At 34.1% G+C, this 144,179-nt stretch overlaps 1 protein-coding gene across 1 annotated transcript; it reads left to right on the top strand.

Annotated features, from left to right (window-relative positions):
• The first annotated feature begins 32,156 nt into the window (after nt 1-32,156).
• LOC101896930 (serine-rich adhesin for platelets) lies at nt 32,157-106,534 on the top strand. The gene is made up of 7 exons (XM_020036718.2): nt 32,157-32,426; nt 74,210-74,490; nt 83,318-84,488; nt 88,679-88,799; nt 97,297-97,558; nt 104,103-104,226; nt 105,935-106,534. The coding sequence occupies exons 1-7, from the start codon at nt 32,157-32,159 to the stop codon at nt 106,115-106,117; spliced, it is 2,412 nt and encodes an 803-aa protein (XP_019892277.2). The 3' UTR covers nt 106,118-106,534.
• Nucleotides 106,535-144,179: the final 37,645 nt, after the last annotated feature.

Raw genomic sequence — 144,179 nt, 5'->3', positions numbered from 1 at the left:
CGACACAAACATATGAAGGGATATCTGAAAATTTGTTACTTTACAACATTTCCTCAAATAAAACTAAAGTTCCCAAAATATTTTTTGTGGAAATCATATAGAGATTATGCAAATTAACCGAATATTAACGTTTTCCATTTATCGATCACCGAATAGTGCCATCATCACTCATTCCGAATGCAGAGATTTACATGTGAATTTATGAATGCATTAAAAGTATTATTGTATTACATCGTTTCTGATGAGTGGCTGCGAATAAATGCATCCATCACCTGCATATTTTCCTACCCAAAAAGTCATTCAATTGGCAGCAAACGAAAAAAGTTTCAATTCGGAATGCTAAGTGCAAAAATTGTTCACGCCTTGTGTTACAAATCACAGAACTGCTGAAATCTTAATCACTTTCAGCTGTGAGTTTTTTTCCTCTTTGTCTGTTTTTCTTTCAGTTGTTTGTTTGCTTTTCGGGTCCAGATTTAACTACATAGTAGTTTTAGCATTTCGCAAAAGACATTTTACAAAGTTCATTTAGGCGTGGAAATTGTCTGCTTGCTTTTGTTTCCACTATAAGGGGTTTGGTGAACTTCATTGAATGAAAAAGAAGACATTTTTACAAAGATTTACTTGATGCTTAAGAAGAAGGGTAGATACACTATTTTTATACCCTAAAACTCTATGTGTTTGGGGTTTTGTAAGTTGAATTGGGCCAAAGTGTATGTAACACCTCCAAATTTTGGTTCTGCACAAAGGAAGTTTTATATCGATCTTCCTATCTCGCCGAGCTGAGTCTATCAAGCTATGTATGTCTGTCGGTGTGTCCATGTTATTTTTGTAATGACGCTACAGGCTGCAATTCTCGCTCGATCCTCACGAAATTTTACATGGAAGTGGGGTTATGGTCAGAATAGGATTCAATTGTTGTAGGAGATAATCGCAAACTATTTAGAGGTGGAAATGGACAAAAACCAGGCCTCAATTGTAGACTGATCCACGTGAAATAAGGCTTAGGGCATTAACCACCAATTTGAATGGTCATCGAATAATAAATATTAAGGGGGAGAAATAGACCATAACGTTTATGTAACAGAATAGGAATATTTCCTTTAAATCGCGAATATTTGTAATTCCAGCGAAATCACAAATGCATGAAAAGGTCACTTCTGACGATTAAATTGATACTTTTGTCCAAAATATCGCATACATAAGTATATACATAATAATCTCACATATGGGATGTTAGTTAGACTGCTTATAACTCATAGATGGCTGGGCGGGTTTTGATAATTTTCACCAATTCAGGATGGCCTTTTGGGGTAGGGTAAGGGTCTGAAATGAAGCCAGTTTTTTTAATATGTATATTTAGCGTTCAAATGGACCAACAAATTAAAATCTTCCACATTGTGTATTCGATCTACAGTTCATAATTTTTAACTGAAGTGACCGTAAAAAGAAATTGTATACACTCTACATAAAAACAAAAATTTCAAATTTTTACAGAATTTTACATGTGGCTAAGCCACAAATTTTTGGGATATTAAGGCATCTGATTTCACCATAATTTAATTTTTTATTTGGGGGAAGTCTTCAAAAATTCAGTCCCATCGACTTTATAGAGTTTTAACTTGTTGCACACAATAACACCATGTGTTAGTGATATTTTAAGTTTGATTGGGCCAAATAGTTTGAAACACTTCGAAATATTGGTCCAAGGCCTACCATAGCATATCGATGGATAAAACGGGCAATAACAGATTTTTTATTTCGATATTGCAGTAATATTTCATTCATATGGCCATCGGATGATATGATTGGATTTAGGCGGTGAAATACTTTTGTGTATTTTTATACCCTCCATGAAGGGTAAATTAACTTTGTTATTCTGTTTTGTAACTCCTCGAAATACTTATGTCAGATCCAACAATGTATACAGGGTGAGATAGAAAAAACTGCAACAAAGTCAAACGCCATAATTTTTACATTTTTTTTTTTTTAATTTTTTGAATGATACTGAAAAATGTCGCAAATAGCATCAAATTTTAGAATAAGTTCAGATTAATTGGAATTGGTCACCTTTGGCACGAATTGCGGCCTTCAAACGGCCATTGAAACCGTCACAACCTGTCCAAATGTTGTTCTGCGGGATTTTAGCCCATTACTGGCGAAGGGCTTGCTTGAGGTGATCGACACTTTGGTATTTTTTAGTGCCAAACTTGCTTTCCAAAATACCCCAGAGACAATAGTCCAACGGATTGGTATCCGGAGATTTTGGTGGCCGTTGTACGCTGTAAATGAAGCAGCAACCTTATTTTGTGGGTGGCGCGTGCTGAGTGCGATGGTGCTGAGTCCTGTTGGAATGTTCATGATCTGCGGCCATTATGTTCGCGTGCCCAAGACTTCAATAAACCCTTCAGAATATTTTCGCGATAATATTCGGAATTTTTTTCTGATGCCACGGTCGATCAATACTAGCGGAGAGGGACCATCGGTTGTTATACTGTCCCACACCATCACCATGCCCGGCGCTTGAGTTCTGGTGGCCAACTGAAAGTGGACATTTTCAGCTGACCTCTTTGGCAAGTACGCACGATCATTTTGTTTGTTTACAAACTGCTGGAAAACGAATATTTTCCCATCGGAGAAAACCAAATTCGGCAGTTCACCACTTTCGGCCAAGCGAAGCAACTCTTTAGCTCTTTTGAGTCTATTTTCTTTCTGTTGCGGTGTAAGTTCTTGCACTTTTTGGAATTGCAATATCATTACCTCGAGCTCATTTTTCAATATTTGCGAATGGAATATTGCGATATGTTCAGCTCATGAACCATTTTTCGGCCACTGCGACGCTGGTTTCGATCAAGTCGCTTTTTTACTTTTCGAATCATTTCTGCTCATGTTGCTTTTTGCTTCTGTCCACTTCCTTGACGTCGGGCTACGCTACCAGTATCACGGTAAGCGATGATTCGAGACATAAAAGATTTATTCACATTTAAATGCTGGAGTGCTATAACGAATGCAACTTGTGATTTTCCAGCCAAATATAAAGAAATCACATTATCACGCTTGAATTCCATCACGAATAACTTTTCTTTCCGGAAAATTCGCACCAAAATGCTCTTGTCCGCTTTTAAACAATATAATGAGCTGTCACTGGAATAATTTTAACAGCTGTCGGGCGAGTGGCTTATTAATGACAGCAGTCTGAAGTTGTCTGCAGTTTCTTCATCTCATCCTGTCTACCTCTGTATATCCGCCTGTTCTTCTGTCTGTCTATTGAAATTAAAATAAAGCTCAAATTATTCTATATAACGGTTTGAAAGTCCGAACTATAGTAGATACTGCATATAATGCTGTATCTAACGATTTGATGTATTTTGAAGTTTCTGTCACAGTTTGCAACTGAACCTTTTCACTGGATTTGCTTTAGCCTCCATATAACGATATCGTCTGACTTTTTGTATATGGAAGGGTTCTGGTACAATTTCCAACATCCTTATTGTTTCTTCCTCAATAGGGGCACCGGCCGTTTATAGCTATTGTTAAGATTCTGGCCACTTTGTCCCGTCGACGTTGCTATAACTCGACAATTTAAAATTTTAACGGATAGACAAAATCCTCGCATAAATTTCTTAAAGTAGGATGTCTTTGAAGGTCCCTACCAAAGTTTTGAATTGAATGGTCTACAATTCGCAAATATTTACAGAAGACACAATCTTTAGGAATATTTGTCTTATCTAATTTCACAATAATTTAAGTTGTTAACTTAGGGGAGGGCATCAAAAATCCAGTCTAACCAAATGTATAGAGTTTTTACTTGTTGCACTCCACAACGATATTATGTTATGCCCAATCTAACATGGGCCAAAAAGTTGGTATACTTTAAAATATTTGTCCTAGGCCTACCATAGCATATCAACCCGAGATGAGTCGATCTAGGTATATGTGTCAGTCGTTCAATTTTAATGTGTAACAGGTTTCAATTATGGTCAAATCTTTATGAAATTTTGTATAGAGTTAGGTTCAGAATATATGGCTATTATTGTTAAAGATGTTCGAAAAACCTTTGAGGGATAAAATGGAAAATAACAGATTTTCGACTTTCTAATTTCTTTAAAGGCCATAGACTAATTAACGCCAAATTAGGTAGGAGGTGTATAGCGTCATAATTTTTGTTTCAAAATTTTTTGTTTCAATTTTTTTTTCAGAACAATCCCTGGCATTTCGAATGATTTTTATGTGGTTTAATTATGTATTTCAACAGTTAGAAGAATTCGTTCATTATATTACAAGAATATTACATCTTCAGAAACTTTACCATAAAATACAATATTGTAGTGTTTACTAGTTATACCCCACAACACAATGTATACTTTTGATTGGGCCAAAAATTATGTAACACCTCGAAATATTAGTTTCCAACATAGCAAAGTATATAGATCTTCCTATCTCGCCGAGCAGAGTCGATCTAGCTATGTATGTCCGTCTGGTCCTCTGTCCATGTTAATTCGTAATCACTCTACAGATAGTAATTATTTCCCGATCTTCACGAAATTTAGAATGTAGGTGGGGCTAGGGCCAGAATAGAAGCCTATTGGAGAAATAGAAGCATTTTGGAGATGATCGTATAATATTTAGGGGCCCAAAACTGACAAATTTCCTGATTTTGCACTTGCTCTATAGGTCGCAATTATAGACCAATCAACGACGAAGTTAGCATGAGGCTGGAGCTTAGGGCTGGGTACAAGTCTTCCAATTTTGATGGTCATCGGGTAATATTTAGTGTGTGAAATAGACCATAACATTTGTGTTAAATAAAAGTCAAACTTTCCATTATACCGCGAATATTTTTAATCCCTGCGAAATCACAAATAGACCAACAGGTCAATTCTGACCGTTAGGTAGATGCCGATAGTAAATATATCGGATATGTATAGCGAAATATATACAATGTACATATATATATATATATATATATATATATATATATATATATAATACAATATATAATGTGTATAACATCCTCTAGCTAGAATGCTTATATCTCAAGAATGGCTGGACCGATTTTGACAAATTTTATCAATTAAGAATGCCCTCTTGACACAAAGGAATAAAACCTAAAAAATCGCATAAAATATGAAAATAATGATGTTAATATAGATTTTGACATTTTATTATTTTTTCATATTTTTTATCGAATGCGATTTATTCAATTTGACTTAATATTGAAGTATATATTTTGTAATATTTTTTCACCTTACAATACAAGTTTGGGTTATTATATACAATCTGTAATTATTGTCCGATCCTGACGAATATTTTCACAAGGGTACTTACCATATACTTTTGTTGTCGAAACTCCTTATAGCGTTTCATGAATGAAAAAACTTTTCAACCGGTCAACAAAAATATCATACATTGGTCCCAGAATATAAAAATTGGATTCTTCGATCTCACTTAATATCGATTTTTATGCTTTCCATTTGATAACTTGCCTCCTTACTTCAATTTTTGTTCTACGCATACTAAACCAGGGCTGTAAGAAAAAAAAATCACTTGCATTTAGGCAGTTTTTTTCTTCTCTTTTTATCAATTTTTTCTTCTATCTTCCCATTTTTGTTAAATTGGCTCGTTGGCCTTTTAAGAAGTTATATGACGTTCTCTTTTTTTCGGCTACTACATCATTCTTTTTAATCCCACTCGTACCATTCATTTGGAAATAACAGTTCGCTTTGTAGCTTAACTGAAGTTAATCTGGCAATGGCAAATGGTGTTACGGCCTCAAAAGGGGAAAACTTTGCGACGTTGTTCTTTTGTGTACTTAAGGAAACCACTTATGAAGTGCTTAAATAATCAATGAGTTTTCTTCAAATGGAAACTATGTTAAGAAGAAGTTTCTTTTACCAAAGGATGGAATTAGTTAAAGAAAAAAAAAAAACGAGAAGATTTTTTATTCTTGGAACAGTCTTAGTGGTTCTTTGTCATGCATATTTATGTGGAGGAGGAAGAAATAGGAAATAGTTTGGTTTTGAATGGGTTTTGCGTGGGATTTGCTATTTTTAGATATTATTGTCAAAGAGAAAAAAAAAACGCTATTAATATAAATGGTAATAGGCAGGATCAAAGGCTTTTTGGTCAATAAGAATTTCAAAAGTCTTTGATTACTATTAATTGGAATGTTGATTATTTTTGAGGTGAACAATTTAGATCCCTATTTGCCATTGTTAAGTATGAAATCGACATAAATTCTGCAAAATTCCTCATAGTTTAGAGACTCGCATTCAAATATTAATTGCTCATTATTTATTACCAACGTTGTCACCTCAAAAAAAAAAAAACGAGTTGAAAAAAAGTAGGTTCGGCCAGGTCGAACTTTGAATACCCTCCACCATTTGGAAAATTTCAAAAAAATAAATCCTAAAAAATTCTGTTAAAATATAAACCAATAAAGAAAGTCTTAAAGTCGGGCGGGCCGACTTTATGATACCCTACACCACTTTGCTAATTTAGTAGAGCTCCGCATAACAATTAAAAGTTTTTATGGGAGAATTCAATCATGATTATAATTATAATTTAAAGTTCAAATAACTAAATATGCCGAAGCATTTGTACCTTTTAAATTCCGACTTGCATTGCCCATTTGGTGCACAATTAATTTGAAATCGGATAAAGATATATATGGGAGCTATATTCAAATCTGAACCGATCTCGATAAAAATTTGCAAAGATATTTCTGAGCTGTATTTGATATATTTCCCTGAATATCGTTGTTACGGAGTGCATATAACGGCTGTGGGTAACACATGTGACAAATCGGATGAACAGTATATATGGGAGCTATAGCTATATCTAAACCGATCTTTACCAAATTTAATATACTAGCTTCTAGACTCAATTCGGTCGTAAGTGCCAAATTTCATCCAATTTGGGCAAATAGTAGACTAGTTAGAATTAGTTTGGTGCACAATCAAAGGTAAATCGGACGAAGTTATATATGGGAGCTATATTCAAATCTGAACTGATCTCGATAAAATTTACCAAATGTATTTCTGAGCTGTATTTGATATATTTCCCCAAATATTGTTGTTACAGAGTGCATATTACGGCTGCGGAAGACAAAAATAACACATCGGATGAACAATATATATGGGACCTATAGCTATATCTGAACCGATTACGATTAAATTTGGCATACTTATTTTCAGGTCCAATCTGATCGTACGTGCAAAATTCCATACTATTCGGACTGATATTACACGTTTGGTACACAATAAACTGCAAATCGGACGAAGATATATATGGGAGCTATATCTAAATTTTGACCTATTATCTCCATTTTCAATAGGGTTCATCCTTGGGCCAAACAAATGATTTGTGCAAAATTTCATCTGGATAGGGCAATAAATGGGAACTGTACTTTGTTTACAAAAATACACGGACAGACGGACGGACGGGCACGGATAAATCGACTCAGAATGTGATTCTATTCAGATCATCAAAAGGAACTATGGGTCTATCTCGTTTCCTTTTGCCTGTTACAAACAAATGCACAAAGACATAATACCCAGACCACCTTGTGATGTCGGGTATAAAAATGGCTTATGACAAGCAATGCGGATATATAACGGATATATATCCGCATTGCTTGGCATAAGCCATTACCATATTCAAATTCAAAACTTGAAATAAACGGTGAATAATATAGCTAAAATCATCAAAATACCGAATATTGGGAGGTTCTGATATATGGGACATTATGAACCGCAAACGCCAAATTTGAAACAATTCCGGTGAATAATGACGCTAAAATCTTCAAAATACCGAATATCGGGAGATACCGTTATATGGGGGCTATACGAAGACGTGAACCTGCACAGCCAATTTTCTGTCTTAGGCTGTAGTATCCATTTCGAACTTCAAGTACCAAATTTGAAACAATTCCGTTTTATAATGTCGCTAAAATCATCAAAATACCGAATATAGAGAGGTACTGTTGTATGGGGGTTATACAATGACGTGGACCTGCACAGAAAATTTTCTGTCTTAGGCTGTAGTATCCATTTCGAGCTTCAAATGCCAAATTTAAATAATGACGCTAAAATCATCAAAATAACGAACTGTACCTCCCGTTATATGAAAACGTGGACCTACATGGCCCATTTACGAACTTAACCTGACTACTGGAAAAATAAACATGTGTGCAAAATTTTAGCCTTCTATCTCAATTCGTTCGAAAGAAAGACAGGCAGACAGACGGACATCGCTAAATCGACTTAGAATTTTACGCTGATCAAAAATATATATTCTTTGTTGGATCTGACATGAGTATTTCGAGGAGTTACAAAAGGAATGACAAAAATAATGTACCCTCCATAGTATGGTGGAGGTTATAAAAAAGAATGCATGTTGCTGTATTCTCCTGAAGAAAAATTCAAATTTTAAGTAACATTCAATTGCTGAATTGATACACCTAATCAGATCATCTCTAATTCCTTTTCCCATCCATTTTTTTCAAATTCTAAAACAATCACCATAAATTGCTTTGCTTTTTTCCCTCTCTCTCTCCTTGTTGTCTTTCAATTATTTCTCTGTTTGTTGTTTTCCATTCCCCAATGAAATATTTATTATGACACATAAATATTGTCAGCGCCATGTGTATGGCACATGCAAGGACTCTGTGTAAAGGATAAAATAAAAACTCAACATGTCGTGCCATGCACTTTCTCCATGGACCCGTGTAAAATGCAAAAAAGGCAAGAAACAAACAAAGAAACAATAACCAAGTCAATTCCACGAAGAATTGTGTTAAACAATGACATGATGATGCTAAACAAAACGTTTTTCTATCGCTTCATTTGCCATCATCGCATTCATTGTGTCACAGGGATTTTATCCGTGGCGTACGATGACAAGCGCCTCACGACTCACTTCACTTGAAAGTCAGCCACTTGAATGTGAGAAGTGTTTTCGAAGAGGGCAATTTTTCAGATTTTTTTACACTAAAATACATTTGTTGAGACTTTTTCATTATATTTGAAATATACAGGGTGAGATAAAAAAACTGCACAAAGTTAAACGCCATAAATTTACATTTATTTTTAACTTTTATTGAATGAAAGCAAAAAATGTGGGAAATAGCATCAAATTTTAGAATAAGTTTATATTTGTTCGAATTGGTCCACTTTTGCCACGAATTATGGCCCACAAACGGCCAATTCCCGGAGAAGCGCTTGTTTGAGGTGATCGACACTTTGGTATATTTTAGCGACAACCTTGCTTTTCATAATACTCCAGACACAATAGTCCAACGGATTGGTATCCGGAGATTTTGGTGGCCATTGTGCGTTGGAAATGAAGCGAGGAACCTCATTTTGTAACCATTATTTGGTGGCGCGTGCTGAGTGCGATGGTGCTGAGTCCTGTTAGAAAGTCCAAGGTCTGCGGCTAAAATGTTTCCGTGCCCAAGGCTTTAATACACCCTCCAGAATATTTTCGCCATAATATTCGGCATTTATTCTGATGCCACGGTCGATTAATACGATCGGAGAGCGACCATCGGCTGTTATGGCAGCCCACACCATCATCAAGGCGGGCGCTTGAGTTCTGGTGGCCAACCGAAAGTGGACATTTTCAGCTGCCTTCTTTGGCAAGTAAACACGATCATTTTGAGGGTATTATATGTACGTCACAATTATTAGCAGATCCTCACGAAATTTTGCATGGGGGTAGCGTTAGGGTCAGAATTAAAGCCTGGTGTTCTTCTTTTGTTCTTCTATAGGGAGTTAAAAATTTAAATTATTCTAATTTGTAGTCGCCACAAATCGAAAACTAATCGACACGGAATTTCGCATCAAAAGAGAGTTAAGGATAGGGAAGAAGTCTAGCATTTTGGATGACCATTTCGGGTGAAATTGTTTTGATACAACACGACGGAGTACGTGAATATTGGCCAAATTCTCAGAGTCTTGGCATGCTCTTTGACATTATTTCAAAATGAAACCTTTAAAAATGGATTTGGTTATAAAGCGACTTCGAACATATTGTAGTGTTGTAGAGTATGACATGGTCGGCCCCGCACGACTATAGCCTTGGGTTACTTGTTTTTTTTTTTTAGGCAACTTTTTATTGGAAAAAATGGAAAATCAAAATACTGAACCTTTAAAAAAGGTAAGGGTGGTTAGGAACCGGTAACAACCATGTCAAATTCCGTTGAAAAATGTGCGGAAAATCATAGAAATGCAAAAAATGGGTGGGTATCGTTAAGAAAAAGTTGGTGGATATAGCCCATCTTCAAATTTGGTGTAAGTTCAGGCCCAAAACTTATCTGTACCAAATTTCAGCACTCTATGTCAATTTTTTCCGAACATAGCTTGAATACAACAAACGGACGGGCCGACGAACAGGCGGACGCACATGTCTAAATCGGAGAAGCATGTTCTGCAAATCATTAATATATATATATATACTTTGTTGAGTCTAAAATGATTACTTCGAATTACAAACAAAATGACAAACTTAACGTACCCTCCATGTATGATGGAGGGTATAACAAGAAGAAGAGGCTATTGAACGTCTTCTAGGACAATGTCCACTGTTACCTAGAAAAACACATCGATTTTTAGATAGACGGAAATTAGAGACACTGGTTTTTCTGTCCGATCTCGATCCCTTTGTTTTTAATAACTTTCTAATGAAATGTTCGTGGCTTTGCAAGGTTCAATTCATTTTCTAGCCATATTTTTTTTTAATTTTCCTATACGTGATATAAGCTATTGCTCCCGTAAATAACTCTGTCCAGATTAACTGGTGTACTGTAGGAAGTGAAAACCTCGACAACCAAGAACAAATCAAAATGACTCAGTCCATCAGATCCTTTAATTAAGCAACTTCAAAAGTTACATAGGAAAAATCTTCCCAGGCCCAGATGGGTATGCATTTTCCCAACATAGGAGTTCATGGAAATATTTTTGGAAATTTGAAGCTTTATTTCATGGAGTTTGAACTATTTTTTTGATAGAAGACGGATCTAACGAGTATAAGACTTACCTTTTTTTTCAACCATAAACTGGCAAATGGTATTGTCGTTGGAGCCCTAAATTGAAAATTATAATCATTCCAGCATCTGGATCCAATTTTTTTACTTCTGTTACGATTACTGATATCAGCGGTTGATATTTTATATATTATATTCTGAATTGTACTATCTTGACTTAAGATATTGTGGAATTGAGTTGTAGGATCTGGGAATAAGTATCATCTTCGGGCTTCGCTGTTATTCTTACATTTTTGCGGCTCACCAATGAAGAAAACGAGAGCAGATATTCGCTTTAAAATTTTATTTGGATTTAATCTTCTAATCATATTTGTTAAAATTCACAATATTTAAAATTCAGAATGACAGAAAACTATTTTGAAAATAGTTGCTACGTTGTAGAAATATATACAATATTTTTTTTTGCAAATTGGAATATAGACAAGTAATATTACAACAAACTCTGCAAATTTCTGCAAAAAAAGCTCTTAGATTACATGGATACCAAATAAAATATGCACGAGTAAGAAGTCACTCTGCAGGCAGCCGTGAGGATTTTTTTGGTCAATTGAATATACAGCAAATATTTTATTGCCTTCTCTGTGCCGTTATGTTATATTTAAATCCTACACTACGTGTTGGGAGAAACTAAATGGATCTTCCTATCCCGCCGAGCTGAGTCGATCTAGCTACATATGTCCGTCCATCTGTCCATGTTAATTTGTAATCACTCTACAGGTCGCAATTATGGATCCGATCCGATCCTCACAAAATTAGTGGGGTTAGGTCAGAATAAAAGCCTATTGTTTTTGTAGCAAATTATTTATTATAGGGTTCAAATATACCAAAAAGAGACAAATTTCTTTATTTTGCAGTTGCTCTAAATTATTGACCAATCGACGCGGAATTTAGCATGGGGCTAGAGTTTATGGTTGGATAGAAGCCTAACATTTTGTTTGGTCATAGGACTATAATTAGCGGGTTAAATAAACCATAACTTTTATGTAAGAAAATACGGGCATTTCCATAAAACCGCGAATATTTTTAATTCCGGCGAAATCACAAATACACTATAATGCCACTGTTGACCGTTACAGTGATGCTGATAGCCAAGATATCGGGTATGTAGCCAAATAGCTACAATCTATATGCACAAGAAATTGATGTTTCTTATTCCGCTTATAAGTCAATAACCGCTATATTGATTTTGACAATTCTCACCAATTCGGATTGTCCTCTTGTCAGAAAAGGATAAAATCTAAAAAATTGCGCAAAATATGTTAATAAAATAGTGAATATTTTTTTCAAATGTTTATCGCATACGATTTTTCAATATTTGACTTACAATTTTGATTTGTAATGTTATAAATATTTTTTACACCCTGCAGCATGTGTTGAGGGTATTATATTCAGATCCCCATTATCGTCCGAAATTTTGCATGGAGGTAGAGTTTGGGGTCAGAATATAAGCCTATAGTTTTGAAGATGTATTTCTAGGGGTTAAAATGGAACAACAAATAACAATTTTCCTGATTTTGCAGTCGCTCTACGAATTACAATTGAAAAACAATCGACACAGAATTTTGTATGTGTAGAGAATTAAGGACAGGTAATAATAATAACAAGCAAAAAAGCTGTAAGTTCGGCCGGGCCGAACTTTGAATGCCCCCACCATTTGGAACGAATTTGCCAATTCTCAAAAACAATAAAATCCGCTAAAAATTCTGTTAAAATCTTAAAAATAACGATTGTAGCTTTTATATTAAGGTCTATACGACGACATGGACCTGCATAGGTAAATTTTGTCATAAGACATTACAATATTCAAATGCGAAATTTAAAAAAAAATCGGTGAATAATGTAGCTAAAATCATCAAAATACCGAATATCGGGAGGTACCGTTATATAGGGGCCTATACAAAGACATGGACCTGCACAGACAATTTTCTGTCTTAGGCTGTAGTATCCATTGCGAACTTCCAATATCAAATTTGAAACAATTCCGGTGAATAATGTCGCTAAAATCATCAAAATACCGAATATCGGGAGGTACCGTTATATGGGGGCTATGCCAAACCGTGGACTTACATGGTCCATTTTCAATACCAAAAGTCCTGCAGACATAATATACATTTGAGTAAAATTTTATCAATGCACTTCATTTAGTTCGACAGCGGACAAGCGGACGGAGAATCAATAAATCGACCTAGAATTTTATGCTGATCAAGAATATATATACTTTGTTGGGTCTATGCTATGGTGGAGGGTATAAAAAGGACTGTATAGCATATTATTTAAAAAAAACTCGACTAAAACCAAATTGGACCTAAGTAGGTTTTTATACCCTCCACCTTGGAAAGGAGGGTAAATTAAGTTTGTCATTCCGTTTGTAACATCCTTAAATATTCGTCGTAGACCCCATAAAGTATATATATTCATAATCAGCATAAAATTCTAAGTCGATTTAACGATGTCCGTCTGTCTGTTGAAATCGCGATACAGCCCACATTATTTGACGTAGAGCGCCAAAATTTAGCAGAGCTATTGGCATTGTGTCTAGGATGGTTGATATTGAAAATGAGATATATCGGTCCACGTTCTGGTATAGCCCGATATTCGGTATTTTGATGATTTATGTCACATTTTTTCACGGATTAGTCTGGAAATTGGTATTTGTAGGTCATAACGGGTCCCTGAGCGTGTGGCGAAGCATTGCATGTATGGGCCCATGATTTGGTATAGCCCCCATATAACAGTACCTCCCGATATTCGGTATTTTGATGGTTTTTGCCATATTTTTTGACTGATTTGTCTAAAAATTGGTATTTGTGTGTCATAATGGGTCCTAGTTCGTGTAGCGAGACTTAGTAATTATAGGTCCACGTTTTGGTATAGCCCCCATATAAAGGTACCTCCCGATATTCGGCTTTTAATGGTTTTTGCCACATTTCTTCTAATGTTTCTTTTACCCTAAGGTGGAGGGTATTAAAAGTTTGGCCCGGCCGAACTTAATGTTCAATATAACTTGTTCAATATATTATAGTGTTGTATGGTATCATATGGTCGGGCCCGCATGGCTATAGCCTTTCCTTACCAGTTTCATATTACTTTATCGTGGAACTATTCCAGGACTCTTCCTGTAAATTAAAAATCATATCCTGTAGCACAGTGCAATATGACAAAAACCAAATGAATTTAATACCAAACAATTGTCAACGTAAAACGTAATTAACCGAACAACTTCAGCAAAAGTTTACAGACTGGAAATATTTTTCTATACTTTACGTGATTTTATAAAAAACAACTGTGGTCCAGTTTGTTATGATTGCAAATTCTTGTTCTTGTTGTTGTTGTAAGGACCCCATTTGTGCTGTTTGCAATCCTGACACTAAAATGACCAACTAACTGGAGTGGTCACTGCAAATGGCTGAACGTATGACAACGGAACGGAATGGATGGATGGATGGATGAATGAATCAGTAAATGCATAAATGTTTATGTCACGTCGTATCCTTTATTATTCTTTCATTTCATATTGCAATTTTTTGCGATTTTTTTTTTCATTTTTCATTTTTCTCTGTTCCTGCATGACATCAACTGATTGTGGTTTTAGCTAAAAAGACAGTTAATAAAATTGTCATACATTTTTTTTCTTTTGCTTTTTTCACATTGTGATTTTATCCACTGGTTTAGATGCAAAATACCCTCGCACACTCACACACATACTCACATTCACTTTCACATATCCATTTGTGGTACATGTTTGTAATTGCCTTAAACAAAGGGATTAAAAGCTATTGATTGACATACAATTCCCCTGAGAGCCATTCAAAAAATTGTTACAAATTCAAAAATGTTAAACAAAAAATCATAAATATTTTTGTGTTAAATACTTAATCCTATTTCGGATCACAAAGCACGCGTCCATCGCCAGCAAAACAAAAAAGTAATGTTTATTTAAACAATAATACACTACTGACTGTCTGGTCAAAGGTCGATAAAGCGCAAATTTATCCGTGGTGGTTTTACATATGCAGTGACCGTTGTGGCAGATTTGTGTACACAAATGATGGATTTCAAATGGGAATGACGACGATTGACTGTTTGATTTATTTATTATAGCGTATTTGAAAAAACAGATGGATTTAATAGGAATTTAAATACGTTTTGTAATGGTTATTATAATTTAACCATAATTATAATTTAACCAATAATAAAATTTGTTCCTCAACATAATTCTTTACGAATGCATGAATGGACTCCACGAAAAACTATGTTAAAATCTAAAATTGTTCCGAACTAAGACTATTTTAAAATCTAATATTGATATTATTGAAAAGTAAGAAATATACTTTATAAGCCTATGAATGGCTCGTCTGGAAAATTCTTAACAATCACTCAGAAGTATTGAAAAACTCCTTTGAAGAGATTCTCCAAAATATCACAAATTGTCTCTTAGAATTGTTTCTAAACATACACTAATAATTCTTTAGAAATACTCTTAAAAACCCACGAAAGATCATTTTCAAAATATTTTTTATCCACAAGGGTATCACAGAAATATTTTTCAAATTTCAATATTTTTTAAAAATTCACTATGTGTATCCGGAAATATCCTTAAATAATCTACGAATGTTTCTCAGAAATACCCTTTAAAAATATTTCTAAAATATTTTTTTTAAAAATCCACGAATGGTCTCTAGGAAATATTTTTTAAAAATCCATAAAGGGTCCCTCAATAATATTCTTAAAAGCCTCTCAGAAATATTATGTTAAAACTCGGCCAGAAGAAAGGTCCTTAAAAAATTATTAAAATTCCCTCAGAAATAATATTTAACAATCCATGCAGGGTCCCTCAGAAATATTCTTCAAATATCCACAACTAGTCCCTTGTATATGTTCATCAAAAACTTATGAAAAGTCCCTTAGAAATATCTATTAAAAATCCGAGAATTGTTCTTGAGAAACATTCTTCGGAAATTTACATAGGGTTCTTCAGAAATATGTTTTAAAAATCCACGAAAGGTCCCTCGGATATTTTTTAAAAGTCCCTCAAAAATATTTTTAAAAGTTCCTTAGAATTTTTTTAAAAGTCCCTCAGAAATTATCTTTAAAATTCAATGAAGGATGCTTCAGAAATATTCTTTTAAAATTCACGAATGGTCCCTCACAAATATTCTTCAAAAATCTACGACTAGTCACTCATATATGTTCATCAAAAGCCTATGAAAAGTCCTTATATTTTAAAAATCCGAGAATGGTCCTTGGGAAACATTCTTCAAAAATCTACAAAGGGTTCTTCAGAAATAGGTTTTAGAAATCCGCGAAAGGTACCTCGGAAATATTTTTTAAAAGTCTCTCAAAAATATTCTTAAAAGTCCCTTAGAGTTTTTTTAAAAGTCCCTCAGAAAAAATCTTTAAAAATCCATGAAGGATGCTTCAGAAATATTCTTTAAAAATTCACAAATGGTCCCTCAGAAATGTTCATTAAAAACCTATGAAAAGTCCCTTGGAAATATCTATTAAAAATCCGAGAATGGTCCTTGAGAAACGTTCTTCAGAAATCTACGAAGAGTTCTTCAGAAATATGTTTTAGAAATCCACGAATTGTCCCTCGGAAATATTTTTTAAAAGTCTCTCAAAAATATTCTTAAAAGTCCCTTAGAATTTTTTTAAAAGTCCCTCAGAAATAATCTTTAAAAATCCATGAAGGATGCTTCAGAAATATTCTTTAAAAATTTACGAATGGTCCCTCAGAAATATTCTTCAAAAATCCATGACTAGTCCCTCATATATGTTCATCAAAAACCTATGAAAAGTCCCTTAGAAATATCTTTTAAAAATCCGAGAATGGTCCTTGAGAAACATTCTTCAAAAATCGAAAGGTCCCTCGGAAATATTTTTTTAAAAGTCCCTTTTAAAAGTCTCTCAGAAATAATCTTTAAAAATCCATGAAGGATGCTTCTGAAATATTCTTTAAAAATTCACGAATGGTCCCACAAATATGTTCTTACAAGTCCCTCAGAAATATTCTTCAAAAATTCACGAAAGGTCTCTCAAATGTGTTTTAAAAAATCCCTCAGAAACATTAATTAAAAATCCAAGTCTCTCAGAAATGTTCCTCAAAATGTCAGGAATGGTGCCTCAAAAATGTTTTTAAAAGTCCCTCAGAAATATTCTTTAAAAATCCACGAATAACCCCTTAGAAATATTCTTCATAAAACCATTGAAAGCCGCAAATTATCGTTCAGAAACCCTCTGTAAAAGTCCATAAATTGTCTCTCAGAAGTATTCTTTAAAAATCCACGAATGGTCCTTTAGAAATCATATAAATATATTTTGAAAAATCGCTAAGAAATATATATATTTTTTTTTTTAATTCAACAAAAAATCCCGCAGAAATATTCTTAAAAATCCCTCTCCCTGTAAAAATCCGAATTGTCGCCCATCTCTCCCAATCTACGCCCAATATCAGTCATATCTCTATACATCTGCATGAAATACTTTAATGTTCTTCTGGTTGTAAGCTACAAATTAAAAATGCATAAAAGCTGTCATAAACTTGTAAACTTTCGAACTATGTGGAGTTGATCCCCACCCCCTCTACAAAAAAACTCTAATACGAATAAATCCGCTACAGCATTTTTCTGGCAAAGAATTCACATTTGGTTTTGGTGTGCATATGGAACAATTGTAATGTTTTATGAATGAGGTTAAAAGTTACGACGGCAACACCTCAGCCATGTTAGATGAGCGATGCTGCAGATGAGGTCTTAGTTGCAACCCTTTAAAATTCATTGTCCCTATTCTATAGTCGACGTCATATGCACTCACTCGCATACATATGCCAACCGCAGCAGAAGGACTGCCAACTAGCGCTTGGTTGTTGTTGCTGTTGATGGCCTTTTTGTCTTGACTTTTAGTTCATTTTCATTATGTTTAGTGGAGAAGACGACTACCAACACTAACACGTTGGCCCTGTGTGCGCTGTGTTGGAGTGTGTGTGAAAGTTGAATGTTATTGTTTTTGCAAGGTTTCCTTTCAATTTTTAACCAACATTATATTCACATTTTGCCTTTTTGCCAAAGAAAACAACAGCTAAACAAAGCCCTTGGTTCTTTAATGTTGGTGGTCGTAATAATGCTGCTTTTGGTCTTATATATGATTATTATTTTTTTTTCTTATATATCAGACAAGGACAATTAAGAAAACTTTGACATAACCCAGTCATGCAGGAAGAAATGATTTTACTTCTGTGAATATTTTCGGCAGGGATTTTCAGAGGATTTTTGATCTATCGGAATATCAAATGGACAACTCTATCATACTATTGTTATATTTTAACTTTTGAAATCTCCAGTTCGAACTGAGGTCATCTCCTCGATGTTACAGCAAGTATGATTCCACTTGATGAGTATCTTTTCAATTCCTTTCTACATCTTCAGCGCATCGCAAATGTACATTCCTATAGGCATATGTCATTTACTTCCAAAAGACTACGGACCGATTAGTTGCTCCTACTTTCTAATAAACAAAAAGATTTTGTGACTTGGCGATCAGCTATATCTTACCATTATTTGGACTGAATAGAAAACGGAAGATAACTTATATACAAGAAATAATAAAAAATTAAGTGAAAAAGCTGCAAGTTCAGCCAGGCCGAACTTTGAGTAACCTCCACCATTTGGAACAAATTTGGCAATTCTCAAAAACAATGAAATCAGTTAAAAGTTCTGTTAAAATCTTAAAAAGGCCGTATCCAGCTGTTATATTATGGTCTACACGACGATATGAACCTGCTTAAATGCGAAACTTAAAAAAATCGTTAAATAATGTAGATAAAATAATCAAAATACCGAATATTGGGAGGTACCGTTATATAGGGGCTATACGAAAACGTGGACTTACACAGACAATTTTCTGTCATAGGCTGTAGTATCATCAAAATAACGGAATATCGTTATGTAGGGGCTATACGAAAACGTGGACCTACACAGACAATTTTCTGTCATAGGCTGTAGTATCCGCTACGAACAACAAATACTACATTTGAAACAATTCCAGTGAATAATGTCGCCAAAATTTTCAAAATACCGAATATCGGGAGGTACCGTTATTGGGGGCTATACGAAGACGTGACCCAGTACGGACAATCTTCTGTTATATACTTACATCAAATACCAAATTTGAAAACATTCCGGTGAATAATGTCGCTAAAAACATCAAAATAACGGAATATCGTTATATGGGGCTATACGAAGACGTAGACCTGCACAGACAGTTTTCTGTCTAAGGCTGCAGTATCCACTACGAACATCAAATGCCAAATTTGAAACAATTCCGGTTAATAATGTCGCTAAAATCATGAAAGTACCGAATATCGGGAGGTACCGTTATATGGAGGCTATACGAAGACGTGGACCTGCACAGACAATTTTGTGTCATAGGCTGTAGTATTCATTGCGAACTTCAAATACTAAATTTGAAATAATTCCGGTAAATAATGTCGCTAAAAACCATCAAAATACCGAATATCGGGAGGTATCTTTATATGGGGGCTATACCGAAACGTGGACCTACATGGCCCATTTTCTGTTTTAAACCGTAGCATCTATTACGAACTTTATATATTGATTTTGAAACAATTCCGGTAAAAAATGTCGCTAGAATCATCAAAATACCACATATCGGGAGGTACCGTGATATGGGGGCTATACGAAGACGTTGATCTACATGGCCCATTTTCAATACCAAAAGGCCTGCAGATATAGTACACATTTGAGTAAAATTTTATAAACCTACTTCATTTCGTTTGGAAGCTAGAGTGACTTCCACAGACGGACGGACATCGCTAAATCGGGGTCTACAATGTATATTTCGAGGTGTTACAAACGGATTAACTTACTTAATATACCCTTCATACCATGGCGGAGGGTATAAAAATTGACAAGTGGATACTAAAATAAAAAATGATCTTTATTTAGCCTTTTACAAAAAACTGAGTATTCAGGTCCACGTCTTCGTAAGTCCCCATATAACGCATTATTACTATTTTGATGATATTAGTGAATAATGTATTCAACGGAATCGGTATACCCTACACCACATAGTGGTAAGGGTATTATGTCTTTGTGCATTTGTTTGTAACATGGAGAAGGAAACGAGATAGACCCATAGTTACTTTTGAGAACCTTCATAGAATCACTTTCTGAGTCGATTTATGCATGTCCGTCCGTCTGTCCGTCCGTCCGTCCGTCTGTCCATGTATTCTTGTGAACAAAATGCAGGTCGCATTTATTATCCGATTGAGATGAAATTTTCCAAACAATATTTTTTTGGCCCAAGGACGAACCCTATTGAAATTAGTGAGAATCGGATCAAATTTAGATATAGCTCCTATATATATCTTCATCCGATTTCGGGTTAAATGTGCACCAAATATCCACTATCAGTCCAAATTACCTGAATTTGGCACACCCAACCGAGTTCGGCCTAGAAGCAAGTATATCAAATTTGGAGAAAATCGGTTCAGATATAGCTATAGCTCCCATATATATCTTTCATCCGATTTGGTGTTTAAGCCTCTCACATTCGTAATATGCACTCCACAAGAATGATATTTGGTACCAGATATAAGATGCAGCCCAGAAATAGATGTTTGTAATTTTATCGAAATCGGTTCAGATTTGGATATAGCTCCCATATATATCTTCATCCGATTTCGGGTTAATTGTGCACCAAATGGCCGATATAAGTCCAAATGGACTGAATTTCAGTACATCGGACCAAATTCAGCCTAGAAGCAAGTATATTAAATTTAGTGAAAATCGGTTCAGATATAAATATAGCAACCATATATATGTTTCATCCGATTTAGAATTTTAGTCCCATACATTTATCGAAATCGGTTCAGATTTGGATATAGCTCTCATATATATCTTCATCCGATTTCGGGTTAAATGTGCACAAAATGGTCAATATCAGCCCAAATCACCAGTCTAGAAGAAGAATACGTAAAATTTGGAGAAACCCGGTTCAGAGATAGCTATAGTTCGTAAAATGCACGATAGAATTAGATAGATTTTGATTTTGTACCAAATATCTCATAGAGCTCTGAAATGCCCTGTATAAACCTTTTTACGAGAGCTCTACTAAATATGCATAGTGGTGTGGGGTATCATATAGTCGGCCCCGCCCGACTTTTGAGCTTTCCTTACTGGTTTTAAATTTGGTATTTGGAGGCCCAAATGACAAAATATTGCATTGTACATTCGTGACCCATAAGACTAGGACACAATTGGAACTCAATATCTGAAGGATTAGAAACTACTTTGGAGTATATTAAGATATTTTATACATATGGTGTGACGATATCACGACGAAATAGCGTAATATCTCTGTACATAAAAATATGTGTGAATTACATTCATAACTTAATGTCGTTATACAGAATATGTTAGCAAAATTTTGTCTTAGCGGGCGGATCAGAAAAGTGGAGATATATATTTCTTGCGTTTACGGGTCATCTCTAAATTGTAAAAGTAAAAAATCGCTCAGAAATTCTTTTTAAAGAGTCCACGAATGATTCCTTAGATATATTAAATAAAAATTCACGAATTCTCCTTAGAAATTATAATTCAGAAAATTATAATTCAAAAATTATAATTCAGAAAGAAATATTCATTAAAATCATAAATTACTCTTAAAAAATATTTTTAAAAATCCCTTAGAAATGTTCTTTAAAAAATCACAAATGATCCCTTAGAAATGTACTTCAAAATTCATATTCTTTAATAATTGCATTAGACATATTTATAAAATTCCCCTATAAATCTTCTTTCGAAAGAAATCAGAAATATTCTTTAAAAATCCGTGGGGTTCCCCAGAAATATTATTTAAAAATTCAAGAATAATTCCTCATGAATATTTTTAAAAATTCCTCATAGATTTTTCTTAAAAATCAGTCAGGAGTATCATTAATAAATCCAATAATCGTACCTTAGAAATAGAGATGTCTTTTTCAATATGGGTATTCTTACAGTTTAAAAAACCCTTAAGTGGATATTATATTTAAATTCCTTTGCTAAGAGAAACTGAATGAATCATTTTGCTGGGTTGCTCATATACGCTATGTTAACTCTTCCAAAGTATTTTACGACTTATTGTTGGTAACTTACGAACCATGGAAAAAAGTTCTGAATGAACTCTTGTTAAAGACATTTAAATACTTTTAATTTATAAATACCAGCTCATATGCACTTTGCTTTGTTATAAGGAGAGGGGAAAATGAGGGAGCTATGCTCAAATTTGGCACAGTGTAAAGGAAAGCTAATTTCAATATTATAAGTCAAATTGAAAGTATCGCACCCCATAATATATATGAAAAATTAAAAAAATCTCGCAATATATTAAAAAAATCTATATTAACATCATTATTGACATAATTTTATGTTATTTTTTTAGACTTAGATTGACAAAATTTGTCGAATTCGGTCCAGCCATTCTTGAGATATAAGCATTCTAGCTAACATCCCCTTCCTTTGTATATACACATTGTAAATATTTCGCTATATATATCCGATATATTTACTATCGGCATCCACCTAACGATCAGAATTGACCTGTTCGTCTATTCTTGATTTCGCCGGAATTGAAAATGTTCGCGGTTTAATGGAAAATTTGACTTTTGTTTAACACAAATGTTATGGTCTATTTCACCCGCTAAATATTACCCGATGACCATCAAAATTGGAAGGCTTCTGCCCAGCCCAAAGCTCTAGCTCCATGCTATTTTTTGCTTCCGTTGGTCTATAATTGTGACCTGTAGAGCAACTGCATGATCAGGAAATTTTTCAGTTTTTCGTCCCCTAAATTATATGCGATCAATAAATAGGCTTCCATTCTGGACCTAGCCAGACCTCCATTCTAAAATTCTTGAAGATCGGCCCATAATTGCGACCTGTAGATGATTACAACTTAACATAGACAGACGGGCGGACGGACATACATAGCTAGATCGACTCAGCTTGGCGAGATAGGAAGATCCATATATAATTTCCTATGTGGGAAATAAATATTTCAAGGTTTTACATAATTTTTGGCCCAAGCAAACTTATAATATCGCCAACACATAGTGTTGTAAGGTACCGTTGTTCAAAATGAAAGTAATGCCCTTTAATGTTTAAAATCCAAGAAACTCGGATTTTTTCTATATTTTCCGTTATAAAATTAATTTTCGAACTGACCGATATTTGTCATTTGTGGCCACAAACCAAAATTGGAACATTAGAAGAAGTGATTTTTATACCCTACACCACATAGTGGTAAGGGTATTATGTCTTTGTGCATTTGTTTGTAACATGGAGAAGGAAGCGAGATAGACCCATAGTTACTTTTGACGATCTCCATAGAATCACTTTCTGAGTGGATTTATGCATGTTAGTCCGTCCGTCCGTCCGTCTGTCCATGTATTCTTGTGAACAAAATGCAGGTCGCATTTATTATCCGCTTGAGATGAAAATTTGCATATATCATTAGTTTGGCCCAAGGACGAACCCTATTGAAATTGGAGATAATCGGTCAAAATTTAGATATAGCTCCCATATATAACTTCGTCCGATTTACCTTTTATTGTGCACCAAACGTGTAATATCATCCCGAATAGTATGGAATTTTGCACATACAACCAAATTAGGCCTAAAAATAAGTATGCCAAATTTGATCGATATCGGTTCAGATATAACTATAGCTCCCATATATATTGTTCATAAGATTTGTTACTTTTGTCCTCCGCAGCCGTAATATGCACTCTGTAACAACAAAATTTGGGCAAATATATCAAATGCAGCTCAGAAATAACTTTCCTAAATTTTATCGAGATCGGTTCAGATTTGGATATATCTCCCATATATAACTTCATCCGATTTACCTTTTATTGTGCACCAAACATCTAATATTTGTCCAAATGGGATGAAATTTGGTACTTACGACCTAATTGAGTCTAGAAGGTAGTATGCCAAATTTGGTGAAGATCGGTTCAGATATAACTATAGCTCCCATATATATTGTTCATACGATTTGTTACTTTTGTCCTCCGCAGCCGTAATATGCACTCTGTAACAACAATATTTGGGGAAATATATCAAATGCAGCTCAGAAATGTCTTTGCCAAATTTTATCAAGATAGGTTCAGATTTGGATATAGCTCCCATATATATTTTTATCTGATTTCAAATTAATTTTGCACCAAGTCCGAATTTAAGAGATACAAATACTTCGGCATATTTAGTCCTTTGAACGTTAAATTATAATTATAATCATTGGGTGTATGATTGAATTCTCCTATAAAAATTTTTCAATGTTATGTGGAGCTCTACTAAATTAGCAAAGTCGTGTAGGGTATCAGAAAGTCGGCCCCGCCCGACTTTAAGACTTTCTCTACTGGTTTTTTTTTTAAATGTTTCAGGCAATAATAAGAGGCTAAAGTTATTATTTAAAACAAAATTTTAAATACGTATCTAAATAAAGGGAACTATTCGCAGATCAATGGATTTTTATAATAATTAGATATGCATACGCGTGGCTATATCAGCCTTTATAAAAGTTTTCATTATAAAATTATTAGTTTCCTCGACTTTTAAGGCTGAGAGGTTTTCCAAATATTTCTCTGGCGTCTTTCATACTACACATAACTTGGTGAGTATATAGCCACTGTGCCATTTAATATGTGAAGGTAGTGCCTTACACCTTCACATGTAATCTCGGCAGCTCTTTCAACGAACAAAAAGGACAATGAATGAATAATTTATGTAACATGGAAACTGGCATTAACAATGCTCTTTATTGTGCCCAAAATGTGGTACTGGTTTTCTTAGAAATGCCAAATTTCACAAGTCTTATGCAATTTGTAAGTTTATAATGGAAATCTTTTCATAAACCACCTTCATAGCTAAAAAGCATGCACACATATTTAAATTGAAGCTTTTATAGACTTACCTCACAAAAATTATTTTTGTAAAACAATAGATTTGTGATAAATTAATGGTTTTGACTTACAAACAGGGGTATAAGATCATAAGTCAAAACTTTGCATTATGATAATAATGGTTTTAATTAAAATTTTTTTGAAAGTGATATTTCATAAATTGTCATAATCATACACTTATGAAACATGCTCGGCAGCAGGTGGAAAAACGGGACAACAGAAGATTGCATTATTTTGTATATCTAGTCTCAGTATGTATATCGCCATTGCTGATAGTTAGAAAATCTATTTCCTGCCTAACAAAATCCAGCAAAATTTCGTATTTTTGCCAGAAAATCAGTACCAACAAGGAGACTGGATTTGTAACATGATCCTTTGCAACAAACATCATTCATAGGTGCGAATAAGATGGCAAAGGGATGTTGGTGATGGAGTTGTTACTAACGACCCGGGCCTTAATTCTTGTTCTATGATTATGTCAAATAAAGAAATTTATAAATGAAAAAAATTTAATTTCATATTTTCATAGAACAAGAATCCAGCCCCTGGATATACATAATTTCCGGTCTAATCCTTCTTACAATGGGATTCAAATTTTCTTAAATCTGAGATAATCATTACCTTGCATTACAAGTAGGTTAGTAAAATTTTACTCAGATGTGTGTTAGGTCTGCAGAATTATTTGGTATAGAAAATATGCTAAATAAGTCCACGTTTTGGTATAGCCCCCATTATGTAAGAAACATTCTTGCGTAGAACAGTCAATATAAGGCAATGGATACTACAGGTTATGATATAAAATTGCATATCCAAGTCCAGGTCCATGTATAGCTATAGCTATATAACTGTATCCCTATTATCGCCATTTTTTATTTGGTATTTTAATTGTTTTAGCAACATTATTCACCGGAATTGCTTCTAGTTTCGTATTTGAATATCGTAATGACCTATGACAAATTCAATATACAGGTCCATGTCTTCGTATAGGACCCAATATAAGGGTAACTCCCTACCCATATTTTAGCCGTATTCTTAAAGGGATTTTTTTTTTAATTTACAAATTCCTTTTAAAATGTGGAGGCCTATTAAAGTTCGGTCCGGCCGAATTGACTGTTTTTTCATTCGTATCGAATCATAATAGACGATATAATGTTTTCTGCAGACAGATGGACGACATTTTCGATTGGGTATATACCTTATGTAGATTCTGATAAATATTTTCAGACTTTCAAGGTCTTATATATTACTCAAGTTTTTATACCCTACACTTTGGAAAGGAGGGTATATTAACTCTGTTACTCCGTTTGTAACATCCTTAAATATTCGTCGAAGACCCCATAAAGTATATATGTTCATATTCAGTCGATTTAAGGATGTCCGTCTTTCTGTCTGGCCGTCTGTCTGTCCGTCTTTCTGTAGAAATCACGACACATCCCACATTATTTGACGTAGAGCGTCCAAATTAAGCAGTATAATTTATATTGTGTCTAGGATAGTTGGTATTGAAAATAAGATATATCCGTCTACGTTTCGGTATAACTGTACCTCCCGATATTCGGTATTTTGATGATTTTTGCCACATTTTTTCACGGATTTGTGTCCTAATTGGTTCGTTATGGAATTTAAGGGTGATCGTGTGATTTATTTATATTTGGCTGGAAATCCAAAAGTGGTCATCGTTAGAACACTCCAGCAGTTAAATATGAACAAATCTGTTGTGTCTCGGACCATCGTTCGTTACCGTGATACTGGCCCGACGTCAAGGAAGTGGACGGAAGAAGTTTGTAAACAAACCATATGATTGTGTTCACTTACCAAAGAGGTCAGCTGAAAATGTGCACCTTCGGTTGGCCACCAGAACTCAAGAACTGTGGGCCATAACAGCCAATGGTCGCTCTCCGGTCGTATTAATCGACCGTGGCATCAGAATAAATGCCGAATATTATAGCGAAAATATTCTGGAGGGTGTATTAAAGCCTTGGGGACGCAAACATTTTGGCCGCAGACCTTAGATATTTCAACGGGACTCAACAACATTGCACTCAGCACGCGCCACCCAAGAATGGTTGCAAAATGAGGTTCCTCACTTCATTTCCAGCGCACAATGTCCACCACCACCAAAATCTTCGGATACTAATCATTTGGACTATTGTGTCCGGAGTATTTTGGAAAGCAAGGTTGGCACTAAAAAATACCAAGAGTGTCGATAACCTCAAGGATTTTTTGCTTTCATTCAATAAAATTAAAAAAAAAAAATGTAAAAATTATGGCGGTTTTCTTTGTTACAGTTTTTTATCTCACCCTGTAGTACAGCATTTTCAATTTCTAAAACTTCCTACATGCCACAATCTTACAATGCTATAGTAATCTTATTTCCAAATTTCAGTATTCGAAATCTATCGGTTTCCCAAAATTAAAATTGTATCAAATTTAGTACCATTTAGTACTTTTCGTGCTCATAAGTACAGATTTCGAAAACTTTCGCCATATCCAAACTCTACACTCCGCCAGTAATGTTAATTTCAAAAATTCAGGATTCCAGCTCTATCCATTCCTTCAAATTGTATCAAATTTAGTACCTTTTAGTACTTTTCCGTATACATGAGTACTTATTTCTAAGACTATATATAGTGCGAATTTCCAAAAACCCTCCGATATATCTATCATACACTTCATCAGTGACCCTTATTTGAAATTCAAGAATTCTAGCCTTACTGGTTCGTCCATTTTGTAATTTTTGTACCATTCTAATACGAAACAGGTAAAAAGCTGTAAGTTCGGCCGGGCCGAACTTTTAATACCCTCCACCATTTGAAACGAACTTGGCAATTCTCAAAAACAATAAAATCCGTTAAAAACTCTGTTAAAATCTTAAAAATACCAAATGTAGCCGTCATATTAGGGTCTATAAGACGACATGGACCTGCATAGGTAACTTTTGTCATAAGACATTACAATATTCAAATGCGAAACTTAACAACAAAAAAATATCGGTAAATAATGTCATTAAAATCATCAAAATACCGAATATCGGGAGGTACCGTTATATGGGTGCTATACGAAGACTTTAACCTGCACAGACAATTTTCTGTCTTAGGCTGTAGTATCCATTACGAACTTCAAATAACAAATTTTAAACAATTCCGGTGAAAATATCGCTAAAATCATAAAAATACCGAATATCGGTAGGTACCGTTATATGGCGGCTATACGAAGACGTAGACCTACACAGACAATTTTCCGGTGAAAAATATCGCTAAAATCATCAAAATACCGAATATCGGGAGGTTCCGTTATATGGGGGCTGTACCAAAACGTGAATACACATGGCCCATTTTCAATACAAAAAGTCCTGCATACATAATATACATTTGAGTAAAATTTTATCAATCTACTTCTATTCGTTCGGAAGCTAGAGTGATTTCCACAGACGGACAGACTGATGGACATCGCACAATCAACATAGAAATTTATGCTGATACAGAATATATATACTTTGTGTGCTCTAAAATGTATATTTCGCGGTGTTACAAATGGAACGACAAACTTAATATACCCTCCATACTATGATGGTGGGTATAAAAAAAAACTCTGCTTATCTGACACCTTTGGGCCAAGAGCGATCCTAATCGAAAATTTCAAGATTCCAGCTTCAGCCGTTTCGTCTGGGCGTTGATGAATCGTTAAGGCAGTCAGTCAAAATAGCACAAGTTTCTACACACTAAGTGAAAAGTCATCTGGTCACCCCAATTGCCCAGAAGCACGTGCACAATAAAGCACCCTTAGAAATAAAAAAATCACCAAAACAAACTGTTGATTGAGGAAAAGTGGGAACCACGTGTTGCACACCAACCAATGGGGAGAGAGAGAGTGAGCAAAATAAACAATTACACCGCAAAAATGTAAACAAATAGAGAACATTGCGGAGAAAATGAGAAAAACACTCACAGATTGCTTTCTCACCCCCGCCGTAGCAGAAAACACAAGTCAATAGCCGAAGTCAAGAAAGCTTTGCAGATAACTCGCGCGTGTACACACACACATGTACACAATACAACAGAGAAAATATTGTGGAAAATCTGCACACAGAGGCACACGAAACACGAATGTGGCGGGGGGGCTTTTGAGTGAAAAATTGCTACTCGTTGATTCGTCTGTCGTCGTTCGTGCGGAAGGAAAACTCGATGGAATTTTTGGCAATAGTCGAGCAGTGACGATGCCTATGACATTAGTTTGAAACAAAACGTGTGCGTGTACGGTAGGAGTTTTTGCGAATTCGTGCTGTCTCGAGATATTCAATTGAAAGTGAACGGACAAAACGTTTATGGCCAAGTGGTCCAAGTTAAACACACTAAATGATCGGTCAGAGATACTAAGATATTTAATGTTCAATTTCTGTGAAAAGTGTTGTTGAAAATAAAAAAATTCAATTTTTCTTTGGAAGAAAAGTGTTTGAAAAATGTTTTAATTTGAAGTGAGAAATTTTGAAAATATTTGAAGTTTTTTTTAGATTTTGTGTGGAACTGCAGTACGAAGAATAATTTTGTTTTGCATATCAATGGCCATTATATGGCCAAAAATTAACACTTGACATGTTCCACACAGTGTGTGAGTGTGTTTTCGTGTGGTGGGGGGTATGGAGATTCACGCACAATTTGTTTGCCTGGCGGTCGTTTGATCGGTCTTTAGTGGCGGCATTGCTGATGGTGCCACTTAATTGTGTCAGTGTTAAATGCGTGATTTGGCTGCATTGCTGCCACCACCACCAAATGCATGAATGGCCACTGGACGTTGATGCATACATGTGTAAATGTGTGTGTGTGTGTTCCAACCACATGGTCATAATATTTAAATTTGTGGAAATCTGCGGAATATCTGAATTCAAGGATAGTTTGCATATTGCCATAATAGATTTGCATTTACCAGCTGGTCTAGGGCAAAAATAGAAAAGCCAGAAATCCCCCCATTTCGTTTGGCAATTGATTGTATATTGCCGGACATTCATATCACTGCTGTAGATTTGCCAGTAAAGCTTCAATTGATTGGAAAATCGTTTAATTTGATGTCATATAGAAATGTGGAAATGAGGCAAAAGGCAATCGATATAAATGTATTATTTAATTGTTCATCAGAAATGAATTCAATATTTTATTTCAGTCTTATTATACCCTCAGCCATATGGCTACAGAGGGTATATATCATTTGATACGGCCAAAACGTGCCTAGTCGAAATGATGGTCTTAGACCCTACGTCTCTTTGGACCAATTCCGTTTCAGAATTTTTGGAGTCGATCTAGCGATGTCCGTCCGTCCGTCTGTCTGGCTGGCTGGAGTATCCGATTTGGCCCAAACTTGGTACATCGCAATATTTTTTTCAAACTTAGATCGAGTTCGGAAATGGACTATATCGGCCCACTCCTTGTGGTACCTCCCCCACAAATTGTCGAAATTTTAAAAATATTTTTTTTTTTTTGCACAGAAAGTGAAATGATAATCCAATTTTGCCCCAACTTTGCACATCCTAATATATGGGTCAGTGCTAAGTCAGGTGCGAAAACGGACAATATCGGTCCACTCCTTCTGGTACCTCCCCCACAAAGGTTCAAAACTTTAAATAATTACTGCTCTCATAAAATGTGATGTAAGAATCCGATTGTCTTGAAATTTCGCACATCCCAATATTTTCATCAAGCCAAGGTCTGGTGTTAAGATGAAATATATTGGTTCACTCCTTTTGGTACCTCCCCTACAAGTGGTCGAAATTTTCAAAAAAATATTTTTTGCACAGATAGAGAAACGACAATCCGATTTTGCTCCAACTTTGCCAATCCTAATATTTGCGTCAGTACTACGTCATGTGTTAAAATAGACAATATCGGTCCACTCCTTCTGGTACCTCCCCCACATAGGTTCAAAACTTCAAATAATTACAACTCTCATAAAATGTGATGTAAGAATTCGACTGTCTTGAAATTTCGCACATCCCAATATTTTTATCAACTCAAGGTCTGGTGTTAAGATGGAATATATTGGTCCACTCCTTCTGGTACCTCCCCCACAAAAGGTCGAATTTTTCAAAACGTATATTTTTTGCACAGAAAGAGAAAGGATAATCCGATTTTGCTCCAACTTTGCAAATCCTAATATTTGCCTCAGTGCTAGATGAGGTGTGAAAATGGACAATATCGGTTCATTCCATCAAGTACCTCCCCTACAAAGGGTCAAAATTTTGAATAATTACAACTCTCATAAAATGTGATGTAAGAATCCGATTGTCTTAAAATTTCACAAATCCCAATATTTTCATTAACTCAAGATCTGGTGTTAAGATGGAATATATCGGTTCACTCCTTCTGGTACCTCCCCAACAAAAGTTCGAAATTAATGGATATTCATTAAGCTAATAAAACGCGAAATTAACATCGGATTCCATTTAGACTTGGAACATCTGAATATTTCTATCAACACAGGATCTGTTAATCGGACCATTCCTCCTGGTACCTCCCCCACAAAAGGTCAAAGTTTTGAATAACCAAAACTTTTATAAAATCCGAAATAAGCATTAGCTTCTCTTTATATTCCACATCCTTCACATCCCATTATTTCCACTAACAAAAGATCCGTTGTGAAAATGGTATGTATCGGTCCACTCCTTCTGGTACCTCCCCCCATAAAAAGCGAAATTGTCATCCGATTCTATTCAAGACTTGGTACATTCCAAAATTTCCATTAACACAACACAGTCCAAACCTGGCAGGTCGCAGTATTTATATCATATTTATTTAAGTCCGATACGAAATGGCCAATATTGGCCCATTTCTTCGGAACCTGCTGCATAAGGTGTTAAACATTTGAATAATCATAACAGAAGTCAAAATATTTTTCAATAATCGAACATTGGCTGAGGGTATACATTTGTCGGCAAAATCGACCGATAATTTTTTACTTGTTTTTTTAAATATTTCAACACGAAGGCAAAACAGAAATATTCTTTAATACACTACCAAATTCTGAAAAATAACAAGAAATATTGAAAGTGTTACAATATTTGCATTCATATTTTTTTAAATATTTTAATAGAAAAACTTAAGAAAAATATTAAAAAAGTGATAAAATATACGTAATTCAAATGACTCATAACAATTCCATGCCATGTTGAATGATATCTCCAGTGATTCTTCAAGTAATTTCAATTTTCATTTAACTTCGTCTTTGTCCCAAACAAAATTGAAATCTTTACTCAGTTCTAATAAATCCAATTCGAATGAATCTCAACCGTTGACTTCGGTGCAAGAAAGTGATGACAAGTGTTTAGATTCGAAAAATTTATTGCTGTCTGTCTCAACGAATGGTGCTGATAATTTAAGTTGGAAATTCTTCGAACAAGTCGATACCCTAGATCATCAGCTGAGAAATGATGAGGTGAGTTTTTTTGTCGTAAATTTCTTGGATTGTTCTTATGTTTATAAAGCTTAAAGGTGGGAAAAACAGAATTAGAACTTAACAAAAAAGCAAAGGCTATAGTCGTGCGGGGTCGACCATGTGATACCCTACAACACTACAATATGTTAGAAGCCCCCTTTTGTCCAAATCCATATTGGAAGATTTCTCTTTTGGAATTATGTCATGTAGCACTGCAGAGATATTACCTTAGCATTTTAACCAGCGACATTTACCCAATATTTACGCACTCCGTCGTGCTGTTAGTTGTTGTGATCCATTTTACAGCTAAATATAATCCAATGGTAATCCAAAATGCTAGAATTTTTCCCTGTCCTTAACTCTCTTCTCAGGCGTGTCGATTGGCTTCAATTGTATGATTAGAATTTTTTTATGTTCTCCGTTCGTTTGTACCCCTAAATCTCCAAATTTAGACTTATTTACATAATTTGCTTGTCTACGATATTTGGCTACATTCATCTACGAAGTCAGCAAAAAAAGCCAGAATATCGCCTTTTGTGTATTTCGGATATCGCCTGTAAGTAATGTTGGTATTTTTTCACACAAACGAAGTGGTCCATTCTACCCGCTGTCCTAAAATCTAACTTCATGCGAGATTCCGTGTCCTTTAGTTTCTATTTGTGACCTTTATCTTTGAAAACAATAGGCCTAGCTCTTCTGAGCCTAACCCACCCTTGTGAAAATATCGTGAGGATCATTGCAACCTTAAACTGTGTTGTAAGGTGAAAAAATATTACAAACTATTCACTCAAATATTATAAGTCTAAATGAAAAAGTCGCATGCGATAAAAAATATGAAATAATAAAAAAATGTCGCCCACTTCACGTTCACCCACTAAATATTACCCGATGACCTTAGAAGCCTTCTGCCAGCCCTAAGCTCTAGCCCCGTGCTATCTTCCGCTTCGATTGGTATATAATTGCGAGCTGTAGAGCAACTGCAAAATTAGGAAATTTTTCAGTTTTCAATCCCTAAATATTAAGAGATCATCTCCCACAGGAATAGGCTTCTATTCTGGCTCTTGCCCCACCTCCATTCGGCATTTCATGAAGACAAATTAACATGGACAAACGGACAGAGGACGGACGGACATACATAGCTAGATCGACTCAGTTCGGCGAGATAGGGAGATCCATATATACTTTCCTATGTGGGAAACCAATATTTCGAAGCATTACATAATTTTTGGCCCAATCAAACTTATAATACCCCCAACACATAGTGTTGTAGGGTAAGAAACCTCACAAATTTAAAATAGTTATTTTGGGGAATTTGTTCTAAAATCGTAGGAATTGATTCTTCTTGTCTATGTAGGTTGACGTTTTGGTATGTCTCACATATAACGATATAACAATCTCCATGTGATTTCGTTTGAATATTGAATCCTAATAATTTGCGTTTTTATCGTTTTGAACTATTTTTACCTTTTACTTGTTCGAATATAACCTCCCAGAATAAGAAAATAAAGAAAATCGGTCTAGACCAAAAGAAATATAAGTTTACATTGAGGATATATCTTAATAGATATATCTTAATTGATTTTGCGCAAAATTGAAAGACTTTTTTTAAGAATTTGATCGAATAATCAATCCAATCTTAAACCTAACTTGTCAACTTTTTAATTGCATTTATCAAAATATGTTCCATATTTCGCATTGGTTGCAAAACAGAAGTGAAATTGTGCAAAAATATATTTGGGAGCTAAATTTCGTGTTTGAAGTTAGGAATCGTTACTACTGCATTTGACAAAAAATTACCTATGCAGAAATTTACGTTTTCGTATAACCCCATATAAGCGTTCTCATTTGAGAGGTATTTTTCGATGGATTTTTTTTTTAAACTTTTTAAGTTCTTTCCGAATGGTGGAGGGTATAAAAAACCGAACTAAGATGTTTTTATTAGTTAAACCTTATATATATACAGGTCGCAATAATCTTCTGACAGTCACGGTAATTTACATAGAGGTAAGTTTAAGGTGAAATATCTGTTAGGGTCAGAATAGAAGCCTATTAGTTTTGAGATGAATTGGCAAAATTTGTCAAAATAGGTCCAGCCATTCTTGAGATATAAGCATTTTAGCAACATCCCCCTCCTTTGTATATACACATTGTATATATTTCGCTATATATCCGATATATTAACTATCGGCATCTACGTAACGGTCAGAATTGACCTGTTCGTCTATTTGTGAATTCGACGGAATTAAAAATATTCGCGATTTAATGAAAAGGTCGCTTTTCGAAATTATGTTGCCACTAAATATTACCCGATGACCATCAAAATTGGAAAGCTTCTGCCCAGCCTTAAGTTCTAGCCCCATGCTAACTTCCGCTTCGATTGGTCTATAATTGCGACCGGTAGAGCAACTGCAAAACCAGGAAATTTTGCAATTTTTGGTCCATTTCAACCTCTAAATATAATGCGATCATCTGGAAAGCAATAGGGTTCTATTCTGGCTCTAGCCCCACCTCCATTCTAAATTTCGTGAAGATTGGGCCATAATTGCGGCCTGTAGAGTGATTACAAATTAACATGGACAGACGGGCGGACATACATAGCCAGATCGACTTAGCTCGGCGAGATAGGAAGATCCATATATACTTTCCTATGTGGGAAACCAATATTTCGAGGTGTTATATAATTTTTGGCCCAATCAAACTTATAATAAACGCAATATACATTTTGTGTAATAAAACAATAAAATCCTTAACCCAAATGAAAACAAAAATCCCTTAAAATTGTAAACATCCGCATACTATCATAACAAACGACGTTTTTTGCAATATAAATTAATCCAGACACAGTCACTCAGTCAAGATGTCACAATCAATTGCCGCTTTTAGGTCCCAAACTGTATCATGGTTGAGTTTGTTTGTTGACAATTTTTGTTTTCAATTTCCGAAAATTAAATTAAGCAATAACTAAAAGAATTAAATAGTATTTTCGTATGCAAAAGGGTCAATATTGGGTTGTCACGAAAATAAAATTGCTCTTGGAATGCGCAAAAGGCAAAGAAATTAATGCAAAACAAGTAAAAAAGCTGTCAGTTCGGCCGGGACGAACTTTGAATATCCTCCACCATTTGAAACGAATTTGGCAATTCTCAACAACAATAAAATCCGTTAAAAATTCTGCAAAAATTTTAAAAATACGGAATTTAGCCTTAATATTAGGGTCCATATGACGACGTGGGCCTGCATAGGCAACTTTTGTCATAAGCCATTAAAATATTCAAATGCGAAACTTAGAAAAAAAATCGGTGAATAATGTAGCTAAAATCATAAATACACCGAATATCGGGAGATACCGTTATATGTGGGCTATACGAAGATGTGGACCTGCACAGACAAATTTCTGTCTTAGGCTGTATTATTCATTGCGCTCTTCAAATACCAAATTTGAAACAATTCCTGTAAATAATGTCGCTAAAATCATCAAAATACCGAATATCGGGAGGTACCGTTATATGGGGGCTATTCCATAACGTGGACCTACATGACCCATTTTCAATACCAAAAGTCCTGCAGACATAATATACATTTGAGTAAAATTTTATCAATCTACCTCAATTCGTTCGGAAGCTAGAGGTATTTCCACAGACGGACGGACATCTCTAAATCGACATTGAATTTTATGCTGATCAAAAAGATATATACTTTGTGGGGTTTAAAATGTATATTTCGAGGTGTTACAAACGCAATGGCAAACTTAATATACCCTATGGTGGAGGGTGTATTAGATACAGATTAATTTTCATTTCAGGCTAATATTTTGTTCAAATAACAATGGAAGTTTTCATTTGGCGGAATATGCAGATCAGAGAATAAATTCATTTGAATATATATCTGCATACATACACATATGAAATCAAGTACATAGAAATTCACTTTATAACTTTTACGCCATTGCCAACATTTTCCCACCCCCACTGCAGCCACGTTACATTGCATCTCTACGTACACAACTTTACAACATCTCATCACTGATCCGATCCGCCAAAAACAAATGGCAAATGGAAAATAAAATATTTTCAAAAGCCGAATTCAGACATAAAAGTCAACTTTGTTGGTGATGGTGGTGTTGTTGTTGGTGTATGGCATAAATGTGTGTGCTTGTGAATGTTTCCCTTTACATTTGTCAGCGTAACATTAATGCACCAGAACACATACTTGTACACACATACACACTTAATTCAACGAAAATGGATTTGCTTTTCTCGATGTGTTTATTTGCATGCATATAATGCATACAAACATTTGTATGTATGTGCATGATATCTGTACAAATAAACACTTATATGTATATGTTACCACCATATGTTTCATTACTAGCATTATTGATGTTGTTGTTGTTGACGTTGTTGCAGTTTTTGTTCGTATTGCGTTTTTAACTGGAAACATTTACACAGTATTTAAGGATTAAGCGAATTATATTAAAACAGGAAACCACCACAACCGGCAACAATACCAACAACAATAACAACATGAGTAAACTTACGTACAAGTAAAAGTTGGTAGTGGCAGTGACAACAGTTATAAGGATATGTATGAAGAAAACCGCATAAACATTTTTCAGTTCCGTCGAGCAAAAAAAAAAAAAGAAAAGAGAAGTCAAGGTGTAAAAAGCATTTATTATTTCCGAGGTAAAGGTTAATTTCGCAAATGGTATACCGGCTGGGGTCGGAAGTAAGCGTGGCGGCGAAAGTAATGAAGATACAATTTTTCGAATAATTTAAAATTTCAATATTGAAGGCTGTCCAAAAAAAGAACGCAAGTAGTGAAAATACAATCGAATAATTTAAATGTTTAGTATTGAAGCTGACTAAGACAGAATATTTTAACTCTTCATAGATGGTTGTTCATTATTTCGAGATATTCCTTTCAAGCCGTAATTGATACAATTCAAGGATTCATATGTGTGTATCTAGGGGGTTTACACGTAAGAGTGAACTGGAGAAGTATTCTTTAAATGATTTTTCTTAAGGCTTTAATAAACAGAGTCAGAAACCGGCAACTTATCTTAAATATTTCAAAAAACACAGATTTCCAAACTTTAAATAATTAAAGAATGTAATGTAAAAAAAAAATAGTAAAGAAAGTCTTAAAGTCGGACGGGGCCGACCCTACACCACTTTGCTAATTTAGTAGAACTCCGCATAACAATTAAAAGTTTTTATGGGAGAATTCAATCATACACCCTATGATTATAATTATAATTTAAAGTTCAAAAGACTAAATATGCCGAAGCATTTGTATCTTTTAAATTCGGACCTGTATTGCCCATTTGATATATACGGGAGCTATATCCATATATGAACCGATCTTGATAAAATTTGGCATACTTATTTTCAGGCCTAATTTGGTTGTATGTGCAAAATTCCATACTATTCGGACTGATATTATACGTTTGGTGCACAATAAAAGGCAAATTGGACGAAGTTATATATGCGAGCTATATCTAAATTTTCACCGATTATCTCCAATTTCAATAGGGTTCGTCCTTGGGCCAAACAAATGATTTGTGCAAAATTTCATCTGGATAGGACAATAAATGCGAACTGTATTTTTTTTTTTTACAAAAATACTTGGACAGAAGGACAGACAGACGTACGGACGGACGGACATGCATAAATCGACTCAGAATGTGATTCTATGCAGATCATCAAAAGGAAATATGGGTCTATCTCGTTTCCTTTTGCCTGTTACAAACAAATGCAAGAGACATAATACCCTTGTGGTGTAGGGTATAAAAATGAGTGAATTAAAAATATATGTGTATTTATTAGGGTCTTATGGGAGCAAACTCAGGTCGTTGTAGTCTCTTGCTGTCAATGTGTTTCTATAGATTCCACACATAAGAAATGAGTTTAGAAAGCTAAAGTTAACAACAGCTGGCCTCCACAATTGACTATATTACGTATACGTATTGGAATGTATTATCGAAATACTCATACGCACAGACGGCTTTGGAATACACTGGCTTCAGTGGTTAAAAAACACATATTTAAAGCCAAATCTGTTGGAAAATCTAGCCAGAAACTTGCAATGAAATTTGCAACAACGAAATTTGACATATAACATTCCTTAATTTTATATTTTTCCCAAAAATTATGTTATGAGGGAGATTTTAACTTAGAACCGAAAGGAAATACAATAGTTACAAAAAATTTAACTTGTAATATATATTACTATTTTAAATCGTTTCGACTGTCATTTCCTTTCTTTTTTTCTTGCGGTGTAAGTTCTTGCACTTTGGCTTTACCTCAAGCTCATTTTTCAATATTTGTTGAATGGAATATTGCGATACGTTCAGATCACGAGCCGTTTTTCGGCCACTGTTCAAGTCCCTTCTTTACTTTTCGAACCATTTCTGCTGATGTTGCTGTTTTCTTCCTTCCACTTCCTTGACGTCGGGCTACGCTACCAGTATCGCGGTAACGTGCGATGGTACAAGACACAAGAGATTTATTAACATTTAAATGCTGGAGTGCTCTAACGATAGCCACTTGTGGTTTTCGAGACAAATGTAAAGAAAACACCCTACCACGTTTTTTTGGATAATTCTCACTGGAATCACTGTCACTGGAATAATTTTAACAGCTTTCGGACGAGTGGCTTAGAAATGACAGCAGTCTGAAGTTGGCTGCAGTTTTTTCATCTCACCCGGTATAAATTTTGAATATGTTCCGCTGCAAAATTCTGACATACATATCATTTTACGGGTCAAATATTATCTCTCCGAAATATAAACTTAGGACACAATGTATCTTTGAATGAAACTACTCCTAGAACATGTGGAGCCGTCCATCTACTTCAGCTGCCGACGTATGCCAAATATTACAAATAAGCCTTATTTTTAAATATCATAACTCTCATATATATTGGGAAATAATTCACAGCCTTTTTTGGATTTTATCGGACCATAATATATTTACCAAAGTAATTAGAACAAGTGAGGCTTCTAATTTTCTATTCTATTCTAAATTTTCTTTCTTCCGATTTCTTAGGAAACTTTTCATGATGCTAAATAACGTTTGTAATTTTTCCTTTCCTCCTATGAATGATGTTCACTTGCAACATACAAACCCGAATAGTTTTCTTCGGCACAGGTTAATTAAAATCTTCGAAAAAAATTAAATTTACTAGAAACCTATTACTCCTATAAACCATTTCTGTTCCACTTAACCATTTCAACCAAATTCATCCACACTGTAAAATATTATCCCTTCAGGCAATCCTCTCCGTTGTCACCAAATAGTGTGTGCATGAAAAATATTTAAATATTTCCACACATTGAGTTCTAGGACGAACCAAAAAACATACGTTACCGGATTATACTCTTTGACTTTTTGTTGTTGGTTAAAGGAAATACCATTTCTCCGCACTTGAATGAACAAAAAGTGAGGAAGGCAACAATCTCCCCACCAAACAAAAAAAGCCAAAAAACTCGTGTGAGAGTGGTGCAATGCAGACATATGCAATATCCTTGAATATCCTTGAACATTGGCTTCAATTTAAATGCTTTCAGTTTTACCTCAAACAAGAGCAGCGACTGACTATCTGCCACAATGACACTTCTTATTTTATTTGTAATGGCGTCTGTAGGTATGCACGAGTGTTGCAGTGCCAAAAATAATGTTGTAACAAGTTGCAAAAAAAAAAGAACGCTTAAATACTTTGTAACACATTGTTAAGACAGATTCACATGCATATATGTATGTGCAGATAATGCCTCCTGTATTTTTTTGCGAATTTACCATGGGTAATTCCGTATGAATGCTCGAAAGTAAATTGAAGAAGTTCATCTCCGACAAAAATGAATTTTGATGTTTGGTTATAGTACAAATATAATGCTTAGGAAATTCATATTTGATAACAGCAACACAATTTATAGGAAACGGTTACATTTAAATATATTTGTAAAGATAGTGTGAAGAGTCTAGAAGTCATTAAAAATATTTTATAAATTTAAAAACTATATCTCCATTAGCCCTTGAAAAATATAATCCAGCAAATGAATCGTAGATTTTTGACGAATATTTTTTAAAGGAGTATCAGGGAAGTAATCGTCAAGTTTTTAAAATTATTTTTCGAAGGATTAACAGAGCTATAATTGTTTATATCTTAAAAATTTCAATCCCGAAACTGTCGGGGATAACCCTGGATTTTAAAAAATCATATTTAGTAGAGGATCTTTGTGGAAATATTTTTGGAAGGCTATCAGAATTTCAATCGTGAATTTTTAAGAATATTTTTAAGCGGTAGTCAAAGCTATAATCGTGATTTTTCAAGAATATTTACTTGGCGACAATAAGGTATATAACCGTATTTTTTTAATGAATACTTTCAAATCATTTTGAAAACTTAAACTAATAAGGACTAATAAGGCATAAATCTAACACTTTAAAAAAATTAAATCACGACGATGACAATCACGACTAAAATCGTTGATTATATGGATATATGTTGTTTGTGCCCCAAATATTAGATATTTTCAAGATCATTTTTGAGAAGACAAAAGATTTACAGTCAAAGATTTTTTTAAATATATTTTAAAAGAATATCTGGGCTACAATCGTGGATTTTTAAAGAATATTTTTAGAAAGAATAAAAATAAAGAATATTTTTGGGAATACTATAAAAAATATAATAGTGGATTTTCAAAAAAAAAAAAAAAAAAAAAAAAAAAAATTGCGAAGAGCTATATTCTTTAAATTGTCAATACTTAAATTTTTTTTTATTGAATTTGGGAAGACTATAAGAGCTATAATCCTATGTTTTTAAAGATGAATTTTGAGTAACTATTTGAGTTATAATCGTGGATTATTTTAAGAATAAATTTAAGAGGACTTTAACAGATATAACCGTAGATTATTTTAAGAATAAATTTAAGAGGACTTTAACAGATATAACCGTAGATTATTTTAAGAATATTTTTATGAAGTCTATAAAAATTGTATTGGTGGATTTTTTTAAAGAACTTTTGGGATGACTATTTTAAGGCTATAGTCATGGACATTTTGAAGACAATTTTTAGGTCGACTATTTTAAAGCTATAGTCGTGGATTTTTTGAAGAATATTTTGTTGAAGAGTATATAAGAGCTATAATATTATAATATTCATATATTAATATTTTTGAGGAGACTACGCGAGCTGTAATATATCGTGGATTTTTAAAGAATATTTTTGAAGAGACTATACGAGTAATAATCGTGGATTTTTTAAAGAATATCTTTTGAGGAGACTATGCGAGCTATAGTCGTGTATTTTTTAAAGAATATCTTTTGAGGAGACTATACGAGCTATAATCGTAAATTTTTTAAAGAATATTTTTGAAGAGACTATACAAGCCAAAATCGTGGATTTTTAAAAAAATATATTTTGCGAGCTATAATCGTGGATTATTAAAGATACTTTTTATGATGAATATCAAAGAATACCAATCATATTATTTTTGTTTTTTTTTTATTTTTTTAAAGAATATGTTTGAGAAGATCATATAAAAATTTTTGCGTAGATTTTTTTAAAAATATGGTTGTTCAGCTATAATCGTGAATTTTAAAAGAAACTTTTTAAGAAAAATATAATCGTGGATTTTTCAAAAATAATTTTTAAGAAGAATATCAGGACTTTAATCACAGATTTTTCGAAGAATATTTTTGAAAATCTAACAGAGGTGCATTCGTGTTTTTAAAGTCATATTTTCAAAAAGACTATAAGAGCTAGAGTCGTGGATTTTTGTGGAATATTTTTTGAGAAGAATTTAAGAGCTTCAACCTTGGATTAAAAAAATAGTTTGAGAAGATCATAGGGCTGTAATCGCGATTTTTTAGAAAACTTTTAGGACAACTAGTAGAGCCATAATCGCGGGTTTTTAAGAGATCGTTTTTAAGAAGACCAAGAATTCTTTTTCAAAAAAAAAAAAAACAGAATTCGTGTCTAAAAACCCCCAATTTTGAATCTGATAGCTCTTAAAAAATCCGTTTCTATTTCTGATGAAAATTGCAAAAAGAATTATCCATGATTTTGGGAAGATTAGTGAGCTATAAGCGTGGATTTTTTGTGGAATATTTTTTAGAAGAATTTAAAGGTACAACCTAGATTTAAAAAAAAATAAGAAGAGCACTATAACAATAATCGCGATTTTTTATAAAAATGTGGGACTTTATAGTCGTCCTTATAAACTCGGATATTTAAAATACATTTTTTAAAAAGATAAAAAAAATCCTTTCCAAAAAATTCCAGAATTCGTGTCTAAAAATCCACGATTTTGCATCTAAATGCCCCTAAAGAATCCGTGATAATGGCGTTAAAAATCGTCATGAAAATTTGGAAAAAAAAACTTAAGATTTAAGCAGCCATAGACCTTTAACGATATGCCTCCAAAAACCACGGCTAAAGTTTCAATAGTCTATGGAAAATTAATTTTGCAGCTCTTGAAAAATTATTCATTAATCCGCTACAAGCATTGACTGTATAATTCTTTGGAAGTCCAAAATAAGAGCTATTAAAGTCCTATGAGAAATATAAATATATAATAATTTGCTAGGACTTTCATAACCCTTTAACCAGTAAAGAAAGTCTTAAAGTCGGGCGGGGCCGACTTTATGATACCCTACACCACTTTGCTAATTTAATAGAGCTCCACATAACAATTAAAAGTTTTTATGGGAGAATTCAATTATACACGCTATGATTGTAATTACAATTTAAAGTTCAAAAGACTAAATATGCCGAAGCTTTTGTGTCTTTTAAATTCGGACTTGTATTGCCCATTTGATATATATGGGAGCGGAATCCAAATCCGAACCGATCTTAATAAAATTTGGTAAAAATATTTCTGAGCTATATTTCATATATTTCCCTGCATATCGTTGTTACGGAGTGCATATTACGGCTGTGGGTAACAAATATAACAAATCGGATGAACAATATATATGGGAGATATAGCTATATTTTAACCGATTTCGATCAAATTTGGCATACTTACTTCACATACTTCTACATACTACTTGACATACTTACTTTCAGGCCTAATTTGGCGGTATGTGCAAAATTCCATACTATTCATATAGCTATATTTTAACCGATTTCGATCAAATTTGGCATACTTACTTCACATACTTCTACATACTACTTGACATACTTACTTTCAGGCCTAATTTGGCGGTATGTGCAAAATTCCATACTATTCGGGCTGATATTACACGTTTGGTGCACAATAATAGGCGAAGATTTTGATTTGACATACTAGCTTCTAGACTCAATTCGGTCGTAAGTAACAAATTTCATCCCATTTGGGCAAATATTAGACGTTTGGTGGACAATAAAACTAAATCGGACGAAGCTATATATGGGAGATATATCCAAATCCGAAGCGATCTCAATAAAATTTAGCAAATGTATTTCTGAGCTGTATTTGATATATTTCCCCAAATATTGTTGTAACAGAGTACATATTACGGCTGCGGAGGACAAAAATAACAAATCGGATGAACAATAGATATTGGAGCTATAGCTATATCTGAACCGATTTCAATCAAATTTGGCATACTTATTTTCAGGCCTAATTTGGCGGTATGTGCAAAATTCCACACTATTCGGGCTGATATTACACGTTTGGTGCACAATAAAAGGCGAAGATATATATGGGAGCTATATCTAATCTTTTACCGATTATCTCCAATTTCAATAGGGTTCGTTCCTGGGTCAAACAAATGATTTGTGCACACTTTCATCTGGATCGGGTAATAAATTCGAACTGTACTTTGTTCACAAAAATACATAGACAGACGGACGTACGGACGAACATGCATAAATCGACTCAGAATGTAATTCTATGCAGATCATCAAAAGGAACTATGGGTCTATCTTGTTTCCTTTTGCCTGCTACAAACAAATGCACAAAGACATAATACCCTGACCACCTTGTGGTATAGGTTATACAAATGTTCCAATAGCTTTACTAGTGTGACACTATTTTTTTTTAATATAACTTCCTAAAAAATCTCTTTGAAGCTTCCTGAAAAAGTCCTCGATTGTGGCTATTAAAGACGATGATAGAAAAATATTCAGCAAATTATGTTTTTGAGTCTATTAAACTAAGAAATTTATATTAAAAAAATCTTCTAAAGTTATTAAAAACAATTTTCATTGATAACTGAGCTTCTCTTTATGAAGGCGAAGATCATATCATAACATACGTTTATGATTTTATTTTTAAAATTTCTTCTAACAATTGTATGTGTAATTTATTTTCCGTTATTTTAATTAGAATCTCCAATAATCTTCAGGAAATTACAAAAAAGTTTCGTAGATATGCCTCCAACAGTCATTTCTGCAACTCAAACTCATATTGAATAGATTCGATGACAACCTAGAAAACATTTAGCATAAACAACTTCTCTACAATCTTCAACTTGTTTGAAATTTTACTATAGACTTTATTAAAAAATTCAAATGTATGCATTTAAACTAGCGTAGTAGTAGTTGTACTACATGACCTTGGTAGGTAAAACGACAATACGGTTATGTTAATACAAAACTTGTAATGGCATGCTTCAACTGCTACTCTGATTCTACATTTTGCAATAAAAACCAGTATGTGTTCTCTGGCCTTTTAGTAGAGAATTGAGGCAATTGTAACCAAATGTTTACAGTCCTTTCTTTTTCCTGCAGTCCTTTCGGGGTACAAAATTATGAAAACATTGCACACAGAGTTCCTTTTATTAAGTTATCACAACCAAATGTTAGCAGACACACAAGCACACCAAACTCGAGAGAATGAAAACTAGGTCCAATGTGTTTTTAGACCAACAACATGTATGTATTTGCATAAGGACACACACACACACTCAGAGACAGTAGTATTTTAAGGGCCCACGTTATACATTCCAACTGGAAGTTAATTTTTTTTCTCACAGTCGGCAAAATCCATGGAAAAAAGGAAAGGATACTTTAGAATAAATGTTTTGTCTAAGTTGTTGTTGTCCTTTTTGCCGGTTCTTTCAGTAGTGAGAGCAGCAGTCTTGTTGCAAAAACAACATATGTTACAGTCCATACATGTTTTGTGTGCGGTACTCTATGGCATGAATTGATATAGACAATTGCACAAACATACACACGCACTAATGTGTATTATGAAGTTCATCTCAATGTATGCAAATATGGACATTTGAAATAGTGTTGCCGAGCTGTATAATGAGAATTACTTTTCATGATCGAACGACTAAAAAAGCGGAAAAGTCAGATTTGAAAAATAATCGCAGATCCTTTGAAAACTATATCTATAATTGTGGAATTTTCAAGGATATTTTCGAAATACCTCACTAATGGCTACAAATGTGGTCCAACACACATAATATAAGCTTTTAAATGCAAAGTGTTCAGAAAATAATTAAAGATTCATCATTCGGATGGGATTTATCAAAACCGTGGCTGAGGATCTTAAAAGGTTCAATCGTGAATAAATAACATTTTTTGAAGGACTTTTAAATTTTGAGATTGAGCATTGCCGTGAATCTTTAATAATATAAATATTATTGCCTACCAGAGACTTAATTGTTGATTCGTGAAGAATATTTTAACACTAACAGGATAAAAATCGACAATTTTTAAGCATAGAACTAAAACTGTCAGAAGTAATTATAGTCAGAGCTATAATCTAGATTTCTCAAAAATAATTTTTAGAGGCAAGAAAAGCTATAATGGTACTTTTTAAAAAATATTTAGATTTTTAAAGAATATTTCAGATCTATAACAGTAATATTTGAAATATTTTTGACTGTAAAAATTTGTGGATTTTTAGTATGTATAGGGAATTGTCAAAGCAATATCTGTGGACTGTCAATGAAAAAGCTATCAAAACATAATCTCAGATTTTATGTATTTCTTTCTAAGGACTATCAAAGCTATACGTGTTGACTTTGAATAAATTATATCTTTATTCGTATTGAGTATTATTACTGTATTTTTCATAGCTATTTTTTGATGGATGGATATTAGCGTTTTAATCGCAGATTTTCTAGGAATTTTCTTGAAGGGCTATATGAGCTTTAATAGTAAGTTTTTAATAAATATTTTTACGACTTTCATAACTTAATCGTTAAGTTTTTAAGAAATACCGTTAAAATATTATAATATACATATATATTATATATATTATAATATATATATATATATATATATATATATATATATATATATATATATATATATATATATATATATATATATAATAAAAAAAACAAGTAAAAAAACTGTAAGTTCCGCCGGGAATTACCAAATTTGGTAATTTTCAAAAAAAAAAAAAATCTCTTAAAATCTTAAAAATGTTGAATGTATATATATATATATATATATATATATATATATATATATATATATATATATATATATATATATATAATAAAAAAACAAGTAAAAAAAACTGTAAGTTCCGCCGGGAATTACCAAATTTGGTAATTTTCAAAAAAAAAAAAAAAAAAAAAAAAAAAAAATCTCTTAAAATCTTAAAAATGTTGAATGTAGCCGTATATTAGGGTCTATACGAGGACGTGGACCTGCATAGGCAACTTTTGTCACTAGCTATTACAATATTCGAAAACGAAACTTGAAAAAAAAACAGTTTTTAAGGTAGCTAAAATCATCAAATCAATAAAATCATCAAAATACCGAATATAGGGAGGTATTATGGGAGTTATAAAACGTGTACCTGCACAGACAATTTTCTGTCATAGGCTGCAGTATCCAATACGAACTTCAAATACTAAATTTGAAAAAAAAAATGTGGTAAATAATGTCGCTAAGATCATCAAAATACCGAATATCGGGAGGTACCGTTATATGGGGGCTATACGAAGACGTGGACCTGCACAGACAGTTTTCTGTCATAGGATGTAGCAATCATTACGAACTTCAAATGCGAAATTTGAAATAATTTCGGTAAAAATTGCCGCTAAAATCATTAAAATACCGAATATCGGAGGTACCGTTATATGGGGGCTATACGAAGACGTAGACCTACATGGATCATTTTCTGTCTTAGGCTGTAGTTTCCATAACGAATTTCAAATACCAAATTTTAAGTTCCTGTATATAATGTCGCTAAAATCATCAAAATACCGAATATCGGGATGTACCGCTGCGGGCTATACGAAGACGTGGACCTGCACAGACAGTTTTCTGTCATAGGATGTAGCATTTATTACGAACTTCAAATGCGAAATTTGAAATAATTTCGGTAAAAATTGCCGCTAAAATCATTATATATGGGGGCTATACGAAGACGTGGACCTACTTGGTCCATTTTCTGTCTCAGGCTGAAGTATCCATTGCGAACTTCAAATACCACATTTGAAACAATTCCGGTGAATAATGTCGCTAAAATCATCAAAATATCGAATATTGGGGGGTACCGTTATATGGGGGCTATACCACGTCCCCAATGGTCCAGCAGACATAACAAAATAAAAATTATCAATCTACTTCAATTCGTTCGGAAGCTAGAGTGATTTCCACAGACGGACAAACGGATAGACGGACAGACGGACTAGTACATCTTTAAAGGATATATGACCTCTTATGTGCTTAGGAGCTATTTTGTTCATGAATGCAAACTGTCCTTCTTTAGATATTTCAATTACTTGGACCTTCTACAGACTCAATACAAAAACTTATTCCGGAATCCTTATTCCCTATTCCTATTGTGGAAATTCTATGGATATTATACCTTATGAAGGTCTTATATAGCTCCTGTGTGGAACGAATAGCCTTGATATGTTTTCTACGGATCGAAATACATCTGTGGGTTTAAAATATGCTTCTATGGATATAAAACACCCATTTATTGATAGAAATCCTTCCAAAATTTTTGCATGGGTCACCGATATGCGGTGTTTTGATGATTTTAGCCACATTATTTACCGGAACTATTTCACATTTTGTATTTGAAGTTCGTAATGAATACTACAGCTTATGCCAGAAAATTGTCTGTGCAGGCTTATGACAAAAGTTACGTATGCAGGTCCACGTCGTATAGACCCTAATATACGGCTACATTCGGTATTTTTAAGATTTTAACAGAATTTTAAATGGATTTTAATTTTTGAAAATTAAAAAAATTTTAATAAATGGTGGAGGGTGTTCAAAGATCGGCCAGGCCGAACTTACAGCTTTTGTACTTGTTAAAAATACACTTCATGTTTTTGAAAGCCTATTATCGATTTTGGAATGGCAATTTCAAAGGCACGAATAAAAAAAGTATTTTTCAATTATTTTCAGAATTTTCAGAAGATGATGTCAAAGCTTAAATCTAAGAATAATAAAAATCTCACCTTACAATAACTTTTTTTTTTTGAATAAAATACTAGTATATATGCCTGCACACCTCCTTCTAACTTCCTATTCTAAAATATTTATCTATGCAAATAGTGGTAACACTGCTTCCAAACCAGACATCCTAAGAATGAGTAACACCAAAGCAGGGCGAAGGGACAAGCTAATGCTAAAGCATTGTGGCATACAAAGAATGTTAAATGGTAATTTAATGTTGCTATTCTCTCGTAATTTTGCCTCTTATTTGAATGTTTAACTACACTTATGGCATTGTGAGCGTGTGCGTGTGTGTGTGTGTCTCCATGTATGTATGACTCCAACATATGGCACTTGCCATGATGACAGCAATAACAACAACTGTAACAGCAGTAATATAAACTCCAAATTCTGACAATGCAAGAGACGGCAGCGTAACAAACAAAATATGGGCAGGAGTCGAGGAGTTAAAGAAATTACAGCATGTCCTTTGGAGTGCGGATATGAGAATTCATGCCTATGGATGTCTTTACCACTTGTTGTTGTTGTTGCTAATATTTGAAATTGTCTATTCAAATCATGCGTAGTACATGTAGGTATGTTTGTCTGCATTACTCTGCCCATCTATTGCCACTGGGTGTAGTACTAAATTGATGACAACTTATGCTCCCACTGTGTCTCGAGTTTGGAGTTGTAGCACCCCTGGGGTGGGAGTAGGGATGGCTAAACATCATTACTCGGGTGTTGAACATCATCAGCTTTATAATGAACAACATCATTTATTTATGGAATGGAATGTCGGATGCCCAATGTTATTGCTAGCTTGTCTTACCGGTTTTTATTATTCCAAGACAGTCTCTCTATACACCGAGACCTTCTTCTTCAGCCTTGACATGACCACCACTGCTACTGCTGCTAGTGTTTCTCCGTGTTTCCTTATAAATATTAACCTAGGTGTTTGTCTGTATATATATGTATGAGTAAATGTGTGTGTGTGTTCCTTGTAAATATTTAAATTTGTTGCTCTAAAAATTATACTAATTCGTTAAGATATTAATTTTTGTTTACACTTCAAGCTATCCATGTTTGCTGTATGTGTGTATTTGGGTTGTATGAGAGAGTGTATGTGTGCGGCAATATGTTGGTACTTGTATGCATAATTTATGGTTTAAATAATTAATTTACATAAAGGCTTTAAATTCATATTTAAATGGAGCAATAAAATTTTGAACACAATTTTTTGGACAATTAAATGATATTTGATATTAGAGCTATTGAATTTTACAAATTTAACGCAATGGGGTTTTAAAACGGTTCATGTCCTCCTAAAGGTCGCTTGAGCTCTGGAGCTGTTTAACAGATTGTCCAAAGGAAGACAAGTAAAAAAGTTGTAAGTTCGGCCGGTCCGAACTTTGAATACCCTCCACCATTTGAAACAAATTTAACAATTTTCAAAAAAAATTCGTTAAAAATTCTGTTAGTGATTGCCACAGACGGACAGACGGACATTTTATGCTGATCATGACCATGATCTCTGACCTTCTGTGGACAAAATACCTATATAGATCATATTGTATTACTAAAGACTTTATACATATCTACTACGCATAGAAGATCTCTAGCGGTCCTTCCATGTATAAAAGACCTTATACAGGTCGTATATAGAAAATTTATACACAATATATCTTTTATGGCTCGAACACATTTTATAGGTCTGCTATGAACGGTAGGGATTTTTTATAACTCTTCTAGGAATCACTATCTTCCCACATATCTTTTATGTGTCGAAGATCGTCTATTAGTCTTTCATACAACTGAGACTTCCTGAGTCCAACTTCTGCATGTCCTCGCCGAATTGAGGAACTCCTTTAGGACTCTTATGGGTGAGCTTTCTACATCAATGAATTGAAGACATCATTCAAATTTTCTACAAAAAGTAGAACTTATTAGGATGGAAAAGCTTTTGTGGGTCTCCTTAGAATGGAAGGACTACAGAGAACTTCAATGAGTTGAAGACTATCTGCTTACATATCATATGCATAAAAGAATTTCTTCTGGCCTTCTGTGCATAAAACAAATTCTATCCGTCTTCTATGGACATGTCTTTATGGAGGACCTTATATCCGTCGTCTGTGTATAACGAATTTCTACAGTTCTTCTATGGGTTCGACAGCTTTTACAGGAATTCTTCGTTTAGTATATATAGGGTTCCTATAGATGCGAAATATTTTCGAATTTTTTTACAGGATGGAAGACTCTATTGAATAAAATACCTTTAACAAGTCTTCTTTTGACCTTATATTCGCCTTCTACGGAAGAGTGACATTTTTAAGATTTTTACAGGTCATCTGTGGTTGGTATACAGGTCCTCTACAGATTGAAGATCCCCTATCGGTCTTCTTTTGAATGTAGGCTGTTTTCTACGGATAAAAAACCTTCCACAGGTCTCCAAGGGAGAGAAGATTTTGTAAAAGTGTACTGCTGGGGGAAAAATTTCCACGGTCTTCTACGGATAGAATATGGTCTAAAGGTCTTCTATGGACAGAAGATCTCTAAAGTTCTTTTACCGATAGGAGACTTCCAGCAGGGCTTCTTCGGATAGAGGATATGTTGCAGGTCATTTTCGGTTAGAAGACCCTCTTTAAAGCGTTTATCTTTCTATGGGTAACAAAAAACTTCAACAATCTTGAATTGAACCCGCTTTTATGTGATTAAAGGCAGTGTATGGAAGATCTTTTACAAGTTCGAAGAGAAGTCCTTTGAAAATTGAATACCTCCTTCAGGTATTCATTATTATTCCTTGGTTCTTAGAAAAATATTCTTCAGAAAATCTGAAATCATGTGTCTATTGGTCCTTTGAAAAAATACTCAAATAATCCAAGATTTCTATGTTGGTCATTCAAAACATATACCTTAAAAAATCAACGATTATTGATCTGTAGGTCCATGAAAAAATACTTTTAGAAATATTCACGATTACTGGTCCGTCCTTGAAAAATGTCCCTTTAAAAATCCACGAATATTGATCTATGAACCATCTGTCTGTTGATCTCTGAAAAATGTTTTCCAGAGCTGTAGTCCGTGGGTCCTTTGAAAAGTATTGCTTTGAAATTCACAATGTTTGTTGGTCCACGAAAAAATATTCTTCAAAATATAAAAAAAAAAAAAATACATATATATATATATATATATATATATATATATATATATATATATATATATATATATATATATATATATATATATATATATATATATATATATATATATATATATATATACCAGGATTATAAGTATGTTAGCCCTTAAAAAATGATGCTCAAAAATCCTCTGTGGATTCGTCGTCTGTGGGTCATTGAAAAATATTTTTGATATATCTATGATTATTGGTCAGTTGGTTCTTGACAAATATTCTCTATAAAATTAGGTATATTGGGCTGTTAACCCTTAAAAAATATTTTTTAAAAATTTAGGGATATTGGTCTGTTGGGCCTTAAAAAAATATTTATTAAAACATCATGCTTATGGGTTTCTTTGTCCTCGAAAATTTTTCCTAAAAAAATCTATTATTATTGGTCTTTGGGTACTTGAAAAATATTCCCTAAAAAATCCGCGATTATTCGTCGTCAGTCCATCAGGAAATATTCCTTAAGAAATCTACGATTATTTATATTTTGGTCCTTGAGAAAATATTCGTCAAAAAAACCGGGATTCAGTCCTTGAAAAATGTCCCTTAAAAACCACATTTATGGGTTTCATAATCCTTGCAAAATATCCCAAAAAATCCTCGATTATTGGTCGGTTGGTACATGAAAATTATTCCCAAAACAAAACCGAGATTATTTATTGTAGGCCCTTTGGGAAATATTTTTTAAGAAATCAACTATTATTAGTGTTTTGGTCCTTGAGAAAAAAATTTAAAAAAAAAAAAAAAAACAGGATTATTTTTTGATGGTCTTTAAGAAAATATTCTTAAAAAACACGTTTATGTGTATTTTAGTCCTTGAAAAATATTCCTAAAAAATTCAAGATTACTTTTATTAAGAAATCCAAGATTACTGCATTGTTGGTCCTTAAGAATCCAACATTACTGTTCTCTGGGTCCTTCAAAAATATTCCCTAATAATCCAAGATTATTATTCTCTAAGTCGTTGAAAAAAAAACCTTAAGAAATACACGATTTTTGGTCTTAAGAAAATATCCCTAAAAAACACGTTCATGAGACTCTTAGTCCTTGAAAAATATTCCTAAAAAATTCTCGATTATTGGTTTAAAAAAATATTCCTTTAAAATATCTACTATATTTGTTCCGTCGGTCCCTGAAAATAATCCTAACAAAATCCACGATATTTGATCTGTTTTTCCTTCCGAAATGTTCCTAAAAAAATCCAGCATAATTGATATGTTGGTCTCTGAAAAAAAAAAAACTTAAAAAATCCACAATTATTCCAGGGAATCATTTTTCTTAAAAATACAAGTTTTTGATCCGTTTGTTCTTGAAATATGTTTTTAAAATATCCTCGGTTATTATGTTGGTTCTTTAAGAAATATTTGTCAAAAAATACACGATTATTGGTCTCTTGAAAAACATTCCTTAAAAATCTTAATCTACTTCAAAATCAGTTAGTCTTTGGAGAAATATTCCTTTGAAAATCTGAGATTAGTGGTCTTGGTCCATTTAAAAGTATTTAAAAAAAATCCACGACCATTGGTCTGTTACATATAAAAAATATTCTGAGCCAAGCTCAAGATGTTTGTTCTTAAAAAAGATTCTATTAAAAAATGCTACGATTGTTAGTCTATTGGTCATTTAACAAAATTCCCGATTATTGGACTGTTGGTTTCTTTCCACGTTTGCGGTGTTGGTCCCTAAAAAAAAATCAAGGGAAGTCATGAGGATTGGTGGCTCTTTCCGAAACCTAGGAATTCCCCGCCTTACCCCCTGGTAAACATTACCGTCGTTCTCCACTAATAAATAAACGTTGTTTTTACTAAAACAACAATAAAGACTGACCATTTTGGAACAATAAAATACTACTGTATACCGAACAAACAAGCAAACACTGTTCTAAAAATTCTTTAAAAAACGCAGTATTACTGGATTTTGACCCTTAAAAAGTGGCGTTTAAAATCCACGATTATAGGCTATTATTTCTTGAAAATGCCGCTCCAAATATATTTAATAATTGGAATTTAAGAAAATATCGCTTTGTCCCGAAACGAAATTAATTTTTGCAATGATTCTAGTTTTTTAACTCTTGAATTCATTTTCATAAACATATCAACCTAAGTGGCAGTCTAATATAAACAAAATATGCAAAGGTCAAATTCTTTGAAAATACTCAACTCATTCGCTATAAACAAAGCCAGCAGCCATTCGTCCATCGGAAATGTTTATTTAATTTTCATTAAACTGAACATTTTATGGCTTGAGGCTATCTTTTAAAGTTTTTATTGGTTTTTTTCCTTAAAATAAAACGAAGGTGCTAAAATTACGGAAGAAAACTAAACTAACTAAATGGAACTACAACAAATTTAAATTAAACGTTAACACAAATAAATGGACCGGCTACATGCCACCTACAGTAATTTATGTTCACGCACATTGCCAATAAACGGAATTTTAAAGTGCTAAAGTTTTGAATTATTCCGCCAAGGTGTTTATATGTTTGTTGGTGGCGGTGGTGTTTACTCCGGCAATAAATATTTTCAGCGGTCAAAAGTGTAATAAACTTCTATGCCGGGGAATTTTTAAGATGGCCTATTGTGGGGGGGTGGGGTCGGTTTCTTCTGGTGTTTGCGATTATGGTTAAGTGAATGGTGAATAATGCTGTTCTGCACGATTAAGAAGACTAATATTATATGTGGAATGTTCACTATGGCAAATAATGATCCTTATATGCTACTGGTCACTTTTGGTGTTTTATTTGTAAAATTGTGTACAAGTCAATTCATATGTGGACATAACTACCATTACTCAAACTTGATTCTATGGAATCTCAAGACAAATCTCAATAATTAATGTTCTTGAAATTTTAAATGAAAACTGTAATTTTCTTGAAAATCAATATTAGAACTGCTTTATGTCTTTCAACTACCACCGGAATTTATGTTCTATATTGGAAATCAAAATTTATTTGATTCCTAATCGAAAGAAATAAAACTCCATTAAAATACATATCGTTTTCTTTCTGTGTACTTATGAAAATAATTAAACTGAGCAAATAAAACAAAACATTCAAATAACATAAATATTTCCTCAACAAAACAATCAACTTAAAGTAATACATTAAAATTTTCCAAAATTTGTTTACGTTTTTAGAATGTTTTTAAAGAGATGGAATTCTTTTGTTGATGGATAGTATTTGAAAAGATGCTGGTAGTGTTAAAAATAAAAATCATGGATTTTCTGCTTTAAAAAATAAATGGGGTTATATGTTGATTTCTAGATGTCGAAAATGAATTTGAATTTATTGCAAACAAAAATTTTGTTAATAGATGTTAGGGGAGAACTAAGTAAGTGTTACGATAAATTAAGTACATTAAGTGCATTACATTGGGTGCTTATTGAATGGTCTAGCCTTTCTTAAAAAGAAAATAAATTTTCATTTCTAGCTGAACTAAAGCAATTTTTAACAAGAAAGCAAAGGCTATAGCAGAGCTGTTCCGTCCATATGGTACTCTACTATTCTATAATGTGTTGGAAACTCCCTCAGGTCCAAATACATTTTGTCACATTTTGTTTTGAAACAATCCAATTAAGCCCCACAACATGTTACGTTTGTTTATTGACCGGATGAACTTGTCCTATATAAACGCTCTCTGTCGTTCTAATAGACCTTTAAAACAATTTCACACGAAAGTCCAATGGTCATCCCAACTGTTAGACCTCTGCCTAGTCTTTAACTCTCTCCTCATGTAAAATTCCGCGTAGTTAGGGAAACTTATTTTTTTGGTCCATTTGAACCTTAAATTATTATCCTAGGCTTATTATTATTATCCTAGGCTTCAGTTTTGACCCTAAACCTACCTCTCTGAAAAATGTCGTGACACATAGTGTTGTAGATTCGAAAAAAAAAACAATAAAATGTGCAATTAAACATTGTAAGTCAAATTAAAACGAGTAAGAAAAGGTCAAAAGTCGGGAGGTCCGATTTAGTAGAGCTTCCGTAACAAACAAGTTTATACAGGGTGTGGTAAAAATCTGCAACAAAGTCAAATGCCATAATTTTTACATATTTTTAAATTTTATTGAATGAAAGCAAAATATGTCGGAAATAGCATCAAATTTTAGAATAAGTTTAGATTCGTTCGAATTGGTCACCTTTGGCACGAATTATGTCTTCCAAACGGCCCAAGAAACCACGCTGCCCGAATGTTGCTCTGTTTTGGCCCGTTCCCAGCGAAGCGCTTACTTGAGGTGATCGACACTTTAGTATTTTTCAGTGCCAGCCTTGCTTTCCAAACTACTCTAGACGCAATAGTCCAACGGTTTGTCATCCGGAGATTTTGGTGGCCATTGTGCACTGGAAATGAAGCGAGGAACCTAATTTTGTAACCATTCTAGTCCAAGGTCTGCGGCCAAAATGTTTGCGTGTTGCAAATGTTACAAACTTTTGGACAACGAAGGTTTTCTCATCGGAGGAAACCTAAATACGGCAGTTCACCACTTTCAGCCAAGCGAAGCAACTCCTTAGCTCTTTTAAATCTATTTTCTTTCTGTTGCGGTGTAAGTTCTTGCACTTCGATCAAGTCGTCTCTTTACATTTCGAACCATTTCTGCTGATTTTGCTGATTTCTTCCGTCCAATTCCTTGACGTCGGGTAGTAGGAGACACAAAAGATTTATTTACATTTAAATGCTGAAGTGCTCTAACGATAGCCACTTGTGGTTTTCCAGCCAAATATAAAGAAATCACACTATCACGAAAAATTCTCTCCAAAATGCTTTTGTACGCTTGTAAACAATATAATGAGCTATCACTGGAATAATTTTAACAGCTGTCTGATGAATGACTTAGAAATGACAGCAGTCTGAACTTGGTTGCAGTTTTTTCATCTTACCCTGTACATCCAACTTTAAAAAAGTTTTCAAAAAATTGACGGAGGCTTTTGTACCTCTAGTACCTAATAACATTGCTACATAGTGTATAATATGTCTTCGACAAGGATTATATTCAAAACCAGTGAAAAAAGTCAAAAGTCGGGCGGAGCCGACTATATGATACCCAACACCACTATGTATATTTAGTAGGCCTCCGGCAACAAAATAATTTATTTGAAGTAGATCATACCACGTATCAACATTTGGCTTTGGAGTAGTTAGAGTTTGGTTTCGGAGGGAACTAAGTTTATATCAAATGTCATTGTTGTTGAATGCATATTACGAAGTCGGATGAAACATATATATGGGAGCAATAGCTATACCTGAACCGATTTTCCCCAAATGATGATGATGTACTTGCTTCTAGACCAAAATTCAGAAACATATATATGGGATATCCAAATTTCAACCAATCTTGATAAAATTTGGCAGAGGCATTTTCGAGCTCTATAAAATATATGGTACCAAATATACGAATGTGAGGTACTTAAACACTAAATCTAATGAAACATATATATGGGGGCTATAGCTATATCTGAGGAGGACAAAAATAACAAATCGGATGAACAAAATATATGGGAGCTATAGATTTCGAACAATTTGGCATACTTATGTTCAGGCCAAATATGGGATGATAGGTCACAATAAAAGTCAAATCGGACAAAGTTATATTAGTGAACTATTTTAAAATTTTAACCTATTATCTCCAATTTCAAATGGGTTCGTCCTTGGGTCAAACAAATAATTTGTGCAAAATTTCGCAAATCAAATTTCACAGTGGATCGGGCAATAAATGCGATCTGTACTTAGTTTACAAAAAGACGGAAGGATGGACATGCATAAATCGACTAAGAATGTGACTCTATGCAGATCATTCGAAAGGAACTATGGGTCTATTTCGTATCATTTTGCTTGTTACAAACAAATGCACAAAGACATAATACCCTGACCACCTTGTGGTGTAGGGTATAAAAATCACACGCCATAAAAACTATGACAAAAAATTTAAAACGTAAAAAAAATATTCACTTTTTTATTGTTATATTTTTTACGATTTTTTTTTAGATTTTATCTTTTTCTGGCAAGAGGCCTTTTCGAATAAGTGACAATTGTCAAAATCAGTCCAGAAGTTCTTGACGGAATAACTAAGATCAATTTTTTTTTAATCTTAATGTTTCGATATCTTGGCTAATAGCATCAATAAAATGGTCAGAAGTGAACTCTTCGTGTATTTTTGATTTCGCTAGGATTAAAAATTAAAGTTGAGGTATATTTCACCCGGCATATATTGTTGGATGACCATACAAATTGGTAGGCTTCTGGCCAACCCTAACCTGTAACTCTATGCTAAATGTCGCGTCGATTGGTATATAATTGTGGCAACTGTAAAATAAAAAAAAAAAATAATTTTTTGTCATATGGTCCATTTCAACACCTAAATGCGATCATCTCGAAAAATAATAGGTTTCTATTCCGACCTTAACCCCACCTCCATTTTCAATTTTGTTAGGATCGGACTATAAATGTGACCTGTAGCGTGATTACAAATTATGATCGACAGACGGACGAACATACATAGCTTGATCGACTCAGCTCGGCAAAATAGGAAGATCAATATATATTTATAATATATATTTGTCGGTCCAATATTTCTAGGTGTTACATAATTTTTATCTCAATCATACTGATAATACTCCCAAGACATGGTTTTGAAGGGTATAAAAAATTTACCAACCTTAATCATTTCAATTTCAAAACCTGTATGCATTTCGTTCCATCCCAATACATTCTCGATTTTCTTTGCCACATATCAATTCACAGCTACAACTAAAGGCATACAAACAGACAGACAAAGATAATTATCATAAATCTTGGAAAATAAAATTCCCACACATTTTTTTCTCTTCCACCATTCGTCTGTCTATCTTTGATCCGTCCAACTTAAAAACAAATTATTTTTTCATGGCTGTTTTATGCCAGAAAACAAATGAAAAAAAATCTACTAAATGATGCTCTGAGATTGAGTATTTAAATATATACTTTTACGTATGAGTGTATGTATGTATGTACACTCATTGCAATTTATTTCTATAACATCATTGGAAAATAAATTCAATGTTGAGACTCGTGCACACAATACACGAAAGAATATCAATCCATATGAAATATGGTGGTTTGGAAAAAAGTAATGAAAATTGATGGGTAACAAGAATTTTTTTTTTTTTTTTTTTTTTTTTTTTGATTTATATAGATATTTGTCCTTCGAACCTAAAATTATTTACAGATGAACGAAATTACGACAGCACTTGATTTTTAAAAGAGTGTCATACTTCAATTAAAGTTAGTTTTGAAGTGAATGTATTCTATTATTTTAGGTAAAAGAAAAATGAATGCTGGACTCAAAATTGCGAAGAAACTCATAATTTCCTATAAAAATACTGTAACTTTGGGCCAGAAAAGTATGCAGAAATGCATTTGAAAGCCTTTTCAATGGAGGTCCCAACTTACGAAAATTCCCTGGATTCCCTGTTTCCATACTCTCATTAGACATCTAAAATGATTATTAAATTTTTCGATCCACATTTTCTGGTAACTCTCCACAACAAGGGGGAAAATGTTGAATAATTTATATGCCTTATAACATACGAAACATGGCATTTGGACCTTAAAAACATTCCATAAAAATCCTCGATTAATGCCATCTTGGATTTTGGAAACATATTCCTTAAAAATCGACGATTATTGCTTTCTGGGATTTTGTAAAATATTCCTTAAAATCCACATTCTAATGTGCCTAGAAAAAATAATTCTTTAAAAAATCCACGATTATTGTTCTCTTGGACCTTGAAAAATAATTCATTAAAAACCCACGATTATTGTTCTCTTGTACCTTGAAAAATAATTCTTCAAAAAATCCACGATTATGCATCTCTTGTACCATGAAAAATAATTCTTTAAAAAATCCACGATTATTGTTCTCTTGGACCTTGAAAAATAATTCATTAAAAACCCACGATTATTGTTCTCTTGTACCTTGAAAAATAATTCTTCAAAAAATCCACGATTATGCATCTCTTGTACCATGAAAAATAATTCTTTAAAAAATCCACGATTATTGCTCTCATGGACCTTGAAAAATAATTCTTTAAAAAATTCATGATTATTGCTCTTATGGACCTTGAAAAATAATTCTTTAAAAAATCCACGATTATTGCTCAATGGGCCTTGAAAAATAATTCTTTAAAAAATCCACGATTATTGCTCTAATGGGCCTTGAAAAATAATTCTTTAAAAAATCCACGATTATTTCTCTCATGGACCTTAAAAGTAATTAGTTAAAAATCCACGATTATTGTTCTCTTGGACCTTGAGAAGTAATTCATTAAAAATCCACGATTATTGCTCATATAAACCTTGAAAAATAATGCTTTAAAAATCCACGATTTTGCTCTCATGGAGCTTGAAAAATAATTATTTAAAAAATTCATGATTATTGCTCTTATGGACCTTGAAAAATAATTCTTTAAAAAATCCACGATTATTGCTGTAATGGGCCTTGAAAAATAATTCTTTAAAAAATCCACGATTATTGCTCGAATGGGCCTTGAAAAATACTTCTTTAAAAAATCCACGATTATTGCTCTCATGGACCTTGAAACATATATTTTTTTTTTAAAAAAATCAACGATTATTGTTCCCATGGACCTTCAAAAATAATTCTTTAAAAAATCCACGATTATTGCTCGAATGGGCCTTGAAAAATAATTCTTTAAAAAATCCACGATTATTGCTCGAATGGGCCTTGAAAAATAATTCTTTAAAAAATCCACGATTATTGCTCGAATGGGTCTTGAAAAATAATTCTTTGAAAATTCCACGATTATTGCTCACTTGGACCTTAAAAAATATTCTTTAAAAAATCCACGATTATTGCTCTCATGGACCTTGAAAAATAATTCTTTAAAAAATCCACGATTATTGCTCGAATGGACCTTGAAAAATAATTCTTTAAAAAATCTACGATTATTGCTCTCATGGACCTTGAAAAATAATTCTTTAAAAAATCCACGATTATTGCTCTCATGGACCTTGAAAAATAATTCTTTAAAAAATCCTCTAATGGACCTTGAAAAATAATTCTTTAAAAAATCCACGATTATTACTCGAATGGACCTTGAAAAATAATTCCTTAAAAAATTTACGATTATTGCTCTCATGGAACTTGAACAATATTTCTTTAAAAAATCCAAGATTATTGCTCTCTTGGACCTTGAAAAATAATTCTTTAAAAAATCCACGATTATTGCTCTCTTGGACCTTGAAAAATAATTCTTTAAAACATCCATGATTATGGCTCTGTTGGACCTTGAAAAATAATTCTTTAAAAAATCCACTATTATTGCTCTCATGGACCTTGAAAAATAATTCCTTAAAAAATTTACGATTATTGCTCTCATGGAACTTGAAAAATAATTCTTTAAAAAAACCCACGATTATTGCTGTAATGGGCCTTGAAAAATAATTCTTTAAAAAATCCACGATTATTGCTCTAATGGGCCTTGAAAAATACTTCTTTAAAAAATCCACGATTATTGCTCTAATAGGCCTTGAAAAATAATTCTTTAAAAAATCCACGATTATTGCTCTCATGGACCTTGAAACTTATATTTTTTTTTTTAAAAAATCAACGATTATTGTTCCCATGGACCTTCAAAAATAATTCTTTAAAAAATCCACGATTATTGCTCGAATGGGCCTTGAAAAATAATTCTTTAAAAAATCCACGATTATTGCTCGAATGGGCCTTGAAAAATAATTCTTTAAAAAATCCACGATTATTGCTCGAATGGGTCTTGAAAAATAATTCTTTGAAAATTCCACGATTATTGCTCACTTGGACCTTAAAAAATATTCTTTAAAAAATCCACGATTATTGCTCTCATGGACCTTGAAAAATAATTCTTTAAAAAATCCACGATTATTGCTCGAATGGACCTTGAAAAATAATTCTTTAAAAAATCTACGATTATTGCTCTCATGGACCTTGAAAAATAATTCTTTAAAAAATCCACGATTATTGCTCTCATGGACCTTGAAAAATAATTCTTTAAAAAATCCTCTAATGGACCTTGAAAAATAATTCTTTAAAAAATCCACGATTATTACTCGAATGGACCTTGAAAAATAATTCCTTAAAAAATTTACGATTATTGCTCTCATGGAACTTGAACAATATTTCTTTAAAAAATCCAAGATTATTGCTCTCTTGGACCTTGAAAAATAATTCTTTAAAAAATCCACGATTATTGCTCTCTTGGACCTTGAAAAATAATTCTTTAAAACATCCATGATTATGGCTCTGTTGGACCTTGAAAAATAATTCTTTAAAAAATCCACTATTATTGCTCTCATGGACCTTGAAAAATAATTCCTTAAAAAATTTACGATTATTGCTCTCATGGAACTTGAAAAATAATTCTTTAAAAAAACCCACGATTATTGCTCTCACGGAACTTGAAAAATATCGTTTAAAAAATTCGCGATTATTGCTTTCATGGACTTTGAAAATAGATTCTTTAAAAAATCCACGATTTTTGCTTTCTTGGACCTTGAAAAATATCGTTTAAAAAATTCGCGATTACTGCTCTCTTGGACCTTGAAAAATAATTCTTTAAAAAATCCACGACTATTGCTCTCTTGGACCTTGAAAAATAATTCTTTAAAAAATCCACGATAATTGCTCTCATGGATCCACGATTACTGTCCTGTGAGTCCTTAGCAAATTCAAGATTATTGGTCTGTTTCATAGGAGAACCTCTATCATTATTTTGTTGATTCTTGAGAAAATATTCATTAAAAACAAACGATTATTGGTCTGTAAATCTTAAAAAATACACGTTTATTAAGCTGGTGGTCTTTGAAAAAACACTTCCTTAGGAGTCCACGATGCTTCAGAAAATGCTACAAAAATCGAAATTATTTGTAGTTAGTCCCAGAAAAATTGGACGGAAGAAAACCGCAACATCAGCAGAAATGGTTAGAAAAGTAAAGAAGCGACTTGATTGAAACCCGCATCGCAGTGGCCGAAGATGGCTCGTGAGCTGAAGATATCGCAATATTTCATTCGGCAAATATTGAAAAATGAGCTCGGGGTAAAGCCATTGAAATTTCAAAAAGTGCAAGAACATACACCGCAACATAAAGAAAATAGACTCAAAAAGCTAAAGAGTTGCTTCGCTTGGCCGAAAGTGGTGAACTGCCGAATTTGGTTTCTCCGTTGCAAAAATATTCGTTGTCCAGTAGTTTCTAAATAAAAAAAAAATGATCGTGTTTACTTACCAAAGAGGTCAGCTGAAAATGTGCACCTTCGGTAGGCCACCGAACTCAAGCGCCGGCCATGGTGATGGTGTGGGCCGCCATAACACCCGATGGTCGATGGTCACTCTCCGTTCGTATTAACCAACATCAGAATAAATTCCGAATATTATAGCGAATATATTCTGGAGGGTGTATTGAAGCCTTGGGCACGCAAACCTTTTTTTGCACAGTCCTTGGACATTCCAATGGCCACCAAAACCTTCGGATACCAATCCATTGGACTATTGTGTCTGGAGTATTTTAGAAAGCAAGGTTGGCACTAAAAATATTAAAGCGTCGATCATCTCAAGCAGGCGCTTCCCCGTGAATGGACAAAAATGCCACAGAGCAACATTCGGGCAGCGTGTGACGGTTTCATTGGCCGTTTGAAGGCCATAATTCGTGCCAAAGGTAACCGAATGGTTACAAAATGAGGTTCCTCCCTTTATTTCCAGGTGACGTAATTGTTACAAAATGCGGTTCCTCGCTTCATTTTCAGCACACAATGGCCACCAAAATCTCCGGATACCAATCCGTTGGTCTATTGTGTCTGGAGTATTTTGGAAAGCAAGGTTGGCACTAAAAAAATACCAAAGTGTCGATTACCTAAAGCAAGCCGGGAATAGGCCAAAATACCGCAGATCAACATTCGGGCAGCGTGTGACGGTTTCATTGGCCGTTTGAAGGCCATAATTCGTGCCAAAGGTGACCAATTCGAACAAATCTAAACTTATTTTAAAATGTTATGCTTTTTCCGACATTTTTTGCATTCATTCAATACATTAAAAAAAAATAAAAATAATGGCGTTTGACTTTATTGCAGTTTTTTTTATCTCACCCTTTTACCCTTTATTGTGTCGCGTAATAATCACTTCAATCGATTCCAAATGAAAACAGAAAACTCAATATTCTCTCCTCATATGTCATTGTGAAGGGTTTAAAATCAACTAAGACAATATATTTCACAACACCCTGAATATATACTCTGAGTAATATAGCCCTGACTACTTAGCCATAAATATAACAAACTCAAATAAATTACCACCAACGCCACCTATAACAATAATCATAAATTTCTAATATTAACAAAAATAAATATTAAATAATAAAGAATGTAGCCATTGAAAAACGAACATCTGTTGATGGTTATAATAAAACTTGAATCTGTCATAAATTGTAAATTCAAAATGGAAATGAATTCCCACTACAGCAACAATAGATGATCTGTGGAAAATACGACGTCATCAATTTCATATTCACATTTAGGCATTCAACTCAAAACAGAAATTTACCTTGAGAATTAAAACAAAATGAAAAGTGCGATGATGATCCAAAAATAAATATACAATCATACATACGTACATACGTACATACATGTATGAGGAACAAAACAAAAGCATAGACAAAACTGAAAACAAACAACAAAACATATCGACAGAGATTTACTTACGACCCCAAATCTGATTCAGATCCCCGCACACAAGAGTTGTTGGATATTTGTTGTTTCCCTTCTTTTTTTGTTGTTGTTGAGGGGGGATCTATCGTTGTTGTTGGTGGCACAATTGTATATTTGGCCCGTGTCCATGGATCATTTGGTCTGTGTTGTCCAACTGTCTGTGAATGACTCGCCGCATGGAGTAGAGTGTCTGGCAATTGAACATGATGCCCAGTGTGTTTGTCTGGGCTCGTCATGCCCATCCATCGAATGGTCAAGTTAAATTTCCATAGACGACACAAAAATATTTATTTATATATCAATGTGTGTGTGTGTGTGTGTATACATATTTATACTAGCCATGAAAATGAATATGTTTGTATGTTTATGGTAAAATCCACCAACAGTTCAAACAAACATTCGCACTTGGAAAAAGTGTTGCAAAATTTCAAAACAAAATAAAAAACGACCGAACTGAATTGTCGAAATAATTATTTTTATAATTGAGTGTGAAAAAATAATCAAAAGTGTCAGCCCGAGGAAAACATAGCAATGTAAATCTTCGGGAAAATGACATACACATCTGTGTACAAATTGGATATGAAATTTAAAAAAAAGAACGTATACATAAAAGTTTATATATAAATGTATATGGTCTGCGAAAATTAAAATAAATAAATTAACTCTATAACTTTAATAATACAAATAAGCCTAATGGATTCAGAGGGGGATTAACAACGAATTATTTTTATGACTAATAGTATGAGTTCTTGTTTTGAAAAAAAAATTCATATTTATGTAACAAGACTCAAATATCACAAAAAACAAGTAAAAAGGTATTGGTCGGTTTTGCCGACAGATTTATGCCCTCAGCCAATGTTCGATTATTTAAAAATATTTTGACTTCTGTAATGATTATTCAGATGTTTAACCCCTTATGCAGTTGATTCCGAAGGAATCGGCCAATAGTGGTCATTTCATATCGGACCTACATAGATATGATATAAATATTGCGACGTGCTAGGTTTAGACTGTGTTGTGTTAATGGAAATTTTGGAATGCACCAAGTCTTGATTAGAATCGGATGTCAATTTCGCTTGTTATGAGCTTCATGGATATTCAATATTTTCAGCCATTGTGGGGCACTATCAGAAGGGCTGGACCGATATATCCCATCTTCACAACAGATCTTTTGCTCGTGGAAATAATTGGATGTGTGAAATATAAAGAGAACCTGATGCTTATTTCGGATCTTATAAACATTTTGGTTATTCAAAACTTTGATACTTTGTGGGAGAGGTAGCAGGAGAAAGGTCCGATCTCTACCGTTTTTTTTTTAACAGATCCTGTGTTGATATAAATATTCAAAATGTCCCAAGTCAAAATGGATTCAGATGTTAATTTCGCGTTTCATGAGCTTAATGAATATTAAAAATTTTGACTTCGACCTTTTGTGGGGGAGATACCAGAAGAAGAGGACCCATATATTCCATCTTAACACCAAACTTTGGTTTATGAAAAATATTGAGATGTGTGAAATTTTAAGACAATCGGATTCTTACATCACATTTTATAAAACTTATAATTATTCAAAATGTTTACCATTTATGGGGGAGGTACTTGATAAAGTGGACCGATATTATCTATTTTTGCACCTGACATAGAACTGACGCAAATATTAGGAATTGCAAAGTTGGAGCAAACCCGGATTATCGTTTCTTTTCAAAAAATATTTTTTTGTTTTTTTTTTTAAATTTGTCTTTTTGTGGGGGAGGTACCAGAAGGAGTGAACCGACATATTCCATCTTAACACCAGATCTTGGGTTTATACAAATATTGGGATGTGTGAAATTTTACGAGAGTTGTAATTATTTAAAATTTTTACCCTTTGTGGGGGTTGTACCAAAAGGAATGGACCGATATTGTCCATTTTCGCACCACACCTAGCACTGACGCAAATATTAGGATTTGCAAAGTTGAAACAAAATCGGATAATCGTTTATTTTTCTGTGCAGAAAACATGTTTTTTTTTTTAATTTTGACCTTTTGTGGGGGTGGTACCAGAAGCAGTGAACCGACATATTCCATCTTAACACCAGATCTTGGGTTAATATAAATATTGGGATGTGTAAAATTTGAAGACCATCAGGCTCTTACATAACATTTTACAAGAATTTTAATTATTCCAAATTTTGACCCTTTCTGGGGGAGGTACCAGATGGAGTGGACCGATACTGCCCATTTTCGCACCTGGCCTAATACTGGTTAAAATATAAGAATGTGCAAAGTTGGAGTAAAATCGGATTATCCTTTCCCATTCTGCGAAAAAATTAGTTTCTTTAAAAATTTTGACATTTTGTGTGGGAGGTACCAGAAGGAATGGACCGATATTGCCCATCTCCGAATTCGATCTAAGTTTGACAATAATATTACGTTGTACCAACTTTGGATCAAATCGGATACTCTCTTCGTGCGCACCAGCCAGACAGACGGACGTACGGGCGGACATCGCTAGATCGACTCCAAATGCCCTGAAACGGATTCGGTCCAAAGACACCTAGGGTTTAAAACCGTTATTTCGATGAGGCACGTTTTGGCTGTATCAAATGATATATACCCTCTGTACCCATATGACTGAGGGTATTAAAATATACGTTTTTAAGGACATCCCTCGTATGAGTCATGGATTTTAAACGAATCTCTAATATCCTGTACAAAACTCATTGAACTTAAAAAGGACACACTGGTTAACATTCGTCAGCTTCAAAAAGGTTTTGAATTATTTGGAATCGTGGATTTAAGAAAAAAACAACAAGGACTTCCTAGAAAAGTGTCGTCGATTTTTCAAAGGTCGTACAAAGGACATACCTGACCAATATTAGTTGAATATAAACTAAATATTATGCAAGAACATTATGAAGAGCATTTTTTACTAGCTCTTGTGGGACAAAAAATCTTGTGGCCTTTTACTAGGATTTTTAGGAATATTGTTTCAATGTCTTCCTGGCGTAAACGCAAATTTTTCTAAATGCTTTTCCGAGACCTCCTGTCAAAAATATCATTGGGGTTTTCAGAATTTTTCAAAAATTATTTAATGGATACCATATACAAAAATCAAAATCATTAAGGACTTTACGTCCAAAAATCTGCTAGAAAATCGTGGATTTTGAATTATTTCTTTCAAAGCTTTTGCATCAACAAAACTTAGATTATCTAAGAATTATTTTTTAAGGACTTCAAACCTAAACATATTGTCAGGGACTTCATATACAACAATTGTGGATTTTGAAAGATTCTTGTTTAGAAAAAGTAGGCCAAGTTCATGCCATTAAATCATGAACTTAAGAAAAAATCTAGATCTCCCCGTACAAATACTACGGCACTTTATTAAGATTTTTTTTCGAGGATTTAAGTAAGGGAAATCCCTGTTTTTTCAGCTTTTAACTATATTTTAACTATATGTTTTCATAAACTTAATTAATGTTTTTTTAGGAGTTTCTGTCTAAAAATATGGGGTCCTCTAATATATATTTTTTTTTCAAGGACAGCCGGAAAACCTTTGTCTTTATTATTAAAATACTAGCTGGCCCGGTCCGCGTTGCCGGCCCGTAGTTTTTGTCTATTATGCATATATTCCCAAGCATAATTATTCACAGATATGACTGATATAAGTGTTCACGTACATGTCGATTTAAAGTGTTTTAAAATACCTGTACCCATTTTTAACCAGTGGGCTTCAATATTTAAACCGTGGGCTTCAACTGTGTGGATGTGCTATACAAATCTATTAAAAAGTATATATCAATCTTATCGCCATATAAGGGATCAAATTAATTTTTAATATGGTAAAAATCGTAGCAAAATCTTCCAGTCAAATGAGCAGTAATTTGGAATTTGCTGTATTTTGTATACTACATAATTGAGGGCTGAATGATTTAAGAATAGCCAAAGTTAATTACTTTTTTAAACCCATTAGCAACTTAGATTGTGCATTAGAGTCCTCATAAGTCCCCCTAACCATGTCAGTCTGTTTGTCCGCCAAAAGGTGGACTTGAGAGGGTATTATAACATGGATAAAAATTCTAAAATTTGTAGATATGTTGAAATTTTAGTGTAAGATTTTCACCCCCCTAATACGCATTATTAGCCAAATTCTTTGAAATGTGGTTAAATTAGGAGGTACCTTCTTTATATGGGTACTACTCCGAAACATCGACCTACATTGAAAACTTTCTTCTACCCCTTATAATCCAAGATGACAAATAGAGGCCAAATCAAAAATATAGCAGAACAATATAGCATGTCATAGCATTTCGCGTGATTTAAATAAGTAAAAATAGTTTTATCCACCTCATAATTGCGGGCAGAATGATAAGATGGGAATTAATTTTATTTGCCATTTAAATTGTAAGTTGGAGACCCCTTAAAAGTACGTTTATATATATGAGGGTTAACCCACTGGATTTGGATTTAAATTGTCATATCCATTACTTTTACTTCAAATAAATCCTCTCAAAGTAGGTTAACCCTACAAAAAGTTCTAACGTAAACATGGCATAAAGTCCATATTTTCATCATAGGATAATTCAATGATGATTAAACAAATATTCGGTCCCGTGCTACTTTCTTATATTTGTAATTTGTTCATGTTTCCACAATTTATTTCATATGGATGCACATCCCAAATCTACGTTCCCAACCAATATTCTCTTAGGGGTTAAAAATTCAATAGAATACAAAATTTTCTTTTCTGACCACACATTAGATGTGAAAGTGGACTTGGGGATACTCCAATGTGGGGACTTTACTTAAATAAATTCCTATGTGGCAATTATCTGTATGATGGTTCCCTACCCCAAGGTGGCATAAATAAATTTTTTTAGCCAAATCAATTGATGAATGTGGTCAATACCAATGTGGGCCCTACTCTGAATTTCAAATTTTATGCGAAGAGATTATCTACCCCCTTAGAAACAAAAATGTCAAATAAGGGCCAAAAAATGAAAAAAGTTGCCGGCCAAGACCCCAAAAATAACTTAAATCATAGATGGTTATATAAATATGAAATCGGGTTGTTCCCTTATCCATGAGTTATGATCGATATAAAGACCTGCAAAAGTGATTTTAGGTATTTTGAATGTTTGGGAAGAATTTCTGGAAGGATATAAAACCTTTTCTTACTAAAAGTCCCATTCGCTCTACTATTTTGCACCTTTTATTTCAATATTGGTATATTACTTATTATTCTCCCAAAGAATTTTGCATTTTGAGCTCTCATTGGACGGATCATTGTCACGCTTTGAAATGAGCCCCATTAAGCTTTTTCGGTCATTTTTTGTTTGTTTAAACGTGTTCGCATCTTCCAGCTAACCCACGATGTAGGCCCTGGAGTAGAAAGGTAGATGTCAGTTAACATCCTATTTCGCACTTATTTAATTTTTTTAGTGAAAAATAATTCTTTATTTTGTTCACAAAAAAAAAATTGACAAAAAAAAGAATAACAAATTGAAAAAGTCTACAACTTTTTCGCTGATTTTTTACAGCAAATGTTTTAAGATCCTTCCTTACAAAGTTTGTCAATAGAATGTACTATTACTTTAAAATTCGATTCCATTGAAAATGGTTTTTTGATTTTTGCAATGAGATCTCTTTTTCATGATTTTTCAGCGATTTAGAAAAAGTAATTATCTTTTAACTTTGGTGTGACCGCGTTAAATTATTTCGGTATCATCTATTCCGTTTCGCCACCACATAATTCGCTACTACACTTCCATGTAACCCGCCATCAATTTCAGTTCTAAAGAAATCAAGTCAATTAAATAAATTGGTATAAATATTCGAATTCAAAAATAAAATATAAAAAAACACTACAAATGTACATTAGAAAAAAGTAAGTCAAAATGGAAAAAAAATCATGCAAAATAAAACATTACTATTGTACATTTGAAAAGTCAAAATGAAAATGTTAATATATCACATTTTTACGCGATTTTTTTGGATATTATCCTTTTCGGAGAGTAGACAACTCCGAATTTGTGTGAATCGTTAAAATTAATCCAGCGGTTCTTAAGTTATAAGCGTAGTAACTAACACAACTTACATTTATATATATAGATATATTATTATTATTATTAATTCGAAAAATGGTTTTAAGGACTTCTTGTTCAACAACCGTGGATTTTTTTAATATCATATTGTACAAAAGTCATAGACTTAGATATTGTAGGATTTTCGAAGTATTATTCAAAACATTTTGTGCAGACTTCCTGGAAGAAGGCTGATATTTCATGATTTTTTATTCAAAGCCTTCATGTTAAAAAGTAGTTTTTTTCTTCAAGAATTGATTTTGTTCGAATTAAAGATAATTCCTCACAAAAATCTTGGTAATTCTTGCTAGTATGGTTAAACAAGTAATGCTAGGAACACAATTGGAGCGAACGACGAATTTCGCCCTACGCGGCGACAAAATGAGCCGCGAAAATTCGTCGTATGGAACACAATACCGACGAAATTATAAAACAGCTGATGAAGTTGTTTACTTTTTGCTCATTTGTTGACTACAATGAATTATACAAGAACACATAATTCTTTACGTTCTCTATTATAATTTCACTTATGTCCATCTTCTCTATTATAAATTCACTGATATCCATCTTCACTCAGGCGCAAGTACACAAATAAATAAACAAATTAATTATGTTTTTTTATACGAGTAACAGATAGTAGAGTGACCATAACAAATTTTAAAGTAAAAAGTAACTTTATTTACTAAAACACATAAAATTCGTACAAGTATGGCCACCTTGTACTATTTTGTTCGCCGGTCGCCGGCGTATGAAATAGAAATAAAGCTAATTGAGTTCGCGGCGACCGACGAAATTTTCGCCGGTGCCGTGATTGTGTGCACTTCCATATACACATATGTGTTTTATTTTTGACGACGAACATACGCCGCGAAAAAATTCGTCGTTCGCTCCAATTGTGTTCCTAGCATAAGCAAAGGCTATAGTCGTACGGGGCCGACCATGTGATACCCTACAACACTACAACATGTTAGAAGCCCTCTTATGTCCTAATCCATTTTGGAAGATTTCGCTTTTTAAACCATGTCACGGAGCACTGCGCAGATATTACCCTTAGCATTTTGAACAGGGACATTTGCCCAATATTTTCGAACTATGTCGTGTTGTTAGTTGTTGTGCAAAAATGCTAGAATTCTTCCCTGTCCTTATCGCCCTGCCCAGGCATGTCGAATGGCTTCAATTGTGTATCAGGATTTTTTTTCTGTTTTTGGTTCATTTGAACCATCTCCAAAAGCAAGAGGACCCTCTGAATCTCAAAATTTAGACTCATCTATATGATTTTCTTGTCTACGATATTTGGCTACCGTCGGATATCGCATGTAAGCAATGCTGGTATTTTTTACACAAAGTAGTGGTCCATTCTACCCAGAGTCCTAAACTCTAACTTCATGCGAGATTTTGTATCCTAACCCTATTTGTGTTATAACGGCTGCAAAATCAGAACAATTTTTGTTGGTCAATTTCAACCCCTAAATATATTGCGGACAGCTTAGAAAACAATAGGCCTAGCCATTCTGAGCCTAACCCTACCCTTTTCGTAAGGATCGGACGATAATTGCAGTATATATAGAATATCCCCAACCTTTGTTGTAAGGTGAAAAAATATTACAAAATATACACTTTAATATCATAAGTCAAATTGAAAAAATCGCATACGATAAAAATATGAAAAAATAAAAATATGTCACAAAATACTAAAAAATCTATACTAACATCATTATAGGCGTCTTTTTATGCGTTTTTTTTAGATTTTATCCTTTTATGCCATGAGGGCATTCTGGATTGACAAATTTGTCAAAATCGGTCCAGCCATTCTTGAGATTTAAGGATTTTAGCTAACGTCCTCTTCGCTATATATATCCGAAATATTTACTATCGTCATCTACGTAACGGTCAGGATTGACCTGTTCGTCTATTTGTGATTTCGCCGGTATTAAAATTATTCGCGATTTAATGGAAAATTTGATGGTATTTAATTATTTAAATGTCATAGCCTTTTTCACCCACTAAATATTATCCGATGACCATCAAAATTGGAAGGCTTCTGCCCAGCCCAAAGCTCTAGCCCCTTGCTAACTTCCGCGTCGATTAGTCTATTATTGCGACCTGTAGAGCAACTGCAAAATCAGGATTTTTTTCAGTTTTTGGTCCATTTCAACCCCTAAATATTATGCGATCATCTCCAAAAGAAATAGGGTTCTATTCTGACCCTATCTCCACCTTCATTCTGAATTTCGTGAAGATCGGACCATAATTGCGACCTGTAGAGTGATTACAAATTAACATGGACAGACGCACGGACGGACATATATGGCTAGATCGACTCAGCTCGGCGAGATAGGAAGATCCATATATACTTTCCTATGTGGGAAACCAATATTTCGAGGTGTTACATAATTTTTGGCCCAATAAAACTTATAATACCCCCAACACGTACTGTTGTAGGGTATAAATAGGCATCGTTTGCCATACAAGTTTTTTTTCAGGTGAACACCTAAGACGTTTTAGTCCACCTTTTTAATACATCAAAAAAAAAAATCCTCTTAGATTCATCTCATTCCTATGAACAACAAAACATTCACAAAAGTGTAAGTGCCAATCAAAAAATACTTAAACCACGAATATAATATTACTCAAGTTCGACACAGATGGACGTTGCTGAAAATGCAAACGAAAATACGAAAAATTAACGTAATTTTTCATTTTCTTAAATTGCAGCCATCAATTTATGGTCTTTTAATGATTTGTTTGTTTATACAGTGCTGTCCATACATTAAGAGTGAAGTGCCACCAGCACAACGTGTCGGCGTTCGAGAGATGGTTCACATCCGGATGTAGATGTGCGTGCGTGTGTGTGTTTGTTTATATTGTCTTAACCTCTGTTAATGGGACCGATGTGGTTGTTGCAGAACCACCACAACATCAAGTAATCGAAAGGAGGGCCCTTGTGTGTAAACATAACACAACAACTTGGTTGCCGGTTGGTAGGTCGAGGTGATGGATAGACTAGCCGACATTCGTATTTCGTTGGCCGTACATATATTTGGACAGACCGACAAACAGACAGACATTGCCAATCATTTGTCAGCTCGAGTCTTCGAAGATGTGTCAATTAAATGAAAATTCCGAATTTTCGGTGGGAATTCTTTACCTTCTGTTTGTACACTTTTACATTCGAACACACACACAAACACACACATATTTGCATGAGTCCATACTGAGAGTCGCGTAATAAATGTTGGCACATATTTGCATGAGTCCATACTGAGAGTCGCGTAATAAATGTTGGACACCATCCAGTATTTTAATTGGTTTAAGAATTTATGTACATTCTGTGAGGAAATTTCTTTCATTTTGGCCCATTTACATAAGCATGTGTAAATTGTATTTCGGAAAACACATTCTACGATTTCCTTCATCGCCTCAAAATATATGTATTCTGTTCTTTTTGCAGACTTCTCCCCCGGTGCTATTGAATGGTGGAATTTTAATATCGTCCAATGTCAATTCATTATCGTCCCAATCTTCATCATCTTCGTCATCATCGTCGTCGTCGTCGTCAGCAGCCACAACCACAGCAGCAGCAGCAGCAGTAGAAGCAAATGACGTCAACAGGCCTATCGATGCGACTATGAGCAGTGCACTGGGTATGCAACAGCACAGCCATAATTACAATTACTCCTCCTCCTCCACATCAGTGCTAGCGCCTCAGACAATAACTCTTGCCAGTAATCGGTAAGTTCCATTTCGGTATTCCTTTTTTTTTTCTTTGAATTATTTTTTAATTTGTATTGTTGTAGTTTTTATATGTATGGCTTAATTGTTCTGTTGCCTTGCTTTATTACTTTTCATTTCATTCAATGGCATTAATATGGAAAGAAGAAAAAACAGATTGTAGTAACCCAGATATATGATTTATTTTCAAATTAGCATTTTTAATCATTGGCTATTGGGAGGATCAATGAATTTTTGCAATAATTGTGTAGAAATTAAAATCCTATGCAGGGTGTGATAAAAAAAACTGTAACAAAGTCAAACGTCATAATTTTTACATTTTTTTTTAATTTTATTGAATGAAAGCAAAAATGTCGGAAATATCATCAAATTTTAGAACAAATTTAGATTTGTTTGAAATGGTCACCTTTTACACGAATTATGGCATTCAAACGGCCAATGAAACCGTTAAACGCTTCCTAAATATTGTTCTGCGTTTTTTTGGCCCATTCCCGGCGAAGCGCTTGCTTGAGGTGATCGACACTTTGGTATTTTTTAATTCTTTCCAAAATACTCCAGACACAATAGTCCAACGGATTGGTATCCGGAGATTTTAGAGGCCATTATGCGCTGGAAATGAAGCGAGGAACCTCATTTTGTAACCACTCTTAGGTGGCGCGTGCAGAGTCCTGTTGGAATGTCCAAGCACTGCGGCCAAAATGTTTGCGTGCCAAGGCTTTAATACACCATTCAGGATATTTTCGCGACAATATTCGCATTTATTCTGACGCCACGGTCGATTAATACGAGCGGAGAGCGACCATCGGCGGCCCACCTATCACCATGGCCGGAGCTTAAGTTATGGTGGCCAACCGAAGGTGCACATTTTCAGCTGACCTCCTTGGCAAGTAAACACGTTCACGATTTTGTGTGTTTACAAACTGCTGGACAACGAATGTTTCCCTTCTCTTTGCTCTTCGGAGAAAACCTAATTCGGCGGTCCACCACTTTCGGCCAAGCGAAACATTTCTTTAGCTCTTTTGAGTCTATTTTCTTTCTGTTGCGGTGTATGTTCTTGAATTTTTTGAAATTTCAATGGCTTTACCCCGAGCTTATGTTTCAATATTTGCCGAATGGAATATTGCGATATGTTCAGCTCACGTGCCATTTTTCGGCCACTGCGATGCGGTTTCGATCAAGTCGCTTCTTTACTTTTCGAACCATTTCTGCTGATGTTACTGTTTTTTCCGTCCACTTCCTTGACGTTTGTCTACGCCACCAGTATTACGGTAACGAGCGATGGTATGGTGATGGTGCCTTGAAATATTTTTAAAATAGTCGTACATACGTGTTTCGAAATTAATGTACTAAAATAGTTGTTAATCATGAATTAATAAATCTTGATATTGACTTTACCTTTCATATCAAGTTTGCAGAAACAAAATCGGTCCACGCTTTCTAGAAAAAATCAATGACTAACACAAATCATTTGTATTTATAGATTTGAACTATAGGTTGCTCTCTCATCGCTCAATATGAGATTTATTTATTTATTTATTTATTTTTTTTTTTTTTGCAAAATTTTAAATTTGTGTGGGGAAAGTAATGATATTGCTTTGTACCCAATTTGGATATCTTTTTCGAGATTTATTATACACTACGACAGACAGACGGACGGACACGTATACCAAATGTCCTGAAACGAATTTTCTCCAAAGAGAGACTTAGATTGTACCCTATTTTAATGGATCAAATTTCGGCCATATCCAATGTTGTATGCCCTTTGTTTCAATAAGGCAGTTAAATTCGGCGGGGCTAAAGGTTTGATACCCTCCACGCAATAAAACATATTTTATTTCTACTCGGAATTCGAACGTTATTTAGGTTTGGAGAGACATAAATGTATATCCATTTTATTGCGAAAATATTATTGGGTTACCCTCTACCACAGTGCGTAGGGTATATTCTGTTTTTCATTTCATTTGTAACACCTTGAAATATGCATTTGATGGTCCAACAAAGCATATGTATTCTTGATCAGCATAATATTCTATGTCGATTTAGCGATGTCTGTCTGTAAAAATCTCTCTAGCTTCTACATAAAATGAAGCAGGTTGACAAAATTTTACTTAGATGTGTTTTAGATCCGCAGGACTTTTGTTATTGAAAATGTTTTGGTTGGTTTAGATAACGGCCGCATATAACTGTACCTCATATCTCACTCCATCAAGTAACTCCCCCACAAAGGGACAAAATTTGGAATTATTATAACTTTCACTCATCCCAAAACTTTTATTAACACAAGATCTGTTGTGAAGATGATAAATCGGTCCACACCATCTGGTTCCTCCCCACAAAGGGACAAACTTTTGAATAATTATATCTCTCATAAAATGCGCAATAAGCATCAGTCTCTCCTCAATTTTAACACTTCTCTACACTTTCGATAGCATAAGATCTCTGGTGAAGATGGAATATATCGATGTACTCCTTCTGGTACTTCCCCCACAAGGGGTAAACATTTTGAATAACCATGAAGCTCATAAAACGCGAAGTATGTACTCGATTCCTTTTAAACTCGGCACATTTCAATATTTTCTATCTGATGTGGCGTGAAGATGGAATATAACGGACAAGTCCTTCATGTACTTCCGCCGCAAGGGTCAACAATTTCTAAAATTGGAAACAAATGTTCGATTTTCTTTAAATTTTGCACATCCCAATATTTTTATAGGAATTTGTTGAAGTGGAATTCTTCAGTCCATTATATCAGGTACCTCATGCATTTTTCAACATTTTCCAAAAGTTATCCCATATAAAGTGAAGTACGTAATCGATACATTGTAATATTGTGATCTGGGACATTGTAATATTTATAACAAGCTTAGGTCAGTTTTTAACTTGTTCTTGGCAAAATCGATGTAAATATCTGGCGTTTACGTAGGTTTCGAGTTTTGAAGTATTCTGAGACCTATGTTGGAATTTTATGAAGAATTTTTTTTTCAGAATATTTCGAATTGTTACGATCCCATTTAAATGTGGTTTTAAGCAATATTTCAAAATAAAGGACGAATGATACGCTTTTGGTGGTAAAGTTCAGGATTCATACTTTCGATCAAACTAATAATCGTATAAGCACCTAAAATGTACGGACTCGAATAATCTTAATCCTAATTTTTCAAAAGTTGTGAAAAAGATTTGACATTTCATGGTACAATAAAGAGAATGTAGGATAAGTTGGAAAAAGTTGAAAGTAGAGAGACCTACCTGTACGGATTGTAATGTCAGAATTACTATCAACAAATGCAGCAAGTTGTCAACTGAACAAAACAACCTGTTGGATTGATTTTGAATAAACAAAAAACGAGAAAAATTTCATTTTTTTCAAAATCATGTTCTATATATCTCTAAAGATTTATTTCGCAACAAAAAATGTAAATTTTGTCTATACATACGTAGTGATTGATTCATTTGAATTTGAATATTTTCTCAACAATTTGTATACTCTCCATCATAGTATGTAGGGTATATTAAGTTTGACATTCCGTTTGTAACACCTCGAAATATACATCTTAGACCATAAAAAGTACATACATTTTTGATCAGCATAAAATTCTATGTTGATTTTGCGATGTCCGTCTATCCGCCTGTCCGTCTGTCCGTCTGAGGAAATCACTCTAGTTTCCGAATGAATTGAAGTGGATTGATAAAATTTTACTCAAAAGTATATTAAGTCTGCAGGACTATTCGACATTTTGTTGATTTTAGCGACATTATTCTCCGGAATTATTTTAAATTTGTTATTTGAAGTTCGTAATAGGTACTACAGCCTAAGACAGAAAATTGTCTGTGCAGGTCCACGTCTTCGTATAGCCCCCATATAAGGGTACCTACCGATATTCAGTATTTTGATAATCTTAGCGACATTATTCACCGGAATTGTTTCAAATTTGGTATTTGAAGTTCGCAATGAATACTACAGCCTAAGACAGACAATTGTTTCTGCAGGTCCACGTCTTGGTATAGGCCCCATAAATCGGTACCTCCCGATATTCGTTATTTTAATGATTTTAGCGACATTATTCACCGGAATTGTTTTAAATTTAGTATTTGAAGTTCACAATGAATACTACAGCCTAAGACAGAAAATTGTTTCTGCAGGTCCACGTCTTGGTATAGGCCCCATAAATCGGTACCTCCCGATATTCGGTATTTTAATGATTTTAGCGACATTATTCACCGGAATTGTTTTAAATTTAGTATTTGAAGTTCACAATGAATACTACAGCCTAAGACAGAAAATTGTCTGTGCAGGTCCACGTCTTTGTATAGCCCCCATAAATCGGTACCTCCCGATATTCGGTATTTTTATGATTTTAGCGACATTATTCAACGGAAATTGTTTCATATTTGGTGTTTGAAGTTCGTAATGAATACTACAGCGTAAGACAGAAAATTGTCTGTGCAGGTCCACTTTTTATCGAATTTTGTTGTTTTTGAGAATTGCCAAATTCGTTCCAAATTGTGGAGGGTATTCAAAATTCGGCCTGGCCGAGTTTACAGTTTTTTTACTTGTTTAATTTAGCATGGTTAGCCAGGGAAATGAAAAATTAAAATCGATTGGTAGCAGTGCCCTACCTTGATTTCATTGTACCATGGGGCATTCTATTTATTATCTTAATGAAAAAACGGCTCAGATATAGCCTTCGCAATATAATCGTTTTCTTGTAGAACTACTAACTATTCAAACTATTTTGTATTTTCTTTACTGGTTTATACTTAAGTTATAATCCATTTCACCATATACAAATTTTTTGCAATTACCATACAAACAAATGGCTTTTGCCCTGTACAAAACAATAATCACAAATTTTCATATCGATTTGACGATAAGGAGTTGTATTACTAGAAAGAGGCACCAGAATATACCATTCTCGCATTTCCTTATAAATATTAAATGTGAAATAAGATTTGACATTCAAGCCTTAGAGTAAGCCTACAGTTTGATTAATATAAGACTTATATATTTTCTGAATTTCTGAAATATAATGCTTTTTCTCTATGAATTATAGCGTACCAAGCGAAACATTCTTCGAGCATTACCTAGCCGATCAAACACAAAAACAATTTTTCCATTTCCTCTGACACTTAGATAAAATTTATTCCACACTGTCTCAAAACAAATGTCATCAAATTTTTTCACAAAATGTTTTGTGGGACACACATCTGTCTATATATGTATGTAATGAGACATGCCTTCGAAATTCGTATACGGCTTAATGTCATAATTAAGTGTTCTTGATATGGTACTTCACTCTTCCGGGTTGATTGTTCTTCGCGCTGGCATGTAATAAAGAATTATAATTTTACGACTGAGCAAATTATGTCAGGCCATGTCTTTCATGTTTTTCGTCTCGTGACGCGGGTCTCCATCAATATAAAGTGTGTCATAAAAAAGCAAGTGGTTATGAATCTATCATTAAGTGAACAATGTTGTTGTTATGATTCAAGTAGACTCCTGTAGGAGGTACATTTAAATTGAGGAGATAAATACAGAGAAAGATTTAAAGAGTTTTGATTTTTAAGAAAATCATTTCTTTGTAATTGTAAATATCACAGATATTGGAAATGGGTAGGGCATAGCCAATTTGTACAGAGTAACGGTTCTTAACGAGAATTTCAAATACTAAATTTTAGCTTGATTCGTTGAAAAATATACCAAATCGTGGACTAATTTCAATATATTTTTTTTTTTTTATAATGTGGGCCATATGATTCGTGATCAAATTTTACAAATACAAAAAAAACAAAAAATAAATAAAAAAAAGTACAAGTCGGTTTTGCCGAGAGGTGTATACCCTCAACTTATGTTCTATTATTTAAATATATTTGGACTTCTGTTATGATTATTCAAACTCATAGACTATGATCCGAAGGAATAGACCAATATTGTCCATTTCGTATCAGGCCCAAATAAATATAATATAAATATTGCGACGCGTCAGGTTTTTTACGTCGACTACTTCCCTCACTTTATATGAAATATGTGATAATCTTTAGGAAATGTTGAAATTTGCTTGAGGTATCAAATAAAGCGCATCGAAGTATTCAATTTTCACACTTCATCCAATGCAAATAAAACTCTTGGTATAGGCAAAATTACAAGAAAATCAAACATTTATATCCAATTTTATCCGAAATCGTAAATTCTATATTCATCTCAGATATCTGATTGAGAGAAATATTTGGATATATCAAGTCCTGAAGAATCGCTGACTTGTGTGGCAAGTTCTGACAGATAAAAGTATTGAAAATTGTGACCCTTTGTGGGTGTGGTGTCTGAAATTTAAAGAGAGTTGGATGCTTATTTCGCGTTCTTTTATCGTTTTGTTTTTCAAAATCGTGAACCCCATGTGGGGAGGTATCAGAAGAATTCCGATTTCTACCATCTTTATAACAGATCTTGTGTTGACGGAAATGATGAAATGTGTCAAGTTTGAATGGAATCGGATGTTTGTGGGGGAGTTGCTAGAAGGAGAGCACCGATATATCCCATCTTCACAGCAGATCTTGTGTTGGAAGAAATTGGGATGTGTGAAATTTGAAGAGAACCGAATGCGTATTTCGTATTTTATGATCGTTTTGGTTATTCAAAATTTTGACCCATTGTAGGGGGAGGTACGAGAAGGAGTAGACAAATATCTACCATCATCGCAACAGATCTTGTGTTGATAGATATATTAAAATGTGCCAAGTTTGTTTTATGTGCTTCATAGATATTCAAAAATTGAGGGAGGGTACCAGAAGCCTATCTTCACACCAGATCTTGGGTGAATTAAAATATTGTGAAGTGTGAAATTGAACGACAGTCGGACGTTTATGTCACATTTTATAAGAGTTCAAAATTTTGACCGTTTGTGGTGGAGGTACTTGATGGGCAAATGTCCTTGTGGCGGAGTTACTTGATATTGACCATTTTCGTACCTGACCTAACTAACTGTTAATGCAAATATTAGGATATAACACGAAAAAAAGCAGTAGGTTCGGCCGGGCCTTTTGGAACGAATTAGAAAATTTTCAAAAAAAAAATAAAATCCATTAAAATAAAATCCAAAAATATGGGGGGATATACGATATTGTGGACCTATAAAGACAAATATATGTCTGCGTGTAAAGTACTCACAAGAAACTTTTTGTGTGGATTTTCAGATAATTCCATTGGAAAAAGTGGCTAAAATCATCAAAATACCGAATATAGGGGAGTACCGTTATATGGGGGATATACGATATTGTGGACCTATATAGATAATTCCGTTTCAGGGGTAAAGTGCTCACAAAGAACTCCGTGTGTGGATTTTCAGACAATATGATTGGAAAATGTGGCTAAAATCATCAAAATACCGAATATCGCGGGGTACCGTTATATGGGAGCTATATGTTATCGTTAACCTATATAGAGAATTCTCTGTCGGGGGGTAAAGTGCTCACAAAGAACCTCTAGTGTACAAAGAAACCCTTGTGACCATTCCGTTGAAAAATATGGCTAAAAACATCAAAATACCGAATATCGGGGGTACCGTTATATGAGCGCTATACGATATCGTGGACCTATATAGATAATTCTCTGCCGAGGTATAAAGTACCCACAAGGAACTCCTTGCGTGGATTTTCAGACAATTCCGATGAAAAATGTGGGTAAAATCCCTCCATACTTTTTTTGGTGGAGGGTATAAAAAGTTCGATCAAAATCGGATGATCCTTGCTCTTTCAAATATTTTCTTTAAGGTACTAAAAGGAGTAGACCGATATTACCCACTTCTGAACTCGATCCATGTTTGATGAAAAGTAAAAAAGTTTCGGTCGTTTTTGCCGACATATGTATACCCTCAGTCAATTTTCGAATATTTGTTATGATTATTGTTTCTCTTTTTTTTTTTTGAAAATTTCGATCTTGTGTGGGGGAGGTACCAGATGAAGTGGACCGATATATTCCATGTTAACACCAGACCTTGGGTTAATATAAATATTAGACTGTGTGAAATTTGATAACAATCGGACTATTACACCACATTTTATAAGTGTTGTAATTATTCCAAATTTTGACCCTTTGTGGGGAAGGTACTTGATGGCGTACAAATTTGAAGGAAAATCGGCTTATCATTTTTCTTTCTGTGCAGAAAATACATTTTTTGCAAATGTCGACATTTTGTAGGGGAAGTACCACATGGAGTGGACCAATATTGCCCATCTCCGAACTCAATCTAAGTTTGACAAAAATATTACGACATACAAGTTTGGACCAAATCGGATAATCCCTTCGAGAGTTATCGTGCGGACCAGCCAGCCAGACAGACGGACGAAACATAAACTGATAAATTTGATTTTCAATCCCATAAAAGTTACAGATATAATTTGCTTTTACATGACTTAAGAAGACACATAAAATATTCCCAAGGATCCTGCATTTCCTACAATTTTAGAAATCCCAATAGTAGTTATTTTAGTAATATATTCCGTTAGCAAAAGCTTCACACTTGCATGTCATGTTATGTTGCCTTGTTATACCTCTAATCTAGAATAAAATCACTATTCCAATTGTTATACCAGTTGTTAATGACGTTATTTGCATATTTATCTTTACTTGTTTCTAACCTTTTTCCATGCATTGACCAAACAAAAAAATAATAAAATAAAACATTTGCTTCACCACCACCACCAAAACCACCAACCACTACTATCAAAATAAAAAAAAATTATATCGATTTACCAACCAACCAAAACTTCCTCCCATCATCTTAACTCGTCTCAAAATAACCAAACCAAACCTAAACCAAATTCAACCCCGTAGTAAAAGTAATGGTTATGCGATCAATGGCACTTTACTACAACCTCCCGAAATTCTTTCACAGACTTCTAATGCCACAACATTGCCCAGCTCTGCATCGGCGTTGACGGTCGTCGATTCGCATAAAACATTGCCACAACAGCAGCAGCAGCTACAGATACAACAAAATTCCGATTCAGGTACCACTTTTGTATTCACTTCACCCACCTCAACATTTAAACGTAAAAAGCAACAACAACTGCTACGAGAAGAGGAAGAACAATTGCTAAATAAACAGCAGCAGCAGCAGGAGGAGCGTCTGCTGCTCAACAATAACTTGGCCAAAGGTGTCTATGCGGAAGGGCCAATAGGCAGTGGCGAAAGTGCAACAAACTTAAACGAAGATTACACCAAAGGATGTCATAGCAGTACAAGCCTTTTAAGACACTGGAACCAGGAACAACAACAGCAGCAGCATCAACAACAACAAGCTATTCGTTATCAGCGTTACAACAAGCCAAATGATACAAAGACGGTGATAAATACTAGCACAGGTGTGATTATCACTGACAACGCCGGTGTTAACTACGCTTCATCGTCCACATCCTCCCTAATAGCGGGCGGAAACGGAACTATAACGGAAAACCTTAACGGCAGTACATCGAGCGCACGTTCAACACGCCGTATCCACACCTTACCCCTTCTATCTACCACTGCCGGCTGTAGACAACAACAACAGCAACAATTGCCCACATCATTCATAGCGGATGGTGTAGTGGATTTAGTGCATGACACTAAATGTGCTGCAGGAAAAACCTCAACATCTTTATCATCACCCCCCGGCCAACTAACAACAGCAACTTATCCCTCCTCGAGCAACTCCAAAAGCAACAACAAATTTCCATACTCAACAACGGCCTCGTCAAAACGCAACCGCATCACCGCCCAAAATCAACGGCAAAAACAGAAACTCTCGTCGACAATGCAAGCCAGCAGTAGTGGCGGCAGTGGGACCACAACAACTGCCAAGGGTTTTAGCAACACCTCCAGTCTAGTCGATGACATTGAAATGAATTTGGGCCTGATCGGTTGGCGGAAAAAATGCCTCTACACCCTGCTGGTGCTGCTAATGTTGTTAATCATTGTCAATTTGGGTCTGACGCTGTGGATACTAAAGGTCATGGAATTCTCAACGGTAGGTAAAGATCATATGATTTTGAAATTTTAAATTTATATCATATATATATTTTTATACCCTACACCACATAGTGGTAAGGGTATAATGTCTTTGTGCATTTGTTTGTAACATGGAGAAGAAAACGAGATAGACCCATAGTTCCTTTTGATGATCTGCATAGAATCACATTTTGAGTCGATTTATGCATGTCCGTCCGTCTGTCCATGTATTTTTGTAAACAAAACTCAGGTCGCATTTATTATTCGATTGAGTGAAATTTTCTAAATAACATTTGTATGGCTCAAGGTCCAACCTTATTGAATTTGATGAAAATCAGTCCAAATTTAGATATAGCTCCCATATATATCTTCATCCGATTTTAGGTTTCTTGTGCACCAAATGGGTAATATCAGTCCAAATGGCATCAATTTTGCCACATCCGACCGAATTCAGCCTACAAGCATGTGCTTTAAATTTAATGAAAATCGGTTCAGATATAGCTATAGCTCCCATATATATGTCTCCTCCGATTTGGTTTTTAAATTCCTCACATTTGTAATATGCACTCCACGAGACTGATATTTTGCACCAGATATCAGATACAGCCCAGCAATTCATGATTCAAATTTTATCAAGATCGGTTCCGAATTGGATATAGCTCCCATATATATCTTCATCCGATTTTATTTTTTTGTGCACTAAATGGCTAATATCAGTCCAAATGGTGTGAATTTTGGCACTTCAGACCGAATTTGGTATAGAAATGAGTACTTTAAATTTGGTGCACGATACAAGAATACTATTTGGTACCAGATCATCGGATATCTAGCCAAGAAATAGCTGTTTTCAATTTTGTGAAGATCGGCTCAGATTTGGATATAGCCTCCATAAATATCATTATTCGATTTCAGGTTTATTGTGCACCAAATAGCTGATAATAACCCAAATGAAGTGAATTTTCGAAATTCAACCGAGTTTAGCATAGAAGGAAAAATGTCAAATTTACTCCCATGTATATGTTTCGTCCGATTTGGTTTTTAAATCTCCAACTTTCGGAATATGAACTCTACCATAATGATATTGTGTACCAGATATGTCATAGAACTCAGAAATTGCAATATAAACCATTCTTTTACGAGAGTTCTACTAAATATACATAGTGGTGTAGGGAATCATATAGTCGGCCCGCCCGTCTTTTAAGTTTACCTTACTGGGTTTAAATTATTTTTCAAAATTAAAATTTATTCTTGGTAGAAAATAGTGCAATATTTATATTTCCTGAAAATACAAACCATCTGGGAAATGCTGAGGAGATTTAAAGGTTTCACTACCAGACATAAGCCCAGCTTAGCGGTAATGACAGATTTTAGATGACTTGAAAGGTTTAACTCAAACTGATATGGCTACAATCCGATATTTTGAAATTGTAATGTGTACTAGAATACGTACTTACAACACCTGTTCAGATGCTCACTTCACTTTCTTTAATAAATATTATTTCTTATGCCTTAGCCTAATCTCTACATAGCAAATACATAATTTTATACCGCAGAAATGTACTTTATCGATATATCGATATATATAAACACATAATTTTATACCGCAGAAATGTACTTTATCGATATAACGGTCATGGACCCTAAGCCCCTTCCTTTATCCGAATTTTGTGCATCAAACAAAGAAATAAATGTCTGATATTTATTTTTTTATTTGATGCACAAAGTTCGGATAAAGGAAGGGGCTTAGGGTCCACTAGTCCATTAATTCGTGTACCTCTCTCGCAAAAGGTAAACACTTCAAATCAATACAAAGTTCAATAGTTTCGAAAAAAAAACAGCGAAGCAAAATGTGGTGTGTTTGACTACAAAAATACAATTTCGAGATCAATACCAACAAGTAAACAGAGGGTGAGATTATAAAACTGCAACAATGTCAAACGCCATAAGTTTTACATTTTATTTTTTTAATTTTATTGAATGAAAACATCAAATACGGATATAGCATCAAATTTTAGAATAAGTTTAGATTTGTTCGAAATGGTCACCTTTGACACGAATTATGGCCTTCAAACGGCCTACGAAACCATCACACATCGCCCGAAAGTTTGCTCTCCGGTATTTTGGCCCATTCCCGGCGAAGCGCTTGCATGAGGTGATCTACACTTTCGTATTTTTTAGTACCAACCTTGCTTTCCAAAATACTCCAGACACAATAGTCCAACGGATTGGTATCCGGATATTTTGGTGGCCATTGTGCACTGGAAATGAAGCGAGGAACCTCATTTTGTAACCATTCTTGGGTGGTGCGTGCTGAGTGCGATGGTGCTGAGTCCTGTTGGAAGGTCCAAGGTCTGCGGCCAAAATGTTTGCATGCCCAAGACTTTAATAAACCCTCCAGAATATTTTCGCTATAATATTCGCCAATTATTCTGATGCCACAGTCGACTAATACGAGCGGAAGGCGACCATCGGCTGTTATGGGGGCCCACACCATCACCATGACAGGCGCTTGAGTTCTGATGCCCAACCGAAGGTACACATTTTCAGCTGACCTCTTTAGCAAGTAAACACGATCATTTTGTTTGTTTACAAACTGCTGGACCACAAATGTTTTCACATCGGAGAAAACCAAATTCGGCAGTTCACCACTTTCGGCCAAGCGAAGCAACTCTTTAGCTCTTCTGAGTCTATTTTCTTCTTGTTGGTGTGTAAGTTCTTGCACTTTTTTGAATTTCAATGGCTTTACCCCGAGCTCATTTTTAATATTTGCCGAATGGAATATTGCTATATGTTCAGCTCACGAGCCAAATTTTCTTCAGCCACTGCGACGCGGGTTTCGATCAAGGCGCTCCTTTACTATTCGAACTATTTCTGCTGTTTTCTACTGTACACTTCCTTGACGTCGGTCTATGCTACCAGTATCACGGTAACCAGCGATGTTACGATGATGGGAGTGCTCTAACGATGGCCAATATTGGTTTTTCAGCCAAACATAAAGAATTCCATCCCGAATAACTTTTTTTCTGGAAAACTCTGACCAAAATGCTTTTGTACGCTTGTAAACAATATAATGAGCTGCCACTGAAATAATTTTAACATCTGTGGGACGAGTGGCTTAGAAATGACAGCAGTCTGAAGTTGGTTACAAGTTTTTCATCTCACCCTGTACATTTTTTTTCCAGGGGAAACTTCATTTGTGGATTTTCAAATAATTCCGTTGAAAATTTGACTAAAATCAACAAAATACCTAATATCGGGAGGAACCGTTATATAGGGGATAATGTACTCCAGGGGGTAATGTACTTATAGAGAACTCCTTTGTGGATTTTCAGACAATTCCGTTGAAAAATGTGGCTAAAATCATCAAAATACCGAATACCGGTAGGTACCGTTACATGAGGAATATACGATATCGTGGACCTATATAGCCAATTCTCTTCCAGAGGGTAAAGTACTCAGAGGGAACTCTTTGTGTTGATTTTGAGACAATTTCATTCAACAATTTGTCATTTTCGAACTTGACCTGCCTGCACACAAAAGACTGATCTGTGTAAAATTTCCTATCTTAATTTGTTGTAACTCTAGCGAAATTGCAACAGACGGACAGGCGTACGGACGTCTTAGAATTTTTGTCTGATCAAGAATATATATATACTTTGTTAGGTCTGAAATTTTATTTTAAAATTTTCGAACTTAATATACCTTCCATACTATGTATGGTGGAGGGTATAAAAAAATCCACCAGAGTAAAGAGTTCCATGTGTAAAATTCCGGGCAATTCAATAATTTTGAGTGGCATCGTTTTATGCATGAAAAAATTGAAGAGATAACCTAATTAGCTACTTCGTTACTGGCAACCCATATTTTTATTGGAACTCATAATTTGTGGCATATTTTTTGTATAATTAGAAAATGAGGTCGTCGGACACATGCTAAATTGATGTGTTCTTAAAATATGACATTTTATTCTTTGTCATTTCTTTCTGTTGTAATAACATTATTCAACCTAAAGAGTAATTTACACAGCTATATCACAAATTATGTGAAAGTAAATTATGCAATTCTTCTTAAGGCATTTTATCATCGGTCATAGGTTTATTCAACAAAATCTTATAATTAATCTTGTGACCTTTATAGAATGACATTGATAAACTTTCCCCCCAATCTCCATATTAATAATGCAAATTTATCCATTCATTTTTTTCATAGGAAGGCATGGGCCAACTTAAAATTGTTCCTGGAGGCATACAACTTACTGGACAAGCTTTAATTATGGATATGTTACGAGCCTCATCGATACGTTCAAGGCATGGCCAGCCTTTATCTATAGGTAAGCAACATCATACAACATAATAAACTATTTAAATATTTACATGAGCAGGTCATTAAACAACAAAAAAAAACTCTCAAACACATTGTCATAAATTACAAAATTATAGTTCATCATTTGCTGGCTAATCATGATGTCTTATGTTTACCTAATTAATATTCAAAATTATGTGATTTACTCAAACCCTTTTCATGTGGCTCTTTTTGAGAAATGATTAGATTGAATCCAACACCCAAAAATATTTAATAGTTTATTTATCTATTTATTTATTCATTTTATGTTTATCTATCGCCCAGATGTTGATTAGTCATTTACATTTTTGGGGGCAGTAGATTTGCACATAAATCTCAGAGATTTGTTTTCTCGACTTGTGTATGTGTGGAGGTGTGTGTGTGGGATTATATCCTTATCGGCTCGTTAAGATTTTCTGCTTGTCATTTGAAACGGAAAAGCATTTGTAGGTATTTGTTTATTTAAGGGTTTTGTGTGTGTGTACGAAGGGGGGGGGGAAATTCCGGATGTTTGAATAGATTTTTAGTGATTTGTTGCAAGGAAATTTATTTAAAAGTCATTGTTAACATTTATTTGTGTTAAGCACACACAAAGCAGCATAGACGGATGTGTTATTCTCAACTACAGATAAGTGACTTAGTAAAATTTTGGTATTTTATTCAAATATTACTATGGCAAAACTTATATTTACCTGAGGCTATAATTTTGTTGATTCACACCAAGTTTCCTTCTTTTTTGTTCTTTATACCAATGTTAATGAAGCAAAACTTTGACGAACAATATGAACTGAGTAAAGCAACCATGATAACTACTATCTGTTGGGATTTCGGGGAAATGCCAATCGTATTTTTTTCTAAACAACAAAAATTGACATCTGTTACATAATAAATTTGAAAATTATTTTGAAAAATATTGTCAAATTTGATGCTGATGAATATTGATAATTTATTTAATGACTGGAAAGAGTCGTTGATAAGAAAAATGTTGATGAATGATTAGAACAAGTAGTGTTTGAGGTAGGCTAGGACCTCATAGCCTCTTTCAAACACAACTTATTCTAAAAGCTCAAATCCATAAAAAACTGTGTACATTAAGTTTTGAATTTTTAAAAGTCGAACATTTCTAAAACTTGTTTGAATTCTGTATCGTGGACTCTTCATATAATTTTTAGCCTATATTAAAGCCTTAAAGGATGGATTTTTATACCCTCCACCATACATAGTATATAGGGTATCTTAAGTTCGTCATTCCGTTTGTAACTCATCGAAATAATAATTGAAGACACAACAAAGTACATATATTCTTGATCAGCGTCAAAGTCTAAGACGATTTAGCTCTGTCCGTCTGTTGTAATCATGCTACAGTCAAAACGAATAAAGATAGGAAGCTAAAATTTTGCACAGATTAGTTTTTTGTCTGCAGGCAGGTCAAGTTCGAGCCACATTTTTCAATGGAATTGTCCGAAATTCCACAAAAGGAGTTCCTTCTGAGCACTTTACCCTCTGAAAGAGAATTATTTATATAGGTCAACGATATCGTGTGGCCCACATAAAACGCTGCCCCCACATATTCGGTATTTTCCTGATAATAGCCACATTTTTCAATGGAATTGTCTGAAATTCCACACAAGAAGTTCCTTGTGAGTACATTACCCCCAGATATGGATTTGTCTATATAGGTCCACAATATCGTATATCCCCAATATATCTGCATCTTCCGATATTCGGTATTTTTAAGATTTTAAAGGAATTTTTAATGGATTTAATATTTTGAGAATTTCCTAATTCGTTCCAAATAGTGGAGGGTATTCAAAGTTCGGCCCACCCGAACCTGCTGCTTTTTTACTTGTTTAACCTTTTAATGATCCGTTGAGCCCTGGGTTTTAAGATATTTGGAATTTTTAAAACTCTTTAAACATAAAAATTCAAAAAAAAATTGTGGAGCCGTGCGCTAAAGATTGTAAATCATGAAAATCTTATAGAATATTTCGATTCTCTTTCGAGATTCCAAAATCTAGATTTTTTCAACATATTTTTTTTTTTTATTTTCTAGAACTTTTTAGGATCCTCTAAAAGTTATATATTGGATTTTTATACCTTACAATACTATGTGTTGGAGGTAATATAACTTTGATTGGGCCAAAAATTATGGAACACCTCGAAATATTGGTTTCCCACATAGGAAAGTATATATGGATCTTCCTATCTCGCCGAGCTGAGTCGATGTAGCTATGTATGTCCGTCGGTTCGTCTGGCCGTCTGTCCATGTTAATTTGTAATCACTCTACAGGTCGCAATTATGGCCCGATCTTCACAAAATTTAGAATAGAGGTGGGGCTAGGGCCAGAATAGAATTCTATTGCTTTTGGAGATGATCGCATAATATTTAGGGGTTGAAATGGACCAAAAATTTAAAAATAAATAGATGAAATAAAATTTACTGATTCTGCCGTTGCTCTACAGGTTGCAATTATAGACCAATCGACGCGGAAGTTAGCGTGGGGCTAGGGCTTAGGGCTGGGTAGAAGTTTTCGAATTTTGATGGTCATCGGATAATATTAAGTGGGTGTACAGCCCATATCATTGTATTAAATAAAAGTCAAATTTTCCATTAAACCGCGAATATTTTTAATACCGGCGAAATTACAGATAGACGAACAACGAATATTTTTATTACCGGCGAAATTACAGATAGACGAACAGGCCTATTCTGACCGTTACGCAGATGCCGATAGTAAATATATCGGATATTTCAAGCGAAATTTATACAATGTGTGTATACAAAGGTAGGGGATGTTAGTTAGAATGCTTATATCTCAAGAATGGCTGGACCGATTTTTACAAATTTTGTCAATTCAGAATGGCTTCTTGGCATAAAAGTATAAAATCAAAACAAATCACATAAAAAGATGATGTTCATATAGATTTTGTAGTATTTTGTGATTTTTTTTATTTTTTCATGTTTTTTATCGCATGCGATTTTTTTATTTTGACTTATAACATCGAAGTGTATATTTTGTAATATTTTTCACCTTACAACACAGGTTGGAGATATTATATAAGTATTGCAAATATCGTCCGATCCTCAATTTTCTTAAGGGTACTTGTGGGCTCAGAAGGGCTAGACCTATTGTTTTAAAAGATGTCCGCAATATATTAGGGGGTTTAAATGGACAAACAACTAAAAATGTTATAAAGGTCACAAATAGAAACCAAACGATACGAACTCTCGCATGAAGTTAGGGTTTAGGACAGCGGGTAGAATGGACCACTACTTTTGTGTGAAAAAATACCACCATTACTTTCAGGTGATATCCAAAATACACAAAAAGGCGAACTACTAGCTTTTTTATTCTGATTTTATTGACAAATATAGCCAAATATCGTAGACAAGCTAATCATATAGGTGAGTCTAAATTTAGAGATACAGAGGGGCCTTTTGCTTTTGGAGATGATAGCAAAATATTTAGGGGGTTCAAATGTAACAAAAACAGAAACATTTTCCTGATCACACGATTGAAACAAATCGGCACCCCTGAGAACAGAGGTAAGGACAGGAAGAATTCTCACATTTTGGATGACCATTGGATTATATTTAGCTGTAAAATTGACCACAACAACTAAGAGCACGACGGAGTGCGTAAATATTGGACAAATGTCCCTGGTCAAAAAGCTAATGGTAATGTCTGAGCACTGCTCCATGACATAATTTCAAAAGCGAAATCTTCCAAAATGGATTTGGACATAAAGAGTCTTCTAACATATTGTAGTTTTGTAGGGTATCACATGATCTGCCCCTCTTACTTATTTAATATTTCCTCAGGCCATATTCCTGATTTTTTATTAGTGAGCCTCTTTTTTTAATCCTTTCATTGTGGTCTTTTAATTAAGATCATTTATTCCGAAATGGTAGTTTTTCTGGCCTGGAGCTTATCAAAAAGTCATAAATTGTGTATTTTAAGCAAATTTTCAAACTTATCTAAAGGTCATGAAGATTTGGCTGAACCTCCGTTAATGTCGTGAATATTTCAACGAATTGCTTAAATTCTTCAAGAGTTATATTTAAATATTTTTTTAATTCTTAATTTTTTTCTGAGACTTAGAGGTTCACTAAATGGTGGATTTCTTAAAAAAATTCTTAGACTTAGACACTAGAGATACCAGACGATTGATTTTTAATCATTTCTCATTCTCTCTAAGTATTCTTAATTTTTCAGAGCCCATAAAGATATGTAAGTCCCCCAAAGATGTAATTTTCACTCCACTAAAATTATATTGGGCACAAGATATCAGATACAGCCTAGAAATTGATTTGGCAAGTTTTATAGAAATCGGTTAAGATTTGGGTATAGCCCCAACGTATATTTCTCCCTTATTTTTAATTGGTTTTAATCCTGTGAGAGGTAGTTTTATCATTATTCCAATACAATATGAGCCATCCAAAGAATTCCAATTGGTTATCTGCCCTCTCACCAAAGCATGGTACTTTTTATGAAATGTTGTATGGGATTGCATTGACACATTGACACTGTTATGTCGAGCAATAAGCGGTTGATCTACTCCATCAATTCCAGCCAATTAGTTTTCCCTGTAGTAAAAAATGTAAGGTTTGAAGTCCCCTAGTAACAGATTGTTGTTGTATTTCAAAACAGACTAAATCCGAAATAAATGTCTTAAGCACCATCACCTCGAAAATGCATTTCCTTTCTGACTCAAGGTAAATTTTTTCTTTGTATTATTTTTTATAATTAAAACCTTTGTAAAAAACTCAAATATTAAAAAAATTATGAACGCTTAATTTAATGTTGGTTTTTTGTCTGTGAATATTTCACACAAAATCAAATTGCCATAAACAAATGTTCCACATCATTCATCAACTCAACGCATAAATATTCGACTCGACCATTGCGATACAAACACTCGATGCAATAAATCACTTCACAAAAATATACAGAACGACCATGAACCTCAAAACCGAATTCCGAATTCGCCACGCTGTACAAATGTTGTTGAAGACATGGCGGGATTTAATACTAGCGTGGAGGGTGAGAGGTGTGTGTGTGTGTGTGTGTGTGTGAGATGCACAATTTCAGATAAAGTTCAATGATAGATGTAATTCGTACATGAGGAGTATTTCACAAGAGTGAAAATGACACCGGAATGAAATCCGAACCTGAAAATGGCAACAGAAGAAAAAGACAACTTGAATGATAAGAAGACAAAACCACAAAACAGAACTCTGGAGGGGAGTGAGCATTTGCTCCTCCTCCAGTTAATGCACAGGGACAACGGTGGGGATAGCTTGGCTTGTATGCAATGATGTGTAGGACAGCAAATTCTATTTCCGTTGTTAACGTTTCGTGTTTTTTTCGTTCTCGTTTATCAAAAATAACTAATCTTAAAATATTACCTTGTGTCGCATGGCATGGTCGCAGCAAACATGTGTCCGGGCGGAATGAAGATAAAACCTCTAAAGAATTTACCACATATCCACGTACAACAAAACACCAAAACCAAAGACGTACCACAACTACAGGTGACATGTGGATCCAATGGATTGCAACCTGATACGGTGATGTGCCTTAGAGTACACACACAAACGGTATGGTAGTGGTATGAATATTGTGGAAAGATTTTCGGGAAATGATCTGGATTTTAGTGACACTTGGGGAAGAATATAATGAAAAATGTCTTATGCAAATTTGTCAGAGTTACTCAAGCCTAATTTCAAATTAACCAAATGAACGACAATAATTGGAGCAAGAGAGCATTAATATGCCGCATAAAGTAGAAATGAATGGACATTCTGGTCATTGGGGAAAGATGTGTCAGGTCTATAGACACCTATATACTTGAAAATTAAATAAGTTAAAAAGCAGTAGCCGAACTTTGAACACCATCCACCATTTGGAACGAATTTGGAAATTTTCAAAAAATAAAACCCGTTAAAAATTGTGTGAAAACCTTACTAATACCGAATATGAAGTGAACCTTTGTTTGTTATAAGCCATTGCCGAACTTTGAATACCTTCCAACATTTGGAACGAATTTGGATATTTTAAAAAAATAAAACCCGTTAAAAATTGTGTGAAAACCTTACAAATACCGAATATAGTCATTATATTATGGTCTCTATGAAGTGAATCTTTGTTTGTTATAAGCATGGTAATGGCTTAAATTCGAAACTTGAAATAAACGGCAAATAATGAAGCTAAAATCATCAAAATACCGTATATAGGGAGGTACCAATAATAATAGACAATTTTCTGTCACAGGCTGTAGCATTCATTACGAACTTCAAATACGACATCTCAAACAATTTCGATGGATTTTTTACCTAAATTCGTCAAAATACCAAAAATAGGGAGGTACTGATATATGGGGCATATCGGAAGACCTGGACCTGCATAGACAATTTTTTGTCACATACTGAAGTTCCCATTACCAACTCTAAATACGTAACTTGATACAATTCCGGTGAATAATGACGCTAAAATCATCGAAATACCGAATATCGGGAGGTACCCTTATATGGGGGCTATACGAAGACGAGGACCTGCACAGACAATTTTCTGTCACAGGCTGTAATATCCATTGCGAACTTCAACTGCCAAATTTGAAACAATTCCGGTGAATAATGTCGCTAAAATCATCAAAATACCGAATATCGGGAGGTACCCTTATATGGGAGCTATACGAAGACGTGGACCTGCACAGACAATTTTCTGTCACAGGCTGTAATATCCATTTCCAACTTCAACTGCCAAATTTGAAACAATTCCGGTAAATAATGTCGCTAAAATCATCAAAATACCGAATATCGGGAGGTACCCTTATATGGGGGCTACACAAAGACGTGGACCTGCACAGATAATTTTCTGTCTTAGACTGTAGTATCCATTTCGAACTTCAAATATCAAATTTCAAACAATTCCGGTGAATAATGTCGCTAAAATCATCAAAATACCGAATATCGGGAGGTACCCTTATATGAGGGGTCCACGAAGACGTGGACCTGCACAGATATTTTTCTGTCTTAGGCTGCAGTATCCATTTCGAATTTCAAATATCAAATTTTAAACAATTCCGGTGAATAATGTCGCTAAAATCATCAAAATACCGAATATCGGGAGGTACCCTTATATGGGGGCTATACGAAATGGTGGACCTGCTCAGACAATTTTCCGTCTTAGGCTAGTAGTATCCATTACGTACTTCAAATTCCAAATTTGAAACAATTCCGGTGAATAATGTCGCTAAAATCAACAAAATACCGAATATCGGGAGGATCCGTTATATGGCGGCTATACCAGAACGTAGACCGATATATCTCATTTTCAATACCAACCATTCTAGACATAATACAAATTGTTCCGCCAAATGTTGAAGCTCTTCCTCAAGTACGGACGTCAGACGGACACCGTTAAATCGACCTAGAATTTTATGCTGATCAGGAGGGTATAAAAAGGCCCAACTTTGTAGTTGAACTTTCCGCAGACGAAGTAGCGGGTACTTGCTGGTAGCTCATATAGCCCTTGGAAACATATAGTTTAAAACTTGGCGATTATAGCACTGATGGTCCTTAGGAAAATTCTCACAAAAAAAAAAACTACTAATATAGAAAAATATTGCACATCATAATATTTATTTCAGACCTATGTCAGGTATGAAAATCGAGGTCCACTATTTATTGTAACTTCCCGCTAAGCGTCACAAAAGCTAATTTTTGAATAATAATTATAAAAATATGAAATATTTGCAGATTTTCTGAAAGCTTCACACATTTCAATATTTCTGCTCATATTTTGTTTGGTGTGAAGATGTCGATTCAATCCTTTCAGTACCCCCAGAAATCGCATTATACAGGGTGAGATAAAAAACTGCAACAAATTCGAATGTCATAATTTTACATTTTCTTTTTTAATTTCATTGCATGAAAGCCAAAAATGTCGGAAATAGCATTAAATTTTAGAATAAGTTTAGATTTGTTCGAATTGGTCACCTTTGGCACGAATTATGGCCTTCAAACGACCAATGAAACCGTCACCGGTATCTTGGCCCATTCCCGGCGAAACGCTTGCTTGAGGCGATGGACACTTTGGTATTTTTTAGTGCCAACCTTGCTTTCCAAAATACTCCAGACACAATAGTCCAGGATTGGTATCCGGAGATTTTGGTTCCCGTTTTTTCATCTCATCCTGTATTTATCGGACCACTAAACTTTCGGACTAAAATATTCTGTATAGTTTGACTTGAATTTTATTTACATTAATACAAAGTAGTTCTTTTGGATGTGTGGTATAGTCTGCTCTAAACTTATTCAACTTAAATCCTACTTTATATTGCAAACATAATATACATACGTACATATACACCATTTTAACTTGACTTTGAATTGAGAATTTTCTTATACCTATCTACGATTTCATCTGTTTATTTGTTTATTTCATGTATTCCCCATTCGTGTGTGTGTGTGTGTTGGATAGAAACATCACGTAATTTTTCAATCAATACACGCGGCGTCGATGGTCTGCTGGAAAATCATTTATTTCTGGGACACGATAAGCTCGAGTGCATGGCGACATCATTTCGCATCAATGATACAAACGGAAGAAATTTATTTTCCGTTAATCGAGATGAAGTCACAATCGGAGCCCATGCCCTGCGTGTGGACGGCGAAGGTGGTGCGATTTTCCGTGAATCGATACAGACACCGCATGTACGTGCCGAACCGGGACGTGAATTAAGGTAAGTCAATAGCATTTCGTTTTTTGGGTGTCGTTTGGTATATCTCAATTTTTTGTGGGGCGAGTATTTATTTATGTGTGTTGTTGTTGTTGTGGCATGATTTTCTTTCAAGTTTTGACATGGAAAAGAAATGGGAAATATTTATTGGAAATGCAATTAAGGTCAGGGTTAGAAATTTTCAATAAATGCACTTTTTATTCCCTCCACCATTCTATGGAGGATATATTAGCTTTGGCATTCCCTTTGTAACTCCTCGAAATATTAATAAAAAAAACCCTACAAAGTATATATATTCTGGATCAGCTTAAAATTCTAAGACGATCGAGCGATGTCTGCCTGTCTGCGATCCGTCACACTGTCTTTCGAACGAATTGAGATAGAAGGCTAAAATTTTGCATACATGCACAGTTTACCAGTAGGCAGTTTATGTTCGAAAATGGGCCATGTCGGTCCACGTTTTCGTATAGCCCCAATATTCGATATTTTCATGACTTTAGCGAAATTTTTTTACCGGAATTATTTCAAATTTCATATTTAAAGTTCGTAATGGGTACTACAACCTATGACATCTTCGTATAGCCCCCATATAACGGTACCTTCCGAAATTCGGTATTTTCATGATTTTAGCGACATTATTTACCGGAATTATTTTGAATTTTGTATTTGAAGATTGTAATGGGTACTACAGCCTATGACAAAAATTTTTGCATGCAGGTCAACATCTTCGTATAGTCCCCATATAACGGTACCTACCGATATTCGGTATTTTGATGATTTCAGCAATATTATTCAGCGGAATCGTTTCAAATTTCGTATTGGAAGTGCTTAACGGGTACAGCAGCCTATGTGCAAAAAATTTCGTATGCATATATATAGCCCCATAAAGGGTTTTCATTTAAGTGGTAGTTTTCGGATTTTTATATCCTCAGCCATATGGCTACAGAGGGTATATATCATTTGATACGGCCAAAACGTGCCTAGTCGAAATAACGGTTTTAGAACCTAGGTCTCTTTGGACCAAATCCGTTTCAGAACATTTGGAGTCGATCTAGCGATGTCCGTCCGTCCGTCTCTCTGTCTGTCTGGCTGGTGCGCACGATAACTCTCGAAGAGAGTATTCGATTTGGTCCAAACTTAGTACATCGTAATATTTTTGTCAAAACTTAGATCGAGTTCGAAGATGAACAATATCGGTTCACTCCTTTTGGTACCTCCCCCACAAAAGGTCGAAATTTTCAAAAAATATATTTTTGCACAGAAAGAGAAAGGATAATCCGAATTGGCTCCAACTTTGCATATTCTAATATTCGCGTCAGCGCTAGGCCAGGTGTGAAAATGGACAATATCGGTCCACTCTATCAAGTACCTCCCCCACAAATGGTCAAAATTTTGAATAATTACAATCTCATTAAATGTGATGTAAAAGTGCGATTGTCTTCAAACTTCACACATCCTAATATTTGTATTAACGCATGGTCTGGTGTGAAGGGGGAATACATCGGTCCACTCCTTCTGGTACCTCCCCCACAAAATATTGAAATTCTGAGTACCCATGAAGCTCATAAAACGCCAAATTAACATCAGATTCCATTTAGACTTGGCACATCTGTCGCAATATTTATATCATATTTTTGGGTCCGATAGGAAATGGACAATATTGGCCCATTCCTTTTGGACCTTCTCCATAGAGGGTCAAACGTTTGAATAAATTTAACACTAGTAAAAATATATTTAAATAATCGAACATAGGCTGAGGGTATATATCTGGCGGCAATACCGACTGATACATTTTAACTTGTTTTTTTAATTTTTCAAGTTGCTCCCAAATGGTGGAGGATATTAACAATTCGGCTCGGCAGAACTTAGCTACTTTTTTATACCCTCCACCATACTTAGTATGGAGGGTATATTAAATTCGTCGTTCCGTTTGTAACTCATCGAAATAATCATTTTAGACCCAACAAAGTATATATATTCTTGGTCAGCGTAAAATTCTAAGAGGATTTAGAGCTGTCCGTCCGTCTATTGGAATCACGCCTCAGTCAAAACGAATTATGATAGGAAGCTAAAATTTTGCACGGGTACCCCCGATATTCGGTATTTTTATGATTATAGTCACATTTTCTAATGGAATGGTCTGACAATCCACACAAGGGGTCCCTTGTGAGTACTTTACCCCCTGAAAGAGAATTGTCGATATAGTTCCACAATATCGTACATCTTCCCATATATCGGTACCTTCCGATATCAGGTATTTTAAAGATTTTAAAAGAAATTTTAAAGGATTTTATTTTTTGAAAATTTACTAATTCGTTCCAAATGGTGGAGGGTATTAAAAGTTCGGCCCGGTCGAACTTAGCTGTTTTTTTTTTGGTGATATTAAGAAAATTATTTTAAATTTCAACTGAGTCTTTCAATTGAAATCGTCTAAAGTTATTTTAAACTCATTACTTTTAAGAAGGATATTAAAGGATAACATAGGTACATACAGTTACTTTAATAATGGATTAATGTGACATATTTCTGTAGGAAATAATAATAAATCTGAAGTTATCTTGTAGAACCCAGACAGCTTTCATTTGTAGAATTTCCTATTGCCTCTTTGGAACTCACTCAAGTCCTTTGAAAAAGCTTTAATATTTTAAATATTTATTTGAACAACGCAGACAGGATTACATTTTCTTAGATGTCCAGCCAATTCTTCAACTCTTTCTTTCAAATACAACAAAACATCATTTCCGTACCCTGTTTGTCTGGTTTGATGGCCTACAAAAAATAAAACAACTACAACTACAACAACGACAACAAGCAATATGCATTAAATAAACACTTATTAATTCATGTTGTGAGAGATGTGTTTATGGAATGTGGATCAACAGCGGTGAACGACAACAAACAACCGAACAAACAAATCTGGACAACAGTATGTCTGCCATCTGTAATGGACTTTTCTCCGACATTTTTCCTCCAAACTTATTTAACCTGCCATACAATTCAAATTTCGGTCTCTGTACCTATTTTATGCCATCAATGAATGAATGAATATCTCTTCCGACAGGTTGTTAGTGTCTGCGTGTGTGTGTTGCACTGTATAAGTCGTGCAATGTTTGTTTTGTTGTTTACAATAGTCAGAGCCAGTCATCCTTCCAGCCACCCGGACATACAGAGCAGAGAATAACATTTACCATCACATACCATCGCTCTCGCTCCCTGGGTTTAATGCCTTTTCAATGGGATAGATTCGGACACATTGCAAAAGTGCATGTAACCGAATTTGTGTGTGTGTGTGTGTGTGTGGGTGAGTGAGCTTGTGTATGTATGGGTGTAAATGCATCCACATGAAATATAGAGTTTATTAAAAAGTGCTCAAAGGATTTAAGTGACAAATATGGATTGTATTTGTTTACACGTTCCTCTGAATGAATGAAAGCCATTTTCAACCCCTCTTTCTCATTTTCCGATTTAAATGAATGAACTTTTTACAGAGATGTGCTTTGGGTGACCAGTTGGATGTGTCACTAATTTGGCACTAAAATGGTAGTGACATCACTATTCATAAGGTGGGATAAACATTTATATGCAATTGTCAAGCAATATGGGGCGATAATATATTTTCTAACCTATCATAGAGAAGGCCTAAATATTATGTCCAATAAAAGATATTTTTGTGTTTTAGCTATATCTGAACTTATGGCATTCGATCTTTTTCGTATGATCTAAAATTCAACCTAATTTTACGAACGTCACACGGCTGGGGTATCATTTATATTAAATCAGACAAAAATAAGTAAGAGCTATATCTAAATCTGAGCCAATGTAGACAAATTAGAGCAAAGGTATTTCTAGGCTGCATCTGATATCTTGTATCGGATATCATAGTTATAAAAGGCATATTGAGGCTTTGAGAGGCTAAAAAGGCCAAATAGCTATATCCTAACCGATTTTCATCAAATTTGATAAGCTTGTCTGGATTTGCCAAAAATTCAACTAATTTAGGCTGACACTGCACATTTAGTGCATTATAATCTCAAAATCTGACGAAAAAGTATGGGAGTTATAATCTCATCTAAGCAGATCTGGACAAAATTTGGCAGGGGTTTTTCTAAAGTGTATATGATATCTTGTATCGAATATCATGCATTTTACAGATTTTGGGACTGACGATACGTATATATTCGAGCTATAGTCATATGTGATCCCAATTTCACTAAATTTGACATACCAATTTTGAAAGTATTCGTCTTTGGACCGAATATGTGAACTGTGCGAAATTTCATTTTAATTGAACAATAAATTTAACCTTTTCTTGGCTTACGGGTAGACATAAAGAGATCGACTCCGACTGTGTTTCTATATTGATATCCCAAGGGAACTGTGTGACTACCTTTCCTCATTTTGCCCGTTAAAACAAATGCAAGAGAACATAATACACTCCCTTCATAAAATGGAAGAATTCTCATTTTCGATTCACTAGACTAACTATGACTTCTATCACTGAAAATTAAGACAATACAGCCTTGATCTAGAAATAAAATACAAAGTCTTTCATCAAAGAAGCGCAGAGTGTCGTTCACATATTATAAAGTAAACAAGTAAGCAAAAATTACAGCCGTGGGGGCCGACCATGTGATACCCTACAACACTACAATTTTTTAAAGTCTCCTTATATCTAAATTTATTTAGGAAGATTTCGTTTTTGAAATAATGTCAACGAGCCCTGCCTGTTTATAACCCGGAGAATTTGGGCAATATTTACGCACTGAATCGTGTTATATTCAAAACAATTTCACACAAAAGTTGTGGTCCATTTTATTGTTAAATATGATCCAATAGTCATCCAAAATGCTAGACTTCTTCCCTGTCCTTAACTCTATCCTGATGCGAAATACCCTGTTGATTAGTTTTCAATTGTGGCCTATAGATTGAATACAAAATTAGAAAAAATAAATTTTTTTAGTTCATTTGAACCCCTAAATGTACATCTTAAGGACAACAGGCTTTAATTCTGATCCTAACGCTATACCATGCAATTTAGATCATTCCGATGAGAATTGTGCAAATCGGCCCAGGGGTTCTTGAATAAATAAGATATATTTCTTTTACATATATATTATTCCTATTTTGCTATATATCCGATTTCTTGGCTATCAGCATCACTTGAATGCTCAGGAATGACCTTTTAATGTATTTGTGATTTGGCTAGAGTTAACAATATTCGCGGTTTAGTGGACATTTTTCTATTTTCTCACATAAAAGTAACGGTCTATTGTACCAGCTAAATACTGTCCGATGGACAATTTGGTGAGTTTCAGCCCAGTCCTAAACTCTTATTCCATGTAAATTTCCGCTTCGGTTGGTTCATAATTGTGGCCTATAGAGCAACTGCAAAATCAGGAAAATTTCTAGGAAAATTTCGTAAGGATCGGGCCATAATTGCGACCTGTAGCTTGATTACAAATTAACATGGAAAACCAGATATTCATACAAGAGAAAAAAAGAATTTTGATATAGAAAACTTGAAATACTTCTATCACAGAAAACTCCGAAGGTCTTCTTCTTCAAAGAAGACAGACCACAAATCTTCTACAATAGAGGCCTATAATTCGTCTGCCATAGGTCTTCTACCTTAGGAGATCTGAGGGTCTCCTACCAAGGAAAATGTGTCTTCTACCATACAAAATGGGTCTTCTAGACTAGAAGGCAAGAAGCTATCATAGAGGACCCGAAGGCCTTCTACCCTAAAAGACTAGAATATATTGTAGCGTAGACGATCCAAAGGTCTTCTGTCAAAGAAAACCACGAGGTCCTCCGACATAGCACACCCGAAGATATTCTGCCGTAGAAAATTGAAAGGATTCCTGTTACAAAAAACTCCATGTTTTCTCTCATAAAAATCCCAATGTTCCACTATTAAAAGAACACCACAGGTCTCCTTCATTGAGGCATGAACATATAAACAATAGAATGTCATAGAATGTACTATAGCAGATAAGGACTTCTACATATAAGGCTCGGATTTATTTTACCACAAAGCCCAGATGGTCGTCACAAAAAAGATAATCTTTTGGATAATCCTTTAGTTTCGGGTTATCAATACGAGAAGGCAGTCGGTTCCAGAAGCAAGTCATTGCGGATTTTTTTTATTAAAACAATAAGTTTTTATATTACAGAATATAAGGGAACATTCTGTCATAAATAAAAAGAGTTTTTCTAACATAAACGAAAAAGGAATTAAAAATAATTTCTTCTGAGCAGGCCATAGCATAGTATTATCTTCTAAAGAAAATCAATTTCGCATTGCGATAAATTATACTATAAAAGAACATGCCGCATTCTACAAGAAATTACTAGAACTGGAGCTAGTTTCAATTAATATCAGAATTGTGGTTTTTGTGAATATTTCTAGGAATATTTTTGTGAATATTTCTAGGACATTTTAAAAAAGCATGGGCCTGAAACCTAAAATTATTTTTGCACTCATTTAAATTTAGAATAATTGCATTTTACGACCCATTATTACATTCAATTACATATTTTCTTATAGATTGGAATCGCCTACTCGACAGTTAGAAATGAAGGCAGCTCAGGAAATAAATTTACAATCACGGGCCGGAGGCATTGAGATATCTGCCTTGGAGGATATAAAGTTAACCACAATAGAAGGCAGTGTAAGTACGAATTGTTATTTGTAATATGAAGATTATTTTTAATTATACAGGGTGAGATAAAAAACTGTCATTAAACACCATAATTTTTACATTTTTTTTAATTTATTGAATGAAAGCAAATAATTTCGGAAATATCATCAAATTTTAGAATAAGTTCAGATTTGTTCGAACTGGTCAACTTTGGCACGAATTATGGCCTTCAAACGGCCAATGAAACCGTAACACGCTGCCCGAATGTTTCTCTGCGGAATTTTGGCCCATTCCCGGCATAGCGCCTGCTTGAGGTGATCGACAATTGGGTATTTTTTAGTGCCACCCTTGCTTTCCAAAATACTTCAGACACAATAGTCCAACGGATTGGTATCCGGAGATTTTGGTGGGCATTGTGCGTTGCAAATGAAACGAGGAACCTCATTTTGTAAACATTCTTGGGTGGCGCGTGCTGAGTGCGACGGTGATGAGCCCTTTTGGAATGTCCTAGCTCTGCGGCCAAAATGTTTGCGTACCCAAAGCTTTAATACACATTCAAGAATATTTTTGCGATAATATTCGGCACTTATTCTGATTCCACGGTCGATTAATACGAGCGGAGAGCTAACATCGGGTGTTATCACCACCACCATGGCCGGCGCTAGAGTTCTGGTGGCCAACAGAAGGTGAACTCTTTGGCAAGTAAACACCAGCTGAACTCTTTGGCAAGTAAACACCAAAATTTTGTTTGTTTACAAACTGCTAGACAACGAATGTTTTCGCATCGGAGAAATCCAAATTCGGCAGTTCACCACTTTCGTTTAAGCGAAGCAACTCTTTAGCTCTTTTGAGTCTATTTTCTTTCTATTTCGGTGTAAGTTCTTGCGCTTTTTGGTATTTCAATGGCTTTACCCCTACCTAATTTTTCAATATTTGCCGAATGGGATATTGCGATATGTTCAGCTCACGAGCCATTTTTCGGGCACTGTGACCCGGGTTTGATCAAGTCGCTTCTTTACTTTTCGAACCATTTCTGCTGATGTTGCTGTTTTCTTTCGTCCACTTACTTGTCGTCGGCCTACGCTACCAGTATCATGGCAACGAGCGATGGTACGAGACACATAAGATTTATTCACATTTAAATGCTGGAGTGCGATAAACGATTCCGACTTGTTTTTTCCAGCCAAATATAACGAAATCATACTATCACGCTTGAATTCCATTACCAATAACTTTTTTTCTGGAAAATTTTCACCAAAATGCTTTTGTACGCTTGTAAACAATATATTAAGCTGCCACTGGAATAATTTTAACAGCTGTCGGACAAGTGGCTTGGAAATGACAGCAGTCTGATATTGGTTGCCGTTTTTTCATCTCACCCTGTATGTGTAAAACATGAAGTATTCCATATAAAACATCGCTCCTTTTTTAAAATTTATGTATGTCGGAACTAAATGAATGCGAAAAAATACAAATTCCTTGAATGATCATTTTTTTCGAAACTTGGAGTTTCCTCAAATTTTAAATAATCCAGAATTCGGAAAACCTATAAACAATTGATGATTTTCTTTCGTCATACGTAGGCCATAATTGCCTGAAAAATAATCTGATTTTTTGATTTGAATTGGCAAATGATTTTATGTCCCTTTTTAAATACCTCAAGTTAATTACCTTGAATGCTTTCTTTACCCACCTTAATATACCATTTTTTTGTTTCTTACCTTTCTCTCTTTTACAGTTACGCTTTGAGTCATCGAAAATATTCATGCCAAATCTACGCACAGTCCCATCCATACAGGGACCACCACAGAAAGATCATACGCATCGTGTCTTTCAACTTTGTGCCTGTTCCAGTGGTAAGCTCTTCTTGGCCAGTTCACATTCGTCGTGTGCTGGCGATGACAGCACCGTTTGTAGATGATTGAAGGAAGACACCGGCAAAGGACAATAACTCAAATGAAAAGTTAATGAATGAAGAACAACAACAACAAAACCATAAACAAATCACACACACATATGAATCATAAGAACTGACAATGCGCCTGATGCAGGGGTTTTAGGTAATTAATAAACGTTAAGGTAAAAAAACAACAAAAAACAATATAAAATAGTGTAATTAATATGTATGTAGTTTTTGTAAGAAAAATTATATAAAGTTAAGAACTTAGAGAAGTGTTTTGAAAAATATTTTTTTTATTTTCTTGTTATGTAAATGGTTAAACGTCGCATAATGACAACGATTGTGAATTTTAAATGATTTGTAAATTTAACTTTGTAAAATGTTGGGGTTTGATTTCATTGAGAAATATTAGTGAGGATTTTTAATTTGAAATATTGGGCTCTTTTTCTATATGTCGATACCTCAAGTTAAATTTTTTAAATTAGTTTTTGCATAAAATTAAGTATTTGGAAACGAATTTGGAATGGTGATTTTTTTCGTATTATGTATATGAATAAGCTCTGGGAATCAAAATGTTGATTAATGTAAATTTGAATCGATCCTAGATTTAATTCGAAAGCAAAAATGATTTTTAAAACTCACATCAAGTATAGCCCGTACTGTAATGACTTTTAGAGCAAATACTTTTTCCTCTTAATTACCATTCTAACCCGACCTGTAATATTCCTAAAGGAATGACTTGGGATTATCTCTTGGAGCTTAACTCCCAAATATTTTGTACACATTTTACAAAGGTACTGCAACAAAGACAAACGCCATCATTTTTACTTTGTTATACCCTCCACCATAGTATGGAGGGTATATTAAGTTTGTCATTCCGTTTGTAACACCCCGAAATACACATTTAAGACCCCAAAAAGTATATATAGTCTTGGTCAGCATAAAACTCCATGTCGATTTAGCGATGTCCGTCCGTCCGTCTGTCTGTGGAAATCACTCTAGCTTCCGAACGAAATGAAGCAGATTGATAAAATTTCACTCAAATGTATGTTATGTCTGCAGGACTTTCGGTATTGAAAATAGGCAATGAAGGCCCACGTTTTGGTATAGCTCCCATATAACGGTACCGATATACGAAATACCGATATTCGGTATTTTGATGATTTTAGCGACATTATTCACCGGAATTATTTCAAATTTGGTATTTGAAGTTCGCATTGAATACTACTGCCCAAGACAGAAAATTGTCTGTGCAGCTCCACGTCTTCGTATAGCTCCCATATAATGGTACCTCCAGATATTCGGTATTTCGTTGATTTTAGCGACATTATTCACTGGAATTCTTTCAAATTTGGTATTTGAAGCTCGTAATAGACACTACAACCTAACACAAGAAATGGGCCATGTAGGTCCATGTCTTCGTATAGCCCCCATAAAGTGGAACCTCCCGATATTCGGTATTAATTTTTATTTACCGGATTTTTTTTCAAATTTAGTATTTGAAGTTCGTAATGTATACTACAGCCTATGACAGAAAATTGTCTGTACAGGTCTACGTTTTATAACTCCTATGGTACCTCCCTCTATTCAGAATTCGGACGATTTTACCTACATTAGAAACAGATTTTTTTTCGAGTTTCGCTTTTGAATATTGTAAAAGCTAATGACAAAATTTGCCAATGCATGTCCTCGTCCTCGTATAGACCCTAATATACGGCTACATTCAGTAGTTTTAAGATTTTTACAGAATTTTTAACGGATTTAATTTTTTTGAAAATTGCCAAATTTGTACCAAATGGTGGAGGATATTAAAAGTTCGGTCCGGCCGAACTAATAACTTTTTTACTAGTTTTTTATTTTTATTGAATGAAAGCAAAAAATGTCGGAAATAGCATCAAATTTTAGAATAAGTTTAGATTTGTTCGAATTGGTCACCATTGGCACGAATTATGGCCTTCAAACGGCCAATGAAACCGTCACACCCTACCCGAATGTTGCTCTGTGGTATTTTGGCCCATTCCCGGCGAAACCCTTGCTTGAGATGATCGACACTTTCGTATTTTTTAGTGCCAACCTTGCTTTCCAAAATACGCCATTGTGTGCTGGAAATGAAGAGAGGAACCTCATTTTGTAACCATTTTTGGGTGGCGCGTGCTGAGTGCGATGGTGATGAGTCCTGTTGGAATGTCCAAGGTCTGCGGACAAAATGTTTGCGTGCCCAAGGATTTAATACACCCTCCATAATATTCGGCATTTGTTGTGATGCCACGGTCGATTAATACGAGCGCAGAGCGACCATCGTCTGTTGTGGCGGCCCAAACCACCACCATGGCTCGAAATGGGAGTTTTGGACCCCGAAAGAATATGTATTCTTGAACTGGACAAAACACACGAGGTTACGAACGAAACCAAATAGGTTGATACAATTATCAGAATTGTTGATATTAAAAATGGAGTACAACAATCAACGGTTGGGCATTATAAATTTGGATTAAGTCATATTTCCAACCAAAATTTAAAGTAAATCAGCAAGTCATGTAGACTCCATATGCGGAATATGGAATTTAAATGACTTAAGAAAAAAATTTCAATTAAAGTACATGGTATTTGGAGCTCGTATAACTGTACCTGCAGGCATTCGGTATTTTGGCTACTTAAGCCACATTGTTCTACTGAATTGTTTTAAATTTAATATTTCGAGTTTGTAAGGGTGCAACCTACTATCAAAAAAAATGTAAGGAAAGGCTATAGCCGTGCGGGGCCGACCATGTGATACCCTACAACACTACAATATGTTCGAAGTCCCCTTATATCTAAATCCATTTTGGAAGATTTCGTTTTTGAAATAATGTCAAAGAGCCTTGCCCAGATGTTACCCTTAGGTTTTTGACCTGGAGAATTTGGCCAATATTTACGCACTCCGTAGTGTTGTTAAGTATTCAAAACGATTTCACACGAAAGTTGTGGTCCATTTTACAGCTTAACTTCTTCCCTGTCTTTAACTCTCTTCTGATTCGAAATTCCGTGTCGATTAGTCTTTCCTAGTTTCTTTCATAAAAGTTAGGGTCTTTCTTATCTGCTAAATATTTTCCGATGGCCAAAATTGATAGGTTTCTGCCCAGTCTTAAACATTAACTCCATGCAAATTTTTGGTCGTTCGATCATCTCCAAAAAATAGGGTTCTATTCAGGCCCTAACCCGACCTCCATTTTGAATTTCGTGAGGATCGATTCATAATTGCTACCTGTAGCTTCATTACAAATTAACATGGACAGACGGACGGACGGACATACAAAGCTAGATCGACTCAGCTCGGCGAGATAGGAAGATCCATATATACTTTCCTATGAGGGAAACCAATATTTCGAGGTGTTACATAATTGTTGGCCCAATCAAACTTATAATACCCCCAACACATAGTGTTGTAGGGTATACACACCGTAAAAGCAAGGAGAATATCAAGGGATTATTGAGCGTGAAAATGGGCAATGCGGGCTTATTCCTTCTCAAAAATGTCAAAATCATAAATTTATGGGTAAAATGGAATATGTTCGACAACTACTTCACAGATAAGGCAATTATAGATCACATATAAGTCAATTTAAGCTTTCAATAAAAGAGTATTCATTTCCTGCAATATTTCCCAATAAAAGCAATACCCCTCGCATTTTCTGCAATAATTTCCAAGTTACCCCCCGAAAAAAAGAGAAGATGTGATTCAATGCAACTTCAATCAATTAAACAAATTCTTATTTTTTCGTCGATTGTTTGTTAATAATCTAACAATGTCAATGTGAAAGCATATTTATACATCAAATGTATGTAAATAAAATAAAATAAAATGTGCAAATTATTTACAAATTAGTTGTTGATTTAGAATACACAATTAACATATATAAATATTAAATAATATAGACAACAATAACAATAACACAATGAAATGGAAATTTATATCAAAATTCAAATGTTACATACAATACGTGTCCATTACAACCAACAACAACAAGAAAAATAGGATAATATAAGTCATAAACATATATACATATAAATAAACAAAAAGAGGTAAAATATATAAATATACATATTATAAATAGTTGAAAACAACAATTGATACTCATGCAATGAATGATAGAATAAAATATTGTTATTATTATAAAATAACTACAACAATAATAGTAGTCGTAACAATAAATATATGTTTGTATACTTCTAATGTAAATGGTTTACAACGGGATTAAAAAGATGTTACATTTAGACAGCACAGCAAAGTGTAGTTTAACTAAAGATTATTGACAAAAACAACAAAAAAAAACAACTAACCAACTGCATGTAATTATATAGTCTAGGGAAGGCAAAGTAATAATAAACATATAACAAATACTCATAGGAAAAATAATATTATTTTAGTTAAATTAAAAACAATAGTTATTATGTATAAACAGAGGCCTATAATATAGATGTTAAGCTTTAAAACTAAAAATTAGTTGAAAAATCATTTCAATTCGAAGTCACAAAAATGTGTATGTTTTGTTTGGAAAATTAATTTCATTTTTTTTCTGAAGGTGGGCAACCTCACTCGGAAAAATATAGATACGTACAGAAGATGATAAATGTAAGTACATCTTATTTCTTGATTGAAATTTATAAAATATAGGAAGGTTCGCTGTTGGTTATAATCAGTAAAAATAAAGGAGAAATGTCGTGTGAGCCACCTTACATGCCTATTAACAAATTGAGATAAAACAAGTAAGCAAAGGCTATAATCGTGCGGAGCCGACTATGTGATACCCAAATCCATTTTAGAAGATTTCGCTTTCGAAATAATGTCACGGAGCAATGACCAGATATTACACTTAGCATTTCGAGCTCCATCGTGTTTTTAGTTGTTGTTGTCCATTTTATAGCTAAATATAATCCAGTGTTTATCCAAAATGCTATAATTCTTCCCTGTCCTTAACTCTCTTCTTAAGCTTGTCGAATGAGTGACCAGGAATTTTTTTCTGTTTTTTGTCCATTTAAACACCCAAATATGGCGGACATCTTTGAAAACAATAGGCCTAGCTCTTCTGAGCCTAACCCTACCCTTGTGAAAATTTTCATGAGGATCGGACGATAATTGCAATATGTATATAATATCCCCAACCTGTGTTTTATGGTGAAAAAATATTACAAAACAAACACTTCAATATTATAAGTCAAATTGAAAAAATCGCATGAGATAAAAAATATGAAAAATTAAAACATGTCACAAAATACTACAAAATATATATTAATGATCTGGCGTCCTTTTATGCGATTTTTTTAGATTTTATTCTTTTATGCCAAGAGGGCATTCTGAATTGACAAAATTTGTCAAAATCGTTCCAGCCATTCTTGTGAATATAAGCATTCTAGCTAACATCCCCTTCCTATCTATATATTTCGCTATATATATCCGATATATATACTATCGGTACCTACGTAGCGGTCAGGATTGACCTATTCGTCTATTTGAAATTTCGCCGGTACTAAAAATATTCGCGGTTTAATGAAAAATTTGACTTTTATTTAACACAAATGTTATGGTCTATTTCACCAACTAAATATTACCCGATGACCATCAAAATTGGAAGGTTTCTGTCCAGCCCTAAGTTCTAGCCAAATGCTGACTTCCGGGATGATTGGTGTATAATTGAGACCTGTAGAACAACAGGAAAATCAGGAAATTTTCCAGTTTTTGGTCCATTTTAACCCCTAAATATTATGCGATCATCACCAAAAACAATAGGGTTATATTCTGAGACAAACTCCACATCCATGAGAAGATCGGGCCATAATTGCGACCTGCAGAGTGATTACAAATTAACATGGACAGACGGACGGACGGACATACATAGCTAGATCGACTCAGCTCGGCGAGATAGGAAGATCCATATATACTTTCCTATGTGGGAGACAAATATTTCAAAGTGTTACATAATTTTTGGCCAAATCAAACTTATAATACCCGTAACATATAGTGTTGTAGGGTATACAAATTGCAACTAAGTCAAACGCCATAATTTTTATTTTTTTTTTTTTTAATTCTATTGAATAAAAGCAAAAATATTGGAAAGAGCATTAGATTTTAGAATAAATTTAGATTTGTTCGAATTGGTCACTTTGGAACGAATTATGGCTTTCTAACGGCTAATGAAACCGTAACACTCTACCCGAATTTTGCTCAGTGGTGTTTTGGCCCATTCCCGGTGAAGCGCTTGCTTGAAGTGATCGACACTTTGGTATTATTTAGTGCACACCTTGCTTTCCAAAATACTCCAGACACAAAAGTCCAACGAATTGGTATCCGGAGATTTTGGTGGCCATTGTACGCTGGAAATGAAGCGAGGAACCTCATTTTGTATCCTTGGGTGACGCGTACTGAGTGCGATGGTGCTGAGTCCAGTTGGAATGTCCAAGGTCTGCGGCAAAAATATTTGCGTGCCCCAGGCTATAATACACCCTCCAGAATATTTTCGCGATAATATTCGGCATTAATTCTGATGCCACGGTCGTATTAATACGAGCGGAGAGCGACCATCGGCTGTTATGGCGGCAAACACCATCACCATGACCATTTTCAGCTGACCTCTTTGGCAAGTAAACACAATTATATTGTTTGTGTACAAACTGCTGGACAACGAATGTTTTCTCATCGGAGAAAACCATATTCGGCAGTTCACAACTTTTGGCCAAGTGAAGCAACTCTTTAGCTCTTTTGAGTGTATTTTCTTTCTGTAGCGGTGTATGTTCTTGCACTTTACCTCGAACTCATTTTTCAATATTTGCCGAATGGAATATTGCGATATATTCAGCTCATGAGTCATTTTTCGGTCACTGCGACGAGGGTTTCGATCAAGACGCTTTTTTACTTTTCGAACCATTTCCGCTGATGTTGCTGTTTTCTTCCGTTCGCTTCCTTGATGTCGGGCAACGCTACCAGTATCACGGTAACGAGCTATGGTACGAGACACAAACGATTTATTCCCATTTAAATGCTGGAGGGCTCTTACGGTAGCCACTTGTTGTTTTCCAGCCAAATATAAAGAAATCTCACTATCACGCTTGAATTCCATCACGAATAACTTTGTTTCTGGAAAAAAATATTTTTATTCGCTTGTAGGCAATATAATGAGTTATCAGTGGAATAATTTTAGCAGCTGTCGGACGAGTGGCTTAGAAATGACAGCAGTCTGAAGTTGGTTGCAGTTTTTTTATCTCTCCCTGTATACACACATATATAAATCTGGACCGATTTTAACAAAATTTATGTTACGAATTTTAATAGTCATGTGATGTCGGCTTTATACATTTCATGTAACATTTCACTGATTTTATCAGAATTGGCTGACTTTATTCTTCTGTTGACATTTTCTAAACAATTGGTGGAATATTCGTACATTGGAAGAAAAGGTTAAAAACGCACCAAATGAATTATCTCCCAGGTGGCGGATGAATATGTGCATATTAATAATATTGTGACTATAAGAATCGCAGTATCTTGGGATTGGTATCAATTAAAAATAAAAACATTTTTTATGAATTTTAAGCTTTACAACTTTTTATCGAAACACTTCTTATAAAACTTATTTTTTCACATATAATCCCAAAAATTAAAAACGGAACAGTTTGACCGCGGAACACTTTTTTTGCTCACTTCGGACCAAAATTTAATTTTGTGGAATTTTTTTTGTAATTTAATCCCTTTTTTGGCTATACTCGTCCATTACTAGTCTTTCAACAAAAGAGGTGTTATAAAATACATTATGTTGCGTATACGTTCTCAAGCAGTGATCTATGGTACTTATACGCAGCGTAGTACGAGTTTATAAGGTTTTTGTTGTTAGCTGCCGAAGACTACATTTTACTACATTTTTTTCATAACCAGATATTATAATCCATATTTTCACAATTTTTCCAATGAAATAAAAATACTCATTTTTGTGATTTCGCATTGTAAAGTAATAGAAGTCTATTATAAACAGTCCCAAATATATATAATAAAGAGCATATATAAGAAAACTAATATATACATAAATAAATAAATTATATTGTAGAAAGTGAAATTGTTATTTATATTTAATATTTTATTTTGCCCGAACAACAAAAGAGGAAATCCATGACAAAGCCACGGAAAAAAAAACGCGCTAACATTATCAAAAACATAAACAATTGTAATAGTGACACTCAACACACATCAAAATCAAGAGCTTCTTTTATTAGAGTAAATTAACAATACCAAATTATGGAAAATACAAAAAAAAAAAAAAAAAAAAACGATGAAACCCAGAAGAACGAAAAAAAAAACGAGCAAATGCAAATAGTAAATGGAATGGTTGGAGGAAAAAAATATGAAAATTAAAATATTAATAATAAATAACTATTATTAAAAAAAAAAAATACTCACACACACAACTATACACTGTGAAACACAAATACTCAGTATGTTATTGTATGAAAATATGAAAAACAAAAACCAAACATCCACATGCATACATATTCATAGATAAAATAGACTAAAACGTTAAAAACATATGTACATTTCGGTTTAAAAAAATATATATCCCTTTTATTTGAAAATCAAATTGCAAAGTGTTATCTGTAAATTGTTTATAATTTATTATGCGATTTGTTGAAGGGTGTTTTTCTGGCTAAATTATTTTTGAATAATTTTGTTTTTGGGTTTTATAATGATAAATGAAATAAAATAAATAAAAAATAATAATTATTTAATATGTAGCCAATATGAATATAATTTGTAAATGTTGTTTTATTTCTTTATTAGAAAAATGCATACATGTTTGTGTGTTATATATTAATTGTAAAATAACAGTTTCTGTGTAATCCTTCCAGCGCCACTTTCACAAAAAATTATAAATTCAAAATTAAAAAAAAAAAATATATATCTTATATAAAGCAAGGGGAATACCGCACGATATCTATAAATTTAATATTGGGTGCAAAAAAAAAGACCATCTTGTGGCGACGCTTTTATGCATCACCAGTGCCGGATTCTACAAAAACCTTGCAAATCCCAATATTATTTCACACATTCCAAATTTTCGTATTGTAATATTTCATTATTCTTAGGTCGGGTGCAAAAATTTATCTCAATAATTAATATCAATATAAATTAATTTTTTGGACCCAAATATTTATATTCGGAGGGAATTCATTATACACTTCACCAAAGAAAACCCACCTTAATAGTATCGCTGGTCCTTTTATAGTCTTGTGGGTCATTGAATAAAATTCTTTAAAAAATCCACAATTATAGCCTTATATACCCTTAAATAATATAAAAAATCTATGTAGGTCCTTGAATAAAATTCTTTAAAAAATTAAGATTGAATCCCTGAATAAAATTCTTTTGGAAGTCCACGCTTATAGCTTTGTAGGTCCCTAAGTAAAATATTGTAATATTTCATTATTCTTAGGTCGAGTGCAAAAATTTATCTCAATAATTAATATCAATATAAATTTAATTTTTGGACGCAAATATTTGTATTCGGAGGGAATTCATTATACACTTTACCAAAGAAACCCCACCTTAATAGTATCGCTGGTCCTTTTATAGTCTTGTGGGTCCTTGAATAAAATTCTTTAAAAAATCCACAATTATAGCCTTGTATACCCTTAAATACTATTTTTTAAAACATCCACGATTATAGCCCTGTAGGTCCTTGAATAAAACGCCTTAAAAGTCCTTGAATAAAATTCTTTAAAAGTTCTTGAACAAAATTCTTTAAAAAATCCATGTAGGTTCTTGAAGAATATTCTTTAAAAAATCCTTGTAGGTTCTTGAATAAAATTCTTTAAAAAATCCATGTAAAATCCTTGAACAAATTTCTTTAAAAAATCCAAGTTTATGGCCTTGTAAGTCCTTAAAAAAATCTTTAAAAAAAATCCACGTTTATGGTCTTTAAAGTCCTTGAATAAAATTCTTTTAGAAATCCATGTTGAATCCTTGATAAAATTCTTTAAAAAAATCCAGGTTTATCGCCTTGTAAGTCCTTCAAAAAAATCTTTAAAAAATCCACGTTTATCGTCTTGTAAGTCCTTCAAAAAAATCTTTAAAAATCCACGTTTATCGTCTTGTAAGTCCTTCAAAAAAATCTTTAAAACAAATCCACGTTTATGGTCTTTGAAGTCCTTGAATAAAATTCTTTAAAAAATCCACGTTTATGGTTTTGTAAGTCCTTGCATTAAATTCTTTAAAATCCATGTTTATGATCTTGTAGCTTCTTGAATAAAATTCTTTAAAAATTCCATGTGGTCCTTAAAAAATTCTTTAAAAAAATCCATGTAGGTCCTTGAATAAAATTCTTTAAAAAATCCATGTTCGTCCTTGAATAAAATTGTTTAAAAAATCCACTTTTATGTTCTGGTAAATCCTTGAATTAAATTCTTCAAAAAATCCATGTGGTCCTTAGAAAAAATTCTTTAAAAAATCCATGTAAGTCCTTGAAAAAAATTCTTAAAAAAATCCATGTTAGTCCTTGAATAAAATTCTTTAAAAAACTCATGTTTATGGTCTTGATGCTCCTTAAATTAAATTCTTTAAAAAATCCATGTAGATCCTTGAAAAAATTCTTTAAAAATCCATATGGGTCCTAAAATAAAATTCTTTAAAAAATCCATGTAGGTCCTGAAATTAATTTCTTTAAAAAATCCATGAAGGTCTTTGAATATTTTTTTTAAATCCACGTTCATGGTCTGGCAGGTCCTTGAATTAAATTCGTTAAAAAATCCACGTTCATGGTCTGGCAGGTCCTTGAATAAAATTCTTTAAAAAATCCACGTTTATGGTCTAGTAAGTCCTTGAATAAAATTCTTTAAAAAATCCACGTTTATGGTCTTGTAAGTCCTTGAATAAAATTCTTTAAAAAATCCACGTTTATGGTTTTGTAAGTCCTTGAATAAAATTCTTTAAAAAATCCACATTTATGGTTTTGTAAGTTCTTGAATAAAATTCTTTAAAAAATCCCCGTTTATGGTTTTGTAAGTCCTTGAATAAAATTCTTTAAAAAATCCACATTTATGGTTTTGTAAGTTCTTGAATAAAATTCTTTAAAAAATCCCCGTTTATGGTTTTGTAAGTCCTTGAATAAAATTCTTTAAAAATCCACGTTCATGGTCTTGTAAGTCCTTGAATAAAATTCTTTAAAAAATCCCCGTTTATGGTTTTGTAAGCCCTTGAATAAAATTCTTTAAAAAATCCACGTTTATAGTTTTGTAAGTCCTTGAATTAAATTCTTTAAAAAATCCATGTTTATGATCTTGTAGCTCCTTGAATTAAATTCTTTAAAAATCCATGTAGGTCCTTAAATAAAATTCTTTAAAAAATCCATGTAGGTCCTTGAATAAAATTCTTTAAAAAATCCATGTAGGTCCTTGAATAAAATTCTTTAAAAAATCCATAAATTCTTTAAAAAATCCATGTGGTCCTTAAAAATTCTTTAAAAAATCAATGTAGGTCCTTGAATAAAATTCTTTAAAAAATCCATGTTCGTCCTTGAATAAAATTGTTTAAAAAATCCACTTTTATGTTCTGGTAAATCCTTGAATTAAATTCTTCAAAAATCCATGTGGTCCTTAGAAAAAATTCTTTAAAAAATCCATGTAAGTCCTTGAAAAAAATTCTTAAAAAAATCCATGTTAGTCCTTGAATAAAATTCTTTAAAAAACCCATGTTTATGGTCTTGATGCTCCTTAAATTAAATTCTTTAAAAAATCCATGTAGATCCTTGAAAAAATTCTTTAAAAATCCATATGGGTCCTAAAATAAAATTCTTTAAAAAATCCATGTAGGTCCTGAAATTAATTTCTTTAAAAAATCCATGAAGGTCTTTGAATATTTTTTTTTAAATCCACGTTCATGGTCTGGCAGGTCCTTGAATTAAATTCGTTAAAAAATCCACGTTCATGGTCTGCAGGTCCTTGAATAAAATTCTTTAAAAAATCCACGTTTATGGTCTAGTAAGTCCTTGAATAAAATTCTTTAAAAAATCCACGTTTATGGTCTAGTAAGTCCTTGAATAAAATTCTTTAAAAAATCCAAGTTCATGGTCTGGCAGGTCCTTGAATAAAATTCTTTAAAAATCCACGTTTATGGTCTAGTAAGTCCTTGAATAAAATTCTTTAAAAAATCCACGTTTATGGTCTAGTAAGTCCTTGAATAAAATTCTTTAAAAAATCCACGTTTATGGTCTTGTAAGTCCTTGAATAAAATTCTTTAAAAAATCCACGTTTATGGTCTAGTAAGTCCTTGAATAAAATTCTTTAAAAAATCCACGTTTATGGTCTTGTAAGTCCTTGAATAAAATTCTTCAAAAAATCCACGTTTATGGTCTTGTAAATCCTTGAATAAAATTCTTTAAAAAATTCTGGTTTATGGTCTTGCAAGTCCATGAATAAAATTCTTTAAAAAATCCACATTTATGGTTTTGTAAGTCCTTGAATAAAATTCTTTAAAAAATCCACGTTCATGGTCTTGTAAGTTCTTGAATAAAATTCTTTAAAAAATCCCCGTTTATGGTTTTGTAAGTCCTTGAATAAAATTCTTTAAAAAATCCACGTTTATGGTTTTGTAAGTCCTTGAATAAAATTCTTTAAAAAATCCACATTTATGGTTTTGTAAGTTCTTGTATAAAATTCTTTAAAAAATCCCCGTTTATGGTTTTGTAAGTCCTTGAATAAAATTCTTTAAAAAATCCACGTTTATGGTTTTGTAAGTCCTTGAATAAAATTCTTTAAAAAATCCACGTTCATGGTCTTGTAAGTCCTTGAATAAAATTCTTTAAAAAATCCCCGTTTATGGTTTTGTAAGCCCTTGAATAAAATTCTTTAAAAAATCCACATTTATGGTTTTGTATGTCCTTGAATTAAATTCTTTAAAAAATCCATGTTTATGATCTTGTAGCTCCTTGAACTATATTCTTTAAAAATCCATGTAGGTCCTTAAATAAAATTCTTTAAAAAATCCATGTAGGTCCTTGAATAAAATTCTTTAAAAAATCCATAAATTCATTAAAAAATCCATGTGGTCCTTAAAAAATTCTTTAAAAAATCAATGTAAGTCCTTGAATAAAATTCTTTAAAAAATCCATGTTCGTCCTTGAATAAAATTGTTTAAAATATCCACTTTTATGTTCTGGTAAATCCTTGAATTAAATTCTTTAAAAAATCCATGTAAGTCCTTGAATAAAATTCTTAAAAAAATCCATGTTAGTCCTAGAATAAAATTCTTTAAAAAACCCATGTTTATGGTCTTGATGCTCCTTAAATTAAATTCTTTAAAAAATCCATGTAGATCCTTGAAAAAATTCTTTAAAAATCCATATGGGTCCTAAAATAAAATTCTTTAAAAAATCCATGTAGGTCCTGAAATTAATTTCTTTAAAAAATCCATGAAGGACTTTGAATATTTTTTTTTTTTTTAAATCCACGTTCATGGTCTGGCAGGTCCTTGAATTAAATTCGTTAAAAAATCCACGTTCATGGTCTGGCAGGTCCTTGAATTAAATTCGTTAAAAAATCCATGTTTATGGTCTGGTAGGTCCTTGAATAAAATTCTTAAAAAAATCCATAAATTCTTTAAAAAATCCATGTGGTCCTTAAAAAAATTCTTTAAAAAATTCATGTCCTTGAATAAAATACTTTAAAAAAATCCATGTAAGTCCTTGAATAAAATTCTTTAAAAAATCCATATCCTTGAATAAAATTCTTTAAAAAATCCACGTTTATGGTCTAGTAAGTCCTTGAATAAAATTCTTTAAAAAATCCACGTTTATGGTCTAGTAAGTCCTTGAATAAAATTCTTTAAAAAATCCACGTTTATGGTCTAGTAAGTCCTTGAATAAAATTCTTTAAAAAATCCACGATTATGGTCTTGTAAGTCCTTGAATAAAATTCTTTAAAAAATCCACGTTTATGGTCTAGTAAGTCCTTGAATAAAATTCTTTAAAAAATCCACGTTTATGGTCTAGTAAGTCCTTGAATAAAATTCTTTAAAAAATCCACGATTATGGTCTTGTAAGTCCTTGAATAAAATTCTTTAAAAAATCCACGTTTATGGTCTAGTAAGTCCTTGAATAAAATTCTTTAAAAAATCCACGTTTATGGTCTTGTAAATCCTTGAATAAAATTCTTTAAAAAATTCTGGTTTATGGTCTTGCAAGTCCATGAATAAAATTCTTTAAAAAATCCACATTTATGGTTTTGTAAGTCCTTGAATAAAATTCTTTAAAAAATCCACGTTTATGGTCTAGTAAGTCCTTGAATAAAATTCTTTAAAAAATCCACGTTTATGGTTTTGTAAGTCCTTGAATAAAATTCTTTAAAAAATCCACGTTCATGGTCTTGTAAGTCCTTGAATAAAATTCTTTAAAAAATCCCCGTTTATGGTTTTGTAAGCCCTTGAATAAAATTCTTTAAAAAATCCATGTTTATGATCTTGTAGCTCCTTGAATTATATTCTTTAAAAAATCCATGTTTATGATCTTGTAGCTCCTTGAATTATATTCTTTAAAAATCCATGTAGGTCCTTAAATAAAATTCTTTAAAAAATCCATGTAGGTCCTTGAATAAAATTCTTTAAAAAATCCATAAATTCTTTTAAAAATCCATGTGGTCCTTAAAAAATTCTTTAAAAAATCAATGTAAGTCCTTGAATAAAATTCTTCAAAAAATCCATGTTCGTCCTTGAATAAAATTGTTTAAAATATCCACTTTTATGTTCTGGTAAATCCTTGAATTAAATTCTTCAAAAAATCCATGTGGTCCTTAGAAAAAATTCTTTAAAAAATCCATGTAAGTCCTTGAATAAAATTCTTAAAAAAATCCATGTTAGTCCTAGAATAAAATTCTTTAAAAAACCCATGTTTATGGTCTTGAAACTCCTTAAATAAAATTCTTTAAAAAATCCATGTAGATCCTTGAAAAAATTCTTTAAAAATCCATATGGGTTCTAAAATAAAATTCTTTAAAAAATCCATGTAGGTCCTGAAATTAATTTCTTTAAAAAATCCATGAAGGTCTTTGAATATTTTTTTTTTAAATCCACGTTCATGGTCTGGCAGGTCCTTGAATTAAATTCGTTAAAAAATCCACGTTTATGGTCTTGAAGCTCCTTGAATTAAATTCTTTAAAAAATCCATGTAGGTCCTTGAATAAACTTCTTTAAAAAATTAAGATTGAATCCCTGAATAAAATTCTTTTGGAAGTCCACGCTTATAGCTTTGTAGGTCCCTGAGTAAAATTCCTTTTGAAATCCAAGTTTATAGCCTTGTAAGTCCTTGAATATTTTTTCTTTGATCCACGTTTATAGCCTTGTAGGTCCTTGAAAAATATCAACGCCTTATAGGTTCTTGAATAAAATCATTTTATTAAACATTAAATTCGTTACATTACTCTTATATTTATATTTTAGTAAATTAGCATTTCAACCTTTTACTATTTTATTAAATTTTTAAGATTTTGCGCATTTCCAACCAACAGCCAAACAAATGTCGTTAGCAAACCTCAAACATTGCTTCTGGGTAGAGAGCAAAAAACCTCAAAACCACTTAATGTTATTATGACTTCTTTTTGTTGTTTTGTTTTTCTGTACGCTATTCTTTTTGTCCAATCCCAGACATAACACAAGTGGTGGGTGCGTCTACCACGGATGGGAGTTTCTTTGGAAATCAACTTCAGCCCTTGCTAGCCGTATCTGTAAGTGAATAAACTCATTTCATTTTCAGCATCGGTTGCCACAGGCCCTCTGTTGGTTGTCTCTCTTGCTGTCGTTGTCTGTGAGAGCAACCTTTTTGTCTCATGGACATCAAAAGTGAAACGAATCCACGAATTCTCACTCATATTTGCTACACCATTTTGAGTTAAAGCTTTCCCCCAATTCAATTCAACTCATAAAGTCTGGTTCTCGAGAAAATTTGCAGTTCATTGTCCATGACTGGAGACACGTGTGTGTGTGGTTGTGCAGACATCTGCATCTAATAAAGAGTTATGGAGTTATGCTACACGGACTTGGTCATTGAGTTCATGTGATTTACAAAAGTTTATCGTCGTTGTTCTCTCTGGATGCAGTTGAAGTTAGGTTCTTAATAAATCATAAATTAATGTAGTGCCATCAGCTGGTGTCGTCATTCAAGTTGAAAATGGCAGACAACGTTTTTTTTTAGAAAAGTTCTGATTACTTTTCAATGAAAGTGTAATATTGCTGTGAAAGAATTTCTGAAATGGAATATTTGGTACTTTTAAAATAATGAAAAGATTTCTATAAATCAAAGGCATATTTTTCAGGGGGAAATTTCAGCTAAGGATGAAATGATGAAAATTGTGCGCTCCAATTCTATTCGTGTAGGATATAAAGACTCATGACCCTTGACAAATATATATATACTCTTACAAGAAAAATGGTCTTTTAATGTTTGACGCTGGACTTTTAACATTTAATTTAAGTCCTCTTTGGATATCTGAATAGTCCTCTCAATCACGTAAAAGTTGGTGATTGAAGAGCTTAAATAAATGTAAGTAAGCTATATAATCATCACATTCCATAAGTGCACACTAGATATATGACAAAAAAGTTATACGGATTTTACAATCATTTTGGAATACTAAGCGTTACAATTTTAATGGTTCAGGTGAACCTAAATTATTTTATAGGATTATGAGTTGTTAAAAACCGAACTAGCAAATTCGCACTACACTAAAATATATATTTTCTTCATGTAGAAAATTGGTAAGGGTTTGGTAAGTTCTTTCATCCCATGGCATGTTATTATTCAAAATAGGGGGTAAGTATAATATTTTGTTGGTAGTTACATGAGCATAATAAATCTATTATTTGGTAATTTGGGGTTAATGACCTTTTGACATGTGAAAAATCATTGACCTCATGTGAAAGGGTCATTGACCCCATGTCGAGGAGTCATTGACCTTCTGTCATGTGGTCAATAAACTTTTGACATCGGGTCAATGAACTTTGGACATGGGGTCAATAACCTTTCGACATGGGTTCAATGACCCTTTCATATGGGGTCAAAGTTTTTTGACATGGAGTCAATGAACTTTTGACAAGTGGTCAATGACCTTTTGACATGAGGTTAAAAGTCAGCTGTCAAATGTCAGCTGACAACTGTCAAATGTCAGCTGACAACTGTCAAATATCAGCTGACAACTGTCAAATATCAGCTGTCAACTGTCAAATGTCAGCTGTCAACTGTCAAATGTCAGCTGTCAAATGTCAGCTGTCAAATGTCAGATGTCAAATATCAGCTGTCACATATCAGCTGTCAAATATCAGCCGTCCAATGTCAACTGTCAAATCTCAGCTGTCAAATGTCAATGACCTTTCGACATGAGGTCAATGACCCTATGACATGGGGTCAATGACTTTTTGACATGGGGTCAATGACCTTTTGACATGTGGTCAATTAACTTTTGATATGGGGTCAATGACCTTTGGATATGGGGTCAATGACCTTTGGATATGGGGTCAATGACCTTTGGATATGGGGTCAATAAGCTGTAGATATGGGGTCAACAACCTTTTGACATGGGGTCAATAACCTTTTGACATGGGGTCAATAACCTTTTGACATGGGGTCTATGGCCTTTTGACATGGGGTCAATGACCTTTTGACACAAGGTCGACGAACTTTTGACATCGGGTCAATGATCCTTTGACATGTGGTCAATGACCCTTTGAAATGTGGTCAATGACCTTTTGACATTGTGTCAAAAGTCAGCTGTCAAATGTCAGCTGTCACATGTCAGCTGTCAAGTGTCATATGTCAACTGTCAATGTGAAATTTCAACTGCAAATGTCAGCTGTCAAATGTGAAATGTCAGCTGTCAAATGTCATCTGTCACTTGACATTTGAAAGTTGACACCTGACATTTGACATCTGACAGCTGAAATTTGATAGTTTACAATAACACTTGACAGCTGATGTTTGACCCCATGTCAAAGGGTCATGCACCCATTTCAAAAGGTCACTGACCCCATGTCAAATGACATAGGAAATTTGACAGTTTACAGCTAACATTTGACTTTGACCCCATGTCAAAGGGTCAATGATTTTAACGATACGAAAATGGTTGTCATTTGGTATTATGTGCACAAATAGATCTAAAAACTTGATATTTGGTATGAAGATCAAGGTTGGAAAGTACGTTTGATATATGAAAGTGGCTTTGGATGTGTGTACTAAGTGTTGAGACTGTATTAAATTGGTTTAGGGTAATGCTGGAATTTCGAAATTTTGCATTGGGATATCTGGATTTGTGATTTGCCTGGAGTTAAAAATATTCGCGGTTTAGTGGAAATTTTCCTATTTTCTTACATAAAAGTTAGGGTCTATTTTACCATCTAAATATTGTCCGATGACCGCCCAAATTAGTAGGCTTCTGCCCAGTCTTAAACTCTAACTCCATGTAAATCTCCTCGTCGATTGGTTCATAATTGTGGCCTATACAGCAACTTCAAAATCAAGAAAATGTTCTGTTTTTGGTCCATTTTAACCCCTAAATATTTTGCAATGATCTCCAAAAAGGGTTATATTCTGACCCTATTCCCACCTCTATTTTTAATTTCCTGAGGATCGGGTCATAATTGCGACCTGTAGCTTGATTACAAATTAACATGGACAGACGGACGGACAGACATACATAGCTAGATCGACTCAGCTCGGCGAGTTAGTAAGATCCATATATACTTTCTTATGTGGGAAACCAATATTTCGAAGTGTTACATAATTTTTGGCCCAATCAAACACATAGTGTTGTAGGGTATAACAATTAGAGAAATTTATAAAATTCGAAATCATTACGTTTTTTTTTAACAACAAAGTTTCAATCCATAACTATTGAATTCCATTTTGTTTAAAACTATTTAATTTTACCCATTTGCTTTCAATGTCAATGTGCATAATAAATATAAACGTTTTCCCAACTTCATTTAAATAAATTGCATTGCATTGCACCGTTGCATGGGCTTATCTTAATCTGAATGCTGACAACATTTCACCGATGACATGAAGCCAATATGCGAAAAGAGTTGTTTTAAAATTTGTCGAATCCTTTCACTTTCATTTGGGCGCGGGCATTGTTGTGGATAAACCTTACAGGACCTTACATATTTTCGCCAACAGATAACCGAAGCGCCAACAACAACAAAAAAGAAAAACAAATGAAAAGGCAACACCAACAGCATCTGACAGCATCTGCGTTCTTTTGCAGTAAAAGTTAACAAGTTTCATTAAGTGTTATTAATACTTTAATTAATTATTTTGCATACAAAGTACTCGTTAAATAACCGATACCAGTGTCGGCTTTGATGATATGTTGTCCTTGTCCCGGCAAATGACAACAGAAAACATAACCATATGTGAGAAGAGACGGCTGAGACAATAACACAAAAACCCAAAAACAACCAGTAAAGAAAGTCTTAAAATCGGGCGGGGCCGACTTTATGATACCGTACACCACTTTGCTAATTTAGTAGAGCAATATATAACAATTAAAAGTTTTTATGGGAGAATTCAATCATACACGCTATGATAATAATTATAATTTAAAGTTCTAAAGACTGAATATGCCGAAGCATTTGTAACTTTTAAATTCGGACTTGTACTGCCCATATGATATATATGGGAGCTATATCCAAATCTGAATCGATCTTAATAACATTTTTACAAAGATATTTCTGAGCTGTATTTCATATATTTCCCTGAATATCGTTGTTACGGAGTACATATTACGGCTGTGGGTAACAAATATAACAAATCGGATGAACAATATATTTGGGAGCTATAGCTGTATCTGAACCGATCTTCACCCAATATGACATACTAGCTTCTAGACTCAATTCGGTCGTAAGTGCCAAATTTCATCCCATTTGGGCAAATATTAGAAGTTTTTGTGCACAATAACAGGTAAATCGGACGAAGTTATATATAGGAGATATATCCAAATCCGAACCGATTTCGATAAAACTTAGGAAAGTTAGTTCTGACCTGTATTTGATATATTTCTCCAAATATTTTTGTTACAGAGTGCATATTACGGCTGCGGAGGACAAATATAACAAATCGGATGAACAATATATATGGGAGCTATAGCTGACATAATAGATTCTAGACTCAAATCGGTCGTAAGTGCCAAATTTCATCCCATTTGGGCAAACATTAGACTTTTGGTGTACAATAAAAAGTAAATCGGACGAAGTTATATATGGAAGATATATCCAAATCTGAACCGATCTTGATTGAATTTGGCAAAGATATTTCTGAGCTGTATTTCATATATTTCCCTGAATATCGTTGTTACGGAGTACATATTACGGCTGTGGGTAACAAATATAACAAATCGGATGAACATTATATATGGGAGGTATAGCTGACATAATAACTTCTAGACTCAATTCGGTCGTAAGTGCAAAATTTCATCCCATTTGGGCAAATATTAGACGTTTGGTGCACAAAAAATGTAAATCGGAAGCAGTTATATATGGGAGATATATCCAAATCCGAACCTATCTCAATAAAATTTAGTAAAGGTATTTCTGACCTGTATTTGATATATTTCCCAGAATATCGTTGTTACGGAGTGCATATTACGGCTGTGGGTAACAAATATAACAAATCGGATGAGCAATATATATGGGAGCTATAGCTGACATAATAGCTTCTAGACTCAATTCGGACGTAAGTACCAAATTTCATCACATTTGGGCAAATATTAGACGTTTGGTGCACAATAAAAGGTAAATCGGACGCAGTAATAACTAGATAAAATTTAGCAAAGGTATTTCTGAGTTGTATTTAATATATTTCTCCAAATTTTAATGTTACAGAGTGCATATTACGGCTGCGGAGGACAAATATAAAAAATAGGTTGAAAAATATATATGGGAGCTACAGCTATATCTGAATCGATTTCGATCAAATATGGCATACTTATTTTCAGGCCTAATTTGGTTGTATGTGCAAAATTCCATACTATTCGGGCTGATATTACACTTTTGGTGCACAAAAAAAAGCAAATCGGACGAAGATATATGTGGGAGCTATATCTAAATTTTCGCCGATTATCCCCAATTTCAATAGGATTCGTCCTTGGCCCAAACAAATGATTTGTGCAAAATTTCATCTGGATCGTGTAATAAATGCCAACTGTACTTTGTTCACAAAAATACATGGACAGACGGACGGGCGGACGGGCGGACGGACGTACATGCATAAATCGACTCAGAATGTGATTCTATGCAGATCTTCAAAAGGAACTATGGGTCTATCTCGTTTCCTTTCGCCTGTTACAAACAAATGCACAAAGACATAATACCCTGACCACCTTGTGGTGTAGGGTATAACAAGTAAAAAACATTAAGTTCGGCCGGGCCAAACTTTTAATACGCTCCACCTTAGGGTAAAAGAAACATTAGAAGAAATGTGGCAAAAACCATTAAAATGCCGAATATCGGTAGGTACCGTTATATGGGGGCTACACCAAAACGTGGACCTATACCCGTTATGACCTACAAATGCCAATTTCCAGACAAATCCGTGAAAAAATGTGGCATAAATCATCAAAATACCGAATATCGGGAGGTACCGTTATATGGGTACTATACCAGAACGTGGACCGATATGTCTCATTTTCAATACCAACCATCCTAGACACAATGCAAATAGCTCTGCTAAATTTTGGCGCTCTACGTCAAATGATGTGGGCTGTATCGTGATTTCAACAGACAGACAGACGGACAAACAGACAGACCGTCGGACAGACAGACAGACGGACATCGTTAAATCGACTTAGAATGTTATGCTGATTATGAATAAATTTACTTTATGGGGTCTAAGACGAATATTTAAGGATGTTACAAAAGGAATGACAAAGTTAATATACCCTCCTTTTGAAGGTGGAGGGTATAAATAAGGGATACATGGCCACATTTATTTCCCAATTTCTTATATGGCTGTGAAGGTCTAGCAATGTACATATATATACATATGTAGTCTATGTTGGCTCTTGTGTGTGTATGTGTGCATGTGTGCGTTAGCCCAGACAATGCCATTAAAGTTTCAAAGCCTTTTTTACGGGTTCGAGTAACTTATGATGAGCCTATTATAAAATCTTTTACATGCTACATTCATTACCAGACCTTACACAATAATGAAAGCAATAAGGTAAGTATGTGTGGTAAAGTGTGCAAGAGCATATGCTCTTCCAAAAAGGGTATTAGACCCATATATTGTCTTGTATTTTTCAGCAATGGCTGTAGTTAGAAGGCAAGTAGTTTTTCCGTAATTAGGAAATTTTATGACACTTTCAACTTTCATTGTCTTTCCTTTTCACTGGGAAGGGTAAAGGGGTGAAAAGTAAGTCTGGAAATTATTTGGAGTCTACCATTTTTTTTTTTTTAAGTTACTTTTAAAGGGGTTTACATAGAAGGGTGATGAATATATGTTGGGATACTTAAGTTCCTGGGTTCATTGTAATCGAACACTGGCAGGAATAACCCATTTTATACCCTCCACCATACAATGGAGGGTATATTAACTTTGTCATTCCGTTTGTAACTCCTCGATATACTCATGTCAGACCCAACAAAGTATATATATTCTTCATCAGCGTAAAATTCTAAGTCGATTTAGCCATGTCCATCTGTCTGTCTGTTGTAATCATACTATCTTTCGAACGAATAGAAATAGAAGGCTAAATTTTTGAACACGTGTTTATTATTCCAGTAGGCAGGTTAAGTTCGTAAATGTGCCATGTAGGTCCACGTTTTCATATAGTTCCCATATAACGGTACCTCCCGATATTCGGTATTTTGATGATTTTAGCGAATTGTTTCAATTTGGTATTTGATGTTCGTAATAAATACTACAGCCTTAGACAGAAAATTGTCTATGCAGTTCCACGTCTTCATATAGCCCCTATATAACGGTATCTCCCGATATTCGGTATTTTGATGATTTTAACGCCATTATTCACCGGAATTGTTTCAAATTACGTATTTTGAGTTCGTAATGGGAACTACAGCCTGTGACAGAAAATTGTCTATGCAGGTCCAGGTCTTCGTATAGGCCCCATATATCAGTACCTCCCTATATTCGGTATTTTGACGAGTTTAGGTACAATACCCACCGAAATTGTTTGAGATGTCGTATTTGACGTTCGTAATGGACTATATAGCCTGTGACGGAAAATTGCCTATGCTGGTCCAGGTCTTCACACAGCTCTGATATAAGGGACCTCCCTATATACGATATTTTGATGATTTTAGCTACATTATTCACCGTTTATTTCAAGTTTCGAATTTGAATATGGTAATGGCTTATGACAAACAATGCCTATATAAGTCCACATCGTATAGACCCCAATAAGACGGCTATATTCGATATTTTTAAAATTTTAACAGAATTTTTTAAGGATTTTATTTTTTGAAAATTTCCAAATTCGTTCCAAATGGTGGAGAGTATTCAAAGTTCGGCCCGGCCGCTTTACTGCTTTTTAACTTGTTCAGTTTCCGTCGTTGTAATGCTCATTACGGGCTTCAAATTTTAAATGCGAAATTTGAAACAATACCGGTGAAAAAGTCGCTAGAATCATACAAAATACCGAATATCGGGGGTAACGTTATATGGGGGTTATACGATATGGGGGACCCATATAGACCATTCTCTTCCAGGGGGTAAAATACTCAGAAGGAACTCTTTGTGTGGATTTTTAGGTAGTCCCATTGACAGTTCCTTTGAAAAATGTGGCTAAAATCATGAAAATATCATAAAATCGTGGATCCACATAGGAAATTGTATTCAAGGGGCAAAGTTCTCAGGAGGAACCCCTTGTGTGGATTTTTAGACTCAGTACTCAGAAGGAACCCTTTGTGTGGATTTTTAGATAATTCCATTTCATCCAATTTAAAAATGTGGCTAAAATCATCAAAATATCGAATATTTGGAGATACCTTTATATGGGAGCTGCTATACGATATCGTGGACCTATATACAATTACCTTCCAAGAGGTAAGGTACTCAGAATGAAATTCCTGAGCTGGATTTTCATACAATTCCGTTAAAAAATGATGATTTCGATGAGGTACAAACGGAACGACGAACTTAATATACCCTCCATACTATGTATGGTGGAGGGTATAAATATATTATCACCCATAAGAATAACCCTTTATAAAAGTATACACACACATTCATACACATTAACACACATATCTAACCTTTGGGATATTCACAAAGGGTTGATGCGAACCGAATGATTTTAACTGTTATTAATTCCACAGCATGTCAATGACATGAATTAAAACTTTGACAAAAAATGAAATACACAGCGAGACTCACATTCGTCTACACACAATAGACCCTTTTGAATATTAATTGAATTGTAAATATTTTACTAAATGTGACTTAAAGGGTACACACACACACATACATGTGTTCGAATATCTGCATTGCTTGATAAAGTAACAGGAATTGGACACCCTTTTTGTAGTTTTTGTTGGGTTTAAAACTCATTTCATCTGGTTGATGTAAAACAGAGGCGTTCATTTGGAAATAACACAAACGATTTGACATTTGTTGTTTTAGAGTTTCTCATTTGGTGGATGTGTTTCCGCTTCCGGCAGTGGTTCATTAATTATGGTTATATTACGTATTTGGTTATGAGTTTGACATAACTTTTTACAAATAAAGTAAATATTGGAAATGTATGTGGAATAGAATAGTCTATTTATTAGGAAGTTCATTAGGTTGATTTTGATTGTCGGTTCATTAAGAGATACCTAAATATGGCATTTATTTCTGCCCGATTAAATTTTATACACCGTGCCCCAAAGTAATTCACTTATAGCCTGTTTTTATACCCTACAATACTATGTGTTGGGGGTAATATAAGTTTTATTGGGCCAAAAATTATTGGTGCTGCTCATAGCAAACTATATAAGAATCCTCTCTCACCACGCTGAGTCGATCTAGCTATGTATGTCCATCCATCCATCCGTCTGTCCATGTTCAATTGTAATCACCCTAGAGGTCTTAATTATGGACGAATTTTTGCATGAAGGTAGGCTTATGGTCAGAATAGAAGCCTATGGCTTTTGGAGATGATGCAGTTGCTCAACAGGAGTTTAGGCCTGGACAGAATCTTACAAATTTTGATGGTTATTGAATAATATTTAGCTCATAAGAAAATACGAAATTTTTACTTCTGATCGTTACCTTGATGCTGATATACAAGGTAGTTATATAGCAAAATGTGTACAATCTCACACATAATAGAGGGGGATGTAAGTTAGACCGCTAAAAACTCAAGAACGACCGGACGGATTTTGATATTCCTCACCAATTTAGAATCGCATTTTGGCAGAAAAGAATAATATCGCGAATAAAATCTCCAAAAATAAGTTTAAAAAAGTGTGAATAAAATTATACCCTTCACCATACATATTATGGAGGGTATATTAAATTCGTCATTCCGTTTGTAACTAATCGAAATAATAATTTGGGACCCATCAACGTATATATATTCTTAATCAGCGTAAAATTCTAAGACGATTTAGCCTTGTCCGTCTAACTAACCAACATACGCTGCTGTATTCACGCTAGAGACAAAACGAATTATAATAAAAAACTAAAATTTTGCACAGATTTGTCTTTTTTCTGCAGGCAGGTCAAGTTCGAAGATGGGATATATCGGTCCACGATATCGTATAGCCCCTACATAACGAAACCCCCGATATTTAGCATTTTGATAATTTTAGACACATTTTTTAATGGAATTGTCTGAAAATCTACACAAGGATTTCATTGTGAGAACTTTATCCCCTGGAAGAGAATTATCCTCATAGGTCCACTCCATATAACGGAATCTCCCAAAATCGATTTTTTGATAATTTTAGCCACATTGTGTCAATGGAATTGTCTGAAAATCTACACAAGGATTTCCTTGTAAGAACTTCATCCCCTGGATGAGAATTGTCTGTATAGGTCCACGATATCGTATATCCTCCATATAACGATACCTCCCGATATTCGGTATTTTGATGATATAGCCACATTTTTCAACGGAATTGTCTGAAAATGTACAAAAGGAGTTCTTTGTGAGTACATTACACCCCGGAAGAGAATTGTCTATATAGGTCCACGATATCATATATCCTCTATAAACGTTTCCTCCCGATATTCGGTATTTTGATGATATTAGCTACATTTTTTAACGGAATTGCCTGAAAATCCACACTAGAAGTTTATTGTAAATACGTTATTCCCTATAAGAGAATTGACTATATAAGTCCATGATATCGTATCGTACCCATATAACGGTAACCCCGATATTCGGTATTTCATGATTTCAGCCAAAATTTTTAATGGAATTGTCTTAAAATCCCCACAAGGGGGTTTTTCTGAGTACTTTACCCGCTGGAAGAGAAGTGTGTACATAGGTCTGCGTTTTAGTATAGCGCCCGTATAACGGTATATGGGGGTACCGTTGGGCATATTCATGATTTTTGCGACCTTATTCACCGGAACTGTTTAAAATTTCGTATTTGACGTTCGGAACCGTTACTACAGCCTATGACAACAATTACTTATGCAGGACCACGTCTTCGGTTTCATTTGAGCAGCATTTTTCGATGGAATTTTCTTGAAATTTTTCAAGTTTCTTTCAAATGGTGAAGGGTACAAAAAGTTCAGTCCGGCTGAACTTAGCTGATTTTTTACTTGTTCTGTAATATTTTGTGATATATTACTTTTATTTTTTTTTTTGTGTCATGTTTTTATCGCATGAAATTTTTTCAATTTAAGAAAAAATTTTGAATTGTACATTTTGTCATATTTCTTCATCTTACGACACTATGTGTTGGTGGTTTAATATTCAGGTCGCAAGTATCGCAATGTTCGCAAAATATTTAAGGTTTAAAATGAGCCAAATGTTTTATGAGGTAAGAGTTTAGGAGAACCCTAAAGCCTAGAAATTTGGATAATTGGCGGATAATATCTAACTGCTGAAATTGAAAACCATTTTTTTTTTTTTTTGAAAAGATACCAAAATAAGCGAAATTTCAAATACATAAAGGACGCAGCTCTGACCTTTTTTATTGATGCTGTTTTCGTTGACGAACATAGCCAATTATCGGAGATACTGGAAAATAAATATAGAAGAATCTATATTTACAAATATTTTTTTCAAAAAGAGCGTAAATATAGAGCTCGGGGTAAAGCCATTGAAATTCCAAAAAGTGCAAGAACTTTCACCGCAACAGAAAGAAAATAGTCTTAAAAGAGCTAAATAGAGAGATGTTACGCTTAACCGAAATTGGTGAACTGACGAATTTGGTTTTCTCCGATGAGAAAACAGCAGTTTGTAAACAAACAAAAAGGTTCGTGTGTACTTGCGAAAGAAGTCAGCTGGAAATGTGCACCTTCGGTTGGCCACCAGAGCTCAAGCGCCAGCCATGGTGATGGTGTGGGCAGCCATAACAGCCGATGGTCGATCACCGCTCGTAGTAATCGACATCATAATAAATGCCGAATATTATCGAGAAAATATTCTGAAGGGGGTATTGAAGCCTTGGGCACGCAATCATTATGGCCACAGACCTTGGACATTCTAACAGGACTCCGCACCATGGTTACAAAATGAGGTTCCTCGCTTCATTTCCAGCGCACAATGGCCACCAAAATCTCCGGATACCAATCCGTTGGACTATTGTGTCTGGAGTATTTTGGAATGCAAGGTTGGCACTAAAAACTACCAAAGTGTCGATCATCTCAAGCAAGCGCTTCGCCGGAAATGGGCAAAATACCGCAGAGCAATATTCGGGCAGCGTGTGAAGGTTTCATTGGCCGTTTGAAGGCCATAATTCGTTCCAAAGGTGACCAATTCGAACAAATCTAAATTTATTCTAAAATTTGATGCTATTTCTGACATTTTTTTCTTTCATTCAATAAAATTTTAAAAAACGTGTAAAAATTATGGATTTTGACATTGTTGCAGTTTTTTATCTCACCCTGTAGTTTCTCGGCAAATTGGCAAAAATATTTCTCGGATTTTGCCGATAATATTGCCGAAGACAATATCTACCTAAAATATGTTAGCGTGAATAGTAAAAATTGAGTTTCCTTTTTTGTCGGCAGATGCAAAAAATAGTAGAGCATGATAGAAATAGTGTTATGTGCCACGTTTGGAATATACTGGACATTTAAGTTATGTGAAAGATATATTTTTCTAAAAATCTTGAACTTATGTAGCGAACTCGAACTCGTTCCAAATGGGATTCTCCCTTCGAGTGTTATCTTGTGCACTAGGTAGACAAACCGACACACGGAGTTCGTTAGATCGATTCTAAATGACCAGGTTTGGATTTCGCTCATTGAATCTAAGATTGTGGTATCGATGAGAAATAAATAAAATTATACAAATATATTATAATATCTGTATACTATTTGATTTAAATCCCAATCAAATTTTTTTATCGTTTTTTTTTTTTTGTAATAATATTTCGAATGGACAATTGTAAATATTTTCCTCCATTGCGATGACAACATGTAGACAATCATGTCATATTCCTTGACACTATTTAATAGATACATATGTATGTATATATATATGCACATTAATACACGCACGCACACACACACTGATGCATATCACTTCAATGTATGACTGTTGTTAAACAAGATCGTTAACAAACTAACAAAGTGTCATTTATTAACAGTTTAAGTGTTTCAATGTACATAACCAAATAAATTCATAGCTTTGTTCGGTCGTATGAATATGTGTGTACATGATAAAATATTGGAGCGGCTAAGTAAAACAAACTACATAAAATACAGGGTGAGATAAAAAAAAAACTGCAACAAAGTCAAACGGCATAATTCTTACATTTTTTTTTTTTTATTTTATTGCATTAAAGCAAAAAATGTCGGAAATAGCATCAAATTTTAGAATAAGTTTAGATTTGTTTGAATTGGTCATCTTTGGTACAAATTATGGCCAATGAAACCGTCACAAGCTGCCCGATAGTTGCTCTGCGGTATTTTTGCCCATTCTCGGCGAAGCGCTTGTTTGAGGTGATCGACACTTTGGTATTTTTTAGTGCCAACCTTGCTTTCCAAAATACTCCAGACACAATAGTCCAACGGATTGGTATCCGGAGATTTTGGTGGCCATTATGCGCTGGAAATGAAGCAAGGAACCTCATTTTATAACCATTCTTGGGAGGTGCGTGCTGAGTTCGATGGTGCTAAGTCCTGTTGGAACGTACAAGGTCTGCGGCCAAAATGTTTGCGTGCCCAAGGCTTTAATACACCCTCCAGAATATTTTCGCGATAATAGTCGGTATTTATTCTGATGCCACGGTAGTTTAATACGAGCGGATAGCGACCATCGGCTGTTATGGGGTCCCACACCATCACCATGGCCGGAGCTTAAGTTCTGGTGGCCACCCGAAGGTGCACATTTTCAGCTGACCTGACTTTGGCAAGTAAACACGATCATTTTGTTTGTTTACAAACTGCTGGACAACGAATGTTTTGTCATCGAAAAAACCAAATTCGGCAGTTCACCACTTTCGGTCAAGCGAAGTAACTCTTCAGCTCTTTTGAGTCTATTATCTTTCTGTTGCGGTGTAAGTTTTTGCACTTTTTGGAATTTCAATGGCTTTACCCAGAGCTCATTTTTCAATATTTGCCGAATGGAATATTGCGATATGTTCAGCTCACGATCCATTTTTCAGCCACTGCGACGCGGGTTTCGATCAAGTCGCTTCTTTACTTTTCAAAACATTTCTGCTGATGTTGCTGTTTTCTTCCGTCCACTTCCTTCAAGTCGGGCTACGCTACCAGTATCACGGTAACGGGCGATGGTACGAGACACAAAAGATTTGTTCACATTTAAATGCTGGAGTGCTCTAACGATAGCCACTTTGTGATTTTCCAATCAAATATAAAGAAATCACACTATCACGCTTGAATTCCATCACCAATAATTTTTTTTCTGGAAAATTCTTACCGAAATGCTTTTGTACGCTTGTAAACAATATAATGAGCTGTCACTGGAATCATTTTAACAACTCTGGGACGAGTGACTTAGTAGTGACGGCAGTCGGAAGGTGGTTCCAGTTTTTTCATCTCATTCTGTAGAGTAAAAGCTTTTATGAAAAATTTGCTGTGTTTCAGGAAACTGATTCAAAATAACTTTATTAAGTTAATCGATTTTAATATTTTTTACATATTATATTTTTGCAAATTTATACAGAAATTTCGTTTATAATAACGAAAATTCATATATACCCTATTTCAAACTGGATTCCTAAAATCCTTCTTGCATTCGAATAATTTTGAATTTTTTATTTATTTTATTTGGTAAGAAGATTTAATATTTTACCCCCCTTAATATTCAAATACATTTTAACAAATATGTAGCCGTGAACATATTTGTGAATGCAATGCGATGTATTTATGTTATGAACTTTCACATACGTACGCACATACACACACATGTTTGCATGTTCTCCCCATGACGTTAATTGCCCACTTTAAAGCCAAGTTTATGAACATGCAAATACTTGTTCACGCTACATTCTTCTCCTGTTTGCTGCAGGAATGTGACTATTAAATAACTCACTTCAGCGAAGTGGGAGTGTATGAAGGAATAGACCGACCGACTGACTTACTGAATGACTTCCTGAAAATGTATGCCTCCCTATTCAAATGGTGTGAAATAATGATATTAAGTGGGAGAGAGAAATACGCTACACTAAGCGAAAACGGAGTCACTAATAGGCTTTGAAGTTTGCCAAAGACAATAAAGGAAATTAGAGTGGATATAATATTATATTGTTTAAGGACTAGATATAGTTTAATCATTGATTTTTCGAGAATATTATTAAAGGCCTATACAGGATACAAATGTGGGTTTTTAGAAATATTTTTTTTAAGAATATTTTAGGAATAACTTTCAAACATTATTTTGTTTTATTGTCGAAAGTTGTAATATTGTAATTTTAAAGAATATATTTTTAAGAATTTAAGAGTGAATTCTGAAGGCTATTTTCAAGGACATAAGTATAATTTTTTTTAGGAATTTTCTATACTATTAAGGGTATAACTGTGAAATTTTGCAGAATAAATGTTTCCAATGACTATGAAGATATATAACTGTGTGTTTTTAAGGACATCATCGAGTACTGGGAAGGATATAAAAACGTACCCTTAAAAGAAACTTTCAAAGCATAATTTTTAAGGACAATAAAGGATACAAGGGTGAATTTTTTAAAATAATTTTCCAGGACAATAAATAATTTTCGAGAACAACATGGGATAGAAATAATACTAGAGAATGAACGCGTGTATTTTGAAGCTTTTGATTTTTAAGGTTTTTTTTTGAAAGATTTTTGAGGATATAAGCGATGATTATTGAGAATATTTCTAAAGAAGTTTCAAGGTTGTAAGTGGCAATTATTATTACGCGCTGCTATAGCCGTTGACCAGATTTGTGGGACCAACTAGCTCAGTCGGCTCCTTTATCATGGCATAGTTCCATCCCATTCGGCAACCCACGGCAGTCACAACTATTCTAAACCTAAATGAACACAACTATCACGGAAACACACATAAGTAGGGTGGAGGTAGACCACCAGTCGCCCATCCCAATTTATGGATCTAAACGCAGATTTTTAAGAAAATTCTTCAAAAACTTTGAAAGTTTCAAGTATTAAATACATTATGTCATGAAATAACCAGATAGCGTAGGCTTTTTACGAATAATTTTTGAAGTCAATAATTTTTCAATTGGATTTTTTTACCAAAATACTGCTGGATATGAGCTTGGATTTTTATGAATATTTTTCAGGAAAATCTGGAAGTGGATTTTAAACATATTTCTCGAGGGCTTTTAAGGCTCTAAGAGTGGATTTTCAGAACATTGTTCAAGGGATTTTAAAAATTTTAGCGTTGATTTTAAATAATATTTTTCAAAAATTATAGCTTGGAATTTTTTTTGGGAGTTTTGAATTACTTCATCCTGGAAATTTTTAGGAATACTTTTCAAGTACTAAACAGATTATAGGGGTGGAATTTTAAGAATATTTTGAAAGGACTCACGTGTGGATATTTTAGGAGCGTTTTTTAAGAATTGAACAAGATATAAGTGTCGGTTTTTATACCCTCCACCATACTATGGATCCTCTACCAACTTTGTTATTCCGTTTGTAACTCCTCGAAATACTCATGTCAGACCCAATAAAGTATATATATTCTTGATCAGCATAAAATTCTAAGTCGATTTAGCCATGTCCGTCTGTCTGTCTGTCCGTCTGTCTGTCTGTCCGTCTGTCTGTCTGTCTGTCTGTTGTAATCACGCAATCTTTCGAACGAATTAAGATAGAAGGCTAAAATTTTGCACATATGTTTTTTTTTTTTTTTTTTTTCAGTGGGCAGGTTAACTTTGTAAATGGGCCATGCAGGTCCCCGTTTTCATATAGCCCCCATATTACGGTACCTTCCGATATTCGGTATTTTGATGATTTAAGCGACATTATTCTCCGGAATTGTTTTAAATTCGTCATTTAAAGTTCGTAATAGATTCTGCAGCCTATGCCAGAAAATTGTCTGTGCAAGTTCACGTCTTCGTATAGCCCCCATATAACGGTACCTCCCAATGTTCGGTATTTTGATGATTTTGGCGTCATTATTCACCGGATGCAATACCCACCGAAATTGTTTGAGATGTCGTATTTATAGTTTGTAATGAATGCTACAGCCTGTGACGGAGAATTGTCCATGCAGGTCCAGGTCTTTCTATGGTTCCGATATAACGGTACCTCCCTATATACGGTTTTTTTTTTATGATTTTAGCTACATTTTTCACCGTTTATTTCACGTTTCTAATTTGAATATGGTAATGGCTTGTGACAAACAATGCCTATGTAGGTCCATGTCGTATAGACCCCAATATAACGGCTATATTCGGTATTTTTAAGATTTTAACAGAACTTTTAACGGATTTTATTTTTTTAAAAATTCCCAAATTTGTTCCAAATGGTGGATGGTATTCAAAGTTCGGCCCTGGCTTATGACAAACAATGCTTATGTAGGTCCACGCCGTATAGACCCCAATATAACGGCTATATTCGGTATTTTTAAGATTATAACAGAACTTTTAACGGATTTTATTTTTTGAAAATTTCTAAATTTATTCCAAATGGTGGAGGGTATTCAAAGTTCGTCCCGGTCAAATTTACTGCTTTTTAACTTGTTTAAAAATAGTTTTAGGTGTGGAATTTTTTAAAGGTAATTTTAAGGGTAATTTTTAAGATTTTTATGACTATAAGTATAAATTTTTATTAATATTTTAAGAGACTTTTATGGCTACAAATCTGAATTTTTATAGGTCGCCTCTATAATTTCTAACTAAACAAGTTTCAATTGTTTATATTGGTTTCGTTGAAAAGTTTAAGTCATCTCCAAATAATATTTTTGTACAGACTCTGATAAATCAGCCATATCATAGCATCCCAAAATTTTTTACATTTAGTTCTTTTTTCCACGGATCCCGTCAAACCAACTCCGATCACTCCTGTTTCTAAGTACCTTGACGAATCTAGTAGACCTATCACAAACATGTACTCGTACGCGAAGTAGCATTTCAAAAATCTTACAAATATGCATAAGTACCTCAACTGGTAGTTGTTGCAACAATTTGATAACAACATTTTAATGCTAAATGACAGAGAATGTGTTTTCATGTTGTTCGGGCTACCCATCCATACATGCGTTAAGTCTGTTCACTGATAGCGCATACTACCCCACACACGCGCGTATAACGAACAGTGCAATGAATAAATTTTACTATGACTGCCGCCGTCGCCCTAGGTGCTGCACTTGTTTTCTGTCGCCCAAAAGTGTTGTCGTCACACGTATCCTTCCAGCCATATTTAAGTACTCCCATGTCGTAGACAAATATTGCCGCATAAATTGACACAGCCGTATACAGTGACACAAAAAAAAAACTTGCTAGGGATGTCGTTAACACACGCAAAATGGGGAGAGATTTTATCCAGGGCAATGTTGGAAATAGGATTGCAAAAATTGAGACCTGTTTCAAGGAAGTTGATCCAGAACCTTTATTTCAAGTCTAATAAATATAGCAATCGAATATATGTCGATATGTGGATCTATATCTATGTTTGTTTGTTTGTAATTCATGGACTCGAAAACCGCTGAACAGATTTTTCTGAAATTTTCCAAATTTCGCCTGAAAGTAATATAGGATATAAAATTTTTGAAACTCCTTCGGACATGGAGAAATGGCATCAGAATCGGAGGTACCTCCCAAAAATGTAGATTTTATATGCACATATCTATTGATCGATTACAGATACAGTCTCTAAATTTGATATGCGTAACGGAGTTTGGAAAAAACTAATTTTGCCAAATTTTATTGAAATCGATTCAGATTTGGATATAGCTTCCACCGATTTCGTTTATTTGATGAGACAAGCACGAAATGTATGCTCGATTAAAATGAAATTTGGAATGTGTGAGGGGATTTGATCAGAAAATAAAGTTGTCAAATTATATTAAAATCGGTTCAGATTTGGATACCTACCATATATATTTTCGGCCGATGTCGTTTATTTGATGCACCAAACACGATACGTATGTCCGATTCCAAAGAAATTTGGCATGAGTAACTAAATTTGGTACAAAAATAAGTTTGTCTAACTATTTTCAAATGGCTTCAGATTTGGATATAGCTCCCATATATATCTTCGGCCGATTTTACATATTTATATGCACCCCACTCAATATGTATGTCCGATTCCAATGAAATTCAAAAAGAGACACGAAATTTGGTACCAAAAAAATTTGCCAAATTTTATTGAAATCGGTTGAAGTTTGGGTATAGCTCCTATATATATATATATATATATATATTTAGGCCGATATCATGTATGTTATGTACCAAACACGATATGTATGTCCGATTCCAATGAAATTCAGAATATGTGGCGGAATTTGGTTACAATAATACATTTGACAAATTAATAAGAAATATATATATGCTATTTTGAATGCATATAAAATCAAAGGGGGTAGCGAAGGGCACCGGGTTCAGCAGGTAGTCCATAAAGGTTATGATAATTTACGAAAAAAATAGGCATTTGCTGAACTAGCATAATAAATGCATTTCAAATGAACTTAATTTGTTGGCAGAATATTAACCTACAACTTTCACCATAATTGATTGTCATACCGTCATCCCTAACTTGTTGAGCTCACACATGCACATACCGCTCTAAACAGCGTTTGAACGTACATTGTATCACATATACACACACACACACACACACGCATATTTGTTGTCATTTGGTCGCTTTCAAGTATGAAATTCATAACATAATTTTATTACTCGCATTGTCGCCGTTGTACTCTACCTACTACACAGAGCCGAAAAAAGAAAACAAAAACGCCACATTAGAGCAAAATATTTGTAAACAAGTATGTCCTTGACAGGATACACAACCCAAACACCATTGCAACACAATGCATTATATTGTTGTTGCTGACGACGATGGTTGGTTGGTGACACAATGTTTGCTCAGTTGCACAAACACAAACATGATACTGGGTTGGGTATCGGTTGCATATATCCACCATTTGTCTGCCATTGGATTTTTGTTGTAATACCTAAGCTATCGGGTTTAGACAGTCCCTTGTTCGGCATTAAGCTTAGTCATGCAAATATTATTGGTATTATGTATTTCTATTTTAAATGTAAACAGAGTAAATCAGGGTATTGAAGAAAAATGGTAAAAAGGACTAAATACAAAGATTCGACATAAGTACTACATCATCATTGTAACTTCGCAACAAAAAAAAAATATGTAAAAAAATTTTAAACATATTGTAGGATATTCATTGAAAAGTAAATTTTACGCAATCCAGTAACTTAAATTTTGGGAGGAATTTAATGCATTCTTGTAATTCTCGTTTTCTCGATTTTCACCAAATCGGTTCAGTTACAAATGCCTCTGTCTAATTCAGCGGAAGCCGATTCACAATAGGCTATATGTGCTCTAAAGACAAAATATGCATTAAAACAAGTAAAAAAGTTGTCAGTTCGGCCGGGCCGAACTTTGAATACTCTCCACCATTTGAATTGGCAATTCTCAAAAACAATAAAATCCGTTAAAAATGCTGTTAAAATCTTAAAAATGCCGAATGTAGCTGTTATATAAGGGTCTATACGACGACATGGACCTGCATAGGTGACATTTGTCATAAGCCATTACAATATTCAAATGTGAAACTCAAAAAAAAAAAAAAAAATCGGTTATTACGTCGATAAAATCAAAATACCGAATATCGGGAGGTACCGTTATATGGGGGCTATACGAAGACATGGACAAATTTCTGTCGTAGGCTGTAGTATCCATTACGAAATTCAAATATCAAATTTGAAACAATTCCGGTGAATAAATTCGCTAAAATCATCAAAGTACCGAATATCGGGAGGTACCGATTTATGGGGGTTATACGAAGACGTGGACCTGCACAGACAATTTTCTGTCTTAGGCTGTAGTATCCATTACGGACTTCAAATACCAAATTTGCAACGATTCCGGTGAATAATGTCGCTAAAATCATCAAAATATCGAATATCGGGAGGTACCCATATATGGGGCTGTAGGAAGACGTGGACCTGTACAGTCAATTTTCTGTCTTAGGATGTAGTATTCATTGCGAAGTTCAAATACGAAATTTTAAATAATTCCGGTAAATAATTTCGCTAAAATCATGAAAATACTGAATATCGGGAGATTCCGTTTTATGGGGGCTATACCAAGATATGAAGCTGCACAAAAATGTTTTCGCCATAGGTTGTAGTTCCCATTAGGATTAGAATCTTCCAGTACGAAATTTTATTCCGATGAATAATGTTGCTGAAATCATCAAAATACCGAATATCGGGAGGTACCGTTATATGGGGGCTATACGAAGACATGGACCTGCACAAGCAATTTTCTGTCTTAGGCTGTAGTATCCATTACGAACTTTAAATACCAAATTTGAAATAATTCCGGTAAATAATGTCGCTAAAATCATTAAAATACCGAATATCGGGAGGTACCCTTATATGAGGGCTATACGAAGACGTGGCAGGTCCACAGAAATTTTTTTTGTTAGGCTGAAGTATCCATTACGAACTTCAAATACCAAATTTAAATCAAATCCGGTGAATAATGTCGCTAAAATCATCAAAATACCAAATATCGGGAGGTACCATTATATGATGCTATACGAAGACGGGGACCTGCACAAATTTTAAAGAATTCTGAATATCGTGATAATATGCATTTGAGTAAAATTTTATCAATCTACTTCAATTCATTCGGAAGCTATAGTGATTTCCACAGACGGACAGACGGAGGGACTAAGTAGTCAGAAGTGACCTTTTCTTATATTTGCGATTGCACTGGAATTAAAAGTAATGGCGGAAATTTTTGGTATTTATACCCTAAACTAAATAGTGGTAAGGGTATGATGACTTTGTGCATATGCTTGTAACATAAAGCGAAAACGACCCATGATTACTTTTAAGGACCTTCATAGAGTCACTTTCGATTTTTGCATGTCAGTCCGTCTGTCTATCCGTCCGTCTTTTCATGTATTCTTGTGAACAAAATGCAGGTCGCATTTATTATCCGATTGAGTTGAAATTAGGAATAACCCCATTGAAATTGTAAGAAAAGGTTCAAATTTAGATGTAGCTCCCATATTTATCTTCAACCGATTTCGGGTTAATTGTGTACCAAATGGTCAATATTAGTCCAAATTAGATGAATTTTGGCACTTCCGACCGAATTCGGTCTACAAGCAAATTTAAATTTGGTGAAAATCGGTTCAGATATAGTATAGCTTCCATATATATGTTTCATCCGATTTGGCGATTAAGATCCTCACAGTCGTAAAATGTATCCTACAACAATGATATTTTGAATCAGATATCTCACAGAACTCTGATATAC

The sequence above is a fragment of the Musca domestica genome, unplaced genomic scaffold (assembly GCF_030504385.1).
Source record: "Musca domestica strain aabys unplaced genomic scaffold, Musca_domestica.polishedcontigs.V.1.1 18, whole genome shotgun sequence".
In the NCBI taxonomy this organism is placed as follows: domain Eukaryota; kingdom Metazoa; phylum Arthropoda; class Insecta; order Diptera; family Muscidae; genus Musca; species Musca domestica.
This window is presented reverse-complemented; position numbering and strand designations above follow the sequence as displayed.

Coding starts and splice junctions, on each gene's coding strand:
- LOC101896930 (XM_020036718.2), top strand. CDS start 32,157: ATGTTGAATGATATCTCCAGTGATTCTTCAAGTAATTTCAATTTTCAT. Junction 74,491..83,317: donor ATAACTCTTGCCAGTAATCG/GTAAGTTCCATT, acceptor TCAACCCCGTAG/TAAAAGTAATGGTTATGCGA. Junction 104,227..105,934: donor TAACCACAATAGAAGGCAGT/GTAAGTACGAAT, acceptor TCTCTTTTACAG/TTACGCTTTGAGTCATCGAA.